The sequence below is a fragment of the Triturus cristatus genome, chromosome 7 (genome assembly GCF_964204655.1).
Source record: "Triturus cristatus chromosome 7, aTriCri1.1, whole genome shotgun sequence".
In the NCBI taxonomy this organism is placed as follows: Eukaryota; Metazoa; Chordata; class Amphibia; order Caudata; family Salamandridae; genus Triturus; species Triturus cristatus.
The window spans coordinates 1758793042-1758937220 of record NC_140590.1 but is presented as its reverse complement, the minus strand read 5'-3'; positions in this window follow the sequence as shown (position 1 = coordinate 1758937220).

Sequence of the window (144179 nt, the reverse complement as noted above, 5' to 3'; positions counted from 1 at the left end):
TCGTGCAGCTTGGTCTCCGTGCGAGTCGGTCTGGTTTTCCACGCATTGCATCGTACTGCGCGGATCGGACATCGCGGGTACGGGTCGGTTGGTTTCATTCCGGGTTCATGTCGGTCGGTGAAAATCGCGTCTGTTTTCCAGCCAGATCACTATTTTCCCTACGGCTCGGTCGTACGGCTTTTATTCCCTACGTGTCGGTTGTAATTCACTCGCGTTTCATCGTACTGCACGGGTCGTACGGAGCTGGTCCGTGTCGGTCAGTATTCGGTCCGGGTCTGTGTCGGTCAGTTCGTTTTGCGCCCGGAATTGGAATCGGCCCCTGAGTGTGTGTGTGTGATGTTTGTGGATGCCCCCTAGGGAGTGTGATTGTTTGTCAGTGTATTCACTGGACATTATTGGCACCATTCTGTGTGTTTGACACTGGTGTTGAGTATTGCAGGTGTGAGGTGGGTGGGGGTGGGGTATTTGTGAAGGATCCAACTTGTGTTTGACAGTCATGGAGTGTGACAATGGGCCCTGTGTGTTGTGCTGATGACATACACATGTCAAGTTGTTGGATAACAATGTGTGGCTGATCACTGTTTGACTTCAGAGACTTCCTATCATCCCTGTCCCTATGCATGGGTTGCCTTTCCATCTTCCGGAGTTGTTGTACAGAGGTGACTATGGTATAATTTCACTCACTGTGCCAGCCATGGGTGGTTTGATGGGCTAAGGGTGTTGCTATATGTTCCTTCTCTTGCATGTGATGTACGCATGCTTTGTGGCTAGCTCCTTGGCTTTCCATTAGGTCCACCTCACTTTGGCTTTGCCCATTTCTTGTCCTCCATTGCTGCTGACATCTGATCTGTGTATGTGACTGTGTGTCAGTGCGGGGTGTGTCTAGTTGAGTGATTGTTCATATTCATTGTGAGTGTTCATTTTGTGATTGGACTCAGGTTGCTTGACATTAGTGTAGTGTGGGTGTGGTGTGAGGCTTGCCCTGGTCCTGAACTTATGAGCTGTGTGTTCCTCTGCAGCGCCGCCTGCTGAGACTGTCTCCCTGGTTGTGTGGTGTTTGGTGCAGGGTATGGGTTCACCTGGCTGGTTATTGTGCATGGGGGAGCACAGGAGGAGCAAATAGCATGTCCTTTAATGGGTGTGGGGGGCCTAGTGTGTGGAGGGTGGAGGTGTGGCCCTATGATCTTAGTGGACTGCCCATGCCTGGGGCTGGCCCTGCCTTCTACATTGTGGGCATGTTTTCCTGCGTCTTCACCTGCTGCGGTGACGTGACCGGGACATTGCATTGATATTGCGGTTGATGGGTCACCTGGATGCATAGGGGTGATTTAGTGACAGGTATGACATGCGTGGGTACACTTGTGGATGTGTTCCTGTCCCCAACAGGGTGTCTGGTGTGGACAGGAACCGTATATCAGCCCTGGAGTTGTGTGTTGTGGTTGTGTGCGGAGTTGTGTGGTGGTGTACCTGTGACAACGTCCGCTACGGTGCATAACTTGCTGGTAGTGTATCAGGTACAGCACAGGGAAGACATGTAGAACTGGATCCATTGCGGTCGGGACCGGGTGGAGGGGACCAGGAATCGGGTTTCGCGCTCCGCTGTTGTGCTTCCGCCATCTCTTGTTGGGCGGTTACTCCGCTGCCGTGTGACGGGCTGTTTGGGGCATCCTGATTTGTACGGCGGTCAGGACGTCATTCTGCACGACAGTGGGTCTCTATTGGCTCCCACCGCCGCTGTGGCGGGTGCATTTTTATGGCAGTTCATGTCGAACCACGGCAGACGGGAAATGGGCTATGTTATCCCATACTAATGTGGCGGGTGTGAGGACCGCTGGTGGCGTGCGGAAAATTGCATTTTCCGCCAGCACCGCGGTGGTGCCTCCGCCTGGCATCCTAATGGGCCCCTAAGTTTCGTGTGTATGCTGTAGCAATGTGTAACAGATGTCTGCTGGAAAGAAAACAGTGGTTGCGTTGAGTCACATTGGGAGGTCGGGAGGTCCTTTCAACAGGCTCCAGACAGATTTCATGGTAAACAGTCAGAATATTGAGTTGTTATTCTCGATTTGCACTAATATCGAGTGCAAAATATCGGGATACAAAAATATCGACTGTCACAATATCGTGGTACAGAATATCGAGTCTAAGTTAAGTAATATTGTTTTTAATAGTATCAAAGTCATTATTAACATTGCAAAAATATAGTTGTTAAAAATATCGTTTTTTTAGTTAGTGTTATGTATTTTAGTATGTATTTTAAATGTATGTGTTCTATTTTTTTGTCTAAGTATTGCATTTGTTTTTTAATATATGTATTACATTTTTAGAAGTTATTAATTTTATTTTAATAAAATTTTGCATTTTAGTTTTGTAGCGGATTGTGGGTTTATAGGGGAATAAGGTGGTAAGTAATTTAATTATAATAAATGTATTAATAGTTTTTAGAAGTTATTAATTTTATTTTAATAAAATGGTGTGTTTTAGTTCCATAGCAGGTTGTGAGCTCATAGGGGAATAGGGTGGGAAGTCATTTAATTATAATACATTTATTGTTATTTTTTTGAGGTTATTAATTTTATTTTAATTAAATTTTGCATTTTAGGTCCTTAGCAGGTTGTGGGTTTATAGGGAAATAGGGTGGGAAGTAATTTAATTATAATTAATTAATTGATAATTTGTATTATTTAATATTAATGTATTTAATATTTTATATTGTTATTTGTAGTAATTTATTTATTATTATTTATTTATTTATTGGTTGTGAATCATTGTTAATTAATTGATCATTATTCTTATCGTGTCATTTATTTAGGAGCGGGTTGTGGGTTGATAGGGAAGTAGGATGGGAAGCAATTTAATTTTAAATATTTAATTACCATTTTGTATTAATTGTTATTTATGTATTTAATATTTTTTATTTTTTATTGTGGTAATTAATTAATTTTTAATTATTTATTAATTGGTTGGTAATTATTATTAATTGATTGGTAATTGTTTTAATTGTGAAATTTGTTTTAGGAGTGGGTTGTGGGTTGATAGGGGAGTAGGGTGGGAAGTAATGTAATTTTAATTAATTTAACATTATTTTTTATTCACATAATATGTATGTATTTAATATTTTGTATTGTTAATTGTGGTAATTAATTTATTTTTAATTATTTATTAATTTGTTGTTAATTGTTAGTAATTAATTAGTAATTTTGTTAATTGTGTCATTTTTTTAGGAGCGGGTTGTGGGTTGATAGGAGAGTAGGGTGGGAAGTAATTTAATTTTAATACATTTTTTATATTTTTAATATAATATTTATTTAATTTTATTTTAAAGTGTTTATTTTGTGAATTAATTTATTAATTGTTTTTATTTTGTTTGTTAATTGATATTAATTAATTAATTAATTGTTAATTAATTATGTTAATTATGTCATGTTTTAGAACATAGTGGTGTCATTTATAGGAGAATATGGGGGTAGGTAAATTATTTGAATTAATTAAGTATTTGTTAGTTAATGCTAATTTATTAATTAAAACTTAAATAGGGTAATTGTGAAATAATTTTGATGTGTGAGTTGTAGGGTTTATAGTTGTAAATGTTCGGAAGAATTGTTTTGAAAATTAATTAATGGTTTGTTAATTGTTATTAATTTATGAATGCAAAGTTGGTAATGGAAACTGTGTAGATATTTTTAGGTGTGTGTTTTGGTGTTTATTGCAGTAGAAGGTAGAAAGTAATTTAGTTTAAATAAATTAATCAATAGTTGATAATTAATATCCATTTCTTAATTTATAAATATTTTGGGTATTTGTTTTGTTTTTATTTTGTTTGAGGTTTTTGGTTCAATAGCTGTAATCTTTGGGTTTATCTCTTCCGCTATCCAACACTTTCCCTAATGGTGCATTAATTGGAGTGGGAATAGTAAGTTATTCCCCTGCTCTATCCAACACTTTCTCTACTGTTGAACTCGCTGGAGTGAAAATTGTAATTTTTACCTCTTCGTTAGCCAACACTTTCCCAACTGTTGCACTTGCTGGAGTGGTAATAGTAAATTATACCCGTCACCTAACCAACACTTTCCCTACTGTTACACTCACTGAAGCGGGAATAGTAATTTTTACCCCTCCACTATCCAACACTTTCCCTACTGTTGCACTTGCTGCAGAGGGAATAGTAATTTTTACCCCTCTGCTATCCAACACTTTCCCTACTATTGCACTTGCTGGAGTGGGAAAAGTAAATTATTCCCCTCTGTTATCCAACACTTTCTCTACTGTTGCACTTGCTGGATTGGGAATAATAATTCTTACCCCTCCGCTATTCAACATTTTCCCTACTATTGTACTCTCTGGAGTGGGAATAGTAAATTATTTCCCTTCGCTATCTAACACTTTCCCTACTGTTGCACTTACTGGAGTGGGAATAGTAATTTTTACCCCTACGCTATCAAACACTTTCTCTAACGTTGAATTGGTTGGAGTGGGAATAGTAATTTTTACCCCTCCGCTATCCAACATTTTCCATACTGTTGCACTCCCTGGAGTGGGAATCGTAATTTTTATGCCTCGGCTATCCAATACTTTCCCCACTGTTGCACTTGCTGGAGTGGGAATAGTATTTTTTTCCCCTTCACTATCCAACACTTTCCCTACTGTTGCACTCATTGGAGTGGGAATAGGAAATTATTCCCCTCCGCTATCCAACACTTTCCCTACTGTTACATTTATTGTAGTGGGAATATAGTAAATTATTCCCCTCCGCTATCTAACACTTTCCCTACTGTTGCACTCGCTGGAGGGGAATAGTAATTTTTACCCCTCCGCTATCCAACACTTTCCCTACTGTTGCACTTGCTGGAGTGGGAATAGTAATGTATTCCCCTTTGTTATCCAACACTTTCCCTAGTGTTGCAGTCCCTGGAGAGGTAGTAGTAATTTATTTGCCTACGCTATCCAGCACTTTCCCTACTGTTACACTTATTGGAGTGGGAATAGTAAATTATTCCCCTCCGCTATCCAACACTTTCCCTACTGTTGCACTCGCTGGAGTGGGAATAGTAAATTATTCCCTTCCGCTATCAGACATTTTCCCTACTGTTGCACTTGCTGGAGTGGGAATAGTAATTTATTCACCGCCGCTATCCAACACTTTCCCTACTGTTGCAGTTAATGTAGTGTAAAATGTTGTTTTAAAAATTAATAAATATTTTAATAATTTCATTTATAATATATATATTTTGGGGGTTTTTATGTTACAGGTGTATGTATATATATATAGATATATATATTTATATATATTATCTACTGGCGGTCGCCAGTAGATAGTTATAGTTAGGACCGTGTTTCCATAGGAAATCTGAAAATTCTATTTTGAATAACTTTGGCGCCGGTTGATGAATCCTCGCGAAATTTTCAAAATAGGTGGGGCGCTCCACTCCGCTCCTACCCTGAAAGTCTCGGGGGGATTTGTCAAGCGGGGGCCGAGAAAAAAGGGGGGTCCCAAAACGCGTTTTCCCCATGCATTTTCCCATAGGACCTTTAGTCGAAGGTACAGCCCGAACGGCTGAACAGAATTACTTGAAATTTGGCAGAGAGGTAGTCCTCAGGTCAGGGAAGTGCCTTTTGCAGGTCTGGTGTCAATCTGTTCAGTAGTTCCTGAGAAAATAGCATTTAAAAGCATATAAATATCTATAAGCGCGTACCGTGCGCGCACCGTGCGAGCACCCTAACGTGCGCGAGCGTAATTCTGATTGGTGGTTACATGTTAGTCAACGTTCGAATCGGTCGAAATCAGGAAGTGTCGGCCGCCATTTTGTTTGTTTTCAGTGCGAGAGTGAAAAAGGAAGGTGGCGAACGTGAAAAGGGGGCAGGGTAGAGAGTTCCTGACCCCCTAGTCTTTGTCAGGGGGTCCCTGAAGGACCCCGAAGGCAGAATTGTTTTTAAAAAAAATTTTTTAAAAAAATCGCGGGGGTGCGTGCACTTTGCGCGCACGGTGAAAACCCACAAAAAATAAATAAATTAATACGTAACTTAGCATTTAAAAAAACGTGCAAATTCACTGAAAAAACCATAGGTTTCATACACGTTATAGTTAGGAATTAGCATTTAAAAAACCTTGTAAATTCACTTAAAAAACCATAGGTTTCACACATGTTATAGTTAGCTGTACATTTCACTCCTAAAAAACCAATGAAATTCCACGTTATAGTTAGATCAGGTAACTATAACTTGCGCGACCGCAATCCACAATGTGTCATTTCAGATGTCATCATTGATGTCATGAGTGATGTCACTGACCATGTCATGAGTGAAGTAATATGTGACGTCATCAGCAGTGCATCGCGGGCACGCAAGTTATAGTTACCTGATCTAACTATAACGTGGAATTTCATTGGTTTTTTAAGAGTGAAATGTACAGCTAACTATAACATGTGTGAAACCTATGGTTTTTTAAGTGAATATATATATATATATATATATATATTATCCAGTAGATGGTTATAGCTAGGACCTATTTTCCATAGGAAATCCGCAACATTCTATTCCCAATAAGTCTGGTTCCGGTTGATGAATCCTCGCGAATTTTCCAAACTTTTGGCCAGCTCCGCACCGCTCCTACACTGAAAGTTTTGTGGTGATTCGTCAAGCGGGGGCCGAGAAAAAAGGGGGGTCCCAAAACGCATTTTCCCCATGCAATTTCCCATAGGATCTGTTGTCACAGCTACAGCCCGAACCGCGGAACGGAATTACACCAAATTTAGCAAAGAGGTAGTCCTCAGTTCAGACTCGTGCCTTTTGCATAAATGATGTGAATCCGTTCAGTAGTTCCTGAGAAAATTAGAGTTAAAAGTACATATATATCTATGGCCGGGGAGGATCCGCGGACCCTACCCGCACCGTAAGCGCACCCTCCCCGAACCGAGCGTGCACCCTCCCGATCGCGCACTGAATGCTAATTGGCTGTCGAGTGTCTGTCTACATTCGAAACCAGGAACTGTTGGCGGCCATTTTCTGTCTCAGTAGAAGCGAGGCTGAAGAAGCAAGGGGAATAAGTGTGTGAAACATATAAAGGGGGCAGAGTGGAAATACTCTGACCCTCTAGAGGTGCTTAGGGGGTCCCAGAAGGACCCCCTGGGGCCCCCTTTAAAAAATAAAAAAAAAGGCAAATGTGCGCAGGGTGCACGCATCCTATCGAGTTGGGTGCACGGATTCTCTCGCGTTGGGTGCGAGGATCCACGGGAAAAAAATTTGAAAAAAGACAAGAAATCATTGGTTGTATGACTACTTTCTACACTGAAAGGTAGGGTGTATATTTCTGTTTTTTAAAGCTATGATTCTTATTGGTTAACAAAAACAGATTGTAAGGAACATTATATACGATAAGCTGATATGTTGAAAAGTCAAGCACACTTGCTGTCTTGATTAGCAACATTGTGTGCTGAACTTGTGACCTGTGTGCTCAGTGCAGTGTTCCATGACCTGTTTCTATGGTAACAGGCAGAAGGCAGATTGGGGGAAGGGTTGAAATGTATTTCAGTTGGAAAGGGTTGAAATGTTCAACCAATAGAAATGTGTGTTTGCTTTTGAATTTATGTGTGAAGGATTGTGATTTGATGTTTACATGTATATGTGTGGAAAATGAAAGGGACACTTTACCATTCTTTGTTTTTGCTGAGAGGTGCACAGTGCAGAGATTCTGTAAAAGAAAATATGGTGATTGACTGATATACTTCTTAATCTACAAAACAACTTGAAAGATGAGTTATTTAATTGTGAGGGGATGTATGTAGACTATTTTAATTTTAATCAGACTAATGTATTTCTCCTGCTAAAGTGTAGGGAGTACTTTTTTTCTCTACAATCTTATTGACAGTGTGTGTGCATGTAGAAACCATTCTGTGATAAGCATTTGTGTTTTTCATATGTTTGCAGACAGAGAACTGTGCTGTTTTTATATTTTGGTACAATTAGAAACCAGTCATTGTTTATGAATTTGTGAAATGAGTTATGTTTCTATATTAAAATGTAGTACTCCTTCTAGATGAAGAAATGTGTTTTGGTATAGTGCAAGGGATAGTGTTGTTTGTCTAGAATCACACAGTGAGTATGTGTGCATTTGGGAACCACTGTGAGAGAAGCATTTGGTAACATTGTGTATTTGCTGACAGATAACTGTTTTAAAACCTGTCATGTTGTCAAGTTTTAGTAGCATTAGAAGCCAGTCTTTGCTTATGCATTGATAGAATAAGTCATGCTTTGACACTAATGTGCCGTACTTTAATATGTAGATTGTGTGTAGTCTCCTTACCCCTTGCACAGTCGTGAATGAGTTTTGGTAAGCTGCTAGGGATAGTGTTGCTTGTCTAGAATCACACTGTGAGTCTGTGTGCATTTGGGAACCACTGTGAGAGAAGTATGTGGTAATATCGTGTATTTGCTGACAGATAACTGTTTTAAAACCTGTCTTGTTGTCAAGTTTTAGTAGCATTAGAAGCCAGTTTTTGCTTATGCTTTGATTAAATGAGTCAGGCTTTGACACAAAAGTGCAGTCCTGAAATATGTAGATTGTGTGCAGTACCATTACCTCTTCTAGACTAGTGAATGAGTTTTGGTAAACTGCTAGGGATAGTGTTCCTTGTCTAAAATCACACTGTGAGTCTGTGTACATTTGGGTAAGGATTGTGAGAGAAGTATTTGGTAACATGGTGTATTTGCTGACAGATAACTGTTTTAAAATCGGTCATGTTGTCAAGTTTTAGTAGCTTTAGAAGCTATTCTTTGCTAATGCGTTGATTAAATGAGTTAGGCTTTGACACAAAAGTGCAGTCCTGAAATATGTAGATTGTGTGCAGTTCCCTTACCACTTGCACTGTAGTGAATGAGTTTTGGTAAACTCCTAGGGATAGTGGTGCTTGTCTAGAATCACACCGTGAGTTAGTGTGTATTTGTGAACCACTGTGAGAGAAGCATTTGGTAACATCGTTTATTTTCTGACAGATAACATTTTAAAAACCTGTCATGTTGTCAAGTTTTAGTAGAATTAGAAGCCAGTTTTTGCTTATGCTTTTATTAAATGAGTCAGGCTTTGACAGAAAAGTGCAGTCCTGAAATATGTAGATTGTGTGCAGTTCCCTTATCAGTTCCACAGTAGTGAATGATTTTTGGTAAAGTCCTAGGTATAGTGGTTGTTGTCTAGAATCACACTGTGAGTCTGTGTGCATTTGGGAACCACTGTGAGAGAAGCATTTGGTAACATTGTGCATTTGTTGGCAGATAACTCTTTTAAAACCTGTCATGTTGTCAAGTTTTAGTAGCATTAGAAGCCAGTTTTTGCTTATGCGTTGATTAAATGAATCATGCTTTGACACTAATGTGCTGTACTTAAATATATAGATTGTGTGCAGTACCATTACCTCTTCTAGACTAGTGAATGAATTTTGGTAAACTACTAGGGATAGTGTTGCTTGTCTAAAATCACACTGTGAGTCTGTGTACCTTTGGGTAAGGATTGTGAGAAAAGCATTTGGTAACATGGTGTATTTGCTGACAGATAACTGTTTTAAAATCGGTCATGTTGTCAAGTTTTAGTAGCTTTAGAAGCTATTCTTTGCTTATGCATTGAAAAATGAGTCAGGGTTTGACACTAAAGTGCAGTACCATGTACTATTCTCTTCACTGTGCCAGAACTGAAAATTTAAAAGTTTTACCCAGGCACTAACCTAGCAGTAGTCTGACGATTTAGTCAGTTTCCAAGTACTCATGTTGTGAACCATACATTACCACATAGATTGTGTCAAATGTCTATGCAGTATGCATGCAGTCTTCTAACATACTATACACTTGTCTTTCACATTTTCAATTCCCTAGTCAGTATCCATACAGTCCAGCAAACATCCTGTCACTCCCTTTGCACTCCTCTAGTGACCCATTCAATACCAAGCACTAATCCATTCACTGTGTCAAAAGGCAACCACTTATAAATTCACCCAGGCACTCTCTTTGCTGTACTCTAATCATTCCGTCAGTTCCCAAGTACTCATGCAGTGAGCCAAGCCTTAGCACATAGACTGCTTCAAATGCATATTCACTATGCATGCAGGCCTCTAACCACCTACACAGTAGTCTTTCACACCTTCAATTCCCCAGTCAGTATTCATACACTTCTAGCAAACACCCTGTCACTCACCCAGTGTGTCTCCTTATAGTACTGTAATCATTTGTCAGTTAGCATGTAGTCTTTTAGTGAGGTAGGCTTTAGGGCATGAACTGCTTCAAAGTAGTATGCACTATGCTTGTAGTGTTTTAACGATAGTCACACTTGTGGTTCAGGGCTATAGTTTCTTAGTCAGTTTTTATATAAAATGTGTTTGTACAGTAATGGAATAGTATACATTTGAAAGTTATTAATATACATTTATTTGTGATTCTTTTTTACAGATACAGAACAGGAGTGTTTCTCATCTCTTTGCACTCTTCTCGTGCAAGATTGTTTGGATGAAGGGTCCTTCGGTGTTTCATCATACTTGCCGTGCCGAACGAGTATTTCTTGTTAGGATCCCCTTGCAACAGAACTCTTTTGCAAATCTTGCACGTGACCAAGGTGGCATTGATCTTTGTTTGCCCCTCAGGAAAAGTAAAAAATTTCCACACCACTGAAGGAAAACGTTGTGGGCGTGGTGCGTCCTCCAAAAATTCATCCTTAGATTCGGTGAATATTTTAAAGCGACAACATTTACAGTTTTTGTAAGTTAAACTTATAAAATGTTGTTAGCTGTAAGCATTTTATATATCTGTGATTTGTATCTTGTGGTATTTTGTTGAGAATAGCATGTTGTTTTTTTTTAACAATCTTTGTGATTGGTTTTTTTGCCCGCTGTTAAGTGATGAGTACGATTGAAATCACTATTTTTAGTGAAATTTAATATATTCTGAGAACAGCAAAAAAAGGCAAACAAATTACTTTGTTGAAATTATGCTGTGTTGTAAAAAAATTTTTTTTACTTTTCTTTCACAGATCTAAATTTTAAAATAAGCAATTTGTATGAATTTAGATTGGAATGAAAATCTGAAAAAAATGTATACCATTTTTTATTCCTATTACTGTGAAGATAAGTTTAACTAAGTCTCAATATGCAGAATGAGGAGGTCTGCAAGAAGCTACAAAGTTGAAACACGTTTCTAAAAACACTCTGTTTATACCTATGTAGTTTTGAAATCTGACCATAATCAGATATCATGTGACCTGCAAAAAAAGAGATTTGAGGGGTTCATAATATTTCCCATTTTAGCTATTGAAGGACCGCAATTATTTCAATCATTCTTCTTTGAACATCTTTGCAGACAAAACTCTGTGCTTATCTTCTATCATTCGCAAGGAATTTTAAAAACGGAAATATGTCACTTTTTGTAGCATAGTTATGGTGCAAGATACTCTTTCATATTTACAAAGAGAGGAAAAGGCACTCTGTGCACTTTTTATACTCCATGTAAATACAACCTCATCATGCACACCACTTTGCGTTGAAAGGGTGTTCTATAAGTGTTGTTGTGCATGATTGCACTTAATACTCATTAAACAAGACACATGTCTAGATTTATCAGAAATCATTAATCTCAATATGTGTGTGAATGCTTCACCTTTCTAAAATTGTTGTAGGAAAGCACAACAAGGAGAATTGTTTTCATTTCTCCACATTTTTATATCTTCAATGCATGCTGAAATGTTCAGCATACATTGAAGGAAAAATATGCATTTTCTCATTGTTTTTGTGCAGGAAGGTGTGTCTTCCTGCAGAAAAACAAACAGCACATGACACAGATAACCTTGCACTATGGTGCAAGGGTGCCTGTGTCACCACATGGCTGCAGTTTAAGCAGCCGTGCAGAGAGAAGTATAGATTTGCAACATATTTATGTACATATGTTGCATCCCTGTACTTCGGAAGTACTACAGCACACTGCAGTTAAAGAGGTTACTGTGTGATGCTGCAGCACATCCTCATAGTTCTGCACTTATACATTCACCATACGCTACTAATGCATTCATTCAGTCAATTATGTACTACACATACATTCATCTAAACTTTCACACACTAACAAAGAAATTTAGCTCTTTTTTTAAGCCAGGAAAATTAGTTCTTACAAGAACTTTTTTTTTTCTTCTTTCTTCTTTTATATTTTTTTGGGGGTTATCTGAACAATTTTTAATTTTTTTTGGTGTTTCTGCAAAAAAAACCCAAAAAACAAAACAGGAGGAACCAAACAATGAACTTCAGGGAACAATAAAAAAATACAAAAAAAAATAGCAAATGTGACTTTCTTGCCGGCGCCAGATAAGATCGATCGACTGCTCACCGTAGCACAAAGTCGCATTGCACTAAGAGCAGAGTATTTTTAAATATTGAAATTGAGGACGGATGTCCAAATTTTGGGCTGATGGATGCACTCTTGAGGTGCTCGGCTGCGATGAGGTGGAAGGCGCAGGAGTGTTTCTCATCCATTTGCACTCTTGTCGTGCAAGATTGTTTGGATGAAGGGTCCTCAGGTGCTTCATCATACTTGCCGTGCCGCACGAGTATTTCTTGTTAGGATCCCCTCGTGACAGCACTCTTTTGCAAATCTTGCATGTGACCAAGGTGGCATTGGTCTTATTCTGCCCCTCGGGAAAAGTAAAAAATTTCCACACCACTGAAGAAAAACGTTCTTTGCGTGGTGCCTCCTCCAAAAATTCATCCTCAGATGTATGAGGAGGTGCAGGTGATGCCTGCTGCACTGAACCCATTTTTTGTTGAAAAAAGTTAGAGCTAAGTGTAAACTTAGTTTAAAAAATCTTCTTCTCTGCAAAGAGATGCTCCTTCAAAGAAGGTCAAAGAAGAATGATTGAATTGGTTAGGGTCTTTCAATAGTTAGAACAGGAAGTGTAATGAACCAATCAAATCTCTTTTTTTGCAGGTCACATGGGATCCGCGCACCCTGCGCTTACGCAGCACGCACCCAGCGCACATCCGTGAAATTGAATTAAAAAAATGTTTAGGATTAGATATAAAAATATATTAGTTTTAAGACTACTTTAGATTTTGTCTTCAATTAATATTCACATGAAATACATATATATATGTTTTTTTAAATGTTAAATATTTCGCGGGATCCGCGCACCTACTGCATCATAGACGCAGATGATGCATCGCGGAAGCGCGTAAACGTCGCGTTACGTACTTCGAACGTGTCGCGTAAAGGCTGGGAGTCGCGTACCGGTCGCATTGCAACACATACCATGCGCGGATGCTATCGCGTAGGGATTGAGAATGGTGCGCTTAGGGTGCGCGGATCCAAAAACCTGGAAAAAATATATATAAAATAAAGTTTTGAACATATAGGTGCCAATTCCGATCCGGTAAAAACCGGGTACGAACCGTCGGACGGAGCCTTTTCTCCGTCCGACTCGTACCCGGTGCGAAATCCATCCGAAAATGCAAGTACGATTCATACGGAAACACCATTTCCGTACGATTCGAACAAAACACCGACCGAACAGAAACTAAACACAATTCCGATCCTGAAAGGAGCCGACGTGACGTCGGTACGCATCCAGCCTACGTTTCACGAACCAGGAAGTACGATTCGAACCGACGTCATCCCGCACGGAAAATATTTACCGGCTGCCAAAAACTGCCGGGAAATCAGGACGACACACGCAAGGAGCAGCTGGACGCGACGAACAGACATGGACCCGAACCTACGTGCCATCCCTGCCCTCCTAGCAGTCCACCTGGCGTACAGGAACCGACGCAGACGCCGCAGAAGGTCAGCACAACAACCAGGGGCAAAGGGGGGGGCAGGGGCAGGACACACAACACCAACACATGGTACCAAATCACACATGGCCTGGACATACCTGACCATCAGGGCCTGGTCACTTCCAGGGGGTGGGGGCAAGGCCAGCAACGCAAGCGTCCGCCACAACGGAAGTGGATGGTCACGCGAACCGGTACGTACCCTACCCAGGCCGCAAGAGCGTGGGTACGGAACGTACCACGCGTCCCCCTACGTCACTCCAACAATAGCGGTACGGCCCGTACCCACGTCAGAAAGGCCTTGGTACAGCTCGTACCAGCATTGCTGGGGTCATGTAGGGGTACGCGTGGTACGACCCGTAGCCACGCCCCCAAGGCCTGTGTACGGTGCGGACCCCACGGCCCGCAACAATGGTGGGACGCACCGTACCCACACACCAAAGGCATGGGTACGGCCCGTACCCAGGCACGCAGAGCGTGGGCAGGGGTATGTACGGACCGTACCCCCACCCGTGGAAGTACGGCCCGTACCCCCACCCGTGCATGTACGCCCTGAACCCCCACTCGTGTATGTACGCCCCGAACCCCCACCCGTGTATGTACGCCCCGAACCGCCACCCGTGTATGTACGCACCCAAGCGCCACCCGTGTATGTACGCCCCGAACCCCCACCCCACCCTGGTATGTACGCCCCGAACCCCCACCCGTGTATGTACGCACCCAAGCGCCACCCGTGCATGTACGCCCCGAACCCCCACCCCACCCTGGTATGTACGCCCCGAACCCCCAGCCGTGTATGTACGCACCAAACCCCCACCCGTGTATGTACGCACCAAACCACCACACCAGCCGTGTATGTACGCACCAAACCCCCACCCCAGCCGTGTATGTACGCACCGAACCACCACCCGTGTATGTACGCACCGAACCACCACCCGTGTATGTACGCCCCCGAACCCCCACCCCAGCAGAGTATGTACGCCCCGAACCCCCACCCGTGTATGTACGGACCGAACCCCCACCCCAGCCGTGTATGTACGCACCAAACCACCACCCGTGTATGTACGCCCCCTAACCCCCCCCAGCCGTGTATGTACGCACCGAACCACCAGCCGTGTATGTACGCACCAAACCCCCACCCGTGTATGTACGCACCTAACACACACCCCAGCAGAGTATGTACGCCCCGAACCCCCACCCGTGTATGTACGGACCGAACCCCCACCCCAGCAGAGTATGTACGCCCCGAACCCCCACCCGTGTATGTACGGACCGAACCCCCACCCCAGCCGTGTATGTACGCACCAAACCACCACCCGTGTATGTACGCCCCCGAACCCCCCCCCAGCCGTGTATGTACGCACCGAACCACCAGCCGTGTATGTACGCACCAAACCCCCACCCCAGCCGTGTATGTACGCACCGAACCACCAGCCGTGTATGTACGCACCAAACCCCCACCCCAGCCGTGTATGTACGCACCGAACCACCACCCGTGTATGTACGGACCGAACCCCCACCCCAGCAGAGTATGTACGCCCCGAACCCCCACCCGTGTATGTACGGACCGAAACCCCACCCCACTCGTGTATGTACGCCCCGAACCCCCACCCGTGTATGTACGCCCCGAACCGCCACCCGTGTATGTACGCACCCAAGCGCCACCCGTGTATGTACGCCCCGAACCCCCACCCCACCCTGGTATGTACGCCCCGAACCCCCACCCGTGTATGTACGCCCCGAACCGCCACCCGTGTATGTACGCACCCAAGCGCCACCCGTGTATGTACGCCCCGAACCCCCACCCCACCCTGGTATGTACGCCCCGAACCCCCACCCGTGTATGTACGGACCGAACCCCCACCCCAGCAGAGTATGTACGCCCCGAACCCCCACCCGTGTATGTACGGACCGAACCCCCACCCCAGCCGTGTATGTACGCACCAAACCACCACCCGTGTATGTACGCACCAAACCACCACCCCAGCCGTGTATGTACGCACCAAACCACCACCCGTGTATGTACGCACCAAACGCCCACCCGTGTATGTACGCACCAAACCACCACACCAGCCGTGTATGTACGCACCAAACCCCCACCCCAGCCGTGTATGTACGCACCGAACCACCACCCGTGTATGTACGCACCGAACCCCCACCCCAGCAGAGTATGTACGCCCCGAACCCCCACCCGTGTATGTACGGACCGAACCCCCACCCGTGTATGTACGCACCAAACCCCCACCCGTGCATGTACGCACCGAACCTGCTATAAGAATGGGGTGTGCAAAACACCCCCAGCAGTGCCCAGACACAGGAGGGGTGGGTGCAGGGTCCTCCCAGCAGTGCCCAGACACAGGAGGGGTGGGTGCAGGGTCCTCCCAGCAGTGCCCAGACACAGGAGGGGTGTGTACCTATCACTCCCAGCAGTGCCCAGACACAGGAGGGGTGGGTGCAGGGTCCTCCCAGCAGTGCCCAGACACAGGAGGGGTGGGTGCAGGGTCCTCCCAGCAGTGCCCAGACACAGGAGGGGTGTGTGCCTATCACTCCCAGCAGTGCCCAGACACAGGAGGGGTGTGTACCTATCACTCCCAGCAGTGCCCAGACATCGGACAATATACCCCATCAACAAGTTCAGTGACCTACAAGGGTGATACCCCAGATGCAGGCGGAGCCATCGCTGAGCCAGCATGGCTATATTGAAAGGCAACCCTCACACATCCAGGAAATGTAGACACAGCACAGCACAGCATTTGGGAGACACCCTGCAGGAAAAATGGCCTGGGCCACAGAGGACGGAACACACCTTGGGACAATGTCACCATACAGTGAGAGCAAACATGACCAAATACCATTTGCAGAGACCTTTGTGATGGCACGCAGATGGCAGGGTACACCCCATGAGCAGCACACTCCAACATTTCACAGACCCCTAACACATTATCACCACCCCAACGCAGGGAGCACCAGCACCAACAGCAAGTCCAGGAAAGCATCAGTGTGCAAAACAAAAAGAAAAGGCTTTATTCAGCAGGAAAATATATCAGAGAAAATGTCCACTATGTACAAGGGCCATGGGCCAGCCCAGCAGCAATGTCCGGGGGGGGGGTACACATCGGGACGTGTGTCCCCTAGCTTGCCTGCACAGTTCACAAGTCCATTTCATCCACAGAAGAGGGGGCATCAGGGGGGAGGGTGGAAACAGGCACCGCAGGGACAGGAGGGGAAAGGGTAGGTGTTGTGGGTGCAGGGAGGGATGAATCTGCCACAGGGGGGGTGCCAGCGCCAAAGGTGGAGGACAGAATGGCGCTGCACACGTCGGCAAGTTCCCCCAGCGACTCCCCCGTACCCAATCCAACCACAGGCCCCAAGGAGGGGGGGGGGGCAAAGGGATGGGTCGCAGCGCCACTGGGGGAGGGTGTGGACAGGGTGGGGGACTCAACTCCCCTGGCCGGGTCCCGCCTCCACCGCTTGCGGGGTGGTGTCATCCTGGGGCTGGGGGGCACACTCGCAGTGGATGATGCTGTCACTGACTGTTGGCCAGGAGAGCTAAGGGGAGTGGATTTGGAGGGAGTGGGTTGTGTGGAATGCGGACTCCCACTGTGGCTGCGTGTTCTACGTTTCCCCCCCGACCCAGTGGGTGTGCCTTCCTCACCCTGTGTGTGCGTGACAGGAGGTGTGCGCTTCGACTTCCCTGGTGGTGTGGTGCCTGTGTCTGTTGGGGTGCGTGCACGCTGACGTCTGGATGTGCGTGGGACAGGCACGGGAGTGGGAATTGTGGATGGGGCAGGGGTAGGGGGTGTTACGCAGCGCTGCAGGAGATCCAGTGCTGCAGTCAGTGTGGAGTCTATGGACCTCAGCAACTGCCGTTGGTCAGACTGCGCAGCCGACATGCCCTCCATGTATGCCTCCATCTGGGTCAGCACCTGGGTGTGGGCATGGAGGACATTTAGCATCGCAGTCTGACCAACCTGCAACTGCCTCAGGATGTCCACAGACTCCGCACTCACCGCAGCAGTGGTGACAGGGGCAGGGGGTGCGGTGCCTGGCAGGAAGGAGACATGTGGGGACCGAGCACGGAGGGAAGGGCCACGAGCATGTGGGAGGCCGGTGATGGAACCTGAGGTGGCGGGGGGATGTGGAGGGCTGCCATCAGCTGGGGGGGCAGACTCCGCCACCTCTGGGAGCTCAGCCTCGGACCCGTCTGCGTCATAGTCTGTGTTGGCAGTCAACAGGTCCTCCGCCTCACTCCCTTCGGCCTCCGTGCCACTCCATGTGCCAGACAGGACAGCACTGCTGGTACTGGTGCTCAATCTCTCCTCCCGGTCCGTGCTAGTGTCTCCTTCCGTGTCCCCCGGCGATGCTGTGGGCAAGGTGAAGAGACAGGAGAAAATCAGACACCTGTACACTTATGTCACATGAGTCAAATATACATAGGTCACATTGCATAGCCTGAAAAGCAACAGGAGTAACACCTACAAAACAATGTACACATGTAGGCCATGGAACACACAGTTTTTCTACCCACCATGCCACTGAGACACAATGGAGATCATGACACAACAGCAAATCACTGCACCTGAAATTTTAGAGAGGAGTCAGCCTCTGGGGACAAATGTGCACAGCACCTGCACCACACTGCGTCGTCAAAAAGGGATGAGCATGAATCATATCCATTTACTCTTGCCGCATGCTGCAAAGGCAATACATGAAACCAGGCCACACATGACAGGGTCACTGCACCTTGAGCGTATGTCCAGTCAAACATCACACACAGGCTAAACCCAGCAAGGAGGATGAAGCTTCTGACATGTAGGCCTTGTACGCACAAACCACCCACACCTGAGACAATCTCATTGAGACGGAGAAAGTATGTACACCTCTTACTCTGGGATGGAAACACATGGCCTCCACTAATTCATGACTGTAAACACACAGCCCCTGGTGGCCATGTCCACACATCATTGACAGGCAAACATCATCAGATTGTCTCAACAACACACACAGGTAATGCCCACTGTGAGTATGCACAAGCAAAATGGGTCCCCCTGTACAGTGGACACATGTAGCAACCTGTAGGTCCTAACAGTTGAGCCCAGGGTACAATGCCACCCTACGCAACCCATGGCAAAGACACAGTGAATGGCCATATTGTTGGATGACGCACATGATACCTAGGAAGAGGTGCCCCAGGGCACAGTAGTGCCCACACTCCTCCATGGTCCAGGATGGACATGACTGCAAATTAAGCAACCGTCCCTGCACTTAGCAGGCCTCCCACTCAGGCACATCATGTCAGAGGGCACACAATTGGACATGCATGCTGGAAGGCTGTACATTTTGGAGACACACCCCTATGTCGTGATTCACAATCAGTGCCAAGTGACATGGACACCACAATGACTGAAATTGGCCATGGCACACGCAAGGTCCCCATACCTGTGGCACATCACCCCCACACATGATGCTGATAGCATAGGGCACCTGCATGAACTGCCTGCATAAATAACCTTGTGCAAGAGTGGCGACAGACCAGGGAACACATTGCAAGGAGGGGAAGGGAGGGAGTGAGAACAGCACTGTGCTACTTTGTGGAGAAGTTGACGCACTGCACAATCAAACCCTGGCAGTGTATCCATGCAACTGCACACTTACATTGGCTGGGGACACACAACTGACACACATGTACCTACCCCCTTCCTGCTGCTGCCTCTCCTGTAGGCGCCTGTCCATATCGGGGAAGACCACCGCCAGCACACGCTTCTGGATGTGGGTCAGACGACGGCGGCCACGGTTCTTACGGCTCTCAGGTGAGTCCCCCAGCAGGAGCCGTGCAATCCTCCTCGTCCAGCACCGGATGTCCTGCCAGCGTTTCCTCACCTGAGACAGGCTCCGCCTCCGACCCTCTGTACCCCTCACGGCACTGACGGCTTCCCTCCAGATCTCCCCCTTGGCAATGGCGCCTACCTGTGAGGATGCAAAAGAGAGAATACATTAATCCACATGAGCAAAGACACAGAGACACACATATAGAACAATCCTCATTATGAACAGGCCATGGTATGCATGCAACTCATTGCACCTTTGTCATAGGGACATTATCCACTGTGGAAGGCCAAATGCACTACGTGCCAGTGGAAGCACACGGGTGGCATGAGGGGTACCACACACTCACTGACCAGGGATCACACTGTGCCTCACAGGCTACACCAGGATTATGTACAGCACCTCACAGCAGTCACCTGCCCCAGCACACTGATGCTACCTCAGCAGAGTACACAGACACACACAGGTACAGGACAATCACATGGCATTGCCAACTGCGGGTACACACCTCACTCTGCCCATGTGCCAGTAGACGTGGGTGTCACAGGTGTGGGGCTGGCTCAGCACGGCATGCACACAGCACTGCTCCCTGCTCACATCCGATGGCCAGGCCATATCCATCCCTCATGCTGCTTGTGTGCAACACTCCCCATATGCACTCACCCACATGACAGGGGACTAACACACACACCAATGTGCAGGGGACGAACACGGCCTTTGGACACTCACAGCACAGGTACACTGAACAAACACACATCCATGGGTACTGACACCTGTCACACTGGGGGGAACACAGGATCACATCAGGACTGTGGAAACAACATCCCCAGGAGGAGTATGCAGGCAGAATGTGGCATGCACCTTGCATTCATTGTCACAGTAGGCACTATGCAAGTGAGGAGTGCACACAGGAAACACAGCATGCTCTGCATGGGTGACATGAGGCCTTCCACACCCTGGGACCCACTCCAAACAACAGTGCATGTCTGTCACACATGGACACAATGCCAGAAGTCACTGTCACACAAAAGGGGCACAGTCTAAGCTAGTGGAGTCTGCACTCACCTGAACCCCTGGTCGACCATACAGGCTCTGGAACTGTGGGAGGATCACATCTATCAGGGCAAGGTTCTCCTCCTGGGTGAATGGCTGTGACCTCTCCACAGTCCTGGACATGGTGCCAGAGGAATCACTATCAGCAGCAGTGGTCAGGGATGAATGGATGTGCAGGCAAGTGCTCTCTCATGGGACCTGGCTGCCTTATATATGCCTGGCTGGCCTGTTCATGTATAGGAGTACAGATTGATTGGTCAGTCACATTAGCATCCTACGTTTCATCCAATCCCTTCAAACCTACCCCAGTGTGTGGCTTTGCATGGTTTCAGTTTTGATAATGATGTCAAGTCAACATCCACATTGCAACAATGTAGATTCTTTCAAACTGACTTCTGCTGTGCACCTGGTGCTCAAATTCAAAAATTTAACTCAGTCTCCATGGCAACCATCAGGCATTTAGGCCCTTATACTTGTCCCTCATGTGTCCCCTATGTGTTTTCATACATTTACACACAGGTACGGTGCGTTCCACGCCCTAGGGCACCCCACAAGCAGTGATACCGACCGTACATGCGCTTGTACGGTCCGGATCACAATATGGGCGCTGGCGTATGCGTACGCCACAGTAGTACGGACTGTACACGCGCTTGTACGGTCCGGATCACAATATGGGCGCTGGCGTATGCGTACGCCACAGTAGTACGGACTGTACACGCGCTTGTACGGTCCGGATCACAATATGGGCGCTGGCGTATGCGTACGCCACAGTAGTACGGACTGTACACGCGCTTGTACGGTCCGGATCACAATATGGGCGCTGGCGTATGCGTACGCCACAGTAGTACGGACTGTACACGCGCTTGTACGGTCCGGATCACAATATGGGCGCTGGCGTATGCGTACGCCACAGTAGTACGGACCGTACAAGCGCGTGTACAGTCCGTACTACTGTGGCGTACGCATACGCCAGCGCCCATATTGTGATCCGGACCGTACAAGCGCGTGTACAGTCCGTACTACTGTGGCGTACGCATACGCCAGCGCCCATATTGTGATCCGGACCGTACAAGCGCGTGTACAGTCCGTACTACTGTGGCGTACGCATACGCCAGCGCCCATATTGTGATCCGGACCGTACAAGCGCGTGTACAGTCCGTACTACTGTGGCGTACGCATACGCCAGCGCACATATTGTGATCCGGACCGTACAAGCGCGTGTACAGTCCGTACTACTGTGGCGTACGCATACGCCAGCGGCAATATTGGCCCAGGGACCCTATACACGCGCTCCGAGCGTATGTACGGTGCGTATAACAACTGTCAGTGGTGACAGGCGGCACACAGACAGGAATGGAGCGGACAGGTATTGCCAAGGGTGGACACCAATGCATTGTCTGTGCAATACCACCTGTGTGTGACACAGGTGTGTCAGGATGTGATGTGGCACTTTACCCCTGAGGTGTGGGCAAAGCACATGTACGATGAGCTGTGTACACATGTCGTGTGTGATGGTGCGCATTGTACCACACATCCCCTGCACTCCTTTGACATGTGTGCATGTCGTACACACTAGTGGAGCCATGAGTCACTTGCATGTCCCAGTCACGGACACCCGCACCTGTCCCCTGATGCCAGGTACACGGAATATTACATATGACACGTGTATGGCTGCGTTGCATGCTGCAACCATGTCATGTGTGTGGCATGTCTTTCCATGATTTTGCTGTAGGTGTGTGATTCAATGTGTCAGCAGTTGCTGCTGCCAACATGTGTCTGTGTGTCGATGGGCATGGCACACTGTTCCGCACACCAGCCCACATATGTGATTTGCCATGAGGTGTGTATGTATCCAACTACACGGAGTATCAACACAAGTACATATCCACATGCTCCCTATGTATGTTCTGTCTCGACATGTACTCCTCAAAGGCAATGTGTGTGGCCTGTCCTATTCCTATGACATGTGACCAGTGCATATCGCATCCAACTACCTGTCTGTACCATACGCATACTACCTCTGCACATGTGTGGATGTCTGTGAATCCTGTGATGCGTGTGCATGTTCACTTACACTGGCCCACAGCTAGTCTCATGCCATGTCATCGTGATCTTGCCCCCCTCCGTTAGTGGCTGTCCCTTGGTAGGAGTGTAACCTGACTGGCGTTCGTGTCCAGGAACTGTGGCACAGACCTGACTCACAACGTGGCATATGTGTATTGGCTGTGTAACATGTGCTCAGTGCATTGACGATGTTGTTGTACAGTGCTCACTCTTAGGTGTTCCTTCCATTTCACTGCAGGGCTCCGCCTCTCCCTCGACGTATGCCAGACATTGCTGCCCTGCATGAACGGGACTGTATACGCCGCTACAGATTCAGCCAACGGTTGATTGATGAGTTGACTGGCCGGCTGGAAGCACAACTCCTCCCGCGCCACAGGTATCCAAGTGCACTGACACCCAAGTTGAAGGTGATGGCAGCCCTACATTTCCTTGCCACGGGTACGTTCCAACATACCATTGCTGATGTCGGGGGCATGTCCCAGACGATGTTCAGCCGTGTTCTGCATGATTTCTTAGAGGCCATGTTGGTTCACCTGGATGAGTACATTAAATTCCCAAATCGTGAGCAGTTGACAGATGTCAAGCGTGAGTTCTATGCCCTGGGAGGGATGCCCCATGTCATTGGGTCCATAGATGGGACACATGTTGCGTTGGTACCACCACAGGCACAGGAGGTGGTGTATAGGAATCGCAAACATTATCACTCCATTAATGCCCTTGTGGTGTGTCTGTCCAACATGGTGATTTCACATGTCTGTGTTCGCTTTCCAGGATCAGCACACGATGCCTTCATCATGAGGCGTAGCAGGGTGCCAGAAATGATGCTGCAGCTGCGGAACGAGCGAGCATGTATTGTTGGTGGGTAGACTCTGGCAGTTCTGTGTTTGGCGTCATCTTCCAATCTCACTGCCTGTGCTGACACACTTCTGTCCATGATGTTTCCTTGTAGGGGACGCTGGCTATCCCAACATGCCATGGCTGATGACGCCTGTCCGCAACCCCAGCACGGCTGCCGAGCACCTCTACAACAACGCACATGGGCGGACCAGGAGAGTCATTGAGAGGACGTTTGGACTTCTGAAGAGCCGATTCCGGTGCCTCCACAAGACCGGCGGAGCACTCCCATATGCCCCGGTGAAGGTGTGCAAGATCATCATCGTCTGCTGCATGCTGCACAACATGGCAGTGGAGGAAGCTGTTCCACTCATACTGGATCAAGATGACCAGGACCATCCACCCGTGGAGGATGAAGGGCTTGGTGACGGGGCAAGTGATGTGGAGGAGGAGGAGGCTGTGGAGGACATGCGGAGTCGGCTCATACGCAACTTCTTTGCTTAGTGGTGAGTTCCAGTGTCTGAGTGTGCACGCATTGGGCCGTGTGTGGCATGTGTTGCAATGTGTGTGTCCATCTGCATGTCTGCCAAGTGAGTCAGTGGTGTGTATTGAAGTGTCACTCAAGTGATGGCGCAATGGAAGGATGTTGTCTGAGGGTCATCATTGTCACCTGTCATGTTAACAACATGATACGTGTTAAGTACATGCTTGCGGATGTGCTCCTTTGTGCTGAATCCTTGTGTGTCTCTCTTCCACAGGTCCATGTGCATGCTGTCTGCTGGTGGCATTGTTGTGCTCCTGCTACTCCTCATGAACACAGCGACATGTGCTGATTCAGCGTCACATGCACGGGCAAGTGTTGAAATCTCCTCAGGGTAAGGGATGCCTCACGTCGTTTTGGGTGTGTGAATTGTTTGTAGTCTGTGTGCACTTCTCCGGTTCATGTGTGTTCCATTTGCATACATGGTGATCCTACATGGGGAACATGACATGGGGCAGGCTTCACCTGGAGCCATGCTCAGACTTGGTGACTGTCATGTGGCAGGGGATTGGGGATTGTGATGAGGCCATCATTGTGTGTAACACTGGCCTCGGAAACATACAGGTTGCACCGGGTTGACATGGTGTGTGATTGCCCCATCAGGGCCTCAATGGTGTATAGCGGCCTCTCCGTGGCAGCAGGGGGTGTTTAGCTGTTATCCGTCACTTGTGTGCCAGGTCAATGGGATGCCAGCATCTGTGTTGCAATGGGGGGTGCCAGTGTTGCTCCCACATGTACATCCACATGACCTGTGTATGTGTTGACAGAGTATCATTGTCATTCCAACACACATGACTAATAAATTTGTCCCTCTGTCTCCAAGGTGCCTCTTCCCTGTCAATGGTGCCCTGTTGCCACTGTGCGTGCCGCAGGTCTGGCATAGTTTTCATAGGTGGTGCATATGTGTCTATGTGTAGAGTGACAAGATGCTAGGGGTTTGTCAGGGAGTGGGAACTGTATTATGCACAAGATGCACAGTTCCATCCACCTCAAGGCAAGAGAGACCATCCCCCAGGGAAACTACAACATCTGTGTAGAATCCTACCCTGCAGTCTACGGACATGTGCCTCACGACTCCCATGGTACTTGTCCATATCCGGAGTGCATCTGCACAGCTCTGCTACTGCGTCGGCCAACCAGGCCACATCAACGTCCTAACGGGATGGGGGGAATGTTTCACAGCCAGCTGCAGGATGACCTTCTAGATCCACGCCCACACTCATGATGCAGCCCACAACCCCAACACAACCATGTGGCACAGTGATCCTAAACTGCATTCTGGCATCTCCATGCATCCAACCTTGGCCTAGCCACCATTCTCAACATCCGCCTGACGCAAGCATGCTGCACATTGTAGGGACACATGTCTAGACATACCTGGGAGCGGCAAGCCAGGTCACTCCACATGATCCCTGACCTCTGCGCATGACTGTTGCTCCCCTGAATGTGTCTGTAGCCACAGTTGTGCGGGAACCACTCAGCTGGTTGGGCCCAGCACAGGTGAGTTTGGTACTCCATGTCTGTATCAGATGAGACATTGGGACCCATGTGTGTCCTGTGCAAGACTGCGACCCCACGGTTTGGATGGTTGGAGTTAATTCTGAGATCAGGCATGCTTTGACTGTACGACACACACATGTATTGTAATAATGTAGAATCACGGCATCATCTTGTAAGTGTGATTAATTTATTTGTGGTGGGGTACGGGTTTGTGGGGATGACAAGAGGTGCACAGCGGGAGTGTAGAATCCAAAGTTCACTGGGGGAGTTGGTATCCTTGTCGTAGCAAAATGTCAGAGTCCATGCCACAGTCTTCGTCAACATAGGTCAGACAGTGACCAGCAAGTCCATGTGGCAGACAATGTCATGTGCTGCTATTGGGCCAGAGGGCCAGGTGCCAGGCCAGGTGACCTGGGAGATGGTGATGTTCTGCTGACTCTCACAGTCTTTTTCGTGGACGACCCACCTTCCTGCGGGGACCCTCGGAAGCAGTCCGTGACGATGTCTGTGACGCTCCGTCGGATGAATCCTCCTCCTCCTGATCCCTCCCTGTGTCTGGTAATGGCCTTCGCCTGGTGCCACAGGGAGGGTTGCCCATGTTGTCGGCAATCCGACGGAGTACACCGGTCATTTGGGTTTGCACCGCCACGAGCTCAGCCTGTCTATCCTCCATCCTTCCTTGGTGTTGCAGTTGACAGGCATGTTGCTGGGACTGCAGGGTCTTCATCTCCTGGAGGGTCCCCTTGATGTCATTGAGGGTGGACGCAATCTGGTCCATGCCCCTGGTGTCACGCCGGTATGTATCCAGGATGTTGCTGACCTGGGACACTACCGGGTCCTGAGCTGCCTGGTCAGGTTCGCGCCTCCGCCGTCCTCCACTCCCGCCACCCCTGCCCACGTGCACCTGGCCTGCCGTTGTGGGTGCATCGGGTCTCCGGGACCCCTGAGGGATGGCATCTGCGTTGCCGCCTGCCTCCTCCTGGGTGCCCGGAGGACCGTGTCCCTCCTGGGCAGACTGGCTGGGTGGTCGTGTGCGGGCAGGGCTCCTGGACGTCTCCTGGGATGTGGCAGGAATGGGGGTGGTGGTTGGCACAGTTGTACCTGACGCAGGTGCTGCAGGTGGTTGGACACCAGAGGGGCCAGGTTGGTCTGGGTCATCCACGGAGTGGTGAGAGTCATCGCTGGCGGTGGGGTCATCATCCCGCGGAGCCTGGTCCTGTGTGACTTCCCCCCCAGTGTTGGGGGGTGTTCGTCGACGTTGACCTGTGTGTGAGAGAGACAATGTTGACAGTGTCACATGTGGCATCCATGTTGCATGCATTTCTGATTTGGCACTCTTCCTCTGGGTAGTTGGATCTGTCCTGCATTCCTCTCACAGTGCACTTGTGCATGGCTATGTCCCTTGGCCACAGCTGTCAGGGCTTTACGCATGTGTGAGACACAATCTTAGTTGATGCATCTATTTGGGTACACAGTCAGCAGTGTGGTGTGCGGGCGTAGCGAGCCATGCAGAGGCGCCTTACGTGTTGCACTGTACGTGGCCAAATGGTGTTTTGGCAAGGCAATTTGATGTTGCAGGTAGGGGACTGAAGCATTTGTGACAGGGTTCTTACCGACACGGTGGGTGGGTATACTGGGTGTGTGGTTAGGTCTGTGCCTGCAGCACGGATGGACTCGTGCACAGATTGACACATGGACCGGTCTTCATCTACGGAAGGGGGGGTTGAGGCACTGCCAGACCTGGTCTGCATGCACACAGTCCACCGGCTGACGAGTGGACATGGCCACACCACCCAAGGGTGATTTAGTCTCCCTGTGTCTCCCTTCCTCCCTCCCTCTGTCACCCTCCTCCCTCCCTCTGTCGGTCTCCCTCTGTCACCCTACTCCCTCCCTCTGTCTGTCTCCCTGTGTCCCCCCTCTGTCTCCTTCCCTCTCATTCCCCCTCTCCCTCCCTCTCTTTGTCACTCTCTGTCACCTCAGGCCAGCTTCCTGGGCACACACAGTTAGCCGGTCTTTGAATGGCCATTGGCTTGTTCATGTGAGTTAGTCCCTGTTCTCCGGGCACCCATTGGGCAGTGTGTCTGAGTGTAGGCTGCTGCTGTGGCGGTGTGTGCTGAGACTCTATCAGAGCGATGCATCTTCATTGTCTGCTGTTATGTGCAAATTGTGCCTTCAGACCCATGGCATCCTGCATGGCAGCCATCATTTGCAGGCAAGACAGTACTGTGTGGGTACACACAGTTTGTATGGCTGTGCCCTGGGCCATATGGGCTGAGGGCATTGTTGTGTGCTTGTGAGTTGCTCAATGTTAGTTTTGCTGCCCCCACTCCCAGCATCGACCACATCCTGTGTTGTGTTGGTGTATTGTGTGGCCTGTGACTTGGCATGGCCCTGATTGATGCATGGGGCATGGAGGTGCCAGTGGCATGTGTGTGTTTGTGGAGTGTTGTTGTGTCCGGTGGTGGCTTGGGGGGGGTGGCATGCATGATTGATTGTGTATGGCATCCCCCCCATGTGAGGTGAGTTGTTTGTGTACTCACCAGGGTCTGGGAGTCCTGGCAGTCCGTGTAGTCCCTCCACCGCCAGCGTGGACATCACCTTCTCCTCCCAGGGATGGTATTGTACCGGTCTGGGGGGCGGCCCTCCTCCAGTGATGTTCCCCTGGTTGTGATTGTCAGTCATCTTCCTCTTGACCGTCCTCCGCAGATCGTACCACCTGGATTGGCACTCGTGCCTGGTCCTTCTGGTTGTCCCAACAGCATTCACAGAATCGACGATCCTCTGCCACATGGCGGTTTTTTCGGATATGCTGGTCTGTCTGACCAATGTCCCAAAGAGCTGTGGCTCGACTCTGAGGATTTCGTCGACAAGGATCTCCAGCTCCTCCTTTGTGAACTTTGGATTCTTGGTGGTGGACATGGCGTGGGGTGTGGTTGTGGGGGTGTGGGTGTGGATGGCTGTGGGTGTGTGGGTGTGGTAGTGGAGGTGTGTGTGTGAATGTGATGAGGGGGTGTTTGTGTAGGTGGTTGTGTGAAGGTATGCAAGTGTGAGGTTCAAGTATGGTGGTGTGGGTCGTCTGTGGGCTCTGGCAGCAGTGGGTCTGTTGCAAAGGCTCATGGTTTGTGTGTGTGGTCCATTTTTATTGGTCCATTTGTGGGTGTGGCTGTGTTTGAAATTTGTGTGGGTGTGTTATGAGGAGTGATTGAGTTTTGGGCCTCTGTTTGGCAGTTTGGCAGTTGCAGGTGAGTGTATGTGATGTTTGTGGGGTTGTTGGGCCTGTTTGGTGGTGTGGGGAAACTCTACTTGACTCTCCTTGTGTAAATATGGTTTGTCCGGGTTCAGTACGTGTTTTTTTGGCGTCAGTACGGTCCGTACATGCACTGGTGGGGGTGCGGTCCGTACATTCCCTGGTGGGGTGGTGGTTCGGTGCGTACATACACGGCTGGGGTGGGGGTTTGGTGCGTACATACACGGCTGGTGGTTCGGTGCGTACATACACGGCTGGGGGGGGTTCGGGGGCGTACATACACGGCTGGTGGTTCGGTGCGTACATACACGGCTGGGGGGGGTTCGGGGGCGTACATACACGGCTGGTGGTTCGGTGCGTACATACACGGCTGGTGGTTCGGTGCGTACATACACGGCTGGGGGGGGGTTCGGGGGCGTACATACACGGGTGGGTGTTTGGTGCGTACATACACGGCTGGTGGTTCGGTGCGTACATACACGGCTGGGGGGGGGTTCGGGGGCGTACATACACGGGTGGGTGTTTGGTGCGTACATACACGGCTGGTGGTTCGGTGCGTACATACACGGCTGGGGGGGGGTTCGGGGGCGTACATACACGGCTGGTGGTTCGGTGCGTACATACACGGCTGGGGGGGGGGTTCGGGGGCGTACATACATGGGTGGGTGTTTGGTGCGTACATACACGGCTGGGGGGGGGTTCGGGGGCGTACATACACGGCTGGTGGTTCGGTGCGTACATACACGGCTGGGGGGGGTTCGGGGGCGTACATACACGGGTGGGTGTTTGGTGCGTACATACACGGCTGGTGGTTCGGTGCGTACATACACGGCTGGGGTGGGGGTTTGGTGCGTACATACACGGCTGGTGGTTCGGTGCGTACATACACGGCTGGGGGGGGTTCGGGGGCGTACATACACGGCTGGTGGTTCGGTGCGTACATACACGGCTGGGGGGGGGTTCGGGGGCGTACATACACGGGTGGGTGTTTGGTGCGTACATACACGGCTGGTGGTTCGGTGCGTACATACACGGCTGGGGGGGGGTTCGGGGGCGTACATACACGGCTGGTGGTTCGGTGCGTACATACACGGCTGGGGGGGGGGTTCGGGGGCGTACATACATGGGTGGGTGTTTGGTGCGTACATACACGGCTGGTGGTTCGGTGCGTACATACACGGCTGGGGTGGGGGTTTGGTGCGTACATACACGGCTGGTGGTTCGGTGCGTACATACACGGCTGGGGGGGGTTCGGGGGCGTACATACACGGCTGGTGGTTCGGTGCGTACATACACGGCTGGTGGTTCGGTGCGTACATACACGGCTGGGGGGGGGTTCGGGGGCGTACATACACGGGTGGGTGTTTGGTGCGTACATACACGGCTGGTGGTTCGGTGCGTACATACACGGCTGGGGGGGGGTTCGGGGGCGTACATACACGGGTGGGTGTTTGGTGCGTACATACACGGCTGGTGGTTCGGTGCGTACATACACGGCTGGGGGGGGGTTCGGGGGCGTACATACACGGCTGGTGGTTCGGTGCGTACATACACGGCTGGGGGGGGGGTTCGGGGGCGTACATACATGGGTGGGTGTTTGGTGCGTACATACACGGCTGGTGGTTCGGTGCGTACATACACGGCTGGGGTGGGGGTTTGGTGCGTACATACACGGCTGGTGGTTCGGTGCGTACATACACGGCTGGGGGGGGGTTCGGGGGCGTACATACACGGCTGGTGGTTCGGTGCGTACATACACGGCTGGGGGGGGGTTCGGGGGCGTACATACACGGGTGGGTGTTTGGTGCGTACATACACGGCTGGTGGTTCGGTGCGTACATACACGGCTGGGGGGGGTTCGGGGGCGTACATACACGGGTGGGTGTTTGGTGCGTACATACACGGCTGGTGGTTCGGTCCGTACATACACGGCTGGGGGGGGTTCGGGGGCGTACATACACGGCTGGTGGTTCGGTGCGTACATACAGGGCTGGGGGGGGGGTTTGGTGCGTACATACACGGCTGGTGGTTCGGTGCGTACATACACGGGTGGGGGTTCGGGGCGTACATACGCGGGCGGGGGGTGGTGGGGTGTTCGGCGCGTATGCGGGCACATGTCTCCATGGTTGCTATGGGAGTTCGGTTCGGACGGTGTTTTTTGCGTACGGTTGTGAAATGGGGAGGACGGGAGGGATCGTACTTGCGCAGTCGGACTTTATTTTTCCGCACGGTGGGTTTCTCGCCCGGGGACGTGTCGGTGACTTTTCCCGACCCGAGGACGTGTGGGGAAATCTTCCCAATGCGATTCGTATGGACTTTTTTCCGTTCGAATCGTACTTGGCAGTTTGTACGCTACTTTGACGATTCGGACGGAAAAAAATCCGGATACGAGTCGGACGGGGAATTTTTTTACCGGATCGGAATTGGCACCATAGTTTAAAAAATATTTTGAAAAATATAAAAAAAATATGTTTGGAAAATCCATTAAATTCAAATTTTATTTTTTAATTTTTAAAAGAATTAATTGAAAAAATAAGTTTAAAAAATGGTGATAAAAAGTATTTTAAAAAAAACATAATTAATGAAATTGACACACTGAATTTGAAAAATATAGAAATCCAATCAAAATCATTAAACATGATATCTTCGGAGATAAGTTAAAGATAGGAATTAGCATTAAAAAAAAACCTTTGAAATTCACTGAAAAAACCATAGGTTTCATGCACGTTATAGTTAGGAATTGGCATTTAAAAAACCTTTGAAATTCACTGAAAAAAACAAAGGTTTCAGGGGCGTTATAGTTAGGAATTGGCATTTAAAAAACCTTAGAAATTAACTGAAAAAACCATAGGTTTCAGGGGCATTATAGGTGGCTGGACATTTCCCTCATACAAAACCCTAGAAATTCCCCTGTTATAGTTAGTTCAGCTAACTATAACTCGCGCCCCCGCAATGCACTGCTGATGACGTCACATATTACATCACTCATGACATGGTCAGTGACATCACTCATGACATCACTGATGACATCTCAAATGACATCACTGATGACATCACTGATGACATCATCCATGTGATAAATTAGTGCATCTTCTCACACCCTAATATAACCTTTGATACACCGACTCAAAATTTAAGACGGCCATTTTGAAAACCATAGATACTCCAATACCAATAACTACATACCCACTCATTGACACTTAGGTCTACATACATCTCCACTCACTCATACTTGAAGTCACTCCGTACAGGACTATCATATGCATTTATACACCTATATAGACACTCACACACCGCCAATCATCCATTGAGGTACTGACACACCTAATCAGTCATGCAAATAATTAATCACAGTCCAATTTACTAACCTATACAGTTAAACACACTCAAGTTCACTTACTCATAAAAATACTAACAAATTCTGACGCTCTTATACAATTACTGATACAAGCACACACTCATCCATACAGCCACTCCTGCAATCACACACTCTCACATATAGATAGTCATATACTCTTACACACATATACACTGCGTTTCACATATGTAGTTACTGACACATGTACAACTGAGATATACATTCAATCACTAACACACCCATAGATACACTCACCCAACCATACCGTCCATCACAGTTGCACTCTTAAAACCATGCACCCATAGAATCACCCACTCACACATCTATGCACAGAGTCACACACACCCTACCCACACAAACACTCAGGCACCCATACAGATACTCAGACAACCAATCAATAACCCATATAGACACTCATATAGTTATTCACAAAACCATGCAGCCACCTATACACCAACACACAGATACATACAGACATTCACACAGTTTAGTCACTAGTCTGCAGTAAGATACATTTAATGACTCACTTATAGAGTCAGTTACGCACCTAGAAAATCATCCATTCACACACTGGTACACCCACTCATTCTTCAACAGGCCTTTCCCTATATATATTAAACATATTAAAACTTTACAGAAACACATACTCACTGGATGATGTCATCAGTGATGTAATTTGAGATGTCATCAGTGATGTCATCAGTGATGTCACTGACCATGTCATGAGTGATGTAATATGTGACGTCATCAGCAGTGCATTGCGGGGGCGCGAGTTATAGTTAGCTGAACTAACTATAACAAGGGAATTTCTAGGGTTTTGCACGAGGGAAATGTCCAGCTAACTATAACGCCCCTGAAACCTATGTTTTTTTCTGTGAATATATATATATATATAGATATGTTTCTAATTTTTAATATATTTCCAAAATTGTATAATTTATTAAAATAATTATTTATTATTATTAAGTAACTATAAATATTACACTTAATACATGTTTAATTTATTTTTACATTACATTTATTACTTATAATTATTTTTTTTTAAATAATTCTAAATAATTTTTTAAGTTATATGTATTATTTAATGTATTTTACATTATTTTTAATAATATAATTTTTTTTATACTTAAAAAAACGATATTTTTAACTTTGATATTTTTAACAACTAAAATGTACCAGACAGTAGAGGACAATTCATTTATCTGGGCGTCGAATGTCAATTTAATATCAAATATGACTCCCAAATGTCTGGCTTTGTCCACTGGGGTTAGGCACTCAGCCAGGCTGGCTGGCCACCATTTAGGAGACCAAAAATCCGTGTCCGGTCCCAGCAGTATAACTTCGGTTTTATGACCGTTCAGTTTCAGGCAGTAAAGCTGCATCCATTTATTGACCTGCATCATGCAATCATTAAGGTGCCGATTCCGATCCTATATTTTATTCCCCCGTACAGCTCGTATCTGTAAATTTCTCCATACGAATCGTACGAGTCCCGTCCGACCCATGAAGTACGATTCGTATGTGAAAAATACATACGAATCCGCCCTATCCGTACGAATCAGATTCAGGATAAGTTGTACGACACGGACCCGGACACTTTTCCATACAAATCGTAAAAATAGAGTCCGAACGTACAAGTACGATCCGGACCGGCTTACCGAATTACGATTTGTATGGAAAACGTCCGTCCCGTACACGGGGAATGACTTGTACATATGCAATGGCGGTGTACGCACCGTATATAAGCGATGGCGGTATACGCACCGTACATAGCAATGTCGGTGTACTCACCGTACCTAGCAATGGCGGTGTACGCACCGTACATAAACGATGGTGGTGTACGCACCGTACTTAGCAATGGCGGTGTACGCACCATACATAAGCGATGGCGGTGTACGCACCGTACCTAGCAATGGAGGTGTACGCACCGTACATAAGCGTTGGCGGTGTATGCACCGTACCTAGCAATGTCGGTGTACGCACCGTACATAGCAATGGCGGTGTATGCACCGTACCTAGCAATGTCGGTGTACGCACCGTACATAGCAATGGCGGTGTAAGCACCGTACCTAGCAATGGCGGTGTATGCACCGTACATAAGCGATGGCGGTGTACGCACCGTACCTAGCAATGGCGTGTACACACCGTACATAAGTGATGGCGGTGTACGCACCGTACCTAGCAAGGTCGGTGTACGCACTGTACATAGCAATGGCGGTGTAAGCACCGTACCTAGCAATGGCGGTGTAAGCCCCGTACATAACCAAAGTCCGTGTACGCACCGTACATTCACAACGCATGGGGTGTGTGCCTGTACGACTCGTACCCCTGTACCGTACTGAAGCACAGACACTGTAAAACAGCACAAGGAGGGTCTATTCGACTCGCACAACACCACAAAACACGTCTACACTTAAAAAAAAATGGAAAGGACTTACCTGGACACAACCAAACAGGCAAACAGAGGGGCAAACTCACAACCACCCCTTATAACATACCCACCAAAAATTCTAAATGAGCCCCACCCACAAATGGACAGATAAAAAGGGCCCACACACACAAACCATGAGCCTTTCCAACAGACTCACTGCAGATAGACAGCACACACAAACAACTGCACCCATCCACCTTAACTTACACACCTTCACACAACCTCCTTCACACATACTCCCTCTTCACATTCAGACCCACACCGTCACATTCAGACCCACACACCCACAACCATCCACACCCTCACCCCACACCATGCCCACAGACAAGAATCCAAAGTTCACAAGGGAGGAGCTGGAGATCCTTGTCAATGAAGTCATCAGAGTCGAGCCACAGCTGTTTGGAACATTGGTCAGACAGACCAGCATAGCAGAAAAATCACGGCTGTGGCAGAGGATTGTCGATAGGGTGAATGCTGTTGCACCCATCAGAAGGACCAGGACCGATTGCCAAACCAGGTGGTACGATCTGCGGAGGGCGGTCAAGGGACATTAGCCATTCACTCCGTCGGATCGCCAACAACATGGGCAACCCTCCCTGTGCCACCAGGCGAAGACCAGCACCAGCCACAGGGAGGGAGGAGGAGGAGGATTCATCCGACGGAGCGTCCCATGCATTGTCAAGGCCTGAATCTGAGGGTCCCCCGAGGAAGGTGGGTCGTCCACGGAAAAGACCATGAGAGGCATCCGCCCATCGACATCTCCCAGGTCACCTGGCCTGGCACCTGGCCTTCATGTGCGACAGCATCACCTCATTGACTGACATCATCTGCCACATGGACTTGCTGGTCACAGTCTGAACAATGATGCCAAACACTGTGGCCTGGACTCTGATGACTTCAATTGCCAAGGATCCCATCTCCCCCTGTGAACTTTGGATTCTATGGTCCCTGTATAGCACCTTTTTCTGTGCACAAATCACGCCCCAGAGCCAAAAATAAAAAATAAATACTTGAAATTTTATGTTTCCGTCATTTAGCATGAGTCCACAACATGCGTGTGGGGATATGTCAAAGTATGCCTGAGTGCGGAACTAACTCCAGCCATCCATACACTGGGATCTGAGTCTGGTCGAGGACACACATGGGTCACAATGTAACAGCAAATACAGACATGGAGCCCAATACTCACCCGTGATGGCCCCAAGCTGCTGAGGGGGGGCTTGCAATACTGAGTCTCATAAAGGTGTAGGGGTCATGGGTCATGTTGAGGTGCCCGGGGAGGGAGTCCCAGGTCTGTTTGGCGAGGTGGGACGGTGCCGCAGGTGAGGCAGCAGCAGGTGGAAGGGGTGAGAAAATACGTAAAAAGTAGCACACTAAGACAAGGAGGTCAGAAAGGCACAGTGCAACAGGTGTATGTAAAGGAAGAAGTATCAGGTAACTCATGGATAATTTCGAGAAAATGTATGAACAATCACCAAAAATTAAGGCCACAGGATCAGGCAACAGAATGTGGAGTTGCGCACAAGAGACACACCATCATCAGGCATTCAGGTCACGTTGTGGGGAGCAACCTGCACAAATACATACACAACCAGGTACTACATGCACAATATAGATCATTAGCCATGAAGCACTGCATGCATGTTGCCGAAGGACACATACACACAGATGCTCAATCTTTGACAATTATGCCATAGATGACGCATGCAAACTGGGAAGACAGCTGCAGTGACAGAAATGAGGCACTTTGGATTGTGCTGAACACCTTTATTCCACATACACACACAAAGGGATATGCATCCATATGAACAGACTCACAGGTCAGTTGACAGAACATGTGGGACATATGCTGGACACCACCTTCACAACACGGATGAGGTAAATCCCAATGAACTGGCACACAAGTTAAGGGGATAAGCCAAACATATCCTGCTGCACACGGAGAGGATGCAATTCCCCATAGAGCCTGTTGTTGTGAGGTCCCACACTATGTCCACCCGTAGCATCCGCAATGTTTCAGAGGCAAGGTTTACACACATTGATGCCTTCATCAGACGCCACACTCCACTACAGATGACTGTCAAGAAGGGTGACTATCATGTCATGGGAGTGATGCTACATGTGATTTGGTCCATGGTGAGAATACATGTATGCATGGTACCACAACATGCACAGAAGCAGGCCCACACATTCCCAACCCATATCACCACCAAATAGCCTTGCTGCAATCCTTACCCAAACTGACATTTCCACATGTCCGTGCATGGAACGCTGATTCAGCACACTTTGAAATACTCATGAGGAATAGCAGGAGGACAACGATGACACGAGCAGACAACAGGCGCAAAACCCTGTGAATGACAGACACACAAGAATCACCTAAACCAATTCTCACCGCACACATGGACATTTACAAAACATGAACAATGTTGGAACACATGTAAAGTTTTAAGAAAGTCTCTCCGCCAAACTGTGTGGCATGACATCATCACTCGATTGACACATCCGAACACACTTCTAACTCAATTTGCATTCATTCAGTTGGACACACACATTGCAACACATGCCACTCAATGCTACAAGCTTGCACACCCATACCCAGTCACTCACCATCATGAGAAGAAGTTGCATATGAGCTGACTCCGGATATCATCCTCCTCCTCCTCATCACTAGCCTCGTGACCAAGCCCTTGATCCTCCACGGGTGGATGTTGCTGCTCATATGGATCGCGGATGAGTGGCACTGCCTTGTCAACTGCCATGTTGTGCAGCATGCAGCACACAAGGAATATTTGGCAGACCTTCTCCGGGGCATAAGGGAGGGACCCGCCTGTCTTGTCCAGGCACCGGAATCTGCTCTTCAGGAGTCCAAATGTCCTCTCAATCATGCGCCTGGTCAGCCCGTGTGCATTGTTGTATCGGTGATCTGCAGCTGTTCTTGGGTTGCAGAGAGGTGTCATCAGCCATGGCATGTTGGGATAGCCAGAGTCTCCTACATGGAAACATCATGTAAAGAAGTGGGTCAGGAGATGCCGTAAGAGACAAAGATACCGCAACACACATGACAAAAAGAGTATACCCACCAACAAGACATGCTTGTTCGTTGTGAAGCCGCAGCATCATTTGTGGCATCCTGCTACGCCTCATGATGTAGGCATCGTGTGCTGATCCTGGAAAACGTTCACAGACATGGGAAATCAGCATGTTAGCACGACACCCCACAAGGGCATTTATCGAGTGGTAATGTTTTCTATTGCGATAGGCTTGCTCCTGTGCCTGTAGTGGTACCAAAGCCACATGTGTACCATCAATGGACCCAATTACATGGGGCATCCCTCCCGGGGCATAGAAATCACCCTTGACATCTGTCAACTCCTCTGGAGTGGGAAATTTGATGAATTCATCAAGGTGTCCCAACATGGCTGCTAAAACATCACGCAAGACACGGCTGAACATGGTCGGTGACATCCCACCCACATCACCTATGGTCAATTGAAACGTACCTGTGGCAAAAAAATGTAAGGCTGCAATCACCTTCATCTTGGGGGTCAGTGCAGTAGGATACCTGTGTCGCGGTTGGAGGTCTGGTGCCAGCTTGTCTGTCTAGTCCTCAATTAACTGCCGAGTTAATCTGTACCGGCGGATGCAGGCACGTTCCCTCATGGTACCCAAGTCTGGCATTTGTCTTGGGACTGGTGGTGCCCTGCAAAACATTGTTTTGAAGAAGGAAGATTGAGAGTCGGGAAACATCAATGTCAATGAACATAGCATATGCTACACTGCTAATACACATCAGGTAACTATGGAGTTGGGTGGGTGCAATACATACAGGACACATATGTCAGCTTGCTACCACTCCTACAAAAACCAAGATACACCTGTTGATTGTCAAGTCTACAGGACATGCCTTGAAATGAGCTTGGGGCCAGTCTGAGTGAAAAGCCACAGTTATCACCGGAGTGACACACAACCACAGAGCTGCATTGGAAGAATGTCATCTCTTCCAGACAGCTGATTGCAAGGCACACGTACAGGTCACATGGATTGTCAAATGTACATATCAAACACATTGCGATGAAGGGGAACACGTGACAACACAAACACACAGCCATTGAGACAATGAAGACCTGGGAAACACGATGTCTGATGCACACTGACACTACAGCCGTGGGAATCCACATGTGGCATGGTGTGAGTAGATGTGTTCCATGCCCATATCCACACAGACCCATGTTGGACACACCAACAGCAGATGCAGTTGATGGAACACTGAAATCAAGGTCATGTGAACACATGACACACACCTGACATAGTCACAAAGGGGCACGCTGATCGTGACATGTCACTTGATAGAGTGTCCCTGTCCCTGCCATCAGGAGACAGGTGCGGGTGTTGGTGACTGTGCCATCCCACTGCTGCTGTGCATGACACAGTTGGACTACAGACACACATGTGGCAAATGTCAAGGTGATGTGTACCACATATTGCACCATCACACATGACATGTGTCCACAGGTCATCACACATCAATTGTGCAACTAGATGAGATGACCTCTGCAATATCACTGGCTAACACACCTAGGGCCTGCACATGAAACTATGCAATGACAAGTACATGATGGACATCCGTGTGCGACTAGTAGCCCTCCATTCCTGGCATGTGTACGCCTGTATTACCAATGTAAGCGTGTGAAATGCATACCCATACGTGTACTACTAGTGCGTACCCATACGTGTACTACCTTAGTACACGTACAGGTACGCAATAGTAGTACACGTACCCATACGTGTACTACTAGTGCGTACACCTACGTGTATTACTAGTGCGTACACGTACATGTACTACTAGTGCGTACCCATAAGGAGATCGCACTAGTAGTACACATTCGTGTACGCACTAGTAGTACACGAATGGGTACGTGTACTACTAGTGCATACACGTACGTGTACTAAGGTAGTACACGTATGGGTATGCACTAGTAGTACACATATGGGTACGTGTACTACTAGTGCGTACCCATACGTGTACTAAGGTAGTACACGTACGTGTACACACTAGTAGTACACGTACCCATATGTGTACTACTAGTGCGTACCCATAAGGAGATCGCACTAGTAGTACTCATACGTGTACGCACTAGTAGTACACGTACATGTATGCACTAGTAGTACACGTACCCATAAGTGTACTACTAGTGCGTACACGTAAGGAGATCGCACTAGTAGTACACATACCCATACGTGTACTACTAGTGCGTACACGTACGTGTACTACTAGTGCGTACACGTATGTGTACTACTAGTGCGATCTCCTTACGGGTACGCACTAGTAGTACACGTACGGGTACGTGTACTACTAGTGCGTACCCGTACGTGTACTAAGGTAGTACACGTACGTGTTCTAAGATAGTACACGTACGTGTACACACTAGTAGTACACGTACCCATACGTGTACTACTAGTGCGTACATGTAAGGAGATCGCACTAGTAGTACACGTACGTGTACGCACTAGTAGTACACGTACCCATATGTGTACTACTAGTGCGTACACGGACGTGTACTACTAGTGCGTACACGTACGTGTACTAAGGTAGTACACATACGGGTACGCACTAGTAGTACACTTATGGGTATGTGTACTACTAATGCATACACGTACGTGTACTACTAGTGCGTACACGTACGTGTACTAAGGTAGTACGTGTACTACTAGTGCGTACCCATAAGGAGATCGCACTAGTAGTACACGTATGTGTACGCACTAGTAGTACACGTACAGGTACGTGTACTACTAGTGCATACACATACATGTACTAAGGTAGTACATGTACGGGTACGCACTAGTAGTACACGTATGGGTACATGTACTACTAGTGCGCACCCGTACGTGTACTAAGGTAGTACACGTATGTGTATCCACTAGTAGTACACGTACCCATACGTGTACTACTAGTGCGTACACATAAGGAGATCACACTAGTAGTACACGTACCCATACGTGTACTACTAGTGCGGACCCGTAAGGAGATCGCACTAGTAGTAGACTTACGTGTACGCACTAGTAGTACACGTACTACTAGTGCGTACACGTACATGTACTACCTTAGTACACATATGTGTACGCACTAGTAGTACACGTACGTGTACGCACTAGTAGTACACGTACCCATATGTGTACCACTAGTGCGTACACATAAGGAGATCGCACTAAATGTAAATGTAAATGTTGTATACTTGTAAAGCGCACAGCTGCCCCAGCAACGGGGCGTCCCGGCGCTGTATACCGCTGGGGAACCCATCCTGGCTTTCCCTGTGAGATGGTCCCTACTGGGCATCTCCAAGGTGAAGACAAGCATCCCCGGCGCTGATGGGGCCGTAAGTGGAGATTAAGCAAGCTATTGCCCAGAGTTGCTGAGTGGGATCCATGGTTAGAGTAGGCACCGAGGCGAGAATTATCGAGTCCGCTGACCTTGGCCCAAGACCCCGCCGCGTCGGGAATCGAACCCTGGTCCCGGGCTGACCTCTGCTCCCGGGTCTGCCGCCTCTAACCAGTGAGCCACACCACTCCACTAGTAGTACACATACCTATACGTGTACTACTAGTGCATACACGTACGTGTACTACTAGTGCGTACATGTACGTGTACTACTAGTGCGATCTTCTTACGGGTACGCACTAGTAGTACACATACGGGTACGTGTACTACTAGTGCTTACCCGTACGTGTACTAAGGTAGTACACGTACGTGTACGCACTAGTAGTACACGTAACCATACGTGTGCTACTAGTGTGTACACGTTAGGAGATCGCACTAGTAGTACACGTTCGTGTACGCACTAGTAGTACACGTACCCGTACATGTACTACTAGTGCATACACGTACGTGTACTACTAGTGCGTACACGTACGTGTACTAAGGTAGTACACGTACGGGTACGCACTAGTAGTACATGTATGGGTACGTGTACTACTAGTGCATACACGTACGTGTACTTAGTGCGTACATGTAAGGAGATCGCACTAGTAGTACACGTACCCGTACGTGTACTACTAGTGCGTACCCATAAGGAGATCGCACTAGTAGTACACGTACGTGTAGGCACTAGTAGTACATGTATGGGTACATATACTACTAGTGTGTACACGTATGTGTACTAAGGTAGTACACGTACGTCTCCAACGCACTGTACAACTGGTGTCATAGAGGTACATGTGAAATGCACCGTACCTGTGTGTGGATTTCAAAATTACATAGGAGACACATAAGGGACAAGTATTAGGCCCTAAATGCATGCTGGTTGTCATGGATACAGAGTTTTCTGTTCAAATTTGTCCATCAGGTGGCCTGGAAAAGTCAGTTGGTCAAAAAATACAATGTTGCAAAGTGGTTGTTGACTTGACATGATGCTCAAAATTTGAACGATGCAAATGCTGTCACTGGTGTATGTTTAAAGGGATTGGAGTAAACGTACGATGCAAATTATTCAGACGAATCACTATGTTCTCCTCAAAATGAATGCCCCTAGCATGACAGATATAAGGCAGCCAGAACCCATGAGAGGCCACTTGCCTGCACAACTTTCCAGTCGACAACATTGCTGCTGTCTCTGCTTCCTCTGGACCATTTCACGTACTGTGGAGAGGGCCCAGCCATTCACCCTTGAGGAGAATGAGGCCTTGCTGGACAGCCTCCTCCCACAGTACACCAGCCTGTATGGGAGGCCAGGGGAGCAGGTGAGTGCTGAGTCCACTAGCTTTGCCTATGCACCTGTTGTGTGACAGACAATATTGTGTCCAGGTGGGACACACATGCAATGTTGTTTAGAGTGTGTCCCGGGGGGGGTCATGCTTATGGCTCTCATGCAGAGCATGAAGTAGTTCCTGTGTGCACTCCTCACTTGCATAGTGCTTACATGACTTTCACTGCATAGTGCATGACACATTCAGCCTGACAAAACCTTGGTGTTTTTTTTTCCTGTTGTCCTGAGGTGATTCAGTGGTCTCCCCGGTGTGACAGGTGACTGTACCCGCAGATGTGTATGAGTTGAGTGGACCTGTGGTGAGAGTGTCCAAATGATGTGTACGACCTCATGGACATTGATGTGTGTGAATGTTCCTTGTCATGTGGGTGAGTGTCTATGTAAAGTGTGGCATCACAGCTGCATGGTGGAGGCAACAGATCTACCCATCTGATGTGACAAGTGAGCCGTGCTTTGTGTCTGACTTGCAGAGCTGGCACGACACCTGTGACTCCCCACTGGCGAATGGCACATGTGCAGAGTGAGGGTTGTATCTGCTGTTGTCAATGACAGGCGAGTGATCTCTGCCTGGGTGTGTCTGTCTAGTCTGTAGTCGGCAGCTGCCACAGGTCCGCAAGAGGTGGCAGGACATCCGGTGCTGGACCCGGCGCATCGCCCGGGTCCAGCTGGGGCTCGACAGTCCTCGCCCCCACGGCGGCCGCCGACGCCTGACCCCCCACATGAAACGTGTCCTGGCGGTGGTCTTCCCTGACCTCGATAGGCAGTTACAGGAGAGACTGCAGCAAGGAGGGGGTAGGTACATGGCTTTTTGTCGTGTTATGTGTCTCCAGCTTAAGGAAGTGCTATTTTGCATGAATACACTCCCAGAGTTTATCTGTGCAGTGCATTTTCGGTTTCCCAATGTCACCTGGGGCTCTTTTTCATCCCTTCCCCTCCTTGACATGTGTCCCCTGTTCTGTGTGTAATCACATTTGCACATGTTCATCTAGGGTGCCAGTAAATCTCTGTGCACATAGCTTTCTGCATCATGTGGGAGGGTGGTCTGTGACTTGTGTTGGTACCTTGCCTGTGCCATGACCTGTTCAGTATGTTGGGGGTCCATATTTGTTGTCACTGATGATGATTCTCAACATAGGAGTGTGAGCTTTCAACTGAACACCCTTGCAGCATGCATGACCAATGTTGTGGCCTCAGACATGATGTGCATGAGTGGGAGATATGCATAGTGCCATGACGGTTGAACATGGTACAGTCAGCTCATTCCAGGACCACGGATCAGTGTGCCCACTACAGTCCCCTGAGACACCCTGGACTCCTAACCATGTGTATCATCCAACACTGTGCACATTCACTGTGGGTTCAGCATAGGTCTGCCTCTGTGGCATTGTTTTTTTTTTATTTATTTATTTTTATTTTATTAAATTTTCCAAATCATATTCAAACAAAAATACAATCACCTCATATTAACTGATATCATCCTGACATATGTAAACATACTTCTCAGCAGAGGTCTAATTGCCATTTTTGCAATTTTCAATGGACTGGATGGGGAACAAAATATAACAATAAAAAACGATAATACCCCTATCTACCCCAAACAAAATTATACATAAACCAAAAATAAATAGTTCACGTCCCTGACAGCGCGCAATCCTAGTTTGTGTCACTAGGCTTCAGTGTTTGAATATGAACTCTGCATGGACCCATTGTTCGCGGTATCCGGTCCTAGCTCTGAGTCTCAGCCGATTCAGTATGGTTTAGAAGATAGACACGCAGTGGTTCCCAAATGTCTCTGGGCCGTGCATTCGGAGGAAATTCCTCCGCATATATCGATAAATTATCTCTGCAATATGCCAGATCCTTCATCCAAAGATCAATCTTCGGCCAACGTCTGCCACCCCATGTAATCGCCACTCTCCTCTTTGCCAACAACAAAGCCAGGCGCACAAACAGGCCTTTAACACCCTTGACATGCGGCAAACAGCAAACAAATAAGTGGAGTGCATTGTATCTCCATCGCGACCATCTCTCTTAAGCGACTCACAACCTTTTCCCAAAATGCCCACACCCTCGAGCACCCCCAGGCCAAGTGCATAAAATCAGCACCCTCCCGGCCACACCTCTTACAATGGTCCGATGCTCGCAAACCATATCTATGCAACCTTTCCGGTGTGTAATAAACTTGATGTATGTATTTAAAATGTACAATTCTCAAATTGCCATTCATGCTTATCGTTCCGGTCAAGCCAAAAACATATTTCCAATCATCTTCTGATATTGGTGAGGGCAAACATTCAGACCAACGTTCACGACTCTGATCTGGAGCGGCCACTCTCTCGAGTCCTATCAACTTATATAATTTCGATATTATCTTCTTATTACTGGGGGTGGTGAGGACAAACTGCAAGGATAGCAGTGCGGGGGGCTCCTGGGGTAGCTGGTGTAGTGCAATCTGACCGCATGTCTCAGGCGATGCACCGCGAACCGAAAGAGGAGTGACTGGTTACTAACATACTGCAAATCCTCTTGGTGAAAAGAGGCCGCTCTGATACACATCCGATAGGTGCCTGAAACCCGCCTCATGCAGCAGTCGAAGAGACGGCTTTTCATGTGTCACAGACAGAGCCGCGTGGTGCTCCAAATACAATGATGGGGCATATAGCGGCAATTTCCTCGCCATTTGGCCTATCCGCCACCAGGCATTTATGGTAGTGTCCACCGTGTTAATTTCCCTTTTTGGGGTGCCTCGACTCCTGTGAGTGACCACACTATGCAGTGGAGCAGGCGCAGTGTCTCCTTCCTCCACTGCAACATGTGGAGTGAAGGCATGTGGTCTGTACCAGTAGTATATGTATTGAGCCTGTGCGCTTAAATAATACACATAAAAATCTGGAGCATCAAACCCACCTTGCGTATAACCCTTCGTAAGCGTCTCCCACTGTACTCTCGCATGTTTGCCACCCTAGGCCAGTCTAATCAAAAGACTCCTCATATTTTTAAAAAACCTCATCGTTAGAACTATGGGGATGTTGACAAAAAGATAAAGAAACTGCGGGAGTACTACCATCTTGATTAGCGCAATACGGTCCGCCAGAGATAATGGCAACCCAATCCAGCCATCAATCTGTTTTTCCAGGTGCACGCAGGCTTTTCCATAGTTTTCCCTAATTACTACCTCTGGGTCATGGTATACCCAGATTCCTAAATATTTCACAGGATCCTTGGTCCATACTAGAGGGAATTCAAGGTCGGGGCATATGGTCGACACAGTCAAAGGTATTACGAACGATTTGTCCCAGTTAATATACAACCCCGATAGACGACTAAACCTAACATACTCCCTGAGCAATTGTACCAAGTACTTGGATGGTTCCCAAACAGAACCATGTCATCCGCGTACATGGAAATAGATACTGGCCGATAATTAAAGTTAAGTGCACTCTCTCTGTGTCGTTGCCGAATCACACACGCCAGCGGTTCCAACAGTAGTGCAAAGAGGAGAGGCGAGAGCGGGCAGCCCTGACGCGTGCCCCTCTCTATTTGGAACGACTCCGAAGTATAACCACCCACACGCACCCTTGCACTCGGCTCTGTATATAACACCGTGATCCATCGCATAAACAAGGTAGGAAACCCCATGCGGCGAAGAACATAATGTAGATATCGCCACTCGATCGAGTCAAACGCTTTGGCTGCGTCGAGCAACACTGCAGCCGCCGGCAACGATGGCTCCAATATATGAAACATAGAGAAAATGGTCCGTAGGTTATGAGACGTGGATCTGTCAGGTATGAAACCCGACTGATCCGGCAGAACCAATAGTCGCATCAGGGGCTGCAGCCTGATCGCTAGTATTTTTGCTAGTATCTTTGCGTCCACATTGATCAGGGACAGTGGGCGATACGAATCACATCTGTCCGGCGGTTTATCTTTCTTAAGCAGTGTGATCATTAACGCTTCTCTTAGGGATGGTGGCAGCTTCCCCGACTCATGAGCCTCTGCATACATTTCCAATAACTGTGGCGCGAGGATATCTGCATATTGTTTGTAAAATTCAACCGTAGACCCGTCTGGCCCAGGTGCCTTGCCATTAGCTAAACCCGCGATCGCGATTTTAATATCACGCTCACCAATAGGTGTACATAGGTATTCTCTGTGAGCATTTGACAGCCAGGCGCAAGAAATATCATCGAGATACTCTTCGATTTCAACTTCTGCCACATTACCCCCCGCCCGGTATAACCTGGAGTAAAAACATCTGAATTGTTCTAATATATCTCTCAGCTCCCAATGTTCCTCCCCATGATCATCTACTATTCTATCGATACGCGGTTGGTCTATTCGGTCTTTTATCTTTAACGCTAAGGTGCGCCCAGGTCTACCTGCCTCACCATACCGTCTAGCCACATACCTACGTGATATATATTTAATCTCTGTATCTGCTAACTCCTCATAATCCTTAAGCGACTGCTGTATCTCAGCCAGCGTGCCCGCGGCCGGGTGCGACTCATATCTACATTCAAACTCAATGAGCTTGGCCTCGGTGCGCTCTAATTGCGTGCATATATCTCTCAATATACCTGCAGTCGTGCTAATGCATACTCCTCTAATGGTCACTTTAAACGCTTCCCATAAAGTAGCATCCTTCGTCACCGTGCCCTTATTAATCTCAAAGTACTGAGTAATGGCGTCCCTGACCATCTTTTCGTATATGGGATCTAACAGCGCCTCAGAACGCAGACGCCATGTGAACGGAGGGCGCACATTAGTCGGAAATATCACCTCTAGGAGAACGGGACTATGATCAGATAGTGTCCTGGCGAGGGGCATCACATCTGTCACCCAGTCCATTACGTCCAACCCCACTAACCAATAATCTAATCTTGACCAACTGCCGTGTGCTGGTGTAGCATGAGTGCCCACACGCGCCTGGGGATTTTGGACTCGCCACACGTCTCTCAACCCAAACTCCTCCACTGCACTTAATATTCTTTTGGCTACTCTGAGAGTACGGTTTGAAATGGGGTTGGATTTATCCAAATCCAGATTCAAATATGTATTTAAATCTCCACCCCAAAATATAGGGGCTTCTGGCCATTCCCGCAATTTTCCACATATACGTGCTACGCATTCAACATCATCAACAATGGGTCCATACATATTAACTAATATAATCATCCGACCACTAATCCGACCACACACCATCGCACATCTGCCCTCCTCATCAACAAACAAATGCAACGACTGAAACTCCACACCACGCTTAATCAATATCATGACCCCTCTTGCATACGACGAATACGAAGCTGATAACCGAAAGCATGCCCCTCTGTTCGCAATCCCTTCAGCCGCATATTTAGTTAAATGTGTCTTTTGTAAGAATGCAATGTGGACCTCATGGCGATTTAAATATGCTAGAACCTGCCGCACTTTCCTAGGTGAATTAAGGCCTCTCACGTTCCAACTCAGTAATCTACATTGATTCATCTGTGGTCCATAGTTAGCTCTGTCCAATTACTACACACATTTGTCAAGAACGTGAAGTAAACAAAATCAAAACACAACAAAACTACCCAAGCTACTTTCCCTACCCCCCCTCCCACTCTAACCTCCCAATCAGGCTGAGATTGTGACTCCCCTCCCACCCCTTGAGCAACACCGTTCATCTCCTGGTTACCCCAATTGCTAGAAGGGGAACACCCGCTGCAGAGTGAGGCTCGGCACATGAACTCGCACCGAGATGCGGTTGCCAGAATCAGTAGGTACCCCCGCCTATCTCAAAGTAAATATTAATCTCAATCACATAACATTCAGCACATCCAATGCTGCAAACGCATTTAAAGAACGATAGCACAAGACTGGAGACAGGAGAAATATAAAAGCCTAGCAAGCCCAAGGCCTCCCCTCCCTCGCTATGCGACTGTAACAATCCGCCATCATCCATAGCAGCAACTGGGTGGTGCAGCCTATCCTTTCCATATAATATCTGCGCAGCCTCCACAGCCTCACTCCGTTTCGTCCAGTCCAGATTCCAGCAGTGACGCTTCTACTGTCTTTTGTTTAGGCTTCACCTTACAGATGTGTTTTGCAAATTTCAGCGCCGATTTAGCGTCTGTGAAGAAATTAGGTTGCTCCTCATGAGTGATCTTTAATTTGGCCGGGTACAGCATGGCATATGGCACTGACGTTTCTCTCAATAGTCTCTTTACCGGCACAAATTCCTTTCTAGCTAGCTGCACCGTGGGTGTATAATCCGGAAAAAAGGACAGCTTGTCCCCTTTGTACATCACCGGCTCCTTAGCTCTCGCTTCTCTGAGAATGGCGTAGCGGTCTGCATAATTCAGTAGCCTGGCTATGATCGGTCTTGGGGGTGCGCCCGGCTTTGGACGCGGACCCAATGAATGATGCGCTCTTTCCACGATCAACACCGCTGACAGGGCAGGCCCGAAGAGCTCGCGGAGAAGACCGTCAATGAAGGGCTCCATTTTGTTTATGGGCTTGGTCTCCAATAGGCCAAGTATACGTACAATGTTTCTACGCGAGCGCGCTTCTAAATCCTCATTCTTGGCACTAATCACTTCGAGCACCTTTTCCATCTGAAGTAATTGCGTCCGCGCCTCTGCCTGTGCATCATGCTCGTCCGACATTCTGTTCTCCAGAGTGTCCAGTCTGTGCTCGTGCTTCTCTACTTTCTTTTCTACCAAGTCAAGTCCCATGGCTAGCGCATCGATTTTACTGTTGATGGTTTTCATTCCAGCCCGCCCTGCTGCGCCCAAGGAGTCGCTCTGCTCTCCTGTGCCATCTGCAGCTCGGGTCCTTCTCTTATTCTCAAATTGCAGCTTTGCTTGCTTCAGGTCCGTTTTGCCCATTTCGTATAGTCAAAGAGTAGTGCCCTAGCACACCTTCCTGTTCAATACTTAAATCACACAGACGCTTTCCCTCCTGTGTGACTGTGTTAGCCGCGCCCGATCTCTCAGTGTGAACCTCCACGCTCCACCGCGCTTGCTTCCGGACACCGCTCGCTTTCGCAAGCACTCAGACACACATTATCCCCGGCGGACCTTTAGTATTTTCTGACCATGTCTCTGGTATCCACACTCTGACGCTAGTATACTTCTGGTGGTGCCTACCCAAGCACTGAGTGAAGAGCTGCAATTCAACCCCCAGCAGGAGGAATTATCCAGAGCGCGACTTAGTATGCAACCGGGCTCTCTGTATGTGCCTACCTCGCCCGTCGTCTCGCCAGGGCCCTCCGCCGTCCTACCCCCTGATTGGGGACAGTGACGAGGCAGGAACCAGCCCTCCGAGGCCGCACCTGGGTCGAGGGTTTGCACCAGGAGTCTGTCAGTCAGTGCGAGGAGCACAACTCGGGCCTACCAGCGGCACGGCCCGTCCCTGCCAGCACTCCGGTCACCGCGCCTCAACCAGGCCCAGCAACCAGTACGCCCGACGTCGGGGGGGCCCACCAGAGGGGACCCACGCTGTCGCCCCACCCCCCTTGACCGATGGACTCACCGTCTTCACCGCTGTAGTTCTGCCTCCTGCCCGGACCATCCGCCGGTCGCTTCTGCAGCTTTTTTGCAGTAGGCAGATTTCGTCCTCAGATAGGGCTGTGTCGCACGCCACACCTCGGACTCCGCATTTCCAAACACCAGGCGGAACAGGCTCACTCCTGCCGTCCCACCCGTTGATCCGCCACCACTACCGCCGTGCCACTACAGTCATTCGGAGTGTCCGAGGTTAGGTCTCCGCTGGTCCCACCATGACGCAGATCCCAAAGCGGCTAGGGGGACGCCGCCATTTTCCGCCTCACCCCACGACTGATGCTGCGGCAAGTTGCAGGGAAACTGTCGGGCCGATGTCCACCAAACTTCGTCTCCTTAGTCCCACAGCCTTCCGACGTGCTCCAGAGAGTTTGCACCTCGATCAGGCGGGGGTAGAGGATGGTATTCGCCCGGTATTGATTCTCGCGCGCGGAGCTCCCTTAACAGGCAGCCATTCCGCTACGCGCCTTAGCCACACCCCCCTCTGTGGCATTGTTCCCTGGCCTAGTTTGTATTTTTCAAATGTGTGCTACATGTGTCCACTGGACAGGGATACACCATTTTGCTTGTGCATACTCACACTGGGCGGTGCCTGTGTGGCTATTCACAACAATCGGTAGATGGTTGTTTGTCACAAATATGTGTTGCCAGCCCCACGAGGTGATGTTGTTTTAAATGAAGCAATTTTTCAAGCACAGTTATTGTAACCCTGAATAAGAGGTGTCACTTCTTGATCAGTATCAATCACATTGACTCAGGTATGGGGGGGTGTGCGGGAGGGGCATACATATGCAACCCTGAATTTTGATTGCCAGGTCTGACTTGTGTGTGAGAATTGCATGCACAAAAATACACTGTGCAGTGCCCCTGTGATGCTGGCCAGTGCTTAATGTTTGTGCTTTGCAGCCTGTGTCATTTTTTTACCAACATGAATCCTGCTCATACATTTTTGCCACCTGTGTATGGTTCTGATGCAACGCAGTTTGCACTTTGTGTGCTGACATCTGTGTGTACATTCTGGCTTGCCATGAGGGTGTCCCCACAGTACAGCTGGGGTTTTTTACCATCCAATTGCAGGCCCATTAGCTTATGCATTGTCCTGGGTGTGGACATGTGTGCCACTCCAGATGACAGGCAGTAGGTCATATGTGTAGCCAAATGTGTAATCAGGTGACGGATGGCCTGGTGACAACTGACATGATTCAAGTTGTTACTCTTCAAAAATCGTACCTTAGCACTCACAGCACTTGTCAAAAGTTGTTCATGTTTTAAATGTGGAAATCTGATAATTTGTGTTAAGAACACTGATGTGCCTGCATGAAAAAAGTCTACCAAGTAAGCGCACACCAAACAACATTTCCACTTTCAAGGAACACGCTGGCACCTTTTCAAAGAAGCCACTGTTTGAATTAAATGGTGTTGCAGATTCTCCATATACATGTTCCCACAGTGGTCTTGATTTTGTGAGACTCCTTAGTTGTCGGTGATACAAACTAACGAGTGTCAAGACATCAAGACCTCCGTGGGCCCATGTCTATGTACTTTCTGCAACACCATTTATTTCTAACAGTGGCTTCTCAGAAAAGGTGCCAACTTATTCAATGACAGTGTCAATGTACTTTTGTGTGCACTGCCTTGTGTAACATATTGCATGCAGGCACATGAGTGTTCTTTTCACGAAATGGCCACTGCTGGGAGTCATATGCGCCCACCACCATATCTCTGTCCACTGCTGGTAGTGATATGCACCCACCCCTCATATGCCTGGACACTGCTGGGAGTCATATGCACCCACTCACGCACCCCCTTGGAGCTGTACACTGCTGGCCAGGACCTATACACACAACAATGTGAAGGTAACATGCTGGGCCAGTCCTCTAGGCCCACATTCCTGGCGTGTGTACACCTCATATCCAAAATTTACTGCTGCAGTAATAGGGTACGTGTGGTACAGACCGTACCCACGCATGTATGCGTGGGTACGGTGCGTACCCCTACGGCACCATGTCAACTTAGGTACGCACCGTACCCACGCATGTATACGTGGGTACAGTGCGTACCTAAGTTGACATGGTGCTGTAGGGGTACGCACCGTACTCACGCATGTATGTGTGGGTACGGTGCATACCTAAGTTGACATGGTGCCGTAGGGGTACGCACCGTACCCACGCATTCATTGCATGTGTACGGTCCGTAACACTGTTCTAATGGTGCCATAGGGGTACATGTGGTACGCACCGTACACGTCCACTTCCGTTGTTGCGGTACGCAGGGGTTGCTGGACACGCCCCACAAGTGACCAGACCCTGGTGGTAATGTATGGCCTCCATATTATAGTTTTGGGTTTGAGTCTGGGGTATGTTTCCTGCCCCTCACCCCCACCCTGGCCCCTGGGTGTTGTTCTCACCTTCTGCGGCGTGTGCGTCGGGTGCGGTGCACCAGGTCGTAGGCCAAGAGGACCGGGATGACGCATAGGATGGGGTTCATGGCTGTACGTCGCGTACCGGGGCTCCGTGGCGTAGTGTTCTGCTTTCCCAGCAGTTTTTCGCTCCTGTAATCAAAGCATGGTACGTAGTGTCGTCGGGACGAATCGTACTTGCTGTGCCGGAAAACGCTGCTTAAATATGTGCAGACGTCGCGTACAAGCTGTTCCGGATCAGAATCGTTGGTAATTTTTAGCCGTATGGTCTTTTGTGCGATTCGTACGGAAAAAGGCTTTCTGTACGAATCGTACTTCCTAGGTTGTAAGGAAAGTTTACCGGGTACGATTCGTACAGGTAAAACGCTCCATACAACAATTTGTACAACCTTTTTCCATGATTGGAATCGGCCACTATATTGGTCAGCTGTTTCATCCACATTGCTTGAGACCGACACCACTATTTGGGAGTCATCTGCATATGAAACTGGCAAAAAGCCACACTTTCTGATTATCGATGCCAGGGGAGCCACATAAATATTAAAGAGAGTGGGGCTCAAGGAGGTCCCCTGAGGCACTCCACAAGGTGAACTAAAGGATTTGGATGTAAAGTCTCCCAATTTAACTGAGAAAGTTCTATCCGTTAAAAATGATGACAGCAACTTGAGTACATCGTCTTGGACCCCCAGTTCTGCAAGACGGTCAAGGAATATCTCATGTTTCACGGTGTCGAAGGCTGCCGATAAATCCAATAGAATCAGGGCGGCCTTCCCACCAGCATCCAGCATACTCCTGAGTTCCTCTACTGCCATAACCAAGGCTGTCTCAGTTCCATGTTCCTCCTTGAACCCATACAGTGATTGGTCCAGAAAGTTTCTAGAGGCTAGGAAATTTGTCAGTTGTTTATTCAGCAGTGTTTCGAACACTTTAGCTGGGAATGGGATTCTTGAGATTGGTCAGTGACTACTGGGTTCTTTTGGGTCCAAATTGGGTTTTTTTAAGAGTGGGAGGACTGACGCTGTTTTCCAGGCATCTGGAAAGTAGCCTCACTGGATTATCTCTGTGAATACAAGATTTAGTTGTTCACTTAACAGTTCTGGAAACATATGCATAACCTTAGGTGGGCATGGGTCCGTTGAGTCCCCAGACTTAATTGTCTTCACTACCTGGCTGATCTGTTCTGCTGAAGGGGGAGCAAAACAAAAGCCCGTTTTGGGGGTTGAGATGTCCATGCCTCGTATAGGGTGTTTAGCTAAGGCGTCAATGTTGTTTTTGGTCTTAAGAGTCATACACTTTATCTACAAAGAACTGTCCAAGTGTGTTACAAAGTTCTGTGCTACATTCCGATTGGTTTATAGCAGGGAGATTCACTAATTTTTTTACCGTGGTGAAGATCTCCTTGCAGGAATTCTTGGCCTCACTTATTTTTCTTGTAAAATAATTACTTTTTTCCCCTATAACCAGTTTTTTGTAGTCTGCCAAGTTTCTTGCATATTCACTTTTCCTCCTTTGGTCATAATTAGCTCTCCATTTTCTTTCTGCCCTTCTACACACTTGCTTTTGAGCCCTAAGTTTTTCCGTGAACCAAGGTTCTGATAGATTTTTCCTCCTGGGGATAAAGCTTTTAGTAGGGGCTGCAATATTGACTGCTGATTTGATCCAGCAGGATACCTTATCAACGGCTGAATGGCTATCTGGCCCTATTTCAGGTGTAGTCTTGAGTAATAGTTCCTGTAATCTAGAAGCATTGATCCTAGCCCAGTCCTGAAAGGTGACTTGCCTATGATCAATTGTATGAACTGATTGTACCTGATCCACCATAACAGCAAATACTATAGTTTTGTAGTCTGACAAAGGAACGGGCATTATTTCCACAATTTCGAGGTTTGGGTTTGAAGAAAAAATCCCATCAAGCGTATGCCCCGCCACGTGCGTATCCTGCTTGAGGACCTGATCCAGAGAAAATACAGCCATTGCCTCAACCACTAAGGCAATGTTATTGTCTGATATTTTTTCTAAATGATAATTAAAATCCCCTGGTATAGTAAAATCTGATCCCTCCAAACTGGATTAAAAAAAGAGCCTAATAACTGTAACAAAGGGGTCAGTGCCCTTGTTGGTCTATAGAGCAAAATAACTTTTAATGTATAATTCTTAGTGAGTGAAATCTGAAAGGATAGCAGTTTACAATTGTGGGAACTTCCCACTCCCAAGCTCCTTGCTTGCAGCTCTTCTCTAAAAACAATCGCTAGCCCCCCCCGCTTCCAAGTCCTGTCAGCTCGAATGACAGAGTAGCCTACCGGTAGTGCCAGGGCGATATCAGAGTCTGAGGCACCATCTGCCCATGTCTCTGTATTAAATGCCAAGTCAAGTTTGTGTGCCTCATTCAGTTCAGCCACTTCCGTGTTGTGTTTCACTAGTGAACATGAGTTGATTAACACTACCTTAATGACCTTAGTGGCCTTTTCGCTTGAGGGAATGCACTGTGGTTTTAACGCCACAATTATTGTGATGCTGAGTGGCAACAGGCACTGCTTACACTGCTTAGTCTTTCTGCAAGTCCAATATTGGACAGCATGATTTGACCCTGAGTCTGTGCAGCTCTTTACTTGCATATGTTTTAATCTTTGATTTCCCATCATTTTGCGCAGGGCTTCTGGCCCTAGGCACGGGCCAGGTGTGGACGGGTGCAGAGGGGCTTGCAGAAGTGTATAGACACGTAAAGCCCTTCAACACCCTCTGTGCAATTGGCACTTGCAGTGAGGGACCGGGTGAGATTAGGTATCGGTAAATTGCAATAACAATGTGCAAAGTGCAAAAGATTATAAACACAGGTTTCCGTAATTTTTAAAATAGTTTAAAAAAAACAGTTAAAATGAGGCAGAGCTACGGTAATCCTCCAGCGTCGGACTCCGCATCCACTCTGTCATTGGTTTAAGTAGGGTGTGCAGCGTGAGCAACTTGCCCGCTCACCACCCGGAACTGCCAAAAACACCGGAAGTGTATAGAAACGTAAAGCCCTTCAACACCCTCCGTGCAATCGGCACTTGCCGTGAACGACCGGGGTGAGAGTGGGAATCAGTAAGTTGCAATAACAAAGTGCAAAAGATTATAAACACAGGTTTACTTAATTTTTAAAATAGTTTAAAAAAGCAGTTAAAATGAGGCAGGGCTACGGTAATCCTCCAGCGTCGGAGTCTGTATTTCTTTGTCGTCATGGGCATTGGTAATGTATAATTGACAGATGAGTTTCTCTCTCCTCCACACTTACACAGCAGGTAACAAAGAACCATCGGTCAGGGGTCCCAGAGTAAGTCCAGAACATGGAACCCGGCTCCTTCAGTTGCTTCCTCCTATTTGCTTGCGGAGCCCACCTCCAGTCGTTGTTTGCCACCGGCCCCTAACTCCAAGCTCATTGTTGCTTGTTTAATTTAATTTTAGTGAGCGCTTGCGGTGCTATAATATTACTGCCTCCTCCCTCCATTCCATTAGGCTTGAGCACCAGATGTCTATAGCTTGTTTAGTGAAAGCCTTACACTGGCAGCATGGAGTCAGTGTAAAGGAGCATGGTCACTTAAACTGGGCATTACAGTTTGGTTTTACCGGATCAACATCCATTTGATTTGTGCTGGACTTTGACGTAAACTTTATAGGCTTTTTGCATGAGGAGAGACTAACGTCATCAACCTCCCGCAGGATTCCATCCCAGATGTGTCTGCTGAAGGCCAGATGTTGCACTTTTTACATTCAGGCTCGTTGAGGTCTCACTGTAGTGTGTCCGAACTACAGAGAGTGAACCCATGTGTTGACAAAGATCAGGCCAATATTCCTATTAACAAAACTGGTGAGAGCAGAAACTCTCAATGTGTGGTGGGCAGTGCTGTGCCTCATGATCAAAGGAGCATTTTTTTGCTACTTGATCTGAAGAAATCCTTTTTATGAAAAATACACGTCTTTCTTTACATGATTTTACACGTTGGCGGTTATTGATTGCACACTGCTGATGTCTGTGTAACTTGAGTCACAGGTTCAAGTCCTAGCAGGGGGTGGGCATCCAGTAAAACATCTTAAAGGAATTCTCTGATGCAATGCCTCGTTGGCTCTTCCAGGTCAGTCCTTGTAGTGTTTCTAGAGCCTTGTCGGTGTCTAACCTGAACAGAGTGCATTGCAACTAATGTTCAAGAAAACATAAACATAAAAAACACACTCACCTAGAGTGGCTGCCACCTCTCCTACCTCCTCCATCCCTCTCACATCTTCCTGCACTCCTGGCAAGTAGCAGGAAGGCCCCACCCTCCCAGCTTCCCCATAGCTTCCCCATAGCCAATCACAACGCTGCAATGCAGCTTTGTGATTGGTCTGAGCGCCGTGGATCAGCGCTCGGATGGGGACTGGGAGGGTTTGCATGTTCCTCACCAGGCTGTGTAATGCAGCCTGGTTGGGGACATGCAAAGTGCGCAGGACTGCTTGGGGTGGCCACAGAGAGCCAAGCAGTCGTGCGCACTTCAGGATTGAAAACCACTCCTCTCCCTACTCCGCCAACCCAGACCCGCCCCGCCCCGCCCCGCCCAAGAGCCACTGAAGTATATAGGAAAAATAAAATGATATAGTTATATCATTTTATTTTCCCTTTTAATTAGTGGGGTGACGTTCCTCCGCCTTATCGGAGGAGTCGCCACTGCTTAAACCCCTTCTACCACCAAAGAACTTTCACCTTGAGTCAAAAGCCCTGGAAATTGTGGATTGACAATAGGAATACTGTCCTAATGAGAACTCCTAGATTTTCTTTCTCTTCAAATAATTCAGTTCTAGATTTAGCAGCGAGGCTCATTTACAGAATAAGAAAATTCAACAACTTATTTTGGGTTCCAAGGATTGCCCCTGGCATTCCCTCGAAGTGGGAATACAACTCCAGCTGACAAGCATCACGTTTCAAGACCGGCATCATCAACTTCTGCAGTACCTTTGTTATACTATAACAAAAGAGGGATCAGGGGCGCTTGTAGGTCCAGCATATGAGCCCCAAAGAACACGAATGAGAAGAAGAGGTATGCAGTTCCTGTGGTGGAGGGAGGAGGAGGCTGTGTTGGTCAACACCCTTACCCTAAGGTGGAGACGGGGTGTCTCCTAATTTGGGAAGTGGGACTCACACAAAACCGGTTGAGTGTCATGCTTCATGATAGGGCTTGCTCCTCTCAGGCCGGCGCTGCAATGCCTGATGGGCACCCTATGAGGGGCTCTTTGTCAGAGATCTTTTTCCCAAGCCGTTAGGTGTGGTGCGGGTGGGGACCTCTTGGTGTAGATGTGGACAAGGTGTGTGGTGAAATGTTGTGTGGAGGGCTAAAATGAGGCGCAGTGGTGCTCCAAAATTAATTTAATCTACGAGCCGACTGGTCCCAATTAAAAACATCAATGGTGTCACCGCTGATATAATGGTCAGAGGTGGCTACAAGTGGGTGGTCAATATATTTCTTGCCTAATGTGTAAGAAATCACATGGTGATTCGTCAGGACCAGAACCACTACACTATCTACACAGTGGTTGGTTCGGTGATGCTCTCCAAGGTGAAGCAAGCACTCTGCTTCATAACATTGAGGTACCTTTTTATTAGGTCGAACATCAGCGATGACCTGTTGGTTTCTTATTGGTGCATTTCTGTTGAAGTCCCCCCATCGTGTGTTTAGCTCTCTTTCCGTCGATTTCACTCAGAGAGCATTTTCATTGGCCATCACACAGTACGGCTTGTGATGGCCTCTCTCCTCTCTTCCCATCTTGTTTACATCGAGTGGTCCCACGATATTTCTTGTTTTTAATGACAATACGGCCGTCTTGCTACTTTTTAGTAGTACGGCCCAAAAACTATTGTATCTTCCCATACCGACGCCCCAAACTGTGTGTCTGTTAGGAGGACACTGATGCTGTGTGATGTCGACAGTTGCAGCCTTTTACACAAAAAGTAATCGATTAGGTAAAATGCCTGCAAGGTAGACTATTTTGTGTCTGTCATCTCGTCTGCACAAGCAAGCCTTTGTAACTTTTACCTTTTTGAATCATTTCGCCCACACCACCTATTCCGTCCTCTCAAAATGGTTTTCCTCGCACAGCTGGCGTGGACTCGAACCACCAGAAACCCGATTTGTACAGAGTTTTTGACTTGGGCATGTGTTTTTTTGTCTGTAACCTTTACCCTAGTTGTGTACTTGATTGCCCTAGAGTACAATTAAGCCGTAATCCACACGGCACCGTTAATTGTGATGAGGTTTGTCATTCGCATCGTAGTGGTTTTTTTTATGAGGAATCTGATGTTCCTTTCAACCAAGGACAGCACAGAAATGTGTTTTTCGTTAGTATTCTTATGAAACCAGGGCAATGTCACACATGTAATGCTTTCTGTTCTCTTAAGTCGCCCGATTTTTAATCTTTTCAACTTGTTCTTACTTAGCTAGTGCAGTCATGGATAAAACCGAGCTGGTGCAGAAAGCCAAACTGGCAGAGCAGGCCGAGAGATACGATGACATGAAGGGCCGGACTGAGAACCAAAACCAACAAGCATTGGCATAGCCAATAGGTCTCGCCTTTGGGACCTTATAAGTGTTTAGGGTCCCAAAAGCGAGACCTATTGGCTATGCCAAGCGGCCCTGCGGCCGCGAAAGTGAAAGTAAGTTCGGTCAAGCGCGACGCGCGTGCCTGCACACATGCACTGTAGCTCTAGGCTGGCCTGGTAGCACTTTTTGGAGCCCTCACAAAATGTCTCGCCAGACCAGCGCATGCGCTGGGTCAGGCGAGACCTAAAAACGTCCCACGCCCGTGCAGCGCACCGGGGGATTGCCTGGTGCCCGCTACGGCCAGTCCGGCCCTGATGACATGGCACAGAACATGAAGAAGGTCACGGAGGAATGTGGTGAAAATGGATTGGCCAACGAAGAGCGGAACCTTCTGTGTGTTGCTTGCAAGAATGGGGTAGGAGCTAGTAGGTCATCCTGGAGGGTCGTTTCTAGTATCGAGCAGAAAACGGAAGGCAGTAAAACAAGCATTTGCAATGCAATCGGTCTCGCCTTTGGGACATTATATGTATTTAGCTATGCAGCTCATTAGCCTGGGGGCTGAAACATCTACTGTTCTTTAACATGGAGGGAAAGGTAGCACCAAACTGAGGAACACGCCAGGTATGGGAACACATATATTTTGAGATCATCGTGACTCACGATGAGTAAGCAACAATTGAGTCAATACTCAATGCAGTTTTGCCCCTTTACAGAAACCAAATTTGAGTGTAGATTACTACATAACATAAGATCACAGCAAGGGTGTTAAGATCCATTATTTGAGTAGGATATATAATTGGAAACTGCTTTTGCTTTCTGCTGGGGCGGAATTCAAGGGTCAATAAGGTCCATCTCTCATCGATTCTGCATCTTTGGAATGAGTAGACTTTAAACAGGGGTGACCTTGTTAACTCAGAGGTTGGTCACTGGAACTTGTGAGTCACAACCCTTTGGGGCAGCGACATTTGCTTCTAACATGTTATACAATGAGTAGCTTCTGTGTGCTGTTATTGGTGCAATTAGCTGCATATCAGCTGTTGAAGCTTGTTGGACAATAAAAACATGGGATGTAGGCAGTCTATTGCAAACGTAATTCCCAACACAGGCAATTATTTTTGTGCAATCAATTTTTTTTGTATCTGATCAGTGCAGGCATATATCAAAGTAATGCATACTAACGCCACATGTGTCCTCGATGGCTTGCCTCGAATGGAGAATACCGCTAGGTAGGATCAGCAGTGCAGAAACGGTGGCATCTTGACTGACAGCAATATCTATCTACTGAACAATCGTGGCTGACAAAAGGGTGAACTGCAAGGAGAAAAACAATAATATGGTGCAGCCATGTCTGACTTTGATACGATTAGTTCCTGAGGCTATTTTCCATGTATTCAGCTACAAGTGGATCTCTAAAACAGTGAAGGGTCAGGAGAAAATAAGGGGTGCCAAGTAGCATATTCCCTAAAAATGCTGTGGTTCTTAGAAACTTCAACGAGTGGGATCTGCAGTGTGTTGCGCAGCTATATCTCAAGGCTGCTGCAATTAAAAAGCAGCATTGGTTTTTGCTTCTTGACACGAGGGAGGCAGGAGAGCGAAAGAGGCTGAGCATCGTCGCTGGCTTCAATGTATCTCTTTAGAAAAAGTGTAACCAAGAGGTGGCTTGCAGGTAATAGAAGTAATAGTACAGATGTGGTGGGGAGTACCGGGCAGTGGTAAGCATCACAGGAGACTTGGTGGGCTTACAGAGCGATATGATGGTAACTGGTCTAGCGAAGACCCCAATAATATGTACTGATGGGGCTACAGGGCATAACCCGAACAGTCTCTACATCAGGACCTTGGGATGAAAGCATCATCATCTCCCACACCTGCAGGACAGCTGAAATCATACACTCTGTGGGGCTGGCCTGGGGCCACTGGTCTTGGCGCGAGCCAGACTTTCCTTGATCATGGGGTCCTGATGCAGGCGAACTCTACAAAGATAACACCAGATGCTAAACAATTCCTGGTTGGTGGATATGAAATAAAGTGCGCAGTCAGTTTAGGTCATCTCGTTGTTATATGCCTCTGGTTGCCTGTAAGTTAACCCATAGATGTTTTATTAAACACCCAATAAAATTCATCCTTCCAACAAATAACTGTGTAGAGTCTTTTATTTGAGGAATAATCTTCCATGTAACTTTTTTTTAAACCCTGCCTATGATGCCTGGTACACTGTATATCAGACACCGCAAACGTGCCCTAATGCAGCCTCCGAGCACCCTATTGTACCTAAAACATGAACACTACTAAAAAAAGATATAGAAAATGCTGCGTTGGAGAATTAACCATTGTTTGTATTGTTTATCATTATTGTGCACATGCACAAACGCAGGGTGCAAGCAACTGCTTCAGAAAGGTGGAGGCTCCTAATTAGCTTAATTAGGCAAAACTCTGCATCTAATCCTTCTCCACTCTCAGTAGTATAAATGTGACAAATAGCAGGTTTAACAGTTGTATACGCTTGAGTGAGCTCGCCTGCCAACCTGCGGCTAATTTCAGCCATGCGGCCAGTGAAGTGCGGGGCTCTGCAGGGGTCCGGGTCGCCGTCTCAGCTTATGGATACTGCTACTCCTTCGGTCTCATGCTAAGGCATGCCCCAGTGCTCTTTCATGCTTCTGAAGTCCACTGGCCAATCAGAGGGCTCGGTCCCAGGAATTCTCCTCCCGATCCACATTTTTTGTTTAAAACTATGGGCCTGCCACTCAGAGACCACAGCCCCTCTCCATCTACATGTCGAATGACTCACAATACAACACTTTTTTTGCACGCCACGTTTGGGAAAAAAACTATAACTGATAGCATAATAAAACAAGCATTTGCAATGCAATCGGTCTGACCTTTGGAACCTTATATGTATTTAGCTATGCAGCACATTAGCCTGGGTGCTGAAACATCTACTGTTCTTTAACATTGAGGGAAAATAAGCACCAAAGTGAGTGACCCGCCAGGTATGGGAACACATGGAGAGAAATATTGCCTTTGAGCTGGAAATGGTATAGTCCAAAGCTCTGTTTTTAATATAAAAGCAGGGCCTTCGGTGGCCATATCACTGAAAATACAAGATTTTTTTTTTTTTATTGTCTATGGGTGCCCGTGGGAGACAATTTCTATGGACTGGAATGTAGAGAATACTAAAGTGATTCAGGTATTTTACTGGCCTCTGCTGGTCGTTTTCTATCAGGACAGTTAAATAGAGGCAGTTGAACAGAAAAAAAAGTCCCTAAGCGGAAGCAGACAAGTCCAAGGGCTGATGTCCAGAGCCCACAAAGTACATACACATATAAGTATATACTAAAGTATATACAAGAGGTCGCAAATGCTTGACCTAAAAATTGTGAGGTAGCACATTTGTGTAGAATGGAATGTCTAGTATTTACAGTCAAACGAATGTGTCCGTCAGTAACGTAAAGCGCTCTTATACCTTTGTGCTATATAAAAGCAACAAAAGAAAATTCAATTTTACTGACTCTAGGTTTGTTCATGAGGTGCTGTAGCACCCCCAGATAATGTTGAAAAAGTTGTGATGGACGATGACAAATTAAGTGGCCATTCAATTGTTTTTCTTCTGGCAGCATTTTTTAAATAAACAGAAGTCATACATCAAGCAGCTTCTGCAACCCGCAGCTATTTAACTTGAGAGACCTTTGTTGTATTTACCTTTTCCTGCCTGTTAAGCGAGGGACCGTTGATTCTGAATCGATTAAAGCAACTGGGGGATACACAAGTGTGTAGAAGGAAAGGCGTGTGTTGACAAAGAATTTCTAAATGTTGTGTAAATAAAAACTTTTTTTTCCATCCGATTTTAAACTTTACAAGTATTTTTACGTGTCCCAGTAGAAATAAAGCACCATAGAATCTTAATTTTGAAATGTGAAAAGATTTTAGTAGGGTTAAAAAAAGCAAATTCAAATAGAGTTTACTTTGTGAGGCACACAAGGTTACGACTGCGATGATATATCAGAGTGTACATGATTATGATTTTTTTTGTACCACGTGATTGAAAAGTTCAAACCTCATTACGGCATGCACGAAATGACCGAAGCATGACCTGTAAACACGGGGGCGGGGAGGAGGGGCGGAGTGCAGGGCACTGGAGCCACAGTGATGGCGACACAGTTAAAGGAGAGCAGTGCAGTGAAAGTGGATCATGTGCACCGTCCTGCGTAATACTGACGTGGGGCATCAAATAATTTGGCAAGGTACATCCACTTTCAGGATAGTCGTGCTGCTTGAGACCCTACTTTTCTTTCATTGAGCAAGCCACCGCTCTGCTTAGCACCTTTCATGACCCCTGTATCTGGAATGTGCCAGATCTCCTAGAGAGACATCAGGGAATATGATATGATTTCAGCCCATGTAAAATACAAGTTATTGTCAGCATCGAAGAAGCCCCGCACCCTCCCGGTTCCCCCAACGGAAGGATGGCGGCACTTTACTAACGAGGGGCATATTACCAACAACAGGGCATATTAACAAGGGCAGTATCGGCGCTCTACCGGTATTTTTTGCCACTAAAGCGGCGTTATTTTTATCGCCCTATGTACCAGGTGGTGCTAACATGCATTAGCGCATGTTAGCACCCGTTTTCCCAACGCCTCGCTTTGCATCTCTAATAAGATGCAAAATGGGCGTCACTGGGCGTACCCCTGACGGACTACCTTGTAAAATATTGCTAAATGTACATCGCGATATTTACAAGGAGTCCCAGGCTGACTTACCTATACCTAACAATGGGGGTGGATTATGCTGGACCGACCACAGGGTCGTATCAGAAAGGTTATCACCGTTTTCCAAGGAGGACCTTTCTGTGCATAAAAACACCATGGCATTTTGCTTTATCCATGCACAAGGCAGCACACATGGAAAAGGCAAAAACGAAAGAATGCATTTCTCCTTGGTTCGCCAACTCAAGACCAGGGTTTTCCTGGTCTTAATGTGGGCGCTGCCTCCTATGTACACCACCCTTGTACATAGGGGTCAGCGTCAAACACAATCTGTGTTGCTGTGGAATGCCCACCACAATACCCACTGCACGCCCCTTTCATGCTAACCATAGTGCAAAAGAGTGCCTTATGTACAAGGCAGCGTTAAGCCACTTTAAGTGGCATAACGCTGCCTTGTACATAAGGCGCAGCCCCTATTGCCACCACAACATCCGTAAAAGTGACGTTGTGTTGGCGATAGGGGCTTGTACATATGCCCCATAGTATACAATGAACGTATTAGCCATCACAGACAAAAAGGGAAATTGATTATAAAAAGGCACAAGCCTAAGTTATGATTGAAGTAGGAATGACCCAGGTCAAACAGGATTACTTTAGAAGCCATCCTAGAGTCATTCAATGATCTACCAACTCATTAGAAGTTATTTTCACATCATCAGACATTATCAAGCTTTTGAAGTCATCAGCAAAGCTTAAAAGCACAGCCTGATAATTTAGGGATGACTTTTAAAAGAGTATCTGATGAGTTCAGAAGGCGTCATTATCCATGATGATTTGAGTATTACTTGAAAACGAGCATCCCATTACTTTATAAGATGAGACTGTCCCTGGTGGGTTTAGGATGATTTGAAAATGAGTATCTGGTTACTGGAAAGGTACCATTGTCTTTTTAATAAGATGTTTTTCTTCTGGTGATTTTAACATGAATTGCTCATTACTTCCTGAGCATGCCCACAGTTTTGATTTCAGTTTTCTAGAAAAAGTCTAACTGTTGGATGATTGCACAATTAATTGCAGCTAAACGCAAAATAGCATATAACTTTTCTATTATACACAATTGAGCATACAGTGTGTTTCAGAGAACTCTGAATAAGTCACAGGTTATTTTTTAACACATTTATTTGTTTTTGCCACTTTCATTTTGTACAAAACAGGTAAAATAAGCATCCACTGTTAAAATCATCAATGGTGGCTCTGCAACCTTCCTTGATCCAACTTGTTTCCTCAGGGTCCTTTGAGAAGGGTCCTGAAACCATAAAATTCTAACTGTGACTTTTCCCATGTTATCATATGAACATTTGACCTGGTGTAACACCTCTGCACCCTGGGGTCCCTAGCTTCTTACCTTTGATTGTTCTGTGCTGTCCCAGGCTTCTTCATCCTTGGATATCAGTCCTGGTTTGGTACTCACCTCGCATTCCATTTTCTTAGTATATGGTTTGGCCTCACCAGAGGGGTCCATAGGGGCTCATGTGTTTTCTATGCTTTACTTACCTGTTGCATTGCATCACGGACAATGGGAGGGGGAAGGCGGGAGATGGCACGTACAACGGGAGAGCGGGTGGGGGGAGGGAGGAGAAGCGGGCGAGAAGGCACGGACGACAAGAGTGCGGGCGGGGGAGGGGTGAGAAGGCACAGAAAAAAATTAAGCTCACAGTCTAAATAACTCGTACCATAAGGTGTAACACTTGAAGTAAAGGGGCCAGTAGCCATGGGAGGGTACAAATTACGACATGGCCATAATAACGAGGGACCAACAAGCCTAATAAATAATCAGAAGACAGCATTTACGAAAGACAAAGACACAAGCCAATGAAAATATGTGCGGGGCAGTGGGTGGGGCGTCCCTCACATAGTCAACTACAGCAGATCTTCACCAGAGCAGCGCTTGCGTGCTGACTCTAGGCTTGACCTAGAAAACAGCAAATGGCCAAAGAATACAAGGAGAAAATAGAGCCCAAGCTAAGAGAAATCTGCAATGATGTATTGGTAAGATGAATTGGTTTTATTTTCTTTGCATGTTGTGTTTGTTGCAGTTCCTAAATGTTTTGTATTTGTTTTGTTTTCGTTGCAAGCTATGCAAAAATGTTGCTTTTCTGGGTGTTTTGTGTAGTTAATGCTGCTGTCTTTGTTAAAAGTTGATGCCATAGGTTTTCAATCCACTTTATTATTGGGGAAGGAATATGTAAATGTCTCGTCATCTTTTGCGGCACTCGGTTCTAGAGGCACTTTTTAAAAGGAAATTGTCTGGCAATGAGATAAGTCGGAAATAGCGTAGACATGCTTTATGAATTGTTAACAAGTTTGTGTAGCACTTTACTTTAGTGTAAGCTTTACCATGTGGTATCAATGGCCAATGCAGTAAGCACCTTTGTAATGTGAACTATAGCTATGTGCCAGTAAACGAAAACTGAATAGAAAAAATGGTTCTGGTGTAAAATTGATTTTTACCAGAAAATTGTAGCAATTGATATGTGTACAGAAGTAACCTTTTATCAATTTGTAACATGTTGATGGGAAAACACGGACCAAACGTTGAATGACCTGGTTGTTTTTTATGCCTAGATGAGTGTAGTTCTCCAATCGTCATTTTCCTTTGAACCTGTGTTGGAATACGATGTTTTACCATCTGGTCAAGAAAAGCAGTCTCACCTCCAAGTGAAAACCATGTATTAAAGAATGTTCTACCATTTCTTGTAGTTGACATTGCTGTTATGACTAGCTGCTCTCTGCTGGTTGGTACAGTTATCAACTACTTAAAACATACAATTGTTCCTACTCTTAATAATCCTATGGTAGACTCCCAGGTGCTGTTCATCTACCACACAATTTAAAACTCCCATGTACAAGCAAACTCTTGTCCACACAGCTGAACCTCTGGATTATTGTTGGTCTGGGTTCAGCCCAAGGCACAGCACCAGCTTTCTCAAACATTAGGTGCGACCTTCTCATCATTCTCATTGATGGGTGAAATCGCGAAGTCCCTATTATCCTATTTGTTAGGCTCCATGGTTGTCCGGGGGTATCAGGGACAGCACTTCAATGGATTCCCCCACCGCCCCCCCTTCCACAGTGTCAACAAGTTTGAGTACTAGATCTGCACCAGCTAAAATTCCACATGTCCATGGATGAGACATATGTTTAGAGGACTTTGCAAGGAAGCATTCTAGCATTACTATGTGCCCTGATCAGGCTTACCTTTGGATAATGGCCGGAGGCCTGGAGATAATTGGCGACCCAGACCTGCTATGCAAGTTGAATATTCTGTATTATGCACAAAGCACTCTGAGTTTCTGGTCTAATTCACAGATTGGTGCACCACTGCCCTACAGCTAGGAATCTGTTATTGTCTTACTCCTTTGGTCAAGAAACGTTCCTTTAAGACACTTGAGCATAGTCAAATACTGTGGGATTCCAGACCATAAAACTTTTGGAAATCTCCAGCCCGTGACTACATTGGAAGCTTGCCGCCGTTTTAGGAAGCTCCCAAAAAACATCCTGTGGGACTCTTAACTCATCACAAATGCTGTCTTTTGTGGTCTTTCCAGCACTTAAATTGCATAAGAGGCCCTGTAGTGCTTTGCTAAACTTATTAGCTCAAACATAACTGTGGGTTTCCATGCGTGACTTGATTTGAAAATGACTGCTCTGAAATGGGTGTCAGTGAAGCTGTGGGAATGTGCAGATCATTGCAGCAGAATTTGCAGATCTGGGATCAGGGATGTAGGATCTACGTCACGATTCCAGCAGGGAGGCAGGCGGATCTATGCAATGTATGTTTTGGAGGGAGTGAATATGAATGCTGTAAGCAAGTGAAATATAAAACCAGTGAGATACATTCATTGGATTTTGAAAGTTTGTCAGCAATGACGCGATGGTGTTTACTGAAAGATGAGTAGTGAATGATGTGGAGGGGAAACTGCCGTTGCTCGTCAGTCATCTTGGATCAACACAGGAAAGACATGTTTTTGTGCATTGCTTTGGAAAATGTCTGGACCTCAGATTCTCATTGGTGCAGGTAGTAGATCTTGTCTGCATAACGGTGGGCTGGTGGGAGGTCAGAGTCCGTGTTTGTCACAAGGAGTTTGTTAACCTGAACACTTCCAACTCTGCCATCTTTTGGACAGACAGGAAGTTAAGCAGGGATTTTAAATGCATGTGCACCACACATTTGACTCACGGTAGTTATTCATTACTCCCGAGATCTGGTAAGTCAAACAGTTTAAACATGTCGCTGGTTTGACACTTTACCTTGTTTTAGCCCCCTATCAACTTACACATCTCAATCATGTTGTACTGCTGTATCAGTGATGCTCCAGGCCTGGAAATGCTTATGAGAATTGGAGAGGCGTGATCAAACTAGAATTTTGACGAATAGGCAAAGTACTGCACTTTCTGCCTCACTTGAGCTCGACAGGCTGTTATAAAATGCTTAATTCAGAAAGTTGCAGTGAAAAAAAAATGTTTGTAAACCTTTTTGCCAAAATATCAATAATGAATACCCATATACACTCACAGACAGACTGCAGTCCGAAATGAATAGCGCTTGCGATTCACACCGGATGTGGTGCACTGCAGTCTATAGTAGAGACCCGGAAAGCAGCCAGTCCCTCAGAGGGGGGTAATTTCCTTTTTTTAATTTTATTTTTTAAGCGCGTCAGTTCATTCCTCCTTGATTACTGGTAGGACTGCTCGTTGGCATCAGGCACTCCTTAGTTCACACAGTCACTCGTATGGGAAGCTTAGAAGTGGCTCATATAGACTGACCCATTTGTCCACGCTGTATGCTGAGGTGGGTGGAAGCAACACGTGAATGACACTGCAGTAGACCAATGGGTGAAGATGGCTGTCTAAAAAACCCTCTCTAAGTATATTGAAAATATACGTTTTCGTCAAACAGTAATGCTTGGCTAACTTTAGACCTAGAAACAGGTCGACGGCGATGCCTATAGTGTGCACACACCACCCTTAGTATCAACTGTCTTCCTTTGGCAGTGTTTGGCTACCAAAAGTACCGTCCCATCTCCTTAAGTAGTTAAGGTGGCTCCTATGGTGGTGAGACCGCCACAACAGCCTGTCGGTGGCGGTCTTGCCACCATCTTAATGACCCCCTTAGTTTTTCTATACTTCCAAGATGCATGTCATGCTGTATCTACATGTAACAAGATAAAGATCTTGGAAATAACATTCTCATACTGCTTGCTGTCTTTTTTAGTTTTGACAATGCCGGCATAATTTTACTAATATTGGCAAAGCCATTAGGGACAATAGTGCTTGCAGCCAGAAACAGAGCAGGTTGAGCAGATTGAGCAGAGACAAAAATGAAACAGAGCCTGCAGAATGCAGGGGGAAGGGGAACCAAGGTTGACTAGCAGCAGTGGTGGCGGAAGAAACCATGAAGGGGGAAGAAGAGAACGAGACAGAGGGCACGCAATCCCATCAAGTGCTGTATCAGAACTGAAGCTCAAAAAATCCAAAACACATCCCTGTCTTCAGCAGTGAAATGATCCACAAATCCAATCACTACAGGGGCGAAATCTAAGTACTTCACAAGTGGGACAAACAGAAGTGTAGGCGGGAAAGCCGTTACACCAGGAGCAGCAGATTGAAATAGACAATCAAGTCACCAAATCATCAGCAAAGATCAGACACAAAGTCTGCTCAAAGCATATCTTAATGTATGTGTTGGTTACAATGAGCCTGCAAGCTGTCTGCCATGAGACTTCACAAGTAATTAGCACTTACGCATTTACTAGTGCAAGAACGTATAATTGTTAAAAAAAACTCATATATGCACACATTACACAAACACACATATATATTTATATATATATTCACTGAAAAAAACAAAGGTTTCAGAGGCGTTATAGTTAGGAATTGGCATTTAAAATACCTTAGAAATTCACTGAAAAAACTCTAGGTTTCAGGGGTGTTATAGTTAGCTGGACATTTCCCTCGTACAAAACCCTAGAAATTCCCGTTATAGTTAGTTCAGCTAACTATAACTCGCGCCCCCGCAATGCACTGCTGATGACGTCACATATTACATCACTCATGACATGGTCAGTGACATCACTGATGACATCACTGATGACATCTCAAATGACATCACTGATGACATCATCCAGTGACTGTGTGTTTCTGTAAAGTTTAAATATGTTTTATATATTTATAGTGAAAGACCTGTGGAAGAATGAGTGGCTGTACAAGTGTGTGAATGGATGATTTTCTAGGTGCGTGACTGACTCTATAAGTGAGTCATTAAATGTATCTTACTGCAGTGTATGTTTCTGTCTGTTGGTGTATAAGTGGCTGCATGGTTTTGTGAATAGCTATATGAGTGTCTATATGGGTTATTGATTGGTTGTCTGAGTATCTGTATGGGTGCCTGAGTGTTTTTGTGGGTAGGCTGTGTGTGACTCTGTGCATAGATGTGTGAGTGGGTGATTCTATGGGTGCATGGTTTTAAGAGTGCATCTGTGATGAACTGTATGGTTGAGTGAGTGTATGTATGGGTGTGTTAGGGATTGAATGTATATCTCAGTGGTACATTTGTGACTAACTACATATGTGAAAGGCAGTATATATGCGTGTAAGAGTATATAAGTGGGTATATGTGAGAGTGTGTGATTGTGAGAGTGGCTGTATGGATGAGTGTGTGCTTGTATCAATGTTTGTATAAGAGCGTAAGAATGTGGTACTATTTTTATGAGTAAGTGAACTTGAGTGTGTATAACTGCATAGGTGAGTAAATGGGAGTGTGATTAATTATTTGCATGACTGACTAGGTGTGAGAGTACCTCTATGGATGATTGGTGGTGTGTGAGTGTCTATGTAGGTGCATAAATGCATATGATAGTCTTGTACAGAGTGACTGTAAGTATGAGTGACTGTACAGGTGAATGAGTGGAGGTATATGTAGACCTAAGAGTTAATGAGTGGGTATGTAGTTATTGGTATTGGAGTATCTATGGTTTTGAGAAAGGATGTCTGAAATTTTGAGTTGGTGTATCAACGGTTAAATTAGGGTGTGAGAAGATGCAGTAATTTATCACATGGATGATGTCATCAGTGATGTCATCAGTGATGTCATTTGAGATCTCATCAGTGATGTCATCAGTGATGTCACTGACCATGTCATGAGTGATGTAATATGTGACATCAGCAGGTCATTGCGGGGGCGCGAGTTATAGTTAGCTGAACTAACTATAACAGGGGAATTTCTAGGGTTTTGTATGAGGGAAATCTCCAGCTAACTATAACACCCCTGAAACCTATGGTTTTTTCAGTGAATTTCTAAGGTTTTTTAAATGCCAATTCCTAACTATAACGCCCCTGAAACCTTTGGTTTTTTCAGTGAATTTCAAAGGTTTTTTAAATGCCAATTCCTAACTATAACGTGCATGAATCCTATGGTTTTTTCAGTGAATTTCAAAGGTTTTTAAAATGCTAATTCCTATCTATAACTTATCTCTGAAGATATCATGTTTAATCATTTTGATTGGATTTTTATATTTTTCAAATTCAGTGTGTCAATTTTTTTTAAATACTTTTTCATCACCATTTTTTAAACATATTTTTTCAATTAATTCTTTTAAAAATTAAAAAATATTTGAACTTAATGGGTTTTTCAAACATATTATTTTATATTTTTCAAAATATTTTTTAAACTATATGTGCAAAACTTTATTTTATATATTTTTTTCAATGTTTTTGGATCCACGCACCCTAAGCGCACCGTTCCCGATCCCTAAGCGATAGCATCCGCGCATGGTATGCGTTGGGTACGTGTTTAGTGCGCGATCGCAATGCGACTCCCAGCCTATATGCGACACGTTCGATGTACGTAACGCGACATTTACGCGCTTCTGCGATGCGTCATCTGCGTCTATGACGCGGTAGGTGCGCGGATCCCGCGAAATATTTAACATTTAAAAGAACATATATATATATGTATTTCATGTGAATATTAATTGAAAAAAACTCTAAACTAGTCTTAAAACTAATATATTTTTGCATCTAATCCTATAATTTTTTTTAATTCAATTTCGCGGATGAGCGCTGGGTGCGTGCTGCGTAAGCGCACGGTGCGCGGATCCCATGTGACCTGCAAAAAAAGAGATTTGATTGGTTCATTACACTTCCTCTTCTAACTATTGAAAGACCCCACCCATTTCAATCATTCTTCTTTGACCTTCTTTAGAGCACCATCTCTTTGGAGAGAAGAAGATTTTTTAGACTAAGTTTACACTTAGCTCTAACTTTTTTCAACCAAAAATGGCTTCAGGGCAGCAGGCATCACCTGCATCTCCTCATACTTCAGAGGATGAATTTTTGGAGGAGGCACCACCCAAAGAACGTTTTTCTTCAGTGGTGTGGAAATTTTTTACTTTTCCCGAGGGGCAGAATAAGACCAATGCTACCTTGGTCACGTGCAAGCTTTGCAAAAGAGTGCTGTCACAAGGGGATCCTAACAAGAAATACTTGTGTGGCACGGCAAGTATGATGAAGCACCTGAGGAGCCTTCATACAAACAATCTTGCACGACAAGAGTGCAAACGGATGAGAAACACTCCTGCTCCTGCGCCTTCCACCTCATCGCAGCCGAGCACATCAAGAGTGCATCCATCAGCCCAACCTTGGACATCCGTCTTCAATTTCAATTTTTAAAAGTGCTCTGCACTAAATGCAATAAGACTTTGTGCTATGGTGAGCAGTCGATCGATCTCATCTGCCACCGGCAAGAAAGTCACATTTGCTAGTTTTTTTTCAGAAAACCCCAAAAAAATTATAAAAGAAGAAAGAAGAAAAAAAAAGTTCTTGTAAGAACTAACTTTCCTGGTTTAAAAAAAGAGCTAAATTTCTTTGTTAGTGTTAGTTTAGATGAATGTATGTGTAGTACATAATAGACTGAATGAATGCATTAGTAGCGTATGGTGAATGTATAAGTGCAGAACTATGAGGAAGTGCTGCAGCATCACACACCATAGTCCAAGGATATCTGTGTCATGTGCTGTTTGTTTTTCTACAGGAAGACACACCTTCCTGCACAAAAACAATGACAAAATGCATTTTTCTCCTTCAATGTATGCTGAACATTTCAGCATGCATTGTAGATATAAAAATGTGGAGAAATTAAAACAATTCTCCTTGTTGTGCTTTCCTACACCAATTTTAGAATGGTGCACCATTCACACACATATCGAGATTTATGATTTATGATAAATCTAGACATGTGTCTTGTTCTATGAGTTTTCAGTGCAATCATGCACAACAACACTTATAGAACACCCTTTCAACACAAAGTGGTCTGCATGATGAGGTTGTATTTACATGGAGTATAAAAAGTGCACAGAGTGCCTTTTCCTCTCTTTGTAAATATGAAAGAGTATCTTACACAATAACTATGTTACAAAAAGTGACATATTTCCGTTTTTAAAATTCCTTGCGAATGATAAAAGGTAAGCACAGAGTTTTGTCTGCAAAGATGTTCAAAGAAGAATGATTGAAATAATTGCGGTCCTTCAATAGCTAAAATAGGAAATATTATGAACCCCTCAAATCTCTTTTTTTGCAGGTCACATGATATCTGATTATGGTCAGATTTCAAAACTACATAGGTATAAACAGAGTGTTTTTAAAAACATGTTTCCACTTTGTAGCTTCTTGCAGACCTCCTCATTCTGCATATTGAGACTTAGTAAAACTTACCTTCAAAGTAATAGGAATAAAAAATGGTACACATTTTTTTCACATTTTGATTCCAATCTAAATTCTTAAAAATTGTTTATTTTAAAATTTGGATCTGTGAAAGAAAAGGAAAAAAATATTATAACATGTAATAATACATTTTTTACAAAACAGCATAATTTCCACAAAGTAATTTTTTTGCCTTTTTGCTGTTCTTAGAATATATTAAATTTCACTAAAAATAGTGATTTCAATTGTACTCATCTCTTAACAGCGGGCAAAAAAAAAACAATCTCAAAGATTGTTAAAAAAAAAACAACATGCTATTCTCAAAACAAACCGATACAAATCACAGATATATAAAATGCATACAGCTAACAACATTTTTTAACTTTAACTTACAAAAACTGTAAATGATGTCGCTTTAAAATATTCACCGAATCTAAAGATGAATTTTTGGAGGATGCACCACGCCCACAACGTTTCCCTTCAGTGATGTGGAAATTTTCCACTTTTCTCGAGGGGCAAACAAAGACCAATGCCACCTTCATCACGCGCAAGATTTGCAAAAGAGTTCTGTTACGAGGGAATCCTAACAAAAAATACTCGTGTTTGTACAGCAAGAATGATGAAACACCTAAGGACCCTTCATCCAAACAATCTTGCATGAGAAGAGTGCAAACAGATGAGAAACACTCCTGTTCTGTATCTGTAAAAAAGAATCACAAATAAATGTATATTAAATATTCAAATTTATACTATTCCATTACTGTACAAACAAATTTTATATAAAAACTGACTAAGAAACTATAGCCCTGAACCACAAGTGTGACGATGGTTAAAGCACTACATGCATACTACTTTGAAACAGTTCATGCCCTAAAGCCTACCTCCCTAAAACACTACATGCTAACAGACTAAATGATTACAGTACTATAAGGAGACACACTGGGTGAGTGACAGGGTGTTTGCTAGAAGTGTATGAATACTAACTAGGGAATTGAAGGTGTGAAGCACAACTGTGTAGGTGATTAGAGGACTGCATCCATACTGCATACCATACTGCATAGGCATTTAAAGCAGTCCATGTGCTAAGGCCTGGCTCACTGCATGTCTACTTGGGTACTGACTGAATGATTACAGCAAGAAGAGTGCCTAGGTGAATTTATAAGTGGTAGGCTTTTCGCACAGGGAATGAATTAGTAATTGGTACTGAATGGGTCACTAGAGGAGTGCAAAGTCAGTGATAGGATGTTGGCTGGACTGAATGGATACTGACTAGGGAATTGAAAGTGTGAAAGACAAGTGTCTAGGTGGTTAGACGACTGCATACATAGTGGATAGGGGTTTGAAGCAGTCCATGTGCTAAGGCCTGGCTCAGTGCATGAATAGTTAGAGTACTGCAAAGATAGTATCTTGGTGAATTTATAAGTGTTTGAGTTTTCGCACAGTGAATGGATTAATACATGATGCTGAATGGGTCACTAGAGGACTGCAAAGGGAGTTACAGGGTGTTTCCTGGAAGTGTATGGATACTGACTAGTGAATAGAAAATGTGAAAGACAAGTGTATAGTATGTTAGAAGACTGCATGCATACTGCATAGACATTTGAAACAATCTATGTGGTAATGTATGGTTCACAACATGAGGACTTGGAAACTGACTAAATCATCAGACTACTGCTAGGTGAGTGCCTGGGTAAAACTTTTACATTTTCAGTTCTGGCACAGTGAATAGAATAGTACATGGTACTGCACTTTAGTGTCAAACCCTGACTCATTTTATCAATGCATAAGCAAAGAATAGCTTCTAAAGCTACTAAAACTTGACAACATGACCAATTTTAAAACAGTTATCTGTCATCAAATACACTATGTTACCAAATGCTTCTCTCACAATCCTTACCCAAATGTACACAGACTCACAGTGTGTTTTTAGACAAGCAACACTATCCCTAGCAGTTTACCAAAACTCATTCACTAGTCTAGAAGAGGTAATGGTACTGCACACAATCTACATATTTAAGTACAGCACATTAGTGTCAAAGCATGACTCATTTAATCAACGCATAAGCAAAGACTGGCTTCTAATGCTACTAAAACTTGACAACATGACAGGTTTTAAAAGAGTTATCTGCTAAAAAATACACAATGTTACCAAATGCTTCTCTCACAGTGGTTCCCAAATGCACACAGACTCACAGTGTGATTCTAGACAACAACCACTATACCTAGGACTTTACCAAAAATCATTCACTACTGTGGAACTGATAAGGGAACTGCACACAATCTACATATTTCAGGACTGCACTTTTCTGTCAAAGCCTGACTCATTTAATAAAAGCATAAGCAAAAACTGGCTTCTAATTCTACTAAAACTTGACAACATGACAGGTTTTTAAAAAGTTATCTGTCAGCAAATACACGATGTTACCAAATGCTTCTCTCACAGTGGTTCCCAAATGCACACATACTCACTGTGTGATTCTAGACAAACAACACTATCCCTTGCACTATACCAAAACACATTTCTTCATCTAGAAGAAGTACTACATTTTAGTATAGAAACATAACATAACTCATTTCACAAATTCATAAACAAGGACTGGTTTCTAATTCTACCAAAATATAAAAACAACACAGTTATCCGTCTGCAAACACGTGAAAAACACAAATGCTTATCACAGAATGGTTTCTACATGCACACACACTGTCAATAAGATTGTAGAGAAAAAAAGTACTCCCTACACTTTAGCAGGAGAAATACATTAGTCTGATTAAAATCAAAATAGTCTACATACATCCCCTCACAATTAAATAACTCATCTTTCAAGTTGTTTTGTAGATTAAGAAGTATATCAGTCACTCACCATATTTTCTTTTCCAGAATCTCTGCACTGTGCACCTCTCAGCAAAAACAAAGAATGGAAAAGTTTCCCTTTCATTTTCCACACATATACATGTAAACATCAAATCACAATCCTTCACACATAAACTCAAAATCAAACACACATTTCTATTGGTTAAACATTTCAACCCTTTCCAACTGAAATACATTTCAACCCTTCCCCCAATCTGCCTTCTGCCTGTTACCATAGAAACAGGTCATGGAACACTGCACTGAGCACACAGGTCAGAAGTTCAGCACACAATGTTGCTAAACAAGAGAGGAAGTGTGCCTGACTTTTCAACATATCAGCTTATCATATATAATGTTCCTTACAATCTGTTTTTGTTAACCAATAAGAATCATACCTTTAAAAAACAGAAATACACACCCTACCTTTCAGTGTAGAAAGTAGTCATACAACCAATGATTTCTTGTCTTTTTTTAACCAAAAATTCCGTGGATCCGCGCACCCATTGCGAGAGAATCCGTGCACCCAACACGATAGGATACGCGCACAGTGCGTGCATTTTGCCGTTTTAAAAAAAGAAAAAAAAGGTCCCAAGAGGGTCCTTCTAGGACCCCCTAAGCACCTCTAGAGGGTTAGAGTATTTCCACTCTGCCCCCTTTATATGTTTTACACACTTATTCCCCTTGCTTCTTCAGCCTCGCTTCTACAGAGACAGAAAATGGCCGCCAACAGTTCCTGGTTTCGAATGTAGACAGACACTCGACAGCCAATTAGCATTAAGCACGCGATCGGGAGGGTGCGCGCTTGGTTCGGGGAGGGTGCGCTTACAGTGCGTGTAGGGTCCGCGGATCCTCTCCGGCCATAGATATATATGTACTTTTAACTCTAATTTTCTCAGGAACTACTGAAGGGATTCACAACATTTATGCAAAAGGCACGAGTCTGAACTGAGGACTACCTCTTTGCCAAATTTGGTGTCATTCCGTTCAGCGGTTCGGGCTGTAGCTGCGACAACAGATCCTATGGGAAATTGCATGGGGAAAACGTGTTTTGGGACCCCCTTTTTTCTTAGCCCCCGCTTGACGAATCACCACTAAACTTTCAGGGTAGGAGCGGAGCGGAGCTGGCCAAAAGTTTGGAAAATTTTGCGAGGATTCATCAACCGGCGCCAGACTTATTGGGAATAGAATGTTGCGGATTTCCTATGGAAAATAGGTCCTAACTATAACTACCTACTGGCGACCGCCAGTAGGTAATATGTATATATATATATATATATATATATATATATATATATATATATATATATATATATATATTATCTACTGGCGGTTGCCAGTAGATAGTTATAGTTAGGACCGTGTTTCCATAGGAAATCCGCAACATTCTATTTGGAATAACTTTGGCGCCGGTTGACGAATCCTCGTGAAATTTTCAAAATAGGTGAGGCGCTACGCTCCGCTCCTACCCTGAAAGTCTCGGGGGGATTCGTCAAGTGGGGGCTAAGAAAAAGGGGGGGTCCCAAAACACGTTTTCCCCATGCATTTTCCCATAGGACCTTTAGTCCGAGCTACAGCCCGAACGGCTGAACAGAATTACTTGAAATTTGGCAGAGAGGTAGTCCTCAGGTCAGGGATGTGCCTTTTGCAGGTCTGGTGTAAATCTGTTCAGTAGTTCCTGAGAAAATAGCATTTAAAAGCATATATATATCTGTAAGCGCGCTCCGTACGCGTACGGTAAGCTTACCGTACGCGTACGGTGCCGTGCGCGAGCTCAATTCTGATTGGTGGTCACATGACTGTAAACATTCGAATCGGTCGAAATCAGGAAGTGTTGGCCGCCATTTTGTGTGTTTCACACAGAGAAACAAAGGGGGATAACTAGAAAAGGGGGCAAGGCAGAGAGTTACAGACCCCCTAGTGTTTGTCAGGGGGTCAAAGAAGGACCATAAAGTATGAAAAATACATTTTGGATTTTAATAAAAAAATCGCGGAGTACGCGTACGGTAAGCTTACCGTACGCGTACGGTAAAAAATAGAAATAAAAAGATAAATAAAAATCACATTTAAGTATCTTGATAATAGGCGGCTCTAAAAAGAGCCATTGTGTTTATGAGGTTATTTTTTTGTGGTACCTACAAGTAAGTACCGATGCAGAGTCTAAGGTTCAAGAGGAATACTCTGTTGCCCCCATCTGTGAAATGTACACCCACCGTCTCCTCTATAAATGTCTTGCATGTTGTAACGCAAGTTGTTGTGGTATATAGAACCCATACCATAGTCTCTGAGGAAAGCAGAAACAGATTTGTTGACGTGCTTTCTTGCTTTGTCAATCTGTGGACAAAATTGATTGGACCAGTTCCATTTTTGCCTTTGGCATATGTTGGAGTACACAAAGGCAGTTTTAGGGAAAAGTAAAAACAGTACTGCAAAGGTGTCCTTCATAAGCATTTCCAGACCTACCCCAGTCAAAGTGCCTAGGTCATTGCCACCATAGTGCACTATTAAGAGGTCAGGATGTTGGATTTGCATGAAGGATTTCACCAAAGGCATTAATTGGTGCCACTTTAACCCTCTCTGACCAATCCATTTAATGTCTACATTTGGCAAAGCAAGGTCTCTCACCATACCTGTTTTTTCTGCATACTTTTCACTCCAGAAGACATAGCTGTGACCTACAATCCACACTGTGAACATCTTTCAAGGAGATCTGGATGCACTCAGAAGGTGTCTTTCAGTAGAATGGCAATATGAAATGAAAGTCATTTGTAAAATGGAGGCATACATATTTTTTTCTAATAAAAAGAACTCATTGGCTGATTCAAACCATTCTACACTAAAAACTAGGCTGTATGTTTACTTTTTTAGAAGCATGTTTTGTATTGGTTCAGAAAATTGTGTTCCAACAGAAGATTAATTTTGATTTGCTGTTAGGTTTGACAGGTCAAGCACTCTTGCTCTTAGGAATAGAAACAGTGTTTGCTGAACTTCTGACCTCTCTGCTCACACCAGTGTTCCATGACCTGTTGCTATGCTAGGAGGTAGAAGTCATGTTGGGGGAAGGGTGCATTTGGAAAAGGGTTGACATTTTCAACCAATTGAAATGTGTGTTTCCATTTGAAAAATTGTGGGAAGCACTGTGATTTGAAGTTAACATGTATATGTGTGGAAAAAGAGAGGGAAAGATTGCCATTATCTGGTTCTGCTGAGAGGAGTGAGGTGTACAGAACAGAGATCCTGGCTCTGATAATCTGCTGATTGAGTGCCACATTTCTTTCTCATCGAACTAATTTTAAAGGTGAGTTATGAGTTTGAGAGGGAATGTATGTGGTCAATTTTGATAAAAATAATAGAATTGGGTTTCATTGTTTTAAACTTGTGTTTTACATTTTGAGTTTTGGGAGAAATTTAAATGTAAGGAACATGTAAAATAGTATGGACTATGTCTTCACCATAAATTAAGGTGTACTGGTATCAATGAGGAATACTGTTTTGTGCCTAGAATCAGAAGATGAGTCTGTGTGCAAACAGGAATTGTTGACAGAGATTTTTTTTGTGTTACTGTGGTAATTTTAGCATTGAATTACTAGGAAAGGGGCAGCTTTTTTTCTGCAGAAGCAGACTATTAGCACACACCCAACTGTTTATCCTGTAGAATCATGCTTAGTATTCACACCTGAGTGGTGTTGGAGGTTGCAGTGAGTAATGCTAATACATTCAACATCACTAAGGCTGGATGCCTTTGCGGGAGTGTAGTCAGTCACCCAGGTTACAGATGTCCATGGTCTCAAAAAGGTGTTTGGACATGTGCTCTTTTCTGATTCTGAAAAGTGGATTGAAAATGTGTCAGACTGTAAGAGTACTTATCACTTGCCAAAAAAACATTAGTAAGTGTGCTTTTAAATTGGCAAAGAAATTTCGTTTTCTGCATAATATCGCACCATGAGTGTGTGTGGAAACAGGAATTGTTGACAGAGATTTATTTAGTGTTACTCTGGTAATTTTAGAATTGCGTTACTAGGAAAGGGGCTGCTTTTTTCCTGCAGAAGCATGCTCTAAGGACACACCTAGCTGTTTATCCTGTAGAATCATGCATAGTATTCACAACTGAGTGGTGATTCAGGTTTCAGTGAGTAATGCTAATACATTCAACATCACTAAGTCTGGATGCCTTTGCTGGAGTATAATCAGTCACCCAGGTTACACATGTTCATGGTCTCAAAAAGCTGTTTGGACATGTGCTCTTTTCTGATTCTGAAAAGTGGATTGAAAATGTGTCAGAGTGTAAGAGTAATAGTCACTTGCCAAAAAAACAGTAGTAAGTGTGCTTCAGCATAATATCACACCAAGAGTGTGTGTGCAAACAGGAATTGTTGACAGAGATTTATTTCGTGTTACTCTGGTAATTTTAGACTTGCATTAGTAGGAAAGGGGCAGCTTTTTTTCTGCAGAAGCATACTCTAAGCACACACCCAGCTGTTTATCCTGTAGAATCATGCTTAGTATTCACAACTGAGTGGTGTTTGAGGCTACAGTGAGTAATGCTAATACATTCAACATCACTAAGGCTGGATGCCTTTGTGGGAGTGTAGTCAGTCACCCAGGTTACACATGTTCATGGTCTCAAAAGGCAGTTTGGACATGTGCTCTTTTCTGATTGTGAAAAGTGGATTGAAAATGTGTCAGACTGTAATAGTACTTATCACTTGCCAAAAAAACAGTAGTGAGTGTGCTTTCGAATTGGCAAAGAAATTTCGTTTTCTGCATAATATCACACCATGAGTGTGTGTGCAAACAGGAATTGTTGACAGCGATTTATTTCGTGTTACTCTGGTAATTTTAGACTTGCATTAGTAGGAAAGGGGCAGCTTTTTTTCTGCAGAAGCATACTCTAAGCACACACCCAGCTGTTTATCCTGTAAAATCATGCTTAGTATTCACAACTGAGTGGTGTTTGAGGCTGAAGTGAGTAATGCTAATACATTCAACATCACTAAGGCTGGTTGCCTTTGCTGGAGTGTAGTCAGTCATCCAGGTTACACATGTTCATGGTCTCAAAAGGCAGTTTGGACATGTGCTCTTTTCTGATTCTGAAAAGTGGATTGAAAATGTGTCAGACTGTAAGAGTACTTATCACTTGCCAAAAAAAACAGTAGTGAATGTGCTTTCAATTTGGCAAAAAAGATTTCGTTTTGTGCATAATGTCACACCATGAGTGTGTGTGCAAACAGGAATTGTTGACAGAGATTTATTTCGTGTTACTCTGGTAATTTTAGAGTTGCATTAGTAGGAAAGGGGCAGCTTTTTTCTGCAGAAGCAGACTCTTAGCACACACCCAGCTGTTTATCCTGTAGAATCATGCTTAGTATTCACAACTGAGTCGTGTTTGAGGCTGCAGTGAGTAATGCTAATACATTCAACATCACTAAGGCTGGTTGCCTTTGCTGGAGTGTAGTCAGTCACCCAGGTTACACATGTTCATGGTCTCAAAAGGCAGTTTGGACATGTGCTCTTTTCTGATTGTGAAAAGTGGATTGAAAATGTGTCAGACTGTAAGAGTACTTATCACTTGCCAAAAAAAACAGTAGTGAATGTGCTTTCAATTTGGCAAAAAAGATTTCGTTTTGTGCATAATGTCACACCATGAGTGTGTGTGCAAACAGGAATTGTTGACAGAGATTTATTTCGTGTTACTCTGGTAATTTTAGAGTTGCATTAGTAGGAAAGGGGCAGCTTTTTTCTGCAGAAGCAGACTCTTAGCACACACCCAGCTGTTTATCCTGTAGAATCATGCTTAGTATTCACAACTGAGTCGTGTTTGAGGCTGCAGTGAGTAATGCTAATACATTCAACATCACTAAGGCTGGTTGCCTTTGCTGGAGTGTAGTCAGTCAACCAGGTTACACATGTTCATGGTCTCCAAAAGCTGTTTGGACATGTGCTCTTTTCTGATTCTGAAAAGTGGATTGAAAATGTGTCAGACTGTAATAGTACTTATCACTTGCCAAAAAAACAGTAGTAAGTGTGCTTTCAAATTGGCAAAGAAATTTTGTTTTGTGCATAATATCACACCATGAGTGTGTGTACAAACAGGAATTGTTGACAGAGATTTATTTCGTGTTACTCTGGTAATTTTAGAGTTGCATTAGTAGGAAAGGGGCAGCTTTTTTTCTGCAGAAGCAGACTCTTAGCACACACCCAGCTGTTTATCCTGTAGAATCATGCTTAGTATTCACAACTGAGTGGTGTTTGAGGTTGAAGTGAGTAATGCTAATACATTCAACATTACTAAGGCTGGTTGCCTTTGCTGGAGTGTAGTCAGTCATCCAGGTTACACATGTTCATGGTCTCAAAAGGCAGTTTGGATATGTGCTCTTTTCTGATTGTGAAAAGTGGATTGAAAATGTGTCAGACTGTAAGAGTACTTATCACTTGCCAAAAAAACAGTAGTCAGTTTGTTTTGTTTGGATATGTGCTCTTCTCTGCTTAAGAAAGCTTATATTAGAGTAATTATCACTTCCACTACCACAGTAGTAAGTGTGCTTTCTATTTGTAAATCAAATTTAGTTTTCTGCCTAAAATCACAAGAAGAGTCTGTGAGCACACGGGAATTTTTCTTACATATTTTCACTTGTAGGAAAGGGGTAGATATTATTATAAGATTTGAAAGGCTCAAAAAAAATTGTAATATATTTAAATTAAATAAAGGTATTTTGTTTTAGTTTCTTTCAGGTATTGCTGGACAGCAGTGAACAAAATTTAAGATGCCTACAAAATCAAGAATAAGGAAAATCAGAAAAAAAAATTATATTTGAAGACAACTGGAGGACCTAAGTTAGTTGGAGATGCTCTTGTTGGTAAAAAGAGAAAGTCTTCTGGTAAGCAGACAAAGGAATTCTTTAAAAATATCTTCAAAAAAAGGAAAAATGTACAAAATGTCTGTAGTGGAAAAACTGTTTTAAATAGAAAACAACAGGAAAAAATTGAGGATTTAGTAAATGCTAATGTACAATCAGAAGAAAAACACATTGATTTAAAAAGAAAAACAGCGTTTAAAGAGATTCGTAGAAAAATGTTTCAGAGAAGAGTGATGTCAAATTTGATAAAGGATGTGAAAAAATATAAGAAAAAAGCGAAATTTTATAAGAGAAAAAAAGACATTGAAGCCATTGTTGCAAGGCTTTAGAATTAAAAAGAAAATTTTGAACAGGATGCGTACATTAGATAAAATGGTAAATGTAATGAAATCACAAAGCAAAAGGAAAAGAGTAGTGAAAAGAAATAACTTTTGTAAAGTGTTTTTAGGAGAATGGATGCATAGTTCAAGTAGTGAACCATTTTTTAATGAAGAGAGTTATCTTCAAAGTAATAGTTTGCTGCATGCAGTTGACACCAGAGGTCGTGCTTATGAAGTGAGAAATGGATGTATAATGGAGAAGGAGAAAATGGTTCCAAGAAATGAGGAAGAAGTGATGGCGGCTGAGGTTATGGGGAGACGTCCTAAAGCCCCAGTGTATACTTGGGATTGTAGTAGTATTTGCACTGTGCGTCAGGAATCTATTGATAAATTACGTGAGTTTCTAAGAGAATATAGTAAAAGAGTGTTAAACAGAAGATTAAGGTGCTTCAAAGACTGGATCCATGCAGAGTGAAAGAGAATACTGGTTTGCAAGGACACTCTCTGGCTTGTCTATCTAGGAATGTTTGTCAAAGTGTTTTTCACCATTTTAGGATGCTGGCAGTACATCATACTGAAATGAGAAAATTTGTGAGAAGATTGTATTTTGCTAAAAGTCCAGCACTAAAGTTAAATGAGTTGAATAGGGCTCTGTTCCGTGGATCTGTATCAGATGTAGAGAAGGTTACTGATGAAATTCAGTTTTGTTACTTTGGTCCAGAACAAGAAAGTGCAGGAAATGACACAGTTATTGATGAAAATGTGGAAGAGAATGTAGAACCCACTGTAAGTAGGAAATTTGATGATCAAATGACAAAATTTGCTATAATCTCTAATGAAAGACCAAATATTGTTTGTATTTGTTGCCGGAGAACCCATTATAAAAATCAAACCAGGAATGTTGATCTGTACAGAAAAAGTGAAGAAGAAGATAATTATAAGTGGAAAGATTTTGCAGCATATATCTTTCTTGAAAATTGTTTTGATTTGGGCGAAGTTCAGCGTATTTGTAAATACTGTTATAACAAGTTAGAAGAAAATAAAATGCCAGCAAGAGCTGTACATAATAATTTAGAATTGTATGATATTCCTGCTGAACTTTCTGATTTAAATACGTATGAGTCTATACTCATTCAATGTGTTCATCCGTTCCAGACTATAGTACGTATGGAGCCAAAAACCGGTAAATTACCTCCTTCAGATTTACAGAGAGGATTAAAAGGAAGAGTTGTCTATTTGCCATTGGATTTGAAAAAAAATATGGAAACTATTGATGCAGATACTTTGCAAAATGAACCATTAGTTATAATGGTCAATGGTGTACCTACAAAGAACAAGAAAATTTGGCAGGAGCTGGTGGATGTTCGGAAAGTACAAAGAGCAAATTTTTATTTGAAAAAGAATAATAAATGGTATGAATCCATTTATATAGATGAAGATGAAGAAGATTTAATTGGAGACACAGAAACACCAACTGGGCAAATCGAAAAAGTTGACAAGTCAAAAGAAGAAGAAATTTATGAACATTTCAGCATACATCCTCTTCATTCAAAAGAAGTTATGGCAAACACTATTGATCTGTTCCAGATGAAAAAAGCACAAGGAACTCCCGTGAGTGTATGGGAGGAGAGCTTGGAAGCTCGTTGTTTTCCCCAGCTGTTTCCTACAGGAAAAGGTGGACGATATGATGAACGCCCAGTACAGATTCCTGCTTCTGAGTATCGGACTACAAGATTATATGCAGAAGATCCAAGATTTCATCAAAGTATTCCTTATTTGTTCCATCTGTTATTTGAAAGTGACTTATCAGCACTATCCTATGCAGTAAATCACATTTTAAAAAGTGGAGTACATCTACATCATGTGTCTGCTAAGGATTTTATGAACAAAGTGCACCAGCGAGATGATCATTTGGAATCAGAATTGATCAATCTGATGGCTTGTCAGCGTGGGACAAATGAATATTGGTACCGACGCCATGGAGAATTGAAATGTATGTTACGCAATTTAGGAACTCCTACATGGTTCCTTACCCTAAGCTGTGCGGAGTACGCTTGGGATGATTTACTGGATTTTCTTTGAGAGGCAAATTCAAACATTAAAAACATCGAATCCAAGACAGCAGGAGAACTGTGCTCATTGGATCCGGTTAATGTTTGCAGATATTTCAATCATAGATTTGAGGCTATGATGTCCTTCATCTGCAATAAAAAAAATCCACCTCTTGGAGAAGTTGTGGATTTCTTTTGGAGAAAAGAGTACCAAGCAAGAGGTGCTCCTCATATTCATATGCTGTTGTGGATCAAGGATGCCCCTAAATTTGGAACAGATGCTGATGAAGCAGTTTTATCTTTCATTGAAGAATATGCAACATGTGCTATACCTAAAAGCACAGAACAGAAAAAGTTAAAGGAGCAAGTTTTACGTTTCCAAAGTCATCGCTGTGGAAAATACTTTCGGCGTAAGTACAAGAGCAAAGAAAAATTCTACACAAAATGTCGATTTGGATTTCCTAGACCTGTTCTTTCAAAAGGAAGAGTAAACAGATTTATGTCAGCTGTGAGACATACTATTACAAGAAAATCGCCTAAGAATACCTACAACCTAAGAAGAAATGAAGAGTCAAAATATATAAATGATTACAACCCAGTTATTTTATCCATGTGGAATGCTAATATGGAGATCCAGTATTTGGCTGACAATTCCATTGCTGTTGCTCGATATGTAACGTCTTACATTACTAAATCAGAAAAGACTGATTGAAAGAAATGTGGGAAGAGATTTCTCACGAGAAGAGTGTCAGTAAGAAGCTATACAGTTTCAGTTTAAAGATGTTATCGCATCGAGAAATTGGATCCTATGAATGTTCAGATAGGTTATCTTCTGCAAGTCTGTACTCGAAATCAAGAAGAATAATTTGGGTAAGATTAGGCCTTGCAGGAATGAGAAATCGGGTACTGAAGTCTGTTGGAGAAATTGAATATTTGGCTGAGAACGACCCGGAAAGCACAGATATTTTGAAAGCAAATATGTTGGACACATATTACCCAAAAAGAAGTCGTCACCTTGAGAACATGTGTCTCTATGAAGTGCTGCAGCACTTCATTTTTAAACGGAATGCCACAGAAGACATCAACAATGGAAAATATAAAGTCATTGGTGAGGAAGGATGTTTGGTGAAGCAAACAAAAGGAAATTTGATAAATCACCGGAAGCTGAGTTGCGACACTTCTGACAAAAAGGAATTTTACTACTTTGCACTTTTGCAGCTGTTTAAACCATAGCGTTCAGAGGATGAACTACTTGGAGAATTTCAAAGCTATGAGGATTCATTTAATGCATGTAAAGATACGATTGAATGCAGTACTTTCTTAAATTATGTCCAAATGTTAAATGAAGAAATTGAACAGGAAGCTACAATTGCAGCTGAAGTAGCTAGAGACAGTTCTCAAGACAGCCAAAGTTCAGGAACACTCAGTCAAGATCCCCTTGGACAACCATTTGTAGAAAATGAAGCTGCAATAGCCATGACTGAAGTGGAAACGGCTATGAATCAAGCTCAAGAAGATTTAATAGACTTACCAAATTTGGAAGAACAACTGAATGAAGATCAACAGCAAATTTATGAAGAGATCAGAAAAAAATTTATCACGGATTACTACATGAAAATAAAGAGTGCTCATGCACGTCATTTCAACCAATCAGGATGTATGTGAGTGGACAAGCTGGAACTGGTAAAAGTTTCTTAATTAAAGTCATCAGAAGCTACCTACAGCAAAAAACGGATTCAACTTTGTCTTGTGTTGTTACTGCTCCAACTGGGTTAGCAGCATATAACATAAAAGGAATTACCTTACATCGTTTGCTAATGTTACCAGTGGAGCATGAGAACAAAATAGAATATCACAAGCTGACCTGAGAAGCATGCTTCGAAGTGTCAAGAGTGTTGAAGAAGATGCAAGTACTTATTATTGATGAGGTAAGCATGGTATCCAACTTAATGCTTGCCTTTGTGCATTTAAGAATGCAGCAAATTCTAAGGAGAGACTATGACGTGTTATTTGGTGGAAAACATGTTATAGTTTTGGGGGATCTTCTACAGCTTACTCCAGTTAAAGGACAACCAGTGTTTAATACTGTGACACATGAAGACACAAAGAAGTCATTGGGAAGCATTGGTAATGCGAATATTTGGTCCTTCTTTGAGTACAAGGAACTTATTACCAATATGAGGCAAGCAAACAATGAAGATTATGCAAGTATTCTGAAAGATATCAGAATTGGACTACTCACCGAAGTTGGCAGAAAAGCATTACAGAGTCGGTTGCTACATAATTTGTTTCCAAAGGAAGAAATAGTTGCAGAGAAAATATACAAGAACATTGCAGAAAATAATACTGTAATCTGCTTAATGCCAACTCTACGTGAATGCTCGATATTCAATGAGGAACTTTTGAAATTGGAAAAGGAAGAGATTAAGAAATTGGAAGCAGTTGACAAAATTCAGCATGAAAGAATTACAATTACATTAACAGGTGAACTGAAAAAAAAATTGGATTCTCTAGAGAAGAACATTTCTAAAACAGCTGGATTAGAAAAAAATCTATATCTTTGCATGAACTGTAGAGTATTTTTAAGGAGAAATTTGGATGTTGAAAAAGGTTTAGTGAATGGAGCTATGGGTAAAGTTGTGGGTTTTGTGAACTACCAGAAAAAAGATGGGATTGAGTTTTAAAAAATAAAGTTTGATCAGATTGAAGAGGTTAAAGACATTTGTCGTTGTTCAGTCCGTTTTTTGCTTGTGAAAGATTTATATGTACGTAGGAAGCAGTTTCCGTTTTCTCTAGCATATGCTGTAACTATTCACAAATCTCAAGGATTAACTGTTGATTGTGCTTTTGTAAACATTGGTTCTACTGTGTTCAAAGAAGGTATGGCTTATGTTGCTTTGTCACGAGTGAAGACATTATCTGGTTTATTCATGATAGATTTTGATGAGTCAAAAGTTACTGCAGATGTAAATTGTGTAAAGGAGTATAATAGATTAAGAAGAACCTATGCTCCTCATTTAGGTCAGTATCCTGTGTTGGAAAAACGCGTTGTTTCTCGGAAAAGGAGAAATGAGAATATCTGTAATGAGGATGTAGAGAAGAGAAAACAAAAGGAGAGAGATGTGACTGGAAGCAAAAAAAAAAAGGACAGTGTGGAAGAGGTTGTTGGTTGTCATTTTGAAAATAGCTCTGGTGTCAACTGCTACGCTAATGTAGTGCTGAATGTTGTATTTTATCTAGAAAGTTTGCAAGAGCAGATCCTAATAAATCAGGGAAAAAGATTCTGTTCTGTGCTGAGTCTCCTTTTTGAAAAGCTGAGTATTGATAAAACTAAAATAGAAAGTGCTACTGATGTTAGAAAACTTTTAGATGTATGTTCAGGATGTACACAGTTTTCTCAAAATGTACAGCAAGATGCACAGGAATTCTTAATGTATTTTCTTCAGGTACTGGAAGAAGAAGGGGTAGAAATTGAAAATATGTTTGGTCTCCCATATAAATGGGAACATAGTTGTGAAAACTGTTTCAATACATGCAGCTCTAATGTTGATTCAGAAAGGTTTATTTATTTAACATTGCCAGAGAGTAAATCAGTCACTTTTACGAAATTAGTTAAAGATGCTAATCATAGCATGGAATGCTGTGAATGTAAATCTGACATGTTTTCAACGTTATTTTTAAGGAAATACGGACATTATGTAATTTTAATGATGCAGCGTTGTAGAGCTGATGGTTCGAAATTGGATACTTTAATAAAGAAGTTTACAGGACAGCAATTATCAATTTCAGGAAAAACTTTTGTAACAGTTGCAATAATTTTCCATGATGGACCTACTGTAACTTCTGGTCATTACACAGTTTATCTTAAATGTGAAAAAGGCTGGACAATGTGTAATGATTCTCAATTGGTTTTTAAGCAACGTTTGCCTTTTGATTTAGCAAATTCATATCTAATCTTCTTGAAACCCAAATTTTAGAGAGAATTAGCAAAATCTGTACAAATCAATTTTACAATTTTATTGGATTATCATTTGAAATTTCTTCGAAAAAGATTTTAATATTTACCATTTGGCCTAAAGGAAAGGTAACCATTTGTATTGTGGATTTATTTAATTCCTATTTAATCTTTCAGAAACCAACATTTTAGAGAGGATTGGTAACATCTGTTCCAAAATTTTTTTGCATTTTTATTGGATTACCATTGGAAATTTCGTCAAAAAAGAATTTAAAAATTACCATTTGGCCTAAAGGAAAGGTAACCATTTGTATTGTGGACTTATTTGACATATATTATTTTTGGTATTATGCTTATACAACAAAATTGTCAGACGATATTTCTTGCAAACAGTTATTGTTCTTAGATGATATTTTTTTTGAATATGTTGTATTTTCATAATGTTATGTTTAAGTGAGAAGAGATTCTGGGCTTTTTTTAAACAATCTTTGAGATTGTTATTTTTTTTTTGCCCGCTGTTAAGTGATGAATGCAATTGCTTTCACGATTTACAGTGAAATGCAATATATTCTGAAAACAGCAAAAAAAGGGTAAAAAAATTCTTTTTTGAAAATATGTAAATACGTGTACTGTATTCGAAAATGTTTTATTAAATATTAATAATTTTTTTCTTTTTTTTCAGATTGAGAAAGAAAATTTTGGAAAAATAAAACCATTTTTCTAGCAATTTAAATAAAGGATTAATTGATAATTAATTTTTGGGGTGGGTCAGGTAAGTTTGAATTGTCAGTATTTAACACAGATTTACTTTCATGTTCTCATTTTTCCACTTCTCCTCAATCTGATTTTCAGTTTTTCCTTGTAGTCCCTCAAGGACCTTGTAGTGTTGTAAATGTTTTTTATATTTAAAAAAAAATTACGCTTACCGTACGCGTACGGTAAGCGTAAAAAAAAATGAAAAAAAGTGATTTCAAAAATTTTAAAAAAAGTTGAAAGGTAAGGTTGGCTCTTAAAAGAGCCGTTGTGTTAATACAGGGACAGAGGAAAGAAAGAATGGGAATATTAACAAGGGCCACAGACATGCTGGTCTATCTTATTGTTTATTAGGGAAATACTGGTCTCCCCATGAACAATTAGACCATAACATCTGGTGCACCTCATTTGTACCCTCTGAAATCGAGGGTTGGTTTCCAGAGAAGCAGAAGAGGGTGATGCTCCCACCACAGATGAAGGGCTCAGCTGAGCTGCCGAAGATGTACTCGGCTGAGCTTCTGTGGATGTGCTCGGGTGACTTACTGAAGGGTTTGCTTCAGTATGTCGAGCATTGGTCCTAGGATGAACATCCCTAAGGTGACTCAACATAGTGTGATTACCAAAGGAATACTTCTTCCCAGGATTACAACGAGAAAGCACTCGCTTGCAAATCTTGCAGGTAACTAAAGGAGCATTCACCTTTTTCTGCCCCTCAGGAAACGTGAAATATTCCCAAATAAAAGAATTCTTTTGTTTCCTCCTTCTCTGTCTGATGGTGGTGCTGCTAGCCTCACTCTCAGAAGAGGACTGCTGGTCTGCCATTGTATCCCAAAGACAGCTCAGCTCCTTCTCCTAGGGGATCACAAGCAGTAATGAGGGGAATGGGTGTGGTGTTGGAAGTTTCTGGATTTGCAATAAGTTTAAACCAATGAAAAGTGTTCTTTATGGATCACATGACCCACCGTACGCTTACGTTACGCTTACCGTACGCTTACGTTACGCGCTCGTAAAAAAGTACGCATGCGCGAACGTAACACGTACGCATGCAAGTAGAGAGCACTTACATATGACGCGCATTGAATTCGTCCGCGTAACCGTATACGTCGGTTCCGCGTAAGCGCGTATGACGCAATACGCGTGCGTGCGTAAATCACGTACGCATGCGCAGTATGTGCGAAATTACGTACGCGTACACGAGCGCGCAAGGTAAGCTTATGGTACGCGTACGGTAAAAAAACTTTGAAAAAAAAAAAAGATGAAAGGTTTGTAGAAGATATTAACAATTAAGTAGAATTATCTGTAAATATTTATTTTCAAAAAGGTGATTCATTTAATAATGAATGATATAATAAATTTAGGATTACATACATGGGTAGCCAATTCTTTTGGATTAAAAAAACTTATAATTTAATAAATATACAAATTAGCATTAAAAAAACCTTACAAATTCACAGAAAAAAAATCATAGGTTTCACACACGTTATAGTTAGGAATTAGCATTTAAAAAACCTTGCAAATTCAATGAAAAAACCATAGGTTTCACACACGTTATAGTTAGGTGGAAATTTCTCTCGTAAAAAACCAAGGAAATTCCCCCGTTATAGTTAGTTCAGCTAACTATAACTCGCGCGACCGCAATCCACTGCTGATGACCTCACATATTACATCACTCATGACATGGTCAGTGACATCACTCATGACATCACTCATGACATCTCAGTTTTTCCAGTACTCTTGAGACTTCATAACAAGCTTCACTAGATAGCTTCTGATATTCTAGTTTATTATCATGTTGAACAGGAAGCATAAATAAACGTTGTAAGAAATATCTTTAATGTTGTGTGCTGCTAATCCAGTTGGAGCTGTTACGACACAAGATACATGTGATTATGTAGTCTTGTGTAGATAACTGGTCAAAACTTTAATTAAGGAACTTTTTCTTGTTCCAGCTTGACAACTAAAGTACAATAGAATAGGTTTAAATTATGAACATTGGCATTCTTTTTTTTCATGGAGCAATCCATGTTGTACCTGTTTGACTTGTAGATATATTTCTTTTTGTTCAATATTTAGTTGTTCATCTAACTTTTCAAACTGAATAATATCCTGCTGTGCTTGCTGCATTGCAGTTTCTACCTCATCCATGGATCTTGGTTCTTCATTTTCAATAATTGGTTGTCAAAGTGGATCTTGAGTCAGTTGACCAGAACTTTGACTGATTTGTTATTTTTTTCTAGCTATTTCGGCTTCCTGTTCAATTTCATCATTTAACATTTGTAGGTAAGCTGGAAAAAGTGTGCACTGAATGCTGTCTTTAGTTGCATTAAAATATTCTTCATAGCAGTTAAAATCTCCAAGTGATTCTGTTTCATTACACCAAGGCTTGAACCGCTGCGGAAATGCTAAATAGAAAAATTCTCTCTTATCTGTAGTTTCACAACTCAGTTTTCAGAGGCTAAATTAGGCTAAATTAGGTAAGTACTAACAGCTTTCTTTGTGGTAGTGTAGGCAACCAGTTAGGCTTATCCAGAGAGTGTGTTAAGCATTTATTGTATTCACTCAATCAGGGACTGATACACACACTCAGAGACAGAATACAGACCAATTAGGTAAGTATAAAAGGTACAATTATGTTTTATTTTAGAACCAAGCAGGACTTGGCACAGGTAAGTAAAATATACTTTCAATTGCAAGACTGTTCAAGGAAATGTAGCTGTGCTTGAAATTGCAGTTGTTACAGGTTTATAGATGCTTTGGAAACTGTTAAAATTACAGAGTAATTACTTTTCATTACTCTTAGATTACTTTTGGATTACTTTGAGTAATGGGGTGGTATGCCTAGATACCGCACCTTCAGATCTTTAAATACAAAGTAAGTATGACTTTTTATGCTTTGCAATAGAATTCTCTTTTCTATATACAACACAGCCCAAAATCTCTTAACATGGGTTCCTATGGAGAAAAAGTGTTAGCGGTTTCACAGGTAAGTACACAACTTTCGAGGGTGAGCTTTTGGGCAGTTGAGTTGCACCACCAGCTGTGCTGGGGTGGCCAAATGCAGAATGCAACGACCCAATGTTAGCCAATGTGGCTAAGGGAGCCTTCGGTTAGGGACTGTTGACGAACAGGCCACTCGGTTGTTGGAGCTAAGTTCCTGAGGATAAGGTCAGCATTGCAAGGGCCAACAACCAGCACAGGAGCTGCATCACCAGTGGCACTTGGACGGCTGGGTGCAGGGTGTAAAACGGACGTCAGGACCCTTTTTTTCCATTGGAGACCTTCTGTTTCGCAAAAATGCTGCAGGCTCGGACAGGGAGGCGTCCTGAAGGCGACCACCAGCTGGAGAGGTAAGTTAGCATCTGAGGGGATGCCTGGACTCAGTCAGTTGGGCTACCCAAGGTACAGGGGGCCTTGGGTGCAGGGTTGTCATCTGGCGTCGGGTTTTCTTACCAGCCCCAGTCGTGGTCGGGTGGACCCTTCAGGTTGAGGCTGCAGGCATCGTCTTGAGGCTTGAGGCAGGACAGGGATGACCAGATGCCAGGTCAGGATCGCTGGGGAGACCTCCTTGTGGTGTTGGGCCACTCGAACTCGGGCTGTGGGCATCGGGTGCAGAGTAGAGCAGAACCTCAGAGTCACCGGAATCCAGATTCTGGAGGTGAGTCTTTGTTTGAAGAAATCTGGTGCTCACTGGAGACAGAGTCTGTCGGAAGGTCGGCAGGGCAGGTCATCTGGGCTCTGGGGGCTGCTGGCCTCACTGGGGTTCTGGCTGTAGGCAGGTCGTAGGCGAGACAGGCCGGTAAGACTGTGGATAGGGCAGTTGGTGTCCTCTTCTTCCTGGGTCAGCATGGTTCTTCGGTCCTTCTTTCTTCCTCGAATCTGCCTTTTGGTTCAGGGATATTGTTAGAGGGCATTTTAGGGGTCTCGTCTCGAGGTGGTAGCCAATGGGCTACTGACATTAGGGTGACTACTCCCTTGGTGTGCTCATCCCACATGGGAGATTGGACACAATCCCTAACCTTGATTGGAGAGTGGGCTTCAACTTGCCTCCCCCATCTGAAGGATATGGTTGAGATAGGTGGGCACACCTTCTGGGCTGTTCTAATTTCTTGCCTGTCTTCCCACTGAAAAGGGAGTGAGACACGCAGGGGGCCTATTCTTGATAGCAGGAGAGGCTCGGGGTTGCATTGCAAAGGCAGCAAGGCCTTTGAAGCTCCCCTGCCACAGATGGCTCTTCCTGACCTGGGAGAGGTGTCAAAACCTCCGTCCAGGTAAGGCTTGGTTTCTGGGCTCAGGGAGCAAATGTTCCCACCCCAGGGATCCAGAAAGATGTTTTGTGGTGGAAGGCTGGTGTCTACCATTCAGGGAACCCATCAGAGGCTGGTTGTTTTTCAGGCAGAATCTCTAAGATGCCCTCTAAGTGCATTGTATAATAAATCCCACACTGGCATCACTGTTGGTTTATTATGCTGAGACATCTGCTACCAAACTTGCCAGAATTCAGTAAAGCCGTTATGGTTCTGTGGAGTTCGTAATGACAAACTGCCAGGCCATTTAGGCTTTATGGCTTTAGTGTACTTACAATGTCTAAGAATGGACTTAGACACTGTGGGGCAGATTTACAAGCCCCTTGCGTCATTTTTGCACTGCAGTTGCGTCACTATTTTTGACGCAGCAGCAGTGTAAAAATGCTGCCCATTTACAACGTGACGCATCTTGGGAGATGCGTCACATTGTAAAGCCCTGCGTCACATTATACCTGTGTCAGGTATAATGTATGCAGGGTGGGCGTTCCAACGCAAAAAAGCCTCATAGAAGTGATGCAGTGAAATCTACAAGATTTCACTGCGCCACTTCTAGGACGCCACTGTGTCAAATTCTTACGCCTATTTCAAGCAGGCGTAAGGAGTGACGCAGCACAATGAGGATAGGCATCCCCCTGCTTGCTGGAGTTGCGTCGTGCTTGTGACACGACTCCAGCAATGCGCAACTTTTGCGTCAACAGATGTGTCAGAATTTCTGACGCATCCGTCAATCCTTGCGCCATGGTGCGCCGTATTGTAAATATGGCACATTCATAGTTTGCGCAAGGGTTTCTCAAAGTGGCGCAGGGAAAGTGACGCATCTTCACAGATGCGTCACTTTCTTGTAAATCTGCCCCTGTATTGGTAAAGTGCTCATACAACTGTACCCTTACCAGTGTGCCATGTGGACTCTTCACTTTTCCCTACACCAAAACACACAGCCTGCAATGGCATTGTGTGTGCCAAGGTACAGGCCCTCTAAGGGTCGCCCAATATGTGCTGCAGCCCTTAGAGGCCTTCCCTGGCCACTGTGCCATTGGTACCCATGGTACCTTTTACAAGGGACTTACCTGGGGCCAGAGAGATGCCAATTGTGGGTACAAATGTACAGGTTTGGGAAAGAACCTAGGCCCGGGGAACCTGATTGGCAGGGACCCAGGGCACATCAAGTCAAACTGCATCAGAAATCTTTCAAAACGTGTGGGGGTGACTGCAACAGAAACCCACTTTCCTACACACTCTATGCCACTTCAGTTAAAGGCACTCAACTTTTCAACACTTTACTCCACTCTATGCCACTCCACTCTAGCACATTTTACTCCACTCTGCAACACCCTACTCAACTCTGACAATGAACTCCACTCTACGCCATTCAACTCTATTTCCTTCCACTTTATGACACTGCTACCCCTGTGACACTCCACAACACTGCATGCTGCTCCATGGCACCCCACTTCACTCCTCTCCTCTCCAGGCCACTCAACTCTACTGTACGCCACTCCATAACACTCCACTCTACTCTACGACACTCCACTCCAAGCCACTCTCCTTTAACACATTAAGGGACATATTTACAAGACCCTATTGCCACAGTAACGTCACTTTTAAAGACTTAACGTGGCTTAGCGCTGCCTTGTAAATAAGGACCCCTTTCACGCTATATTTACAAAGATACAGCACATCCCTGCAGTTTCCCTAGCGCTGGTACCTAATTAAGCTGCCTACCGCCAACGCAGGCACCCTTGCACCATTGTGCAAGGGTGCCTGCATTGAGGTAATGATAGTTTATGAAGGTGTTCCTTCCTGTACATAAACAATCACAAATGGCAATTTGAAACTTCTAGGTGTGCTGCATTGTGCAGCACACATCGAAGTTGCAAATCAAAAAAATGTTAATGATTCTTTATGTAGAGGAAGGGACACCTTCCTGCACATAAACACTAATTCATGGCGTTTTGCTGTTTCTGTGTTCTGCACAATGTAGCACACATAGAAACATCAAAAACAAGGAGAAATAAATCATTTCTCCCCGTTTCGTAATGTTAAGACCAGGTTTTCCCTGGTCTTCCTTTTGGCGCTGCCTCCTATTTATGCCACCCTTGTAAATACGGGGCAGCATGAAAATCAATGGGTGTTGTGGTGGAACGCCTACCGCAACACCTATTGCCCACCCCTTTCACGCTAAGTATAGCGTGAAAGGGGTCCTTATTTACAAGGCAGCGCTAAGCCACGTTAAGTTCTCAAAAGTGACGTTACTGTGGCAATAGGGTCTTGTAAATATGTCCTTTAGTGTGTTAAAGGAGAGTGGCTTGGAGTGGAGTGTCGTAGAGTAGAGTGGAGTGTTATGGAGTGGTGTGGAGTGGCGTACAGTAGGGTTGAAGTGGGGTGCCATGGAGCAGCATGCAGTGTTGTGGAGTGTCACAGGGGTAGTAGTGTTGTAAAGTGAAATGGAATAGAGTTGAATGGCGTAGAGTGGAGTTCATTGTCAGAGTTGAGTAGGGTGTTGCAGAGTGGAGTAGAATGTGCTAGAGTGGAGTGGTATAGAGTGGAGTAAAGTGGTGAAAAGTTGAGTGCCTTTAACTGGAGTGGCATAGAGGGTGTAGGAAAGTGGGTTTCTGTTGCAGTCACCACCCACACGTTTTGAAAGATTTCTGATGCACTTTGAGTTGATGTGCCCTGGGTCGCTGCCAATCAGGTTCCCGGGGCCTATGTTCTTTCCCAAACCTATACATTTGTACCCACAATTGGCATCTCTCTGGCCACAGGTAAGTCCCTTGTAAGAGGTACCCCGTGGTACCAAGGGCACAGTGGCCAGGGAAGGCCTCTAAGGGCTGCAGCACATATGGGCCACCCTTAGAGGTCCTGTACCTTGACATACACACTGCCATTGCAGGCTGTGTGTTTTGGTGCAGGGAAAAGTGAAGAGTCCACATGGCACACTGGTGAGGGTACAGTTGTATGAGCACTTTACCAATACAGGGGCAGATTTACAAGAAAGTGACGCATCTGTGAAGATGCGTCACTTTCCCTGCGCCACTTTGAGAAACCCTTGCGCAAACTATGGATGCGCCGTATTTACAATACGGCGCACCATGGCACAAGGATTGACAGATGCGTCAGAAATTCTGACATATCTGTTGACGCAAAAGTCGAGCATTGCTGGAGTCCTGTCGCAAGCACGACGCAACTCCAGCAATGCAGGGGTATGCCTATCCTCATTGGGCTGCATCAATCCTTACGCCTGCTTCAAGCAGGCATAAGAATTTGAAGCAGCGGCGTCCTAGAAGTGGCGCAGTGAAATCTTGTAGATTTCACTGTGTCATTTCTATGAGGCTTTTTTGCGTTGTAACGCCCACCCTGCATAAATTATACCTGACGCAGGTATAATGTGACGCAGGGCTTTACAATGTGACGAATCTCCCAAGATGCGTTACGTTGTAAATGGGCCGCATTTTTACGCTGCTGCTGCGTCACAAAAAGTGATGCAACTGCGGTGCAAAAATGACGGAAGGGGCTTGTAAATCTGCCCCACAGTGTCTACGTCCATTCTTAGACATTGTAAGTGCACCAAAGCCATAAAGACTATATGGTCTGGCAGTTTGTCATTACGAACTCCACAGAATCATAACAGCTTTACTGAATTCTGGCAAGTTTGGTAGCAAATGTCTCAGCATAATAAACCCACAGTGATGCCAGTGTGGGATATATTATACATTGCACTCAGAGGGCATCTTAGAGATTCCGCATGAAAAACAACCAGCCTCTGATGGGTTCCTTGAATGGTAGACAACAGCCTTCCATCACAAAACATCTTTCTGGACCCCTGGGGTGGGAACATTTGCTCCCTGAGCCCAGAAACCAAGCCTTACCTGGGCGGAGGTTTTGACACCTCTCCCAGGCCAGGAAGAGTCATCTGTGGCAGGGGAGCTTCAAAGGCCTTGCTGCCTTTGCAACGCAACCCCGAGCCTCTTCTGCTATCAAGAATAGGCCCCCTGCCTGTCTCACTCCCTTTTCAGTGGGAAGACAGGCAAGAAATTAGAACAGCCCAGAAGGTGTGCCCACCTATCCCAACCCTATCCTTCAGATGGGGGAGGCAAGGTAAAGCCCACTCTCCAATCAAGGTTGGAAATTGTGCCCACTCCCCCATGTGGGGTGAGCACACCAAGGGAGTAGTCACCCCAAGGTCAGTAGCCCATTGGCTACCACCTCGAGACCCCTAAAATGCCCTCTAAATATATCCCTGAACCAAAAGGCAGATTCTAGTAAGAAAGAAGGACCTAAGAACCGTGCTGACCCAGGAAGAAGAGGACACCAACTGCCCTGACCCCAGCCTTACCGGCCTGTCTTGCCTAAGACCTGACTACAGCCAGAACCCCGGCGAGGCCAGCAGCCAGTAACCCCCAGAGCCCAGAGGACCTGCCCTGCTGACCTTCCTACAAACTCTGTCTCCAGTGAGTACCAGATTTCTTCAAACAAAGACTCACCTCCAGAATCCAGCTTCCGGTGACACTGAGGTTCTGCACTACTCTGCACCCGATGCCCACAGCCCGAGTTCGAGTGGCCCAACACCACAAGGAGGTCTCCCCAGCAATCCTCACCTGGTATCTGGTGATCCCCGTCCTGCCTCAAGCCTCAAGACGATGCCTGCAGCCTCAACCTGAAGGGCCCACCCGACCACGACTGGGGCTGGTAAGAAAATCCGACGCCAGAAGACAACCCTGCACCCGAGGCCCCCTGTACCTTGGGTAGCCCAACCGACTGAGTCCAGGCATCCCCTCAGATCCTAACTTACCTCTCCAGCTGGTGGTCGCCTTCAGGACGCCTCCCTATCCGAGCCTGAGGCTTTTTTGCGAAACAGAAGGTCTCCAATGGAAAACAAAGGGTCCTGACTTCCATTTTGCACCCTGCACCCAGCTGCCCAAGTGCCACTGGTGGTGTAGCTCCTGTGCTGGTTGTTGGCCGTTGCAATGCTGACCTTATCCTCAGAAGGTTAGCTCCAACAACCGAGTGGCCTGTTCGTCAACAGTCCCTAACTGAAGGCTCCCTTAGCCACAATGGCTAACATTGGGCCGCTGCATTCTGTATTTGGCCACCCCAGTGCAGCTGGTGGTGCAACTCAACTGCCCATCTAGACCTTGGGGAACCTGGATCCTAAACCCAAAAGCTCACCCTCGAAAGTTGTGTACTTACCTGTGAAACCGTTAACACTTTTTCTCCATAGCAACCCATGTTAAGAGATTTTGGGCTGTGTTGGATATAGAAAAGGGAATTCTATTGCAAAGCATGAAAAGTCATACTTACTTTGTATTTAAAGATTTGAAGGTGCGGTATCTAGGCATACCACCCCAGTACTCAAAGTAATCCAAAAGTAATCTAAGAGTAATGAAAAGTGATTACTGTGTAATTTAAACAGTTTCCAAAGCATCTATAAACCTGTAACAACTGCAATTTCAAGCACAGCTAAATTTCCTTGAAAGGTCTTGCAATTGAAAGTATATTTTACTTACCTGTTCCAAGTCCTGCTTGGTTCTAAAGTAAAAGATAATTATACCTCTTTATACTTACCTAATTGGTCTGTATTCTGTCTCTGAGTGTGTGTATCAGTCCTTGATTGAGTGAATACAATAAATGCTTAACACACTCTCTGGATAAGCCTAACTGCTTGCCTACACTACCACAAAGAAAGCTGTTAGTTCTTACCTAACTTAGTCTCTGAAAACTGAGTTGTGAAACTGCAGATAAGAGAGAATTTTTCTATTTAGCATTTCTGCAGCGGTTCAAGCCTTGGTGTAATGACACATAATTACTTGGAGATTTTAACTGCTATGAAGATTATTTTAATGCAACTAAAGACAACATTCAGTGCACACTTTTTCCAGCTTACTTACAAATGTTAAATGATGAAATTGAACTGGAAGCTGAAATAGCTAGAAAAAGTTCACAAATCAGTCAACGTTCTGGTCAACTGACTCATGATACACTTTGACAACCAATTATTGAAAATGAAGCACTAAGAGCCATGGATGAGGTAGAAACTGCAATGAGCAAGCACAGCCGGATATTATTCAGTTTTAAAAGTTAGATGAACAACTAAATATTGAACAAAAATAAATATATCTACAAGTCAAACAACAGGTACAACATGGTTTGCCCCATGAAAAAAAAGAATGCCAATGTTCATCATTTAAACCTATTCTATTGTACTTTAGTGGTCAAGCTGGAACAAGAAAAAGTTCCTTAATTAAAGTTTTGACCAGTTATCTACACAAGACTACAGAATCACATGTATCTTGTGTCGTAACAGCTCCAACTGGATTAGCAGCACACAACATTAAAGGTATTTCTTACAACGTTTATTTATGCTTCCTGTTCAACATGATAATAAACTAGAATATCAGAAGCTATCTAGTGCAGCTTATGAAGTCTCAAGAGTACTGGAAAAACTGAAACTTTTAATAATTGATGAGGTGAGGAAGGTGTCAAACTTAATGCTTGCCTTTGTGCCCGTGAGAAGGCAACAGATGTTCTTTTAGGAGGAAAACATGTATTTGTATTTGGAGACCTACTACAACTTACTCTTGTTAAAGGACAACCTGTTTTTATTAAAATGCTTCCCCATCATGACACAAGGAAATTTTGGGGAAGTATTGGGAATGTAAATATTTGGTTAAACTTTGAATATAAAGAACTCTCTAAGAATATGCGACAGGCAGGTGATGAAGATTATGGAATTAATCTTAAAGACATAAGAATTGGTATATTGACGGAACATGGTAAACAGGCTTTGGAAAGTCGGCTACTAAAGCACTTGTTTACATCTGAAAAAACAGCAGCAAAAGTAATATACAATATATTTGTAGAAAACAAATCTATAGTTTGGCTAATGCCTATAATGCAAGAGTGTTCTACATTCAATGAGAAACTTCTCAAACTTGAAAACCAACAAATGCAGGAAATTAAAGCTATTGACAAACTCAAACATCAGGGATTAACAATTCTTCTGACTGAGAAACTACAGGCTATATTGGATTCTTTGGAAAAGTCTATATCTAAAACTGTAGAGTAGAAAGGAGTTTACGTGTATGTAAAAAATTTTGAGTAATTTGGGGCGTAATTTGAAAGTAGAAGAATGATTAGTAAATAGAGCAAAAGGAAAAGTTGTTGATTATGTTAATTTTCAAAATAGAGATGGAATAGAATTTTTGATTATAAAATTTGACCAGATTGATGAGGTAAGACAGATTGGGCATTGTGTGTTTGTTGCCTGTTAAAGATTTGTATGTTCATAGACAACAGTTTTGTCTGTCTCATATTCAGTAACTATTGATAAATCTCAAAGTTTAAGTATAGACAGAGCTTTTGTAAATATTGGAAGTACAGTGTTCAAAGAGGGAATGGCATACGTTACATTGTCTCAAGTAAAAACATTGTCTGGTTTGTATTTGATAGATTTTGATGAGAAAAAGATTAGTGCTGATGCAAATTATATAACAGAGTATAATCGTTTAAGAAGAGTTTATGCTCCTCATTTGGGTGAATATCCGATATATGAGAAATGTATACGATGTCCAAAATGGAAATACATCAAACATTCATTTGAGGTTGAAAATAAGAAATCAATTTAATACAATGTTGAAGGTGTAAAGAAAGAAAAAGTGGAAACTGATGATGAGATTGTAGGATACCAGTTGGAAATTAGTTCAGGTATCAATTGGTATGCTAATGTGATTCTGAATGTTGTGTTTCATTTACCACATTTTCATCATTAAATCATGGAAAATGGAAAATGGTGAAAAAAGATTCTGTTCTGCACTACATCATTTATTGCAACAGTTGGTAAGTGACAGACGTAAAATACATACATACTTCTGGCATTCAACATCTTTTAGATATATGTACTGGTTCACTGACATTTATTCTAAATGTACAACAAGATGCACAAGAATTTCTAATGCCCGTGCTTGGAGTATTTGAACACGAAGAACTACACATTGATAACTTATTTGGACTAAGTTACATAAGGGTCCATAACTTTGAAGAGTGTTCATTTAGTTCTACCACACAAATACAATCAGAACGATTCCTATACTTAACAATACCAGACTGCAAATCAGTACCTTTTAACAAATTGATTAAAACAGCAAATCAGGATATGACATGTTCACCTCGTAGATGAGAAATGTTGTCTGCATTACAAATAGAAAGATTTTGAAAATATGTCATTTTAATATTACAACGTTGCAGAGCAAATAGAAGAACATTGGAAACAAAAATAACAGATTTTAAATTAAGTCAAATATTTATTTCAGGAAGAACTTATATGAAAATGGGTATTATTTTCCATGATGGACCTACTACAACATCTGGACACTACTGTTTATTTAAAGTGTAACAAAGGATGGACACATTGCAATGATGCCCACTTTGAATTCAAACCTAGATTGCCTTATCAATTACCAAATTCTCATATGTTATTGCTCCAGCCAAAGTTTTGAGTGCATCATTTGGCCTATTGGGGTAGATGTCAACAGAAATTAGAAAGCACTGCAATCTATTAGTGTTTATAATTAGTGTTTTGATTATTATTTGGCCTAATTGATATTACAATTTGGAAATTGTCTTTAAAAGGAAATAGTTTATATATTTGTTGTCAATATTTTACCAGAAGTAAATTAGATTGTATATTTTTTAAATGTATTTGTGATAAATAATAGAGTTAATGGAGAAGAAAGATGTCATTAACAAAGTCTAAATAGGAAAACGCATAGCTACACATATTGATAATAATGTACTATGCTGATTTTTTTTTTTTACTATAATCAATTTGATAGTTTTTTTCACCGCTGTTCAATGATGATGCTACATTCAAATCACTGTGTATGGTGATGGTATGTTGTATTGATGAGTGACTGCATGTATGAGTGACTGTATGGGTGAATGAGTGGATGTGTTTGTAGACCTAGGAATCAGTGAGTGCGTATATAGTAACTGGTATTTGTGTAGTCTGTATTTTAGAGTGGGTGTATCAAAGGGTATATTATGGTGTGAGGAGGTGCATCAGATATTCACGTGGATGATGTCATCAGTGATGTCATTTGAGATGTCATCAGTGATGTCATCAGTGATGTCACTGACCATTTCATGAATGATTTAATATGTGACGTCATCAGCAGTGCATTGTGGAGGCGCGAGTTATAGTTAGCTGAACTAACTATAACAGCGGAATTTCTCTGGTTTTGTACGAGTGAAATGTCCAACTAACTATAATGTCCCTGAAACCAATGTTTTTTTTGGTGAATTTCTAAGATTTTTTACATGCTAATTTCTAATTATAACAAGCCTGAAACCTATGTTTTTTCAGTGATTATATATATACATATATATATATATACATGTAGGAGAGTAGGATCTGCTTCACATGGGTACCCCCAGTTTTTGCTGGTGTTTCACAGTTTTTTTACCTTAGTCTGGCTGTGGCCCTGCTAATCAGGACCACAGCCTAGCTGCTTCCTCTCTAAAATAGTTTGCATGTACATTAGGTACATATCTAATTGATTTCTGGAGTGCCTTATAAGCCCCTAGTATATGGTATACTATGTACCTAGGGCATAGGTACCTCAGAGTCCTACCAGGGGCTGCAGCATGCATTATGCCACCCCTGGGAAGCACTCCAAAATGGCACCACAGGTCTGCTACTGTAGCCTGGATAAGGGTGTGCTTGCACCCCTTACTGTGGTATAGGCTACCTATATCACTACCATTATACAGACACATATAAACCTATAAGCCACTCCTATGGCAGGCTTTGACAATCCTGAAGGCAGAGTGCTTGGTTTTGTGTGAGAGGGTGCCCAAGCATGAGTTGAGCCCCTCTGCAGCTTTCGGAAATACTTCCTTATGGCTGTTCTGTGATACAGCCATACCATATACTCTTAAGTGCATTATAACCTCGCGGTAAATGCTAACTTTGGAATGGCTGCATCAAAACATGTTGTGTTTGGTGTCAAACGCTTTGGAATACTACCCCCCGGTAGCATTCCACCCTTCTAGAGGGAGAGACATGTTCACACTGACTAAACCCGGTAGGACTTTCCTGAGCCCTGGCATCACAAAATGGATGCCTCTGCCACAGACACGGGTCTGGCCTCCTGCTGCTGACCGAAACTCCGGCAGGGGAGGCCTGTACAATAGGTTTCCTGTCGAAGGGAGGTGTAACCACCTCTCCAGACAGGCAGATGTGTATTGGGGCTGGGCGGGAGCACTCTCTGGTGCTTTGAAGTCCTGCACTGGGGGCACACTTGGTGTCCCTGTGCATAGTCCAGTTCAAACCGGTTGCCGGGGCTACCTGCCCCTGCTCTGGCGCGAAACTGGACAAAGGAAATGGGTGTAACCACCCCTCTTTCCAAGCCCACCCATAGGTGGGGTCTTAGAGTTAGTCCATCCCCTAAACTTACTATAAGTATAGGAATCCAGTCCCTAGGACTTTAGATTACCCTGGACGAAACTCTGCAACTTATATCCTGGACCTTCGACTTTCTATCCTGACTAGAAGACTGAAGAAATCTCCCTTGGGGTCAAGGAGTGACTCCCCTGCTTGGCAGGCACCAAAGAAGCATCTGACCGGTCTGCATCGCTGAAGCTCCCGCCGGACGCCGAAGTCTTTGCATCACCATAGGTGGATTTCCAGACTTCCCTAAGGCTACCCTGAGTCCACAGCAAAGCAGAGGCCTGTGGCTATCGTGGGTGATGTGGAACCGTGACCCCTGGACACCGTGAACTTTTGCACCAACACTATCTTCCTGGTCCTCCTCGAAATTGTGCTTTGGGCTCCGAGTATCCCCAGCCTTGAGCATCTCCTGCACCGAAGATTGTTGGCCTCCACTCCACGAGTGACCCGTGGGCCAGCTCCAAGTGCGACCGCTCGAGACTCCTTCGCGATCACTAGCCCGTTGGCTAGCAGGTCCCCACGAAGGCAACTCCTTTTTGGCTTGCTCCAGACTTGCCCTGACTTACCCTCGCTGGGTGAGTCCCTCAGACCTTGCTGGTCTGCACCGCAGTCCTTTCTTTGGATTTCAGTGACTTGCCGTTGCCAAGGCTTGTTGGGTCCAATCTGGTCGCCGACACCGCAGCACTCGACAGACTTTGTGGGATAGCTCATGAACTTCGTCGACGTCTTTTGGACCTCGTGGCTGAAGAGTCAAGACACCCATCAACTCACCTGAAGCACCCGACATCTGTGGGCATTGGTCCATCCTGCCCTCGGTCACTGGCTAGTGACCCAGACTCTGTCCCCTTTGCTTTCAGGTTCTTTCCATCCTAAATCCAGGCTTGGATTTCATTGGACACTTCTCCTCTTCACGGCAGCAGCAGTTCTTTGCAGGCTTTCATTGAAATCGACGACGCGACCCGACACCAAAAGACACCTATGCACCCGGCTTCCCTGAGTGAGGTAATTCGAGTACTCCGGTGCTCCCGTGGGTGCTAGCCCTAGAACGTCTTAAGTCCAAAAGGGTTTGGTCCTGACTCGATTAGAAGTGTCCCTAATTTTTACATTTCCAACCGCGACATTGCCCATAGAAGATACCGGGAACCCGCGGTTGTGTTTACACACTGCATACAGTCCCCGTGGCTCCCCTGTGTCACTACCTTGGGTGGTTCCTTGGGGTCCCAGTGATTCTACAGGCTCTAGGCCTTGTGTCTAGTTCAGTCGTGGTTCTTATACCACATTTTTAGTATATGGTTTGGCTCGCCCCTAAGGCCCAAACGTGTATTTGTGCTATTACTGATGATTGCTATCTTGTAACTTAAGTACTTCGAACTCCAGTCTCATAAAGAGACTAGAGGGGTGTGTTTTATCTTAAATAAATATATTTTAATTATATACCTGGTGTGGTTGTCTTTCAATTTGATCATTCAAGAGATTATAGACTGGTAAAACAAGCTGCTTTACATTCCTTCAAGACTTAGCCTGAAGGCTGCTCTCCATAGCTACCACTAGGATAGCTTTCAAAAAAGGTTGTCTTTAACCTATAACCATAAGGGGTTGATTGGACTGATACAAGGTGCCCACTAGAACTAGTGGACAGCATATATCACGCCACCTTCTCACATTGGTGTGCAGCGTGTGGGATTTCAGCTTGCTATTGTTTTACCAGATAATCTCAATTGAATTGATCAACTGAAAACCACTAAAGGTACCTGAGGTACATATAATATCAAGTTTAGCTACAGTAAGTATAACATTTAAATTATCTTGTCTGTCATTACAAATCTATACTGTGCACCACTATACTCTATACAACAGCACTCTATCCTAACACTAGTCTTTACTACTATCTACACACTAAACTCCACTATACGGTGAGACCTATTTGCATTGCCAATGCTTGTTTAATATTTGGTCGCGGTAGACCTGTGGCGTCCTTTGAACTTTATAAGGTTAGGCATGCTGTTGTGCCGTAAATTAGCCAATGATAACAGAAGAGCAGGTCCCATGATAGAGTATAATTTTAAAGATTCTCAAAATATGAACCGCTAGCAGCATCTAGAGATGCAAACCTTAGCATTTGTCTGCTGGTGGGTACTGCCTTCAAAACATCAACCTATGCTAACCCTATAACAGAATTGCTAATGTAAATTATATACTTTTGAGGTTGAGCTTGGACCGCGTATGCGCGTTCTGGAAGACCTGCTGAATCACTATATGGAGGGTAAGCCTGCCTGCAGCTTGCTATTGGTTCACGCCTGTGTCACTCTCCTTTGCCGGCTCCTCATTGGTTGGGCTCCTGATATATCAGTTCTCTTTCTCGCTGTGGCGCACCGGCCAACCACAGTTTCATTATGCTGTGGATGTGTAGCTGTTCCTTTACGAACTACTTATTTTATTTAGTGCTTTTGTAACACAGTGTGTGCGCTTATCTCTGCCAACGGCGTTTATTTTATCATCACAGCGCCCGCTTCAGGAGCTGCCACGCTATAACTTTTACCATGTGTGCCTATTTATCACTGTGGCGTTTAATCCATCATCACGGCGCTGCAGTGCTATAATTTTATTTTGCTCCACTGCCCGTTCAATTCATCATCACGGCGCAGCCGTGCTCTAACTTTTATTTCGCTCCACTTCCAGTGCGGACTGCTCACCCTCGTTCACAAGCAATAATGCACAAATAACTTTTATTTTACAAAGTCCAGGACTGCGCACGATCTTTATTAAACTTTTTTCCTTCTTAGCACACATGCACAGGAGGATCAGCCTTTTCCTACTGCTGCGGGGTCCCAGTGTCGGTGACTTCCCTGTTCTCTGCAACACTGGACGGAAAAGTGCAGGGGGCATATTAACAAGCCCATTATTGCCACTTTAGCGGCCGATTTTGTCCGAAAAGCGCCGATAATAGCATCGCAGTATCAGCAAGGACACGCTTGTGCGTGTTTTCTTGTCATAGCACTGGTTGTGCTTACGCCTTACATCGCATCTCTAATGAGATGCAAAGTAGGCGTTCCCGAGCAAAACCACAGGGAATAAGTCACTAACCGCACATCGCGGTATTTACAAGGCCAGCCCTGACACCCATAGCGATGTTAAAACCCATGCTAACCGCGGTTATTGCGGATAGCTAACGTCTGCAGAAATTCAGACTTAGCTATATGTGTTGCGGGGGGTGGAGTCTCAGGCTACCACCACCATGGGCTATTTACAAGTAATTCCCTATCGCTGCAGGAATATCGCTGGATTTCCAGCGATATTCCCGCATTTTGACGGCTATCGCTTGATTTTTATCGCCTGGGTAGTAAGCGTAGTTGATAACGCGCGACCCGGGTGATAAAATCCAGCGATAAGTAAAATCGCGCTACTCGCGCATAGCGATATTTAGCGCCCGTTAGGACATATTATCAAGCGGCAGCGATAATTATCGCTGGCCGCTCTTAGCGAGAACATATTTATCGCCATGGTTTTCCAGCGAAGTTCTATGGAAAACATCGATAACCTTGCTGATATGACCCTGTGCTCGTATCAGCATAATCCACCTCCATTGTTAGGTATAGGTAAGTCAGCATTTTAGGTGACGTTAAATTTTGGCGAAAGGTTTTCGCCAAAAACTAACGTCTGCTAAAATGCGTGGGACTCCTTGTAAATATCACAATGTACATTTAGCGATATTTTACAAGGTAGTCCGTCAGGGGTACACCCAGTGACGTCCATTTTGCAGATGCAAAGCAAGGCGTTGGGAAAACGGATGCTAACATGTGCTAATGCCTGTTAGCACCACCTTGTAAATAGGGCGATAAAAATATCGCCGCTTTAGTGGCAAAAAGTGCAGCTAAAGCGGCGATACTGCCTTTGTTAATATGCCCCGTTGTTGGTAATATGCCCCTCGTTAGTAAAGTGTCGCCATCCTTCCGTTGGGGGAACCGGGAGGGTGCGGGGCTTCTTCGATGCTGACAATAACTTGTATTTTACATGGGCTGAAATCATATCATATTCCCTGATGTCTCTCTAGGAGATCTGGCACATTCCAGATACAGGGGTCATGAAAGGTGCTAAGCAGAGCGGTGACTTGCTCATTGAAAGAAAAGTAGGGTCTCAGGCAGCACGACTATCCTGAAAGTGGATGTACCTTGCCAAATTATTTGATGCCCCACGTCAGTATTACGCAGGACGGTGCACATGATCCACTTTCACTGCACTGCTCTCCTTTAACTGTGTCGCCATCACTGTGGCTCCAATGCCCTGCACCCCGCCCCTCCTCCCCGCCCCCGTGTTTACAGGTCATGCTTCGGTCATTTCGTGCATGCCGAATGAGGTTTCAACTTTTCAATCACGTGGTACAAAAAAAATCATAATCATGTACACTCTGATATATCATCGCAGTTGTAACCTTGTGTGCCTCACAAAGTAAACTCTATTTGAATTTGCTTGTTTTAACCCTACTAAAATCTTTTCACATTTCAAAATTAAGATTCTATGGTGCTGTATTTCTACTGGGACACGTAAAAATACTTGTAAAGTTTAAAATCGGATGGAAAAAAAAGTTTTTATTTACACAACATTTAGAAATTCTTTGTCAACACACGCCTTTCCTTCTACACACTTGTGTATCCCCCAGTTGCTTTAATCGATTCAGAATCAACGGTCCCTCGCTTAACAGGCAGGAAAAGGTAAATACAACAAAGGTCTCTCAAGTTAAATAGCTGCGGGTTGCAGAAGCTGCTTGATGTGTGACTTTTGTTTATTTAAAAAATGCTGCCAGAAGAAAAACAATTGAATGGCCACTTAATTTGTCATCGTCCATCACAACTTTTTCAACATTATCTGGGGGTGCTACAGCACCTCATGAACAAACCTAGAGTCAGTAAAATTGAATTTTCTTTTGTTGCTTTTATATAGCACAAAGGTATAAGAGCGCTTTACGTTACTGACGGACACATTCGTTTGACTGTAAATACTAGACATTCCATTCTACACAAATGTGCTACCTCACAATTTTTAGGTCAAGCATTTGCGACCTCTTGTATATACTTTAGTATATACTTATATGTGTATGTACTTTGTGGGCTCTGGACATCAGCCCTTGGACTTGTCTGCTTCCGCTTAGGGACTTTTTTTTCTGTTCAACTGCCTCTATTTAACTGTCCTGATAGAAAACGACCAGCAGAGGCCAGTAAAATACCTGAATCACTTTAGTATTCTCTACATTCCAGTCCATAGAAATTGTCTCCCATGGGCACCCATAAACAATAAAAAAAAAAAAGAAAATCTTGTATTTTCAGTGATATGGCCACCAAAGGCCCTGCTTTTATATTAAAAACAGAGCTTTGGACTATACCAGGGGTTTCCAACCTTTTGTGTAGTGAGAGCTACTTCTGGTCAGTAAAAATCATCGTGAGCTACTAAACCCCAAGCAACGCGCACATTTTTCCGAGCGACCCCCCCCACGCCCAATGAACCTATTTTGCAACAACTGGGGGAAATCATAATGGTCCAGCCCAGGCCAGCCAGCCTATACCTTGCAGCTTTCATGCAGCTCTTTGATAAGTTACTTGCTCACAGTTCTACATTAGGATTTTAACTCATAAAGAGCGAGCTAGCAACAATCTGCACCTTTTTTGCAGCAGGCATATTAACCCTCTGTGCTACCTTACGGTGAGTAAAAACTTCCTTTGTAAGTTTACAAATTATTACATAAACGATCTCTCTCTCGGTTTCCAGGAAGTACATTCATCAACCAGTTTGCCATTTTTATTGTTGCCAGAAATTTGTTGGAGGCCAGGGACTCAGTAGCAGGTGTTTTCTATATTTATATTGGCGCCCCCGCATGAAGTCAGCATTAGCTCCTGGTGGCATAAGTTGCGCTGCAGCACAGTACAGGACTTTTACATTGAATGTCAGCTGCCACTGTGCTTTATTACTGTTAAGGCAAATGTTAAAGCACGGTGGCAGCCGATGTTAAAATCAAAGGTCCTTGCATGCTCTAAGTCTGAACTGCTTTCACAGTCATGCAAAGACAAATATATAGCGCAGTGTAGAAATCAATGAAATCCTTTCACTGATTACTACACTGCGCTGTATATTTGCCTTTGCATGACTGTGAAAGCAGTTCAGTGCAGGCAAGCACCTTGGATTTTTTGTGTTGGCTGCCACCGCCTCAGATCAAATTAAACCATTTATGCCTCAGGCACAGGGCTCTATCAAGTACTCAAAAGCAAGCCAACGTGTAGGCAGATATCGACCAATAGCACTATTAGTTTGGCTAATTATACCATCTGGCAAAAAGAAGCTTTTGTAGAACGGAACGGTCGCCAATAGCAGAAACATACCAGATCCACTCATGTTCCAAATGCAAAACAGACACCTGCTGAAGATGGTCTTCAACACTCAACAAGCCCACTCCACCATAGGACACCCAGGTCCACATCACGCCGCCTCCTAGTCACTCCATAGTTAGTACATCAAAGGCACAGGCATCATTTCCACAAAAGTTACCTAGAGTGCATTCACTTCAATGCTCAAGCGCCGTAGCAGCACAGTGCATGCAAGGACTTTTAATTCGAACGTCGGGTGCCACTGTGCTTTATTACTGTCGGTTAAGGCAAATGTAAGCATGGTGGCAGCCGATGTTAAATCAAAAGTCCTTGCATGCTAGTCTACTCTAAACCAAGCCTGCTAACAGCTGTCACAGTCATAAAAAGGCAAATATATAGCACGGTGTAGTAATCAGTGAAATGCTTTCACTGATTAATACACCGCGCTATATATTTGTCTTTTCATGAATTTGAAGGTTCAGTGCAGGCAAGAACTTCACGTTGGCTGCCACCATGGTAGAGTGCCTGCAAGGACCTTTGATGTTAACTTTGGCTGCCACCGCACTATATTCCTAATGCATATGTAAAGCACGGTGGCAGCCGATGTTAAAATCAAAGGTACTTGCATGCACTTTCACGGACTAATCCGCTTTCACTGACTACTACGCTAAGGCAAATGAAAGCGTGGTAAAGTCAGTGAAAGCGGATTAGTGCAGACAAAAATCTTACACTTTAACATCCACTGCCACCGCGATATCGGCCCAGTGCCTGAAAGGACTTTTAATTTTAACGTTGCCTGCCACTGCGCTTTATTACTGAAGGCAGATGTAAAGTGCAGTGGCAGACAACGCTAAAATCAAAAGGCCTTGCAAGCACCGAGTGCTTTTTAGCGACTCGGCTCATTCACGGTCAGGGGCCCTCTTACCTCACAGCTGCTCCGGGAGGCCCAAGTCAGTGAAAGATGATGCGAAGCGCGGTGCCAGCCTGGATAAGGCAGGTGGCGCGTGACTAGGAGGAAAAACGTCACATTCTTCAGCCCGCCCAGCCCCGGCTAAGCTCACTACAGCCAATCAGACCAGATGGCATGTCTGAGGGCGGGCAAGGGCTGATTAGATGTGAAAAAGGGCTGATAGTTGTGAAAGAAAATGACGGGAAACAAAATAAAATTGCAAATGACATCTCAATAATTAAATAGCAGCGCGAGCTACTCTCAGATGGTCGGCGAGCTACCGGTAGCTCGCGATCGACCTGTTGGAGACCCATGGACTGTACCATTTCAAGCCGAAAGGCAATATTTCTCTCCATGTGGTCTCATACCTGGCGGGTCACTCACTTTGGTGCTTATTTTCCCTCCATGTTAAAGAACAGTAGATGTTTCAGCACCCAGGCTAATGTGCTGCATAGCTAAATACATATAAGGTCCCAAAGGTCAGACCGATTGCATTGCAAATGCTTGTTTTATTATGCTATCAGTTATAGTTTTTTCCCCAAACGTGGTGTGCAAAAAAAGTATTGTATTGTGAGTCATTCAACATGTAGATGGAGAGGGGCTGTGGTCTCTAAGTGGCATGCCCATAGTTTTAAACAAAAAATGTGGAGCGGGAGGAGAATTCCTGGGACCGAGCCTTCTGATTGGCCAGTGGACTTCAGAAGCATGAAAGAGCACTGGGGCATGCCTTAGCATGAGACCGAGGGAGTAGCAGTATCCATAAACTGAGACGGCGACCCTGACCCCTGCAGAGCCCCACACTTCACTGGCCGCATGGCTGAAATTAGCCGCAGGTTGGCAGGCGAGCTCACTCAAGCGTATACAACTGTTAAACCTACTTCTGCAATTTGTCACATTTATACTTCTGAGAGTGGAGAAGGATTAGATGCAGAGTTTTGCCTAATTAAGCTAATTAGGAGCCTCCACCTTTCTGAAGCAGTTGCTTGCACCCTGCGTTTGTGCATGTGCACAATAATGATAAACAATACAAACAATAGTTAATTCACCAACGTAGCATTTTCTATATTTTTTTTAGTAGTGCTCATGTTTTAGGTACAATAGGGTGCTCGGAGGCTGCATTAGGGCACGCTTGCAGTGCCTGATACACAGTGTACCAGGCATCATAGCCAGGGTTTTTAAAAAAAGTTACATGGAAGATTATACCTCAAATAAAAGACTCTACACAGTTATTTGTTGGAAGGATGAATTTTATTGCATGTTTAATAAAACATCTTTGGGTTAACTTACAGGCAACCAGAGGCATTTAACCACGAGATGACCTAAACTGACTGGGCACTTGATTTGATATCCACCAACCAGGAATTGTTTAGCATCTGGTGTTTTCTTTTTAGAGTTCGCCTGCATCAGGACCCCATGATCAAGGAAAGTCTGGCTCGCGCCAAGACCAGTGGCCCCAGGCCAACCCCACAGAGTGCAGGATTTCAGCTGTCCTGCAGGTGTGGGAGATGATGATGCTTTCATCCCAAGGTCCTGATGTAGAGACTGTTCGGGTTATGCCCTGTAGCCCCATCAGTACATATTATTGGGGTCTTCGCTAGACCAGTTACCATCATATCGCTCTGTAAGCCCACCAAGTCTCCTGTGATGCTTACCACTGCCCGGTACTCCCCACTACATCTGTACTACTACTTCTATTACCTGCAAGTCTCCTCTTGGTTACACTTTTTCTAAAGAGATACATTGAAGCCAGCGACGATGCTCACCCTCTTTCGCTCTCCTGCCTCCCTCGTGTCAAGAAGCAAGAATCAATGCTGCTTTTTAATTGCAGCAGCCTTGAGATATGGCTGTGCAACACACTGCAGATCCCACTCGTTGAAGTTTCTAAGAACCACAGCATTTTTAGGGAATATGCTACTTGGCACCCCTTATTTTCTCCTGACCCTTCACTGTTTTAGAGATCCACTTGTAGCTGAATACATGGAAAATAGCCTCAGGAACTAATCGTATCAAAGTCAGACATGGCTGCACCATATTATTGTTTTTCTCCTTGCAGTTCACCCTTTTGTCAGCCACGATTGTTCAGTAGATAGATATTGCTGTCAGTCAAGTTGCCCACAGTTTCGGCACTGCTGATCCTACCTAGCGGTATTCTCCATTCGAGGCAAGCCATCGAGGACACATGTGGTGTTAGGATGCAATTGCTTTGAAATCTGCCTGCACTGATCAGATACAAAAAAAATGGATTCTGCCTGTGTTGGGAATTACGTTTGCAATAGACTGCCTACATCCCATGTTTTTTTTGTCCAACAAGCTTCAACAGCTGATATGCAGCTAATTGCACCAATAATAGCACACAGAAGCTACTCATTGTATAACATGTTAGAAGCAAATGTCGCTGCCCCAATGGGTTTTGACTCACAAGTTCCAGTGACCAACCTCTGAGTTAACAAAGTCAACCCTGTTTAAAGTCTACTCATTCCAAAGATGCAGAATCTATGAGATACGGACCTAATTGACCCTTGTATCCCTCCCCAACTGAAAGCAAAAGCAGTTTCCAATTTCAGAGACTACTTAAACAATGGATCTTAACACCCTTTCTGTGATCTAATGTTATGTATTAATCTGAACTCAAATTTGGTTTCTGTAAAGGGGCGAAACCGCATTGAGTATTGTCTCAATTGTTGCTTACATGAGTCATGATGATCTCAAAACATATGTGTTCCCATACCTGGCGTGTTCCTCAGTTTGGTGCTACCGTTCCCTCCATGTTAAAGATTAGTAGATGTTTCAGGACCTAGGCTAATGTGCTGCATAGCTAAATACATATAAGGTCTCAAAAGCAAGACCGATTGCATTTCAAATGCTTGTTTTCACTGCCTTCCGTTTGCTGCTTGATACTACAAACGACCCTCCAAGATGACCTACTAGCTCCTACCCCATTCTTGTAAGCAACAGACAGAAGGTTCCCCTCTTCGTTGGCCAAACCACTTTTTCCACAATCCTCCGTTACCTTCTTCATGTTCTGTGCCATGTCATCGTATCTCTTGGGCTGCTCTGCCAGTTTGGCTTTCTGCACCAGCTCGTTTTTATTCATGATTGCACTAGCTAAGTAAGAAATATTAGAAAAGATTGACAATCGGGCGACTTAAGAGAACTGAAACCATTACATGTGTGACATTGCCCTGGTTTCATAAGAATACTAACGAAAAGCAAATTTCTATGCTGTCGTTGGTTGAAAGGACCATCAGATTCTTCGTTAAAACAAGCATTGGCATAACCAATAGGTCTCGCCTTTGGGACCTCAGAAGTGTTTAGCCATGCAACAGTTGTTATTGCACCAAGGATATTGTGCTGCATAACTAAATACTTGTAAGGTCCCAAAAGCGAGACCTATTGGCTATGCCAATGCTTGTTTACAGAGTTCTGACATAGCAAGTGAATACCTATAACGTAACGCATGCTCTATGGATCAAGTGTTACAGTGTCATTTGCCTATTCAAAAAAGTAACACTTCTAACGGAGCGCACAAATAACGGATGCAAGCAGGTTTTAAAACCGAGGGTGAAAAATACCAGTGCATTCAATTTTGTGGGAAGAGGGGAGAAAACGCTTTACAAGGAATCATGTGGCCCTGACCATGAAGGAACTCGAACTGAAATGTCAAATGTCGCTCAGCTCCAAGCATTTTCTGCTGCCCTAACTCGGCCTACTTGTTAAATAAGAAGGCACCAGCACAGAAACAATTGCGGTTCAGCACAGTCCCACGTGCACAAGCTGCCGACGCCTTGAAACAAAGGCTGGAGGTGACAAATGGGAAACTGGGTCATCACAACTGACCGCAGCAGTAAAGCCGGTCCTCAAGGGAGGACTCCACCAGACCGAGCTGCTTGGACACACCGAGCGATGGCACAAGGCGAGGGGCTCGAGGTCAAGAGAGCAAGTACCAAATTCAAACAAATGGGGCAGAGCTCTCCTAGATCAGACCACAGCACACGCTGGGAGCAAAGGAGGCCCGTCTGCTGGCGAGTGGTGTGCGATGTGCGCGCACCATGATGAGAAAGGAAAGCCAGATGGCGCCTCTGCTTGTCATTGTGCGCGTAACCGCACGCTCTATGTCACACAAAAAGTTGTGGCTGGCTTTTTAAAGCCCACTCACTAAATGTCTCGCCAGAGCAGCGCATGCGCTAGCTCAGGCGAGACCTAAAGAAAACACTACCATGTGAATGACAAACCTCACCACAATTAACGGTGCCATGTGGATTACGGTTTAATTGTACTTTAGGGCAATCAAGTACACAAATAGGGTAAAGGTTACAGGCAAAAAAAGACACGTCTAAGTCAACAACTCTGGAAAAATCGGGTTTCTGGTGGTGCGAGTCCACGCCAGCTGTGCGAGAAAAAACATTTTGAGAGGACGGAATAGGTGGTGTGGTTGAAACGATTCAAAAAGGTAAAAGTGACATTTTACAAAGGCTTGCTTGTGCAGACGAGATGACAGACACAGAATAGTCTACCTTGCAGGCATTTTACCTAATCGTTTATTTTTTGTGTAAAAGGCTGCGACTGTCGACATCACACAGCATCAGTATCCTCCTAACAGACACACAGTTTGGGTCGTCGGTATGGGAAGACGTAATAGATTTTTGGGCCGTTATACCAAAAAGTAGCAAGACGGCCGTATTGTCATTAAAAACAAGAAATATCGTGGGACCACTCGATGTAAACAAGATGGGAAAAGAGAAGAGAGGACATCACATGCCGTACTGTGTGATGGCCAATGAAAATGCTCTCTGAGTGAATTCGATGGAAACAGAGCAAAACACACAAAGAAGGAACTTCAACAGAAATGCACCAATAAGAAACCAGCATTTCTGAATGCTGCAGCTAACAGCCAATAGCAATGGGTGGGTTCGCCAAAGCCACACAAAGAGATACAACAGGTCATCGCTGATGCTCGACCTAATAAAAAAGTCCCCTCAATGTTAGGAAGCAGAGTGCTTGGTTCACCTTGGAGAGCATCACTGTACCAACCACTGTGTAGATAGTGTAGTGTTTCTGGTCCTGACGAATCACCATGTGATTTCTTACACATTAAGCAAGAAACATATTAACCACCCACTTGTAGGCACCTCTGACCATTATATCAGCGGTGACACCATTGATGTTTTTAATTGGGACCAGTCGGCTCGTAGATTAAATTCATTTTGGAGCACCACTGTGCCTCATTTTAGCCCTCCACACAACATTTCACCACACACCTTGTCCACATCTACACCACGAGGCCCTGCACCACACCTAAGGGCTTGGGAAAAAGATGTCCGACAAAGAGCCCCTCATCGGGTGCCCATCAGGCATTGCAGCACCGGCCTGACGAGGAGCAAGCCCTATGATGATGTATGACACTCAACCGGTTGTTTGAGGACCCCACTTCCCAAAATTGGGAGACACCCCGTCTCCACCTCAGGGTAAGGGTGTTGACCAACCCAGCCTCCTCCTCCCTCCTCCACAGGAACTGCATACCTCTTCTTCTCATTCGTGTTCTTTGGGGCTCATATGCTGGACCTACAACTACCTCGATCCCTTTTTTGTTATAATATAACAAAGGTACTCCATAAGTTGATGATGCACGTCTTCAAAGGTGATGCTTTTCATCTGAGTTGTATTCCCACTTCGAGGGGATGCCAGGGGCAATCCTTGGAACCTGAAATAAGTTGTTGAATTTTCCTATTCTGGAAATGAGCTTCGCTGCTGAATCTAGAACTGAATTATTTGAAGACAAAGAAAATCTAGAAGTTCTCATTAGGACAGTATTCCTATTGTCAATCTGCAATTTCCAGGGCTTTCGATGCAAGGTGAAAGTTTTTGGGTTGTAGAAGGGGTTTAAGCAGTGGTGGCTCCCCCGATAAGGCAGAGGAGCATCGTCCCACTGAACAAAAGGAAAAAAAAATGATAACTATTGTTATTATCATTTTATTTTGCCTCTATACTTCAGTGGCTCTTGGGCGGGGCGGGACTGACGAAGTAGGGATAGGAGTGGTTTTCACTCCTGAAGTGTGCAGTACTGCTTGACCTACCCTCTCGGGCTGCCCCAAACAGTCCTGTGCACTTTTCATGTCCCCCACCAGGCTGCATTACACAGCCTGGTGAGGAACATGCATACCCTCTGAGCGCTGATCCACGGCGCTCAGACCAATCACAAAGCTGCATTGCAGCGTTGTGATTAGCTATGGGGGATCTGGGAGTGTGGTGCGCTTCCTGCTTCTGGCCAGGAGTGCAGGAAGATGTCGGAGGGGCGGAGGACGAAGGAGAGGTGGCGGGCATTCTCGGTTAGTGTTTTCTTTTTATGATTATGTTTTCTCGAACATTAGTTGCAATGCACTCTGTTCAGGTTAGACACCCACAAGGCTCTAGAAACACTACAAGGACTGACCTGGAAGAGCCAACGAGGCATTGCAGCAGAGAATTCCTTTAATATGTTTTGCTGGATGACTGCCCCCTGCCAAGATTTGAACCTGTGACTCAAGTTACACAGACATTGGAAGTGTGCAAACAATAACCATCAACTTGGAAAATCACGTAAAGAAAGACGTGTATTTTTCATAAAAAGGATTTCTTCAGATCAAGAAGCAAAAACAAATGCCCTTTTGGTCTTGAGGCACAGCACTGCCTACCACACTTTGAGAGTTTCTGCTCTCAACACTTTTGTTACTGGGAATATTGGCCTGATCTTTGTCAACACATGGGTTAATAGTTCACTTCTCTGTAGTTAGGACACACTACAGTGAGACCTCAATGATCTTGAATGTAAAAAGTGCAACATATGGCCTTCAACAGACACATCTGGGATGGAATCCTGTGGAGGGCTGTTAATGTTTGTCTTCCTTCCTGCAAAAAGCCTATCAAAATCACGTCAAAGTCCAGCACAAATCAAAAGGATGAAGATCCGGAAAAAACCAAACCGGAAACTGTAAAGCCCAGCTTAAGTGACCAAGCGAATAGGAGGAAACAACTGAAGGAGCCGGGTTCCACGTTGTAGTGATCACTCCAAGCAGGTAGAAGTGTTTCAAGAGGATTTATTCAAGTTGGTTACAAGATCAGTAATACAGAAGTAATTCAGCCCCACCAGGAGCAGCCAGCAAGGCGCTCAGCCCTTCTCCAACTGTGTAATTCATACACCAACATTCTATATTACATCATCTCTAGAGTGTTCCACTGGTGGAGCAGTGGATGACATGTAAAGCATAATAACCAAGATACTACATATCCTCCTTTCTTCCAAAAGGAAAACAGAAAAGAGAAATAAAGAATTAGATGTAGAAGTTAGAAGAACAAAATAGAGAGGAGATTACTAGAGAGAAACAGAGCAGAGGTAGAGAGAAAGAAAGCAACCAAAAATCTTAAAGAAATGGATACACATAACCTGTTTCCCATCCTCCTTTCTATAAATGAGAGAAAGAAATAAAGAAAAGAAAAAGAAACCATCAACGAGTACTCTCTGTACACCAACTGGCCAGGTAAGTATGCGAGAGAGCAATTCACATCAGGAAGAAACAAGATGACAGAGAAGAAGAGAAATGCAAAGGATTACTCATGCTTCCCTGTAATAAAAAATATTAAGATAATAAAATGTTAACAGCACTGGGTGAAGCAGTCTACTAAAACAAGAAGGAATATGTAGATGATAAACATAACACCCAGTGTACTGAATCCCTGCACCATAGAAATAGGACAAAAAGAACCCAAACTATGCACCCAGTAAGGGTAAGAATAAGCGTGTGCAGGAATGTCTTCGAGTGGAGATCTAAATATTGTGCACTGTAGAATAACACAAACAACCCACACTAGATGCCTTAAGTAAGGAGGAACTTGCACTGCAGTGAAGGTATAAGTCATGTAATGACATGTGTAATGTCATGTCCGTGTAAGGACGCACCTCGACTGAAGGTACAATGTTATGCACAAGATGATGGGGAGACCCAACAAACATACCTCCAGAGAGGTCAAGAGATTGTGCATTGTAAAAGTGGGACAAAAGCAACAAAACGTGTAAACCTAGATAGGTGTGCACTCAAACAAAAGAGAAAAATACCTTGTGGAGAGGTCAACGTTGTGCACTAGAGTAGCAGGACAAAAAACACCTTGCGAGACACCTCATGTGGAGGTAAGGACAATATGCACTGTAAAGACAGGATTAAAACCCCTGCAATACACCTCATGTTGAGGTACAGATTGTGCACTGTGTGACAGGACTAAAATTCTTGCGAAAATGCGATAATAAACACTGCTCACATGAAACAACCTAAAAGGTTCTATATCTTGACTTGTCACACTATTAAAAGATCACTGAGCAGTGAAATGCACTGTAGTAATAGAGTACATTGTAAACTGTAAGAAATTAGACATTCCCAAAAAATTGGCATAAAAATACCGAATTATGGTACATTGGCCATGGAGCTTAAAGCTCGTAATGTGAGGAATAGTCAATAGATGGCAGTATAGCAGTGAATAAAGAAATTCATGAAAGAAAGAATGTACAATTGTTTACAATAAAAGCGCTGCACAAAAGAAATGTCACCTCCAATCCCACCTCTAAAAAAAAACCGAGTCACTGATGTTTTTTCAAACTCACAGATGCTCCGATAAGGCAGCAGATCCCATACACCCGATGTCATGCTGTTCGAACAGTCCGGTGCTGTAGGTGCAGGGCCCGCTGCATATCTCCTCATAACTGCGACGCTGAAAACAATACAACTAGACCAGAGAGAAACATTATAAGATGTGAACAAAATGTGGTTGTCAGAATGTGTGGAAACCACGATAGAAAGTATTGCAGAAATGCCAAACCCAAAATGGCAGCAGGCACGGGCGACGCTGCGCAGAATGGCTCCCGGCGTCACCATGCTGTTAGGTGTCCGTGTGAGGAGATCTGAGCAAAGCGTCACAAAGAAGTGAGGAGGATCCTCGAGGAGGCACAGGTAAGGTTGCGCATGCTGAGGGAGGCACGCGCTGAGTTTGAAAATATGAACCAGAATGGCAGTTTAAACATCGTGAAAGTACGATGAATAAAACTATGGGAACTGTGTTTGTCACAATCACAAACTCCTCACAGACAGTTTCGATGCTCCCCAAGCATATGCAGAAACAAAATGAAAAGAAAGTTCAGTCCCAGTTTGAACCCGAGGCACACATGCAGGGAGCAGGTAGTCTCAGTAGCGAGCAACGTTGGGGGCAGGACAAGATAGCAGGTAGGAAGACACAGCGGTAGACTTGAAAAACGAAAGTCCCGCATTTGATGAATAAAACGAGTGCACCCTCATTAGCATCCTGAACAGACAAATGCATGCTTAGACATCTGATCCAACGTGAACATAGAGGCAGCATCAAGGGAAACTTCCACTTCTTTCAAAAAGTGTTTAAGCACGACGAAAGCACACAGACAAAGCAGGTTTTAAAGTCAGCAGTACTTCTCTTGTGCACAAAAAGTAGCACACGATGATCTTTTTACCAAAATGCCAATCGCCATACAAAACGTTTAACCCTCACTGGGGAGAAACACAGGCAACCGCAGATTACCTTATATGAAGAGGCACTGTATAAATTTGATGTGGCTCCCAAAACGCTTGTTTTTGGCTCTGTAGACATTAGTTGTAGCGTAGGATCATCTGCACGACGTAGGCAGCGTTGAGACAGGCTGTATGAGCAGCAAGAACAGACTTTTTGGGATGCTGTAGGAAGAGCAATAACAGACCTTTTGAGATACTGTGGAGACTTGAGCTGCGTAGAAACTGGAACTGGTGCTATTGCGTTGAGGGCGACCAGTGGGATGTCACTGGTGGGGCTGATGTGTTGCCAGTAGATAAGTAAGTGCAGCTGTAGATACAGGAGTTGCTTTATCTTGAGAGTAAGTACTCCAAATGTCCTCAGAGGTAGCAGAAGCAGGTTCTTAGGTTCAACTCGTCGCCATAAAATTGTAGAAATCATTCCAAGCAAGTAGATGAGTTTGAAGAGGATTTATTCAAGTTGGTTACAAGATCAGTAATACAGAAGTAATTCAGCCCCACCAGGAGCAGCCAGCAAGGCGCTCAGCCCTTCTCCAACTGTGTAATTCATACACCAACATTCTATATTACATCATCTCTAGAGTGTTCCACTGGTGGAGCAGTGGATGACATGTAAATCATAATAACCAAGATACTACCATCGTTCTGGACGTACTCTTGAACCCCTGGCTGATGGTTCTTTGTCTCCTGCTTTGTAAGTGTGGAGGAGTGAGAAACTCATCTGTCAATTATACATTACCAATGTCCTTGACGCCGATGAAATACAGACTCCAATTTTAGTATATTTATTACAAAGCCAAGAAAAGTTGATCATACACGCACCTCATAACGAGAGTGTAAATATACATGGGCACAAATACAAAACCAAATCTATGAATTCAATTTAGACTGTGCAACATGCACAGAATCCCCAATTCAAGGATCAAGATACAAATGATTATGGAGACCACATCAAGAGATTTCTGCATTGGTAGTTCATAAGTAAAAAGCATTAGTCTGTCCCTACACTACTTCTAACGTGACATCCCTACATAGCTTTTCCCAGGCAAGCTCCCTGAAAGGCATCAGTACGTGAGGACTCCCTAAGAAGCTCCCTCATGTCAATTGGGTAGTGTAGCGTACAGGTACAAAGCCTGTTCTAAGATGCTCTCCTCTCTTCAGGTGAGGCAGACGTGTTGGTACTCTGTCCCTAACCCAAATACAAAAGTTGAATACCACACTCCTGAATACGTCACGAGAACACTTCATCCAATTAGACCCCTCTTGTTAGGTAACCTTCCATGAGGTAATGGACATCCAGTCTCTTGTTCAATGACCTTGGTTCCTAGACCTTTCCAGACACGAATGACATCCTCCAACTTTATCGACTCCGCTTGTTCAAAGGCTTCATCTCCTCTCTCAGTCTGTCCAACTTCTAAAACAAAGACCTTATTCAAACTAATGAGGACAAATTCCTGCGCCTGCATCGAAAACGAGAAAGGAGAAAATTCCACAAGCACATACATTCTAATTATCAACCCTCAAGAGCGAACAGGGAGAAACGAAAGTTAGGCCTACCAAATCTTCGGCTAACAAACGAACAGTGCACACATTTAAAATACATGCATATGTGAACTACTTATATGCACACATAACTTAAGTCTTTATAAATGATATGTCCAATAGTCATGAATATACTTGACAAATATATGATTACCTCAATTCATGCGTTTAATACGTTAATTCTTTGATTACATGAAGAAAACTCTTAACACTTTGCTTACACGTTCCAATAGCCTGATGTGGACGCGGACTAACCATGATTACATGATTTTCAAACATGCTAATTTGGAATAGTCTCCGTTAGATAGAATATATATGTTGGAAGTGTGTTTTTTTTAAAATTACATTTGAGTGCATACGTCCAACAAGCTTTGAAGAAAACTTTTAAAATGCTGAATCTTGTGATCTGTCCGCACATCTCATAGTAAGTATTCTGAAAGTAACACAATTCCTGATCCTAAACAGTTATTAATGCCACAGCGCCCTCCAGCGGATCTGCACTGAATCGTGAAACATCAGTCGATGCTTCTTCCTTCCATCATGTCTGAAACTTCTGCCCAGGATACACAAGAAGCAGGGAGAATAACACTTCATGGTAGCCACCAGCAGGGATTACTGATCACCATAATAGGTCCAGCCATGTAGGAACACAATTTTTCCAGAGAAAATCACTAATTTTCCTAGAGTATTATGTCAATATCTGAAAGGTTTCTGAATGAAAGTAGGCAAAGCAACATTCTTAACCCAGGCGAAATACCCTCCATGATAAGGCTTCAGTGATGCACCCACCTGCCCCAGTGCAGTCTCCTGGTTCCTGATTGTATCACTCCTTGTCTCACACTGTGTATCCGACACTAGGGGTAATACTGCTGCCTCTTCAGTTCTTGCAGACTGCAGAGAAATGGAATGAATGACAGTGAGACATGTATGAATGAAGAATGCTGGTGTAATTCAAAGAGAACATGAAATGAGTCAATACGTTTACATTGGACATGATGAAGCATAATGAGTTCAGGAGACAACATAGGAACATGTAGGACTAAGACCTCAGAGATCTGATACACTGAGCTCCTACCCAGGTAAGTTCTACATCACACTTGTGTATGCAATGGACACGTGAGCCTTGCACTTTGTGCTCTCTCTTCTTGTAACTCTTAAATCAAATACTGTATTCATGTTACAATCTCTTGTCCTTTACCCACAGTACTGTTGTCCCACTGTCAATCAGTGCCAGCTCCTCCTGTGGGACATTGCACATCACTCTCATGTCCATGTGTATTGTCTCTCTCACTGGTGTTTCCACCAGTCTCTTTCCTTCTGCTGCAGCCTCGGACGGTCGTTCCTTTACACTCAGAGCCCAGTCTAATCATGTCCACCCTCCTTGCACCGCCACAGAGTTGTGTCCATTCATTTTAGTCAAACATGCACACACCAGCTCTCCTAGGCACCAGCGCCAGGGCACACCTCTGGGAAGCAGTGGCGCTTTACACTCTAGATTCATTCCTTCTTTCATTCGTTATGTTCTCTTTAAAATGAACAATACATTTATTTTAATTTAGGTTTAATTGAAGAAAAACCGTGTGTTTGTTGATGGTCCTTTTCCAAGTATGTGCTCAGACTGTGTGGTATGAGATATGGGGAGGATGCAGTGGTGTATTGAGAGGGGTGGACAAGGTCTGCGGCGACCCCCTTGGAGCCCTCCACTGATTTCACGGGTACTGCCAGTTGATTCATAGACTGTGTCTGGGCTGCACAGGGGTTGGCCTTGTCATAGGGCAGGACAGTGAGCACACTATGGTTCTATGGAAAAGGCCTGCAATAAATTGCATCATCTGGGAAGGCGTAGCATTTTGACGCATTCCCAGGTCTACCACTGATGGTAAATCTGGGAACGTGCCAAAATCCACGGGTGGATGCATTGGAACACCCACCCTCCAGCCATGGAATGCCTTCCTCGTGCAAAGTAACGCAATACAGCAATTTGCAATGCTTTGCGTTGCTGTAGATTTATCAAGCCACACAAGACATGCAAGGTGGCCTTGCGTGGCTTGATAAATCTTCCTTGGTAGTTGCATTGTCCATGCGCCTCATTGCGCGGCGCAAAGGCCACGTAACTACTTGATAAATAATAAGCCCCAGTATTCTTAAGTGCATGTGCTGTACAGTGATAATGATGTGAGGAAATCCACAGCATGCTATGATCACCATGTTTCACATGCACGCAAAGTGCAAGAGTACAACACCTCAAGGGTACTACATTTCCCACTTTATCATCTACAGGTTGTCTCATCCACACAAACTTTTGTCGAACAGTGCTCACACAAGCAGAACTATAAAATTGGCTGGGTCGTCACGGGTCTGCGACCTGGCAGAAATTAATAACTGACTTTACAAAGCTTTGGCATAGCCAATAAGCCTCGCCTTTGGGACCTTATAAGTGTTTAGCCAGAGCTATTGGTTTTGCCAATGTTTTTAAGCTATGTTGTAGAGCATTGTTGCTGTTGTGCAGCATGTTTAAAAGTTATAATAAAAAAGTGTTATAAGCATTTTTGTTACCTTCTATATAACTAAGAAGACATTATGTACAACTGAATGACCCAATTAAAAAAAGAATAAACATGACAAATGTGTTGTATTTTTTCTGTCCTTGCAATGCTGGCAACTTCTTCCTGCTTGTTCTAATATTGAGCTTGTACTTAGTGATTCTGAGGTGGTGTTGAGTGATGTTGTCGTGGTTCTGAGTGATGCTGTGGTGGTGCTTAGTGAAATTGTGGTGGTGGAGAGGCCTGGTGAGGCATAGTGAGGTGGTGGTGTTGCGATGGGGTTTAGGTGGTGCTTAGTTGGTGCTGATGTGGTGCTGAGTTCTGTTCAGTTGGTGTTGTAGTGCGGTGATGCTTGTTTGACGCTGAGGAGATGTTGCGTTGTAGGATGTATACTTTTGAAAGCTTGCATAAATTACACAATACATAATTTAAGCACCAAAAGGCAACCTCAAAAGACAGCACCACCTCCTGAAAAACACTATCTATTGCAGAAAAACAGAAATGATTCTGAAAACATATCTGCTCACAAAACACCTATTTTTCACTCAAGATCAACAACCCATAATACTTGTAATTTGAGCATGCTCGCACAAAACAGACAGCATAGCATTACAGAAAATAGCGGGCTTACTCTAGCTCTCTTCTTGCTATGAAAGACTTCAAACGTATGCGCCAATGAAATGCTCCCCAATAAAGTGGGGTGTTTTTTGCCGTGGCTTATTTGACAGTTTGGACAAGAATGTCATTTCTTTTAATATGTTTTTTTTGGTGTAAATAGTGAGATCTCAAGTGGCCTCAGTTGAATACTCTTTTGGGGAGGGAGAGTTGCGAAATACAGACAAGGTCATATTTTATGATCTCCCTCACTATCATTCATGTTTGGACTAATGCTTGCAGGCTGAAGGTTGTGAAATTATAACTGCAGATGTGGTATTTGCAGAAGTGCAGCTGGCAGGGGGTTTGACAACTACGTAAGGAAACATGTTGAAGCGGCTGCATTTTAGTTGGGAATGCAACAGCAGCATAGCTTCAGAAACAGTAGCTGCACGTGACCCTGGAAGTCTTCTTGTGGATGTGAAATGCTCCTAGCCCTTCCCTCCATGACGTCATGCCCTGAGGCAATGGCTCCAACCTGTGATTTCTAAATGAGTCGGCTCTTGCACTGTGCGTGTGCCTGTCCCCTATTCAACAGGAGCGCGTTCCACAGCTGTACTAGTGTGCTGCTTTTGTTCTCGTGCACGTGCGCGATATAACGCAAGAATTGGTGCCATTGGTTTGGTGCCAGGGTTGGCTGAAAGCCCTCACCACAGAGTTTTAATGTCCGTCATGTTGGCCGTTGCACATTGAAGAGACTGAGAAAATCCAAAGTGAGGACAGACACCCCCAAAAAAAAGACCGGAGTCGTTGCCCCCTAAAATAACGAGCGAGTGAGTGAAGCGAGCGAGCCCGAACCGCAAAAGGAGGGTGCGGGGGTCCCCCCCCCCCCCCCCCCGCAAGAAAATTTTGAACATTTTTATTCAAATGGTGGGTTTTACACCACATTTTTACTGCAAATTGTTGAAAAAAGGGGATCCAAATATAGCATTTTAAAGCACAAATGTGAAGAAAACATTAGAAACAAATCAAAAATATGCCGAATCCTCTAAATGGTCTCCTTGCAAAATGACCCTCAAGCCAAGCACACCCAAATAAACGGAAGCAGCCCCCTCTAAATGTTTCTCCCCTGTAACTCATCTCTGAACCACCTATGTTTTCATTGTATATAATAATGAAAATGCTGCAGTTTGTTCTTGTATATCTTATGCAGCTTACAACCACTGACAAAGCCAAGAGTCCTGGCTGGTTGTAGGTGTAATGTCATTCGTATTATATATCTGGAGGCAATGACAGAAGAAGCACAATACAAGTGGAGCAGCACACAATGTTAAGTACAGATTTTTAGCTTAATAGTTTAAGCCACGCTCATAATTACATTGGCCATCCCTACGAGAGACCCTCCCCCCAGTTTTTTCATCCCATTTAAAGCCCTGCACACACAGAAGTGTGTGTGTCTTTCTTTTGTATGTGGAGGGAGGCATGGCAGAAACGAAAGGCTGCGCATTTCATGATTTCATTTAAATCTTGAAATACGCGGGCTTTGGTGTCTACCATGCCTCCATATACAACACAAACACACGCTGTGTGTGTATGTTGCATGGGCGCTAGGTAGAAATGAAAGGCCCCAAGAGTGTCCCTGGCCTTTCGTTTCTACATATTCCTTTTTTTTAATCACCGTATGTTAAGCTGACGTCAGGCTTGAACCTGCTTTCTAAGCTGGGAAGTATGCCATCCTCGCTCACAAAGACTGCAGCATTTTCATTTTTATAAACAATGACAACATAGGTAGTTCTTATTAATTTTATGCAACTTACAACCACTGACAAAGCCAATAGTCCTGGCTGGTTGTAGGTGTAATGTCACTCGTATTATATATCTGGAGGCAATGACAGAAGATGCACAATACCAGTGGGGCGCACACTATGCTAAGTACAGATTTTTAGCTTAACAGTTTAAGCCACGCTCATAATACATCAGCCGCCCCAACGAGAACGAGAAACCCCCCAGTTTTTTCATCCCACTTAAAGCCCTGCACACACAGAAGTGTGTGTATGTTTCTTTTGTATATGGAGGCATGGTAGAAATGAAAGGCTGCGCATTTCATGATTCATTTAAATCATGAAATGCTCGGACTTTGGTTTCTACCATGCCTCCCCCAATATACAACAGAAACACACGCTGTGTGCGTATGTTGCATGGGCTCATGGTAGAAACGAAATGCCAGGGACTCTCATTTCATTTAAAACAAGTGTCCCTGGCTTTTCGTTTCTACTATGCTCGGCCTCGATCGTCTGAATTTAAAATGACCAAGCACTCTCCAAGGCTTCTAAGGTAACAGCGCGTTGTAACACATCTACTTGCAAGACTGCCCACTGGCAGATTAAAGGCAAAGCCAATCACAGGCACGATCAAAAGAGAGGCCCCATGTCTGGGCACGGAGGGATCGGGGTGGTCAGAGTTTGAGCCGGCCTCTGGTGCAAGGAAGGTGAATTTATGAGTAAATCTTGCAATTTCTTAACATGTTAAGCTTCCTCTTTTCAGTCGTAATACTCTCCTGATATAGCGCTAAGGCGCCCAGTGATGTGGGAGGGAGCTATCTCGCCAGAATTGGAACCTGTACAGACATGTCCATGCAGCAGGTGTAATAACGCACTGAGTTATCCATTTACGACTGGAACATACAACGTTTACTCAGTGGCGTCACTAGGGGGGTGCGGGGGGTGCGGACCGCACCGGGTGACACCCTCACGGGGGGTGACACCAAAGGTCCGGTCGGTGTGTCACTCTGTCTGTGGTGCGTGCACTGCAACCGTCCGTGGCGTGCACAATGTTATTGGAACCACCAGCAGTCCAAACGCAACGACGACGTTCGACGCGCGCAACCTAACCTTGTTCTATTGGTGCCTGTGCGCAGCGCGCACTGTCTCCTCCTCCTCCGCCGCGTCGTCACTACTAGAGGGGTTCCTTCCCGCATGCGCATTGCCCCCCCCCCCCCAAAAGTGCGCGTGACTTGGCATCATCACGACGAGGGACGAGGAGGTGAGGAGGTCAGCGGAGCCTGTGGTCTGGTGAGTAGTCAGACGCAGATGGAGGAGACACGCACCTTCTTCTTCGTTTTCAGCTGCAGAGAAAAACGTGCATATGTCTTTGCCATCTTCTGGGTTCCTGGTAGAAATTCACATGCGGCACAGTCTGTAGACTGCCATGCTGGTATCGGGAAGGACAGGAGCCTCAGGTAAGAAAGCCAGCTGCAGAGTGGTTCGAATTTTGTTTTAGCCAATTGCAGGCACTTGATGATTGGTTTGCCTGATATCTAAACAAGAAATGCTTTTCATGACTTCTAGTGTACATCGTGGAGGGCAAGAAACTAAGCACACAAGAGGAAGCAGACAAGCTCACTTTCAGTATCGTCTGCTGATGATGAACCCACAGCTGAGGGGAGGTCTCAGGTCGCCGTCGGCCCGTCGCCAGCCCCCACTGCCACTATAATTTAATTTTAAAGCAAGACCGACCGAGGTAGTCCCCCCCCCCCCCACCGTCTGCAACTCAGCAGGTGAGTGGCCAGTACTACTATTGCCTGCAAGAGACAACTGATGAGCCTGGTGCGATGCTTCTTCTGTCTGGTTTCTGGAAACATAGTGACAGGTAAGAAACTCTACTCCTGCCACCTGCAGTGTTGAGGGTAAATATGGACTGACAATGGGGTAACTGTTAGGATCGCGCACAAATTACTTGGCGGGGGGCACCAGGGAAGGTGTCAACAAGGGCCAAAAAGATACCACAGATCGAGATTCATCGATGTCAGGGGTGTGTTAGCGCAGAGATCAAGGGTGTCAGCTGGCACGCGGGGCAAGAGATAGTGCAAGGATAGAAAATGCAATGAGTCCAGTGAAGTTAGTAGATAATGCTGCATTGACCTGCCTTGTACTGTAGGTGCTTTGGAAGTAGGTATTTGATTAATTGATGGTGAAAGAGGATGGGCGATGTGCTGCAGTTTTTGCACCATTTCTGTGTTTTCTACCTTACTGAATAGTGCTTCAGTCTTTCTGCACTGTGAGGTCAGTTCCTCCAAGTGATTCCCTCAAAGAGTTCATTCCACACACACATTACCACACATGATTTGGTTTATTATGTGAGTAAGGGGGCCTAATTTAACACTGATCCAGGTCACTTCTTGACAGAACAGCCATGCTTTGCTTTTTAAGTCTGTCCACCTGTCATTTCAATATTTAGCCTCAGAAAGTAAGACAGAGTGGTAGCAAACTGGCCAGATTGATTTTATTCACACCCAAACACATTAGCGCCACTTTTACAGTTTGCCAGTGAAGCGCTATTTTTGTTGTCTTGGCTTTGTTTTCCCTGGGCTTGGATCTAGTGCACCAATCCTGGAGGTACTGCAATGTGAGGATTAAAAAACAAAATTTGTACTGCTGCTCTGTATCTAGGGATGTTGTCTTTTTTTTACCATACTGCTTTCGTTTTGTAAGGATATAAGCAATGGCCATTGAAATGGGTCCATTCAGGGCCCTGTTGTCATGTCCTTAACTCTTCAGGCAAAAGCACTCACTGATTTCTGAACAGTGAGTGTAAAAGCGTTAAGGTAACCATGTTGTTCCTGCTTACATTTCACATTGTTTGCAAAATTTTGTATTCCCTATGATTGTTTGCTTTTTCCAGGATGCTGTCACTTTTTTTTGTAGGCCACATATTGCTCTTGCCCAGTGCGTAATTTAAATTGAGCCGCATCCAGGTGTTTATTGCTGGCAACAATTGGGTTGTAGTTGAAGGCAGTCTGAGTTTTTCTCAGTGGGGCAGTATGGTGTTCAGTGGGGGAGAGAATGTGGCACTATGGCCAGAGCTGCTGAATTTGGAACTGGGGACCCAGGTTCAGACTTAATAACCAGTCCACCAGACCACTCTCCTGAGAGAGCACTATCTCATGCTAGACCTTAGAAGGCTTCGCAAGACATTAGAATCCCTGGTGTCGTAGCACCAGCAGGTGGACCCTAGCATGACAAGTGTAGGTTAATCTACAAGGCTTGTCCACCACTATTCGTACTGAAGTTCACCTCCAGTCTTGTGGGCAGGCCTATGAAGCAGTACACCCTAGAACAACAGTGACCTTGTCACTGAGATCACAGGACCCTTGAGAAGGGTCAGTTCTAGGGCGGTGCAACCGGTGTGACCACACCAGGTGCTGACTTTAGGTTGAGGCAGCATTTTTGCAAGTTTATTATGGTTTTAAAAGCGCTTGCTGCCTCCTTCCTGGCCTCCAGTAATTTACGGTAACAATAAAAATGTCATGATGACTGGTGATTAATGTTCTTCCTAGAGAGAGATCGGAATATTGTCTAATGGAAGATTTGACTCATGGAAAGGTAGCTCAGTGGGTTAATGTACCTGCTGCAAAGAACATGTACCATGCAGATCACAAAGTGCACATAATGTAAATAGGCCAGTGGGCTACTTCTTTTGTCAGAGAGACCCTATTGTTACTTGCAGTTTATAAGTCAAAATCCTAACATAGAACAGTGAGCTATTAACTGTCATCTACGCCGCAGCAACACAAGTCACATTTTTTATTAACTTTTGATACGTTTGAGCTACAAACAATGTATTAGTTTAAATGGTCAGATCATGCTGCAGATCTTGCATTATGAGGCAAATATGGCAGAGCCATTATTATTTAGAAAACATTTGCAAACTAGGATTTTTAGCCATTCATGTTTGAACTGCTGTTTTGGAAAAGGGAGAAGTGCTGATGACAGAAACTCCATGGCTCGGAGACAAATGGCTTGGGCTTCCACATTTTATCATATTTGGGATTCTGTATGGTCCCGTTATTTGCCAACTGTGTCCACTGGCGGACTCGGAGCGGAGGAGGTCCATGCGGTAAGTCGTGAGGGGGTGACACCATGAGTTACCCGCACCGGGTGACACCAACCCTAGTGACGCCACTGCGTTTACTCACACATTTCTGCAGTAGATACATTAACGACTGAGCTTTCGTATTGGGGTTAAAGTATACAGGCATTTCCACATTACTCTTTATTGCGTCCCTCTTTTCAAGCTCGGGTTCTGTTTTCCCTGTAGTCTCTTCTTTGAGCTGATATACCTCTATTATGTCCATTGTTGGTGTTTTTCCCCATTCTTTTTCTTTAACTCTATTATTTTCCATACTACACGTGTATCTCTGTTTACTGTGGTTGGCCTTCCCTCTCTCCTTCCATCTTTCGACATACAGTGTTTTCTGTAGTTTTCTTTCTGTTTGTGTTTTTTACCTTTTATCATTCCTTTCTGTCTCCTTTACCGGCTCTGTTCGTATCTTTCTCTTCTTATAATTTTCTATTTCTCTGCTCTCGCTTGCTCTTACCATTCTCTCCTTGGTTGTCACTTTCTTGCTCTCTCCCCTTCCGTCGAGGTTTCATTCGTTTCCCCAGTTCCCACCCCCTCATTGCCAGCATGGCTGCAGGTGATGTGGGCGTGCAGCTGAATGATCTTCAAGGAGCAGCTGACTTTGAGCCCCTGCAGATTTCAGTACAAACCGCTCAGGTCACAACAGTGCAAGTGAGACCAGGCGGAGCAAAGGGGCTAGGGCAGCCCTGTGCAGTGAGTCCTCTGCCTGTGTTCCTGACCCTCGTACTCATTGCAGCCGCCCACCAGAGGGGGTCTCTTTCCTGGTAGGACCTAATGCTCTGAGGGAGTGAGGGATGTAGATGGATGGTCCTAGAGGCAGCAGGGAGCACCCACTCCTGCAGGGATGCTCTCAGGGCCAGAAAGCAGCTTTCCCAGCTTCCAGACCTTCAGAATTCTGACATATCTCCGGTGTCACAGTGGCCCAGCCCCCGTCCGCTATCCTGAATTTTGCAATCTACCGCCCTTAGACACACTCAACAGTGGTCTGCCTTCATGGATGCCGATTCTCCAAAATGCCAGCGTAGGCACTGCACACCCTATGAGCCTCTCCAGTTTTATTCAAAACAGTCAGTTCTCTAAGTGCATCTAATAAATTCCTAAAAACTCACATATGGAGTGTTCTCACACCAGGCTCCTCGTGAGTGGTCTGCCAGACTCCGAGTGCAGACAGCGTGGCAACGGTGGAACACAACCAACTGGCTGCCTGGGAGGAACTGGAAAATTCAGGATTTGAACTCCTCCCCCAGGCCCCAGCCCACCAATCATTTATAAAAAAAACAACTGTTGGTGGGTCTCGTGGGAGAGACACAGGCCACTGACACCCCCACTGCAAACTTCTCTAAACTGGACTGCCCTGCCCCCAGCCATTGAAATTAATGGAGGGTTTCGACTCCTCCCTGGGCTATGGGAATCACGACCAAACTGAAACTTTATTCTGGCAGTGAGACACAGGCCCTGCCCACCAGTGTGTTGTCACTGCCCTGCTTTCTGGCCCCAGGTCGAGGAAATCTTCGCCCGGCCAAGGCAAGCCAGAGCTAAGGGCCATCCTCCCCCACCCCCTAAAAAACAAGCATTGGCATAGCCAATAGGTCTCGCTTTTGGGACCTTATAAGTATTTAGTTATGCAGCACAATATCCTTGGTGCAACAACATCAACTGTTGCATGGCTAAACACTTATAAGGTCCCAAAGGCGAGACCTATTGGCTATGCCAATGCTTGTTCTGTAAGGCCCTGTATTGGACCTTGAAGTTGTGTGTTTCCTAACAGCATTTCTGTTCCAGTTAGTTTTACAATACACCCTCACTCCTTTAACTCTGGTCTAAACTTCTAAATGATGGGATACGAGTTAAACATTGGCTGCCTTTTTGGGGTTTCTGATGACATGGAAGCCTTGCCTTAACATATGTGAGCCACGACACCCTCCCAAACTTGCCAGGTGGAGTTCTTATTGGCATAACCCCTGATTTTCCTTGTATTCATTTATAAATTCCGTTTATGGCATATAATGCATGAATTGTGGTCCCATTTCTTTTTCTCTTTGAGGCAACCATCTTTCACCACCACTTATAAACGTAAGTGCCAGTGATGGTACGCACACTATTAGAGTTTCTGTTCAAAATGCTCCAAGTTTGGGAACAAACAGTTCTAGTCATAATCTCTCTTATTTTTAAAATGTATAATAATTTAATGATCACGTTGCTAAAGGTATTATTTACATTTATGAATAAATTGGATATTTATATTGTGTATTTCATTTTTTTCATGGTGTAGCATAATGTGTAATGCAGAATCAACCCAGTGATGCACACACAGGTTCAAATCACTTCCACTGTAAATGTTCTCAATGAAAGAAAAGTTATGCATCATGCTGCATTTTACTCCAAAAAGCGGCTCTACGTTTTACTTCTGCCGACGCCGTCAATCAAAATGTTCCAACCCTTAAAGGACATACAGAACATATACATTGCTGGATTCCAGGTTCTTTGCTACAGATGGCACAGAACCTATCTACTCTCTCCTAAAGTTGTGAGGCCTGTGTTAAGCCGAACTCAGATCTGTCTGGAATTGCTTTTATTTTGGTAGAAAAATTGTTGTTTTATATATATAACTGGTACATAAAACCCCTACAGAAACAAACCAGCCTGATGACAAGCGCTTCATTGAATAAAACCAGCTTCAAAAGTCCCTGAAGTGCTCAAAGTACATGAAATAACAAGAATTGGTCATTTGCTTTCATTGATGCTCTTGCACATGAATAACAACTCTCCATCATGATGATCTTTTAACATTTCTGTAGGAATTGTTCCTGCAATAAATTCCTCCAATTCTATTCGTAACCTTGCTACATCAATTGCCTGTGTGTTCTCATCTTTTTCCTGGAGAACCTTCAACCAATCACTCAAATCTTCAGCTGTTATTTCCGTAGATTTTTTAACTGCACTCACTGGTTCTGCCATCCTCTGTGGTTCTAAAATTGATCCTCCCAAACAATTAGCATTCAATCCTGAATTAGACTGTACATCTAATCTTCCACTGCATGTGTCATGTCTCAATTGTTTTAAATTATTCTCTCCCATTCTCATTCCTGATTCCTCCAAAGAGCAAGAACCAACCAAATCATTTCCAACATAAGGAACTCTCAAATCATTTTCATTCGTTTTTTCTTTATCAAAAATAGGCATAATCGGACCTATAGTTACAGGCACTGTAACAGCTTCCAGATTTCTCGTCAGCTCTCTAATCTTCTCAGTCAACTCAGATGTAGTTTTTGCTAATTCTCTTGTTTTTTCGTCCCTATTCCGATTCTCTCTCTCTTGCTCTCTCTCTCTCTCCCTTTCCGTGAAAGAGCTACCATTTTTCAAATCAGGTGTCACAACTTCAGTCTTAACAATCCGCAAAGTATCTCTTATAGGAGTAACAACTGGTGTTCTCTCTTCCGATTCTGGTCTGTATGGAGGTGGTCTTTTGTAAATCATGTCATCTAAGACCTCATCTTCATAATCATTAGACCCATACCTTCTCAATTCTGCCTCAGGTACCCTTTCCATACCCTTCCTCTCTTCCTTCTCTTCAACAGTTCTCATAGGATATAATCCCTCTGACATACTAGCATCTCGCCATCTCTTCATTCGATCATGATGAGTTTCACGATCATATTTTCTCCCAAACATGTACCTGTAGTTGTTTCCACTTCTCTGTTTTTCTCGCTCATGTGTCTCGTCTTCCCATTCCACCAATGCCTCAAACTGTGTCGGTCTTGGTCTAGGCTCTAGACACATCATCTTTTCCCGCAAATTTCTCAACACGGCCAGATTAAATGAACCATGTTCCGGGAATGCTAAAACACCATCATTTTTAGTGTACTTAGCCCAGTTATCTAACCATATACAGGTATGATACCCATATTTCGCAACCATGAAGGATGCAGGTGTTTTCGTCGGAGGTAACAATTCACCCTCTCTTGTTATTATTTTCTTATCCTTTTCGAACCACTTTTTAATTTTACCGAACAAGGACTTTTTCTTTTTATCCTCCTGTTGGTAATACATTCTAATGTTTGTCACAACTTAGCACAATTTAGAGAGTTGTAATATTTCTTCCGCAACTGTACGATCTTTTGTCCAATAACTACGCGACTCACACCAACACTCCAATCCTAGAGCGTCTACGTCACCCTGTATCCCTTCCAATCCGTGCGCGGCTCACACCAACACACCAATCACAGCGCGAGCACTGTTCTAATTCACCATCCAATCACAGCGCGGTCTGTATGACGTCAGTAGTCGCTGCAGTCGCTCCTACTCTTGTCTCCTGTCACTCGTCTACCCCTCCTTTACAAAAATCAAATTCCACAAAATCTATTAGTTACAACATATAAACATCTCCATTGTCTGCTTTGCTAACCACAGAATAGTAAAAGAAAATCTTTCTCACCAGAATTCCGCTTTTCCCTAAAACAGCGCTTACCTCTGTTTCACTACAGAATTAATACTCTCGTTGACACAGTAGCACATCCCTCTACTCTGCCCTTCTATCATGCATTCATTAACTGCTTCCTCTAAGAATACTCTTAAGAGATCTCACAATTAACTAAATGCTCATACATTCACGCACTTTCATGCCAGAAAATGTAGTACATTCACACAGAATCCTGCCTTTCCCGAGAACAGCGAACAGTCTGTCCTACTACAGAATTATAACACACGTTAACCAAGCAGCGCTTACCTCTGCTCAGTCCTTCAAACAAGCTCAGAGAATACCTATTACTCCTCCAGCGATAAGCTTTAACGGCAAACCTTACGGATCCCTGGGACTTAAGACCTGAGTTTCACAGATAACCTTTCGCTACCATACGCACTCCTTTTATACTGAAAATATGTCCCTAATAGTAACACACAACGATGTCACTGATTCCAAACCCAGACAATGTGACGCGTAACTTCAATTGTCACACGTTTTCCTTCCCTGCATACATACAGGACCAACAATCCCGTCTTTCCCGAGAGCAGCACTTTCTTCCCTCTGCCCTACTACGGAACTGTCACCAGCTCCCAAATTCCAGAAGCCGTACAGACTACATAAAACTCAATACAACGACTTCAACATATAGTATTAGTACATATACCAACATCAATCAATAAATCAATAAATCAAAAAGAAGCCTATATACAAGCAATCTATCAGATCAAGACAACCATCGAAACCATACTACTGCTACCAGAATTAAGTTATACGCACATACACTCTTCATACACTAGGGCCCATCACTCTAACATTCATAACTATTACTCTGTGTACTCTATATAATACGAAAGAAAACCTATACCAATCTGCATCCAGTGCGAGGTCAATGTGACCATAACGATGTGTCTTGAGTCATAGATTCAAACACCCGTAAACACATTTGAAACTCAATAAATGACAAAGAAATAATTACCTGACACTGTTAATTCAAACAAGGATTATTATTTATCTAAATTAGTTCGAATGAATAACAAATCATTTTTCATAGTTACCTATTCTATCTAAGTGTCAGAAATGAATCAGGACAGGTCTCTTAGTAAAGTCTCTCGAGCCGCCGTCCTCTCAATCAGCATCGATCCTCACGAGCATAGGTTCAGGAAGATGTGAGCTAAAAATGTGAGCGCGCTAATTCCCTCTCTAGTCTAACATTATTTATAAGAAAAATTACAATATAAAAGTTACAAACAAACTCTAATATCCGTTTAAGCACTGAGCGGAGCGAGCAGGAAAGGATGTCGTCTTAGCAACATTTGAGAAGAATCTCCGCTCAGAAAAATCACAAAAATAAAAACACGGAAGGAGGAAGCATAAACTAAAAAATGTAACGTCCAGGAATGTTCTTCCCCGGAATTGATAGTGAAGCCAGCACAAGTTTGTCAATGTTCATTGTGGCCTTATCCTTTTCCAAGGGCAACTGGCAACAATCCCGGTGCTTCTGTCCTCACGGAAAGTTTTATTTCAGCCAGAGGCCATGGTCAGGTGACTTTCAACCATGTTCAGCAAGGCCTTCTCATCATACTTTTATTCACTCGAGTGCAGGCTGTAAATATCGGCCATCTTGGATTAGGCCAAAACGGACCATCTTAATTAAAAGAAACATAAACAACGTTACTACATCATAATGATTACACAGTGTTAAGTCCCACTAATACCCCTATGTGTATGCAATTATCTAGCCATCTGCGACACAAAGAAGCATTAAAGCACGTTATTTTTAAAGCGCAAATACATTATAAACAACACTTCAGCCACACATATTTAATTAATCTGCTCACCAAATTAGTTCACGTATTAGTTAAGCAACATAAAAGCATTCCCGCGTGTAATTTCTTTCATTAGTAATGTTGATTAGTCAAGACTTTTAACAAAATTATTAATTAGTGATTATTTATCAGTAATTTTAATCATGACATATAAACAAAACTAGAGCTTAATTCTCGATACATTTTCAAATAGAAAACTCTGCTCCAGCACCAGAACCTGGCATCTGTTGCTGTCGTTGGGGTATCACGCTGCACACTTTATTTAAGATTTGTGTACATATGCCAGTCTGCCCTCATAGGCAAACAGTCTACCGTAATCTTCTGTTCTTTCCACATTTTGTGCACTTACGCCTTACCTGCTTCGTGGACGTTCCTTTGGGAGGAAGCAGCCTCCCATGTGACCTCCACCGTATAGGAATTCAGGAATAGGAAGTTGGTAGAGTCTGACATCCTTGTGCACATCCGGTATGAAGTATTTCTGAGCCTGCGGGAATCCATGCGCGCTCTGCTCGGTGAGCCAGAGATCAAAAGATTAGAAAGCGACGCAGACGTTCCTGTAGACAAAAAATCACAGGATTTTCGTATGTTTGCTAATGTGCTTTGGAAAGGCATTGGCTTTATCCTTTTTTACGCCGCTTGATCTTGCAGGTCAGTTTACTTCATCACTGGAGCTGCGTGTTCGACTTTATCCAGAGGTGATTGGCCGCTTCCTTGGCTGGGCGGAGTTAAAGGGGCCGAGCCAGGCACATCCTTTCAGTGGCGTAATTCCTGGACTAGACTCGCAATTAAACAAGCATTGGCCGCGCGGGGTGTAGGCAGTTAGTTCATGTAAGAGTTCTGGGAGGGAGAGTAAGGGGCTAAACGGGGATCCCGGGAGTTGTTTCTGCAATTCTTTCCTCCTCATGAAACGAACAGAGGTCGGGAAGCAAATCTGAGTGATTTTCACTGGTGCATGTGCGCCCAACACTGCAATCACCAACAAGTCCAGGAGTTGTGTGCGCGCGCAAGCACGCTCACTAAGGATACATACAATGTGTGTAGTAGGTTGGGTTCCGCGTCACTCCACGCCTAACTCCTCCATTCACCGCAATCCTGACATCTTAGATGCCCACTTGAGTAGTGTAACCTGCTTGAGGACTGTGGGTGTGTTTGCGGTCATATGGAGGGAGGTGCAGCACTGGCGGTACTATCGTTGCTGTGCCCTTTCTCCTATGTGTCGTAGTGGCAGTACTATAAAATGGTGGACAATGCTGCTTAATAAAGAGGCGGCTGCGGATGAGACCTGTGACTGGTAATAGTGGGAGGCATCAGTAACCTGTATGAGGGCTGTTTGCGGCCATCCAGGAATTGGCATAGCACTGGTGGCCTCATTGTTGTTGTGCCTTTTCTCCGGTGTGTCATGGCAGCCGCATCACAAGATGGCGGACGGAGCGACTCAATACGGTGGCAGCAGTGGAACAAGCCTATGGCCGGTAAAGAAGCAGAGCCAAACTGGAGGCAAAAGAAAATATATTCTGCAACAATGTATTGAAGGCAAACAAGAATTCAATTTGAAGACAATCTGCCTAGTATATCACAAAACAAAGACGAGTGGCAAACATATTTACCTTTGGAATGGAATGGAATGGAATGGAAATGTATTTGTTAAGCGCGGTTGCTGCCCACGGGCGTCCAAGCGCTGAGTAGAAGCAGAGATGTGACGGAGCAGAGAAATTAGGATTAGAGAGATTTGGCGAACAGTAATGTTTTCAGCTTTTTCCGGAATGCGAGCAAGTCGGGGGTGGAGCGAAGAGAGAGGGGGAGAGCGTTCCAGAGCTTGGCAGTGTTCAGCGAGAACAGCCTACCCCCGGTCCTAGCTCTTTTCACTCTAGGAACAACTGCCAGGAAAGCATCCGTAGATCGAAGGTTCCTAATTGGGTGGTAGGGGACGACAAGATTATTATTTATTGCTGATCCCATCTTCCAAAAAGCCCGATGCGCAATACACAGCGCCTTAAATGTCACTCTTAGCCTCACTGGCAACCAGTGCAGGCTTTTCAGTCCAGGTCTGGCTGACTGGGTTCGCGGAATCTGGAGTAAGGTACGTGCGGCGCAGTTTTGTACCACTTGCAGCTTCCTAAGGGTCATCTCAGGGGCTCCTACATATAGAGCATTGTTTGCCTTTATTCTTCCACAGCCTAATTTGTGGTCTGGAGGTGAGTAGCGGGTTAATGCCTGCGCACGGTCAACAAAAAACAGCCATGTGATAGAAGTAACAAGCAATGGCCGTGCGGCCGTAAAAGTGACACGGCCGCGAAAATGAAAGGAAAATGAAGCTGACGAGGAGGGAGTGGGAGAAGGGAGGGGGTAGGGGAGGGGATTCACACGCTGTAAGGCTTAATGAGCCATTACAGAAAGCCAGATGGCAGCTGTGCACGTCCCGCGCGCTTGTGCGCGTAACAGCAAGCTGGTGGCTGGCAAAAGCCTGTGGGTAGCACTTTGAAAACCCAGTTACTAAATGTCTCGCCAGCGCAGCGCATGCTCCGGCTCAGGCAAGACCTACAAAAGGCAGATTTGGACATGTTTGTTTACCAAGCAGTCAGCAGAGATTATTGCTAGAGGCTCGGTGTTCCATCTCGGATGATTTGAACCCCCCTCGCCCCCCCCCCCCATGGCAGGGTGACGCCCATCTTGCCCCTTTACACTAGCCGCCACTGTGTCCTGTGGACACAGTCCCTGTGTCCATTAGAGCGGCCAGGGGGCGGCTTAGAGTAACAGTGTAGATCTTTATTTTAAAAAAGTCTATTGATGACGCTTTACTTGTACTAAAGACATCATAAATTGCTATAGTAATTTGTTATGTTTGGGAACTTTAAGGGTTTTGTATTTGTTATGTTTCGTAGCGTCAGGCTGGTGCGCTTCTATTAACGTAATTAGGGAATAACAGCGATGAGCGCCGTGCAGAAACGCTGGGACGACTCGGGCCCGATGCAAGTAGACAAACAAATAAGCTCCTTTGATCGGCGGACCTTGCAAACGGAGACCATGCTGCGGAAAGCGAGCCGTCTCCTTCTTTGGACCCCGGGGGGAATGGCGAGTGCACTCGGAAATGTAGGAAACAAAGGGAGGCTCACTCACACCCAGAGAGCAGAGGAAGCGTGGCTGCTGTCAAGTGGGTGACCCGCTGAGCAAAAGAAACAAAATGCCACACTTGTGGGAAGGAGGCCCCCGGGGGAAGTAAGACCAGCGGTCTAGTCTTCCCCCGGGGAGTTCGCGCAAATAGAAGGACAGGGGAGGAAGGGGTGGGATAAGGGGTGGGGTCGCAGGTAGGGTTAAAAGGGGCAGGAAGAGGAAGTCCTTCCTCTTCCATTCCCCAGCGCCTCAGGGAGGGTAGTTAGTGGACCGTTGGCCACCCACCCACCCGGCAATTGCATGACTAGTTGAGGAGGTCATGTTTTTTCAGCGTGCCAGTTTAGGACGGGTTGTGTGTGTGCGTGTTGGGCAGATTGGGGAGGGGGGAGGAGTCCATGACGGGCATACTCACCCTCCCGGGGAGGGGGATACTGGGGAGAACGTGGGGGTGCGTCAGAGCAGTGGACGACGAATGGAGATGGTGGTGGAGTTTTGGAAGAGAAGTGAGGAAGCGAAAGGAAGTGAGAAGGTTGCGGTGTGAAGTGGGTATGGAGTAGTTGGAGGCTTGGAGAGTATGGGTAGTGAGGAATGTTGTTGTTGGGGATTGTTGGGGATTTGTGTTATGTTTCTGGTTATGGTTGTCCAACCCTGTCCTAATAAAATGGCCTTTTACGCAAAGTACCTTGCGTGGACTGATTATTGCGCGAGTGCTCGTAGAAAATTAAAACAAGTGGGGAATAGTGAATCAAAATGTTAAAGTACCCAAGAGAGCAGGGCGGCTTTGAAGAAAGATCAAGCACAGCAAATGAATCCAGTGCACGAAGTAAACAAAACATAAACTCTTCTCACTCCAATTCAATAACACGAGCAGAGGCAGACACACAAAATCAAGCATTGGTAAATGCATTAGGTTTCGCCTATATGATTATAAATACATTTTTTTAATGTAATTTTTAGTTTTGTGAGTAGTTGCGCAATATAAGTTACTGAAATGAAAAAGAAATGTACAGCTAACAAACAGTTTTTGAAATGCAATGACGAAAAAAAAAGCAAAAATAGCAATTTAGGAATGGGTGAAGAAAGGAGGAGACAAAGAACGGAAAAGAAATGGTGTTAACAAGGACGCTCTAAATGCACAGCAATAGCAATCTGGGAAATTAGGCTTCAACCAACTCACGCTTCCTCTGGTACTGGAGACTCCTTGTCACATACATAATGAACCTTTAAAGTGATCTGTATTGTGGTGGTCCCGCAACAACAAATACAAAAGGAGCCATTGCAAGAAAACGGCATGAACAGTTACAAAAGAAATTATAATAATCAGGCATTGGAGACATGCATAGTTTTTTAAAAAGCACCGGAAGCTTTAACCAAAGCCTAATATTCGTACATTGGAGCCAGAAATATTGAAGAAAGAAAATAAAGTAAGCTGTAAATACACACACTCGGGATTCCTGTGTCATTGGGGTGTGGGGGCGTAAGTGTGTTGTTGGCCTGAATTCAGATAAAAATACTTGAAATGCTTCTGTAGCCCAAACATTAATTGACAGAATGGTAAATACACGCAGGCAGGGAAAGTAAATGGCATGCAGCATTCAGCAAAATAAAAGCATGATGCATACATTGTGTAAATTTAAAGCACACAAAGTATTAACAAAAATCAAATAATTGGGCATCGAAGCCAGAAATGGTTTTAGAAGAACACAAAGCAAGCTGTAAATGCATGCAGCCAGGCCTCCTGTGTGTAGGGAGAGGAGTGCGGGGAGAAAACAGGTTATTTTGGTGAAAAAGATACATTTATTTGAGAGGCTTCTACAGCCCGTGAAAGTAAATGTACTTCAGAGGCTTCAGCAGCCAAACCAATATTTGACCTAATGGTAAATGTACGCAGCTTGTGAAAGTAAACAGTATGATTTGTTCACCCAAATAAAAGACTCGGACACAGAGATTAACATTTTGTTAAATGAAGGCACATGAAACGTTAATAAAAAGCATAAAATCGCGCATCGGAATAAGAAAGATTTGAAGAAAAGCATGTGAAGCAAGCTGTAAATACATGCAGACAGGCCTTCTGTCTGTATGGTGGGGGGGTTGCACACAGCCTGTGAAAGTAAACAGTGTGGAATTGGACAACAGAGCCATAAATCTGAGGGAAAGAATGGACACAAACCTTTTTTTTTTTAAGTTTACATTTTTATTGAAGAAATACATTTAATAACCATAAGAAGTCTTCAAAAGGAAGATGAGATATAAACATTATAAGAATACAATCGTCATCAATAACAATCTATAAAAAGGAAGGAAGGAAAAAGGGGAAAAAGGGGAGGGGGATCAGGGAGAAAAGAGCAACAAGGGAGGCAGAAAGTAAAAAGTAATACATCATCAAAATTAGACATAGTACCTGAACTCAAAAACAT